Consider the following 106,961-nt stretch of genomic DNA (forward strand, 5'->3'; position numbering starts at 1 on the left):
GTGGGGGGGGGGGCAGAGGAGTGTGGTTTAGTGGGCGGTGGTTTTTTTTTTTTTAATACAGCATTGGTAAGACTGTTTTGTTAGTGTAATAAAACATTTTGGAAGTAAATAGGTGATTGAGCACAAGAGCTCCTGTGTTTAAATTAGGCTAGTGTCTTGGGGCCCAAGAAAACAGGTAAAACCTCCTGTCAAGGAGAATTATGCCATTGAATCCTGGGTTACCAAAGAGAAATCTGAGATGCTGCCTGCATGTGGAAACATTTCAGGTTTCAGCCAGATCTTTACTAACTTTGGGACTGAGTTTCAATTAAGAAGCATGAATTAATTTATTATCTGTCTGCTACTGACTTTTCTCTCTGTTTACTCACATTGTTAATGCTTTCTGTGCCTTACAGAAGGAATTGCAGCTTAGACTCTTTTCCTGTGGAGCTTGCAAGCATTTACTTTGCAGGGTGAAACCTCTCCCTTCAGCTGATAAGGGAGAAATGTGTTAGAAGTGTAACTATTCGAACTGAGACAGCTCTGAGTTGGGCAGGGTGGGGACTTGGGAGTGCTCATTAGCAGTGGCATGTCCCTGTTCCTGTGGGTCCAAGCCCACTGTGAGCAAGGCTGGCATGGAGCAGGTGAAGGAACCTGGTGATCTTACTCTGTTTACACAACCTACTGCCAGTTGACCAAATAAATAAACTTGCCTGCTGACTGTATCCACAATGAGTCAGGCCATTTTTACAAGAGGTCTGTTTTGGCTACAGAAGTGTAGGTGTTTTTTTTTCTTGTGAAAGACATTGAGAAAGAGTGGGAGTGACTTGCTTCTAATGTGTGAGGAAGTTCTGGCATTTGCTCCTTGGATTTCCTTACCTCCTGTTTGCTAGTTACGTTAGAGCATATTGCTTTTTTCCTAGACTTTCTGAATAGAATTTATTTTTATTACCTATCCAGTCATCATGCCATCTTCCAGCGCAAGGGAATTAGTCATCCCCAGGTCCATTTAAGATGGCTTAAAATCAAAAATTTTAAGTTTGGGTGTGGCTTCCATATGAAAGTACTTGAAGAGAGTGTTGTTCACTGACTTTCCTTTCAAAGTATCTGAAGTGAGGGTCTTTATTGTTCATATTTTTTGTGTCTCTTAAAATGGAATATGTGAAAGGGTCACAATGCATATCAGTGAATTTTAAGTCCCACATAGCATCTTGGTTTAGATCCCATTGCTTGCCACTTTGTGAGATAAGCTTTTTTATTAATTTTCTTACAGGTCACAAGTATTCTTTTTATAATAATGTTTTCTGTAGGCATGGTATACAGGTTGTTGGGTTGCTATGAAGTGGGGTAGAGGGGATTAAACAAAAAGAGAGGAGGGGAATAAAGGGGGCTCATAAGTATGATTCTTCTGGAAACTCTGACTGACAAATGTTTTGGTGGCTGCAAAAGCTGGTATTATGCTCCCTTGTAGAGTCCTATGTGAGCCCCTGTTGATGGTTGAAGGCTTTTGTTCATTTCCTGGGATTATTATCAGTGGGCACAGTATTAGAGATCCACAGCAGGAAAATATCATGAAGGCATAAGCAGGTTTGGGCTTTTTTTTTTGACTGATGGAAGGTAGTGCAGAAGCATACAATTTAATAAAATATTCCACTGTGAACAGAAATAGCACATTGACAATTAGAATTCACCTAATAGATCTCAGAATGGCATTTTATTGTTGCCTTGAAAATTTCTTTGCCAGCTGATGCTGTTGAGTCAGAGAGGTGGGCCTGGTAGAAGTGATTGAAGCTCTGAAAGGCATCTGCAAAGCTGTAGAAGTTGCAGTGAGGTTTAAAGGTCTGCGACTATTGAGGGATGAGGAAAGCAGGATTTCGTAGAAGATGTAAGAGGTCTTGTAACTGATGCATAAAAATCTGGGTGTCCCAAGCAGAAGTAACAGCCTGGGAAATGGTGTTTACTAAAGACCCTCCTTCTCTGTTAGGAGAAATCTGTTTCCAACCTGTTGTACAAATGTATCTCTTCAGCACCTGAAAATGGATGCAAAGAAGAAAATCTTCCGATCCCTGGAGGAATTGGCAAGCTGCAGACACTCCCTGCATAGAATTGGGATGTTTTTGCAGTTTTTATTGATGTCCTGGTAGTCCCGTGCTGCAGCTGAAAACTGAACTCTGGCTGCCAGGATTGATTTCTCTGCCATTCCCGTGGATGCACTTTACACTGAGCTGGGTTCCCAGGGGCTGCTCTCTAGGCAGTGCTGTCTGGTCATGGTTTATGTTCAGGTCCCTGCTTATGAGGCCCATGGAGAAACCAGACACTCAGGAGGTTGTCTTTGAAGCGTAAATGATCCTCTTTGTCCTGGTCTGACTCCTGCAGCTCCTAATGAATCAAGGCAATGGTGAAATCACATCCACAGCAAAAAACAGTCACAGTTTCTGTCCTCAGACTGTCTTCCCTCTCCTTCCTCTTTCTGTGTTATACCAGAATTGTGCTGTTTTTCACTATTTTGGTTACAGGTTTTTTTGTTTTTTCTCTTTTTGTGTAAGGAGAATGTTGAATGAGATGGAGCATTTTCCTTTTTCTTCCTTTCAAGCCAGCCTTCCCTGTGTCAGATGCGATCCACTCAGAAATCTCCAGTCCATGTCTTACTGTGATTGGTAGCAGTTACCAGATGGTGCATCTGGTTCTGTAGCTTGTGTGCGTCTTGGATTAAAAAGTAGTGAGCCTGGCTGGACTTGTGCAAACACTGGTTAGTTGTTGTACTGCTGACTAATGGGCAAGGGTGGGGGCAGTTCACTCGTTTCTGTGTCAGTTCTTACACCTTCATGGTTGTTCTGTAGCACTCTGCAGAATGGCTGCATTGTCTTGCCTTGAACTTTCCTATAAGTCCTATATCAACTGTCATCCTAGTGGTTTTAAACTTTATGAATTGCCTTTTGGGAAGTACCTTTGGGGAACTGGGCTGTTGCCTGAGTTTCTTGAATCTTAAAAGGCCAAGAGGGTCAGAGCAGCACTGTCTGAAACAGCTCTCACTTGCTGAGCTCAGTCTTGTAAAGCAAGGCTCTGAGAAAGCTCTGCATTTCATAACCAATTCCCAGAATCTCTACTACTTATATCCCAAAGCTTAGGTTTTGCAGTGTATTTGGACTGGTTTATGGGCAATCAAAAATTGTATAAAAAAAGGTTTACTTTGTAAATTTGTAACTGGGGGAAAGGGGATAAAAATGATGTTTCAGTAATTATGGAAATGGATGTTACTGTAGTCTGATCCACAGTTAGTCTGTGCTCAAGTACTTCTCCAAGTGGCCAACTGAGTGTTGGCTAGTTAATGTCAGATGTTAAAAAGAAGTTGAAGTACCTGTTTATATTCCAATAATCAGGTGGCTTTCCAAGGTTTTCAGCTTGCACAGCTTGAAACCTTTTAAGGTTCCAAGAGTTTGTAGTGTATTTGGCCACATATTTTCCATATACTTCAAGATTTGCTTCATTCTTTTGCAAAATGTTCTGTGTTTGAAGGGACTCACAGTGATATTCAAGTCCAGCTCTAAAGTTAAGGGACCTTCACCGACAGTGATGGGGGGGTGGGGGAGGTGTGTTTTTGCTTTCTGCAAGTGTGGATTTACACTCGGGAAAGAGAATTTCGGTGTCTTCACCTCTAATTGTCTTATCCCTATGGGCCAAAGAATGCATTTGAGTAGAAAACACCTTTTGCCCCTGGCCCATTTGCAATCCCCATTAGCTCTTCGAGGTCAGTGCTAATGTGTTGAGATAGTTGTTTCTGCCTGTAGAGCTGTCAGCCAGTGGCAAGAGGCACTTTTCAGTTCACTGCAAACTGGTAAAGTTTGCACGGGAAGCTGCTTTCTTTAGTGTTTCATGCTGTTGTTTCTAAACAAGGGCATACAGTGTACCTGTAATGCTGAGAGCCAGTCTGTTAACGCTGCTCTGGCTGTTGAGGCATCTATAAGCATGATGCTTGAGTTGTGTGGCACAACTCCAGCTGGAAGTTGATTCTGGCCAATGGGGTTTGGATTTTTCCCCTTGCCAGTACTTCATGTGATTAGAATTGGAAAGGAAACCATTTTGTATGGACTTTTACTGGCGAAAAAGCAGTAAGTAGATCTGCATCTCTGTTTCTGTGGTATTTTAGTGGTTTGGGTGGTTTCTTTTTTTCTGTTCAGCATCTTTTAATGATGCACATAGGATTTTGTGGGTCATAGTGAAATATTTGATTGATTGTATTATGAAAAATCAACGAAAAAGCTGTCAGTTTTGTGCTTCCTGCTATGTATGCAGTGATGGATTTGACTGCTCAGCATTGTGAACAAGAAGAAAACACCTTGGGGTGCCCAATTACAGCAGCAGCGAGAGGAAATTCAGAAGAGTAATTTTGGCTTCCTTCATTGCCTTTATGTTGGCCTCTGCGCAAGTGGCTGTTCCACTCCTTTCAGATTTCACAGCAGCAAGAGCACTAATGGCAACTCTGCAATCCTGACTTCTCATGTCTATGAGACTGAATCAATGCTTTTCCTTCTACACTGAGTAAAACAATTTTACACGCATGCTGAGTAGCTATTCTTTTCTATACCTGCTTTGAGGTGGACTAGATGAGCTGGAAGATTTTATAGAAAGCCATCTCTTTCATTCATTCTCCCTCACCCACCCTTTTTCTATTTTTTTTCCATAAACTGCTTGACAATGGAACAATTCTCTGAAGGAGGTACTTTTAAAGCAAAGATAAGGAAAACCTAAGTGTTTTACTAGGGCTTACCTCATAAGAGTGGAAGTTTAAAGCAGGAAAAAAGAAAATTAACATAAACAGAAGAAAAAGCAGTTGAGCTTGCCCAGTTCAAGCATGCAAAAATCAGGTGCTGTTACCACAGTATTTGAACACTTAAATTGATAATGTGTTTACTGCTGTAACATTCCCATGTGGTTTGGACCAGACCCTTTTTGGAAGGGAACTGTGACCTAGAAACTGAGCTTAAGGGCTTGGATACCTAAAGTAGGTTCTAAGCAGGGTTTAGATGCTGAAATCCAGACTGCAATCTGTTTATTCCCTGTTCAGTCAGTACTTACCCTTGGAGGTGAAGAACCTCTCTGACATCTTTGACCAGCTGGATTTTCCTTTCATATCCATCCAGGACTGCTTAGAATGGGAGTCCCACAGCACAGCTCATAGGTAAATGTCATCTGACCCCAAAATGAAGAGTTTCTTTGCTGAAGTGGTGATCAAAGTAGACTCATTGCTTGGGGGAACCAAGCTCCTGACAAGCATCACACCTCTGTTCTGGCTGCTTTTAAATTGTAGCTGGGAAAGGAGAGAGCCTACAGGGGAAGGTGCTTGCCTGTGAAGAGGACAGCAAGGGTCAAGTGCTGTTTCTGAGCACTGTCTTTTAATGGGCTGTTTAATATTAACATCACATCTGTAAGCAGAAATGGGAACAGGCAGCAAAGCTCTTCATTCCGATACTACAGAGTCATGCTTCCCTGTAGGCATAGTTCTCTCCCTCTGGCCCAGCACATGTATTATTATAATTTTGGTTGAGTGGCAGGAGGAATCCCCTTCCTCAAGGAGAGGCATGTCTTGGAGTAATGCTCTCTCCCTTGCACTGAAGGCTTGAATCTCTTCTGGCAGTCATTTAAAAACAGTGGCCATCCTTCCTAACAGGAACCCAGCTGCATTTTGGAAGATGTTTGTGTGTGTGTGGTAGGCAAGAGATATCCTTCCAGCCCCTGTGGCAAGAGGCTGTGTAATGTATAATCTCTGTTCTTAACTGTAATTGATCAGTGTTAACTGAACAGGCAAGCACTTTGCTCTTTTGCAGGAGCTGTTTGGCAATACTTGCTAGCAGCAGGGCCTTCCACGGATCAGTGTCTGCTCATTGCTTAGTCTGTGCTTTAGAGGCAAGCAGGCAGAAATCACATGTGCAGCAAAGCTTTGGTTTGTTTATCAGGACAAGTATAACACATAACCCTCCTAAAAGAGTCCACTGGCTTTCCTAGAGTGACAATCCATGGCTTTCTCTGTAGAAAGATCCTCAGTGTAACTTAACAGCCACGTGTAACTTTTGACTATCAACTGGCAGCAAACTGCTTTCTTAGGAAGAGGAAGAATATGGCTTCTAATATTCCCAGCTAGTAAAATGTCAGCTGTACCTGAACATATGCATAGGGAAGAATAATCCCAGGTACCAGCACAGGCTGGGGGCTGACCTGCTGGAAGCAGCTCTGTGGAGAAGGACCTGGGTGTCTTGGTGAACAACAAGCTGCTTATAAACCAGCAGTGTGTCCTTGTGGCCAAGAAGGCCACTGGCATCCTGGGGTGCATTAGGAAGAGCACTGCCACAGGCTGAGGGAGGTGATCCTGCCCTCTGCTGAGCCCGGGTGAGGCACATCTGGAGTGCTGTGTCCAGCTCTGGGCTCCTCAACACAAGAGGGACAGGGAGCTCCTGGAGTGGGTCCAGCAGAGGCCACAAGGGCCATGAGGGGGTTGCAGCATCTCTTACAAGGAAAGGCTGAGGGAGCTGGGTCTGTTCAGCCTCGAGGAGACAACAGAGAGGGGACCTCAGTGTTTATAAGCATCTGGAGGGAGGGTGTGAAGGGGAGGGAGCCAGGCCCTGCTCAGTGATGCCAAGCAGTAGGACACAAAACAACAGGCAGAAACCAATCCACAGGAAGTTCCACCTGAACTTGAGGAAGAACTTTTTTACTGTGCAGGTGACTGAGCACTGGAACAAATTCCCCAGAGAGGCTGTGGAGTCTCCCTCACTGGAGATATTCAAGAACTATCTGGATGCAATCCTGTGCCATGTGCTCTAGGATGGCCCTGTTTGAGCAGAGAGGTTGGACCAGATGAGTGCTGGTCCCTCCCAGCCTGACCCATCCTCTGTGACTCTGTGGTGGATATACTTAGCTGTGTATCTGGGTAGTTCCTTAGTACCTAACTGTAAATGCATGAAGAGAGCACATAGAAATACTTGCTGGATTCATGTGAACTTGTTCTCTTCAAGTTTTGTAAAGTTTTCTTCTTTCCCTCACACTTAAAATGTGTTTTTCTGGGAGGAGTCTGAAAATGTGTAACTAAGCTGCTTGCCTGGCTTTCCCAAGGAAGCAGCTGCTGGTGTGCAGCAACAGAGAATGTGGTGGAGGAGGAGGCAGCACTGCTTTCTTCATGTAACAGGCACAGCTGCAGGAGATCTGAAACCTCGTGGCTACACTTGACCTGATTTCCTTGTCAAAAGCACATCTGGTTTTCAATTTGATTTAACTTGGAAACTATGTTCTGCTGTGCTGAGGCCAGGAGTCCTGAGATGCAAATCCTTCTGTAAAATGCCAGTGTGTTGCTGCTGGGAAAATTACCAAGAGAGCCGATCTAAATGTTGTCTTGGTAGTCCTGTGAGAGAGGCTCACTTTTGTCTTGTCACCTTATGTGGCTGGGATTTGTGCCTGGCAATTTGAGTACTCCAGGAACTGTCATACTCCCTTCTCCTCCCTCTATTGCTTTGGTTTGGCTGATTTCGCTTGGCATCCCCTCACAGTGGCATTGTCTTAGGACAGGTGACTTCCCTCTGTGCAGGTATTTTCTTGCCTGGCTTTGTGGACAAGAGTAGTCCAGAGTGTCCTCTGCGATGCACGTGCACTGTGCTGTGGACTTGGTCCCTGTCTTCCCTGGAGCAGCTCAGCTGAGGAGTTTCTGCAGCTCGCCTAAGGCTCCTGCAGGAGCTGGGTGAAGGTGGAAACAGGCTGCTCTTGGTTGCATCCTGGGTCAGAGGTACTGGAATTCTTTCGTGCAAATGAGCAATCATTTTCGTCTTAAGGGGTGGGAGAATAAATGCCTGCAAACTGCAGCCCTCTGACAAGATGCTTGCTTGCTTCTGGTATGGAGAGTGTTCACAGAAGGGACAAACAGAAGGGAGGGATATTTGCCAGGGTTACTGATTATAAGACTATAAATTCCTGAAGAGCAAGCCTGAAGTTTTACAATTCTGCCTTAGACAGTCCCTCCCAGTATCCTGCCCTAGGAAGGCTGTGTGGATGATGCAAATGTTCGAATACAGATCCAATATTTGGAGTCTGGATGTTTTAAACTAGGGCCTGAATTGAAGGGCTGTGATGCAAAACAAATGCACTGGGGCGGCAGTGAAGGATGGAACAGCTAATAGATGTTTTCCTTTTGCTTGACATCTGTCACCTTCCCCCATGCCAACCCTTCCTCTGTTTATAGCAAATCATTTGCTCCCATTAATTAGAACTGGATTGCTGCCATCTGACCAGCTTTGTGCCTGTACAAATGTTAACAGAGCCAAGACTACACAGGTGGGGAGAAGGGCCAGTCAGAGGAGATCTGTTGCATCTGTTTGGGGGGAAATGCCACCCTCCCTTTTCCAAATCAGGCACACTGGCCTACAACAATAATTGCAATGCAGACTAGGAGCCCCAGGATGCCACTTTACCCAGCCCTTTTCAGAGCAGACTGCAGTTTAAGCCATCCCCTCCAGTTAAATCTCTTTACCAAAGTAGTCTGTATGAAGCCTTACATACAAGAAGATAATGGTGCTGTCATTTTTACAAATAATCACAATGGGAGCAGAAAAATAAGAGGAAGATGATTACGCCTGAAAATGCAATGAGGTTCCAGTTGCTAATGCAGTGGAAACTAAAGGGAAGCTGAACCACAATCTCAAGCTGTTTCTGCCAGGCTGGCTTTTCTGCTGTGATTTAGGAGTGTACAGCTATGTTGCCATGACATTAGGAGGAAATGTACCTACCCTGGGATGGTTTTCCATACATAAAATAGTATGAAGACTAAGTATTTAATGTAGTAATGGGAGAAATGGTTTAACCTAGGTTGGCTTGGCTGGGTTGTAAATGAAAAATCCCTGCAAACCCTGCTGTAGCTGCTTCCAGCAGTGATGTTCTACTTCTGCTAGGACTGTGAAACAAGAGGGTGGCACTGGTTTTAACACTGAGGATTAAACCCCTTCTTAAAAGGAAGTAGAACAGCAGGCTTGCCTCACTCCTGCATATAATTGCAGGAGCTGTTTCTTGATGATGTGGGATGGAGAAGATTGATAGGATGTGCTTGTGTGTACCTGAGAGTACTTCAAGCCTTTTACAATGATGATCAGAATCTGTTCAGACATGGAGGAGGACCTGAGTGCCAAGGTTGTGAGTACTCCGAACACCTAATGGCAAAATGGTTTTGGGGGAGAAAGAATGGTGCCTTGTTCTCACAAACTTGCAAGGAAGGAGACCTTTTGAAGTCAAGAGATTTTTAAACAGAAAAGCTTTGGAGATGTTTTTACAGCATGTTGTAGGAAGTATGTCATTCCCTTCTCCACGGCCTACCATCTGGGGATCCCTACTTTGTGTCCCCCTGCATGGACAGGGGCCCCTGGCCCCCCCACTCTGCTGCAGTGGTGTTTGTCTGGGGCTTAAGTGCCCCATGTTGCAACATCCATTACTTACATCAAGTAAGCAGCTTCCAGCTTCAGTGTTCTTCCATCAGAAAGGACAGCAGTAGATCTTTAACAGATCTCTTCCTTCTTTCTCATGTTCTTGCCCCCAGTGTGAGATTTTTCTTCCCCCCAAAAATGAGCATTTTTTGTTTCTTTAAATCACTACTTTCTGTGCTGATGACAGATACTCCCTTTGCTGGTTAGAGGTGAAGCAAGTAAAACACGGAGCTGACTTATCTCCCTAGTTCTGCGAGAATCTCTCCTAGCACAGTATTTTTCCTAATTAAACTAACTTAGGGAATCATTTACAGGTCACAGTAAATGGACTCACTTAATGCATAAACACAGTTGGAAAGCAGTGTCTCACAGAGAGAAGCATGGAGAGCAGTCATTGTGGCTCATGGGTTGATGGGGGTGGAACTGTCAGTTCTCTAGGAAAAAACGTGCCTCAAAATTATTAGTTGTGTCTGCATTAGGTAAACAGAGTCGAGTGTAACAGGAACTTGACAGATGCATCTTTTTCAGGAAAAAGAAATGTTACTGTGTACATTAAATAGCAGAGTATTAATTTGCTGCTGAGATGATATGTGCCAGTTTTAGTATCAGTGCTGCTGGATTACCAGGAAGCCTTTGCAAGTTTGGCGTGGCATTCCTCACACAAGTGTAGAAGTAACAGAGAGCTCTGCTAGCAGGGCCTTGCTCTTGGATACAGCCTAAGGGCAAGAGAATGTGCATTTCTATAGGCTTTGTTTTGCAGACTGGGTAAGCCACAGGGTTCATGTTTAAATCCATGGTCTTGTTCCTCTGCTTGGAACTTTACTTGAGTGAAAAGATTTGGGTTTTTCTTAAATATTTCCTATTTGAAATTATGTTGAAAATGTGCCTCTGGAGAAACCACCATTGCCCACAACTTAATCTCTACCTTCTGTAAGTTGCTTTGCTTCTCCAAGAGAAATCTGTTGTGTTTTTCTTTCATCCTTTTTGTATGGCTACTTTTCCATATCTTTGAGCATAATCACCTGTTGCTCTCAATTTTTGCTTGGGGTTTGTTCACCCTGGTTTGGCTTTTCAGTCATTCCTGTAAAAAAGCAGTATTGTCCTCTCTGTGAGATGTCAAAAGGTGAGAAATGACAGAACAAATAGGGAAGTGAAAAACTGAGGCAGAAGCTACTTGGATGCTCAGCTGTGCATTCCCAGTTGTAACCACTGTATAGGGGCTACAGTGGGTGGTTTGGGTGGTGATGGTGAGCAGTGCCTTGTCACGGCCCCCCAGGGTACAGCATCAAACTGCCCAAGTCTCGGAAGAGCCTGTGTTCCTGGGACAAGTGCCATGGGAAGGTCTGGTTTGACTTCTCTGTGGTCTTGGTTATGAGCGCATTGTGCTGTGTTAGCACCTCTGGAATGAGAAGTGCACTGAAGAAATTATACTGAAAGGCAGCCAGTGGGGATGTTTATTAATGGCAGGATTCTTTTCCAAGGAAGGCTGAAGGGCTGTAAGTGCTGTTAAAGCCAGTGCCTCCATCTCTTTAGCTGGCTGATGCAGCAAAGTGCACCTGGGTACAGAAAAGAACAACAGTTGGCTGCTGCAGGGTGCTAGCCTGCCTAAAACATTCCCATGTGGGAATACACTGAGAGCCGAGGGGAACATTACAGATTGCTGAGTTTTAAATCGCTGCATTCCCAAGACACTGAGTGATCTGAACGTGCATTGCAGGAGGGCTTTCCAAGGTGTGTGGCATGCATTGATGGACTGGGAGACCAGTGGTGACAACAAACTCAGGCTCTTAAAAAAGGAAGCTTGAGAACTGCAATTGTCACAGAAACATTTTGCAACTGTGGAGAGGGCAATTTCTGTCTTTTCCACAGAATAGGTTATTTCAGAATTCAGTCTTGATATCCCCTGAAGTTAAAAAGAGGGACCAGGAGAACAAGCTTTTGTCTGATTCCTCCAAGAATGTATGTCCTGGTATTGATTCAGACACACATTTTCTTACTGCTTCTGCTTTTCTCTAGCTTGTGATTTAGATTATACCTGAGGGTTTGGGCTTCTATAGTTTTGGGGTTTTTCTTGGTCACAGAATAATTTAGTTTGAGGTCATTAAGTCCAACTGTAAACCTACACTGCCAAGTCCACCACTAAACCATGTTCCCATGTGCCATGTGTATGGGTCTTTTGAATAGCTCCAGGGATGGTGACTCAACCACTTTCCTGAACAGCCTTTTCCAATCTTACAACCCTCTTGGTGGTGAAATTTTTCCTAACATCCAGTCTATCACTCCCCTGGCACAATACTATTTGTTGAAGCATCCCACCATTCAGGAGTGATTTGAAATAAAGTATAAAAATGCTTAACCAGGTACAACTAAATAAACCAATGAATGCTTAGAGTCTCCCCCTTGTCCTGCACCTGCTCGCTGTGCATTTGTGGCTGTTACTTGAGTAGTGAGGTCCCTGGAACAGTGAATATGCCATATTCATTTGTGTACACAAACACCAATGGAAAACCAGCAGTTAGGCTCTACTGGCTGTTCCTGCCCATAAAAATGCCTCCCTCCTTCCCTGTAAATACAGCTTGTATGGAGGAGTAGCCTGGGCTCAGCAGCCCGTGTCCCAGCCTGTTAGTGGCAAGAGTCAAGAGTCAAAGCAGAACTAGGAAAACTGTGATGCCTAGGCTTCCTGTTTGGAAGTCCCTAGTGATGCACTTTGTTTAAGTGTGATGCCTGCTTTGTGGTTAGCTGGTAAAAATGACAAGGAAAGATAAGTCTCTGCAAGACAGAGTGCATTAAATAAATATAAATTTTATTAAAAACACCCACATCTCAGCGTTATCAGGAATGATATAATAATAAACAGCTTTCAAATAACCTGCATTACATTACAATACTTACAGTATTTATAACTATCCTCAGATTCTTTTTATAGACATACCAAACATCTCATGAAAATGAATGAAATTAAAGTAAAAAAAGGTAGAACATGAGCATAGAAAATGCACACAGAAGTTCATTGCCTTAGTGTCAAACTGCTAAAGTTTCCTACACAAGTTAACCGCTAGCTTTAGAAGTGAACTTTATACTGCTGTGCGTCAATCAAGATGAAAAATTCATTCAAGTAAAGTTGACAACTCTCAGAAGCATCTTCAAGTATGGCTATAGTCAACCTGATAATCCTATACAAGCAACTCTGTCTGCATTGTCATTCATTCCAACTGAGGCAGGGTTCTGTACACCAAAAATTACAGCTCAGGTATTTACAATACAAAACTGATTCACCAATTAAGCTTCCTGCTCCTGCTGCCAGCAGTTTGGCAAATGACAGTACATGGCATATTAACCAAACATCTACTGTGGATTACATGAATTATATAGGATTAAAAAAAAAATTACCCAAAGATGAAGATATATAATGAATTACTTAATCTGACATACAACCATCTTTTTTTTTTCAAAAAGGCAAAACTTTTGTTTCAATGAGTGGATAAAGTCACAGACTGAGAAAAAACAAAATTGTCATAATAAATATTTGACCATTAAACCCAAAGGCCTCCTTTGATTTACTTGAGTTAGGTTGTGATTCTGTTGGATAGAATTTCTTTTGACCAAACTTAATCTTACAGTATATTGCACAAGATATAGCTGGGACATGGAGGTTTGCATGTTTAGGGAAGCCCTTGTACAGACTGTACCTTTTTATATTTTATTTTATTCATTACAGTATTCAAGAAGCCTTGTTTAGAGAGTGACTCAAATAACTCTAGCAAACAGTCACTTGCCAAACCCCTGCCTTACATTTTTCCCTTTAATTAGCTCAGTGCATTCTACTTTCTTTTTGTTTAATTATTTGAAACAGTCAAAACATTCTAAATCTCTTAAACACTTCTGTTACAATAAAGAGCTAACAAATTTACAAAATTAGTTTTTGTTACACAATAAATGTACAAGAAAAATAAGAGAAGGGATTCAAAAGAAAAACATTAAATCCCTGAAAAAAACCCAAAACAAAACAAAATCAAAAAACCCAGGAATAATATATTTAACCTACAACAGCTTTACATACACACAGGTGACACGTTGGCATAGGAGAACATGAGCTGAAATATCCCTGAATTTTTAGAACCAAAAAAAAATAAAAAAGGAAAAAAGAAGTTGAAATTCAAGTTATACTTGCTAAAATGTCAAGTATTGAGAGTTTTTTTGTTTCGTTTTTTTGTTTTTTTCAAAGGCTATTGGGGAAAAAAGATGGTATACAATATATAAACTTTCACACTCAGTTCAATATCCTATTGCCAAACTAGTGTTGAGGTATATGACAAGTAGGAACATCACTCAAACCTTTTAATGTATTTTTAGCTCACATTATGATATATTTGTAGCAGGCTGAGTAGCACCATGATGTAAATTCAGCTCAAAACCCAAATATATATAGATTTAATATTTTTACAGTACTAAAATACTAAAGCATTGCGTTAAAAAAAGTTTTGTTTACAATTTAATTTACTATACAGCTCTCTTGCTTTTTTTTTTTTAATTAGAAATTAATGATTTAAAACCACCAAGCAAGCCAGCTGCCTATTTTTTTTTTCTATTAATCAATGGAATAGTACAGAACTAACCCTGTTTCATTCATTTTGTGTAGGCATCGGCCTGCTCAGTCTTCCTGGAAAAGAAGCCACTTGCACCAAGAAATTACTTGCACCACAATGTACATAATTATCAACACAAAAGCAGTTCTGCCATTCCATAGTGGGAGCGCACAGATCTCTAGAAACAGCAGAAGCCCAAGTTAACTAGGTGTAGTTTGTTGCATGCTGCTAATTATTACCTGTGGTTAATATAAAATTCTTTCCTTAAAACTGTACATATTTGAGCAATGAACTTGTCATAATAATTGTAGAAAACAGTTTACAGTATAGCTGTGTGAGATGAGCACCAGAAAAAAAGTGTTTTGTGTACTAAAGTATTCCCTTATATCCAGTAAGCCCCGTTTTTATCATAACTGACTGTATTAAAAATGGATATGTAGCCCACTAGCTGATGCATGGCTAAACCAAAGTATTTAAAAGCTTTTAGTTTAAAAAAATTATCTTTGCATTTTTAAATCAAAGTAAACTCTTTTTTTTAATGTCTTAGTACCTTAGCATTGTTCAAGTTGCCAAGCTTAGGTAGACAAAGTGCTTTTGAAACACTATTTAAAAAAAAAATATCTCTCTATTTTATTGTCCTTTTCTAGGACTTGACTGGATGAGCAAAATCCAGAGGTCTTTGTAATTCTCATATGTTAAAAAGTAAGCTTATTTTAACACCAGGTAACTTCAATACATACATGAATGAAAAGATCCTCCCTGTTGCTGAAGAACATTTGACTACATCATTGACATTTTGTTATAAAGGCATTAACTGTTTGACTGATAAAATAAAGACACCATTCTCGTAGATAGCACCATGGTTTTAGAATATTCAAACAAATTCAGTGTTTTGCTGTCTATTTGTCTTATACTTATCTACTTTGTTAAATAAAATCAAAAAACTATCAAGATTACAGTAAAAGTTGCATGTTAAAAAGCCATAATTCCAGTATTTCAGTACATCATAGATTCAGCACCAGATGTTATTTTAAGATTCCTGCAGTTGTAATACTGCAGTATTATTTTTAAGGGGTTTTTTCCTCCTGTTCCGTGACTATGCAGACTTGATGACATTAAAAGTGGCCACAGATGTGCAAAACTGTAAGGAAAAAAAAAATTCCATTTGCAGATTATCTCTTTCAGTAAGAGCCAGCATTTTCCAATGTAAATTGTGAAACACTTTGTTGTATTCTCTCCTTTTTACTTTCCTTTTATTTTCTTCTTCTGTTTTGTTTTTCTTTGCATAGGATGCTTTGGTCTTGTTTCCTACGTGCCATCTGTGACCACTTAAAAATCAGCGGAAAACAAGTGCTCTAGTGAGATTTACCTCTTTTTGCTGGTGTGTCGAGGCTTCTTCCACCGATGAGTTCCATAAAAACACTGTTTTCTTCTCCACCTTTGCCTTCCACGAAACCTAAAGCACCTACTACTGTAGTGACAAGGTGTTTTTTCAAATGAGGTAACCAACCAAGGTGTGAAGTCAGATGTATCGGTTGTAAGGCCCTGTAACCCGTGTAAAGGCATATGGAGATGTGGTTACGGTGGAGTCCGTGGTGACCGACAGCGTCCTTTGTGCCAGGGACTTGATGAAGCGCAGGTACGTTGGCTCAGAGGGCTCGTGGGGCTCCACAGGCTCCCGCTTGGCTTTTTTGCCGTAGGATTTCTGAGGCACGTAGTCTGGGCCGTACTTCTCACATTCCTCTTCTTTCTCTCTTGCCTTCTCAGCCATCTTTGCCTCCCACAGAGCCAGACCATGTTTTGGCTCATTCATGCTCTTGTGCTGGTAAAATACAAGGGATATTCTGGTGGGATGGTTCCTGTTGGGATTTTTTAAGGGGGTTGTTGCATGGAGCTCACGTTTTGCACACTCTATGAGAATTGACCCATGAGATGGCGCAACTGCCACTCCTCCAATTTCTGGATCCAGAAAGTTCTGCTCACTATCTGACCAGACTTCATCAGGATCCTCTGTTTTTTCTGGATTCAGCACGTCAGTTTTATCTAAACCACCCTGGGGAGTAGTCCTGTCATGGTTTTGACCTGGAAGCATGTTAGACAAACCATTAACTGCATGTGAAATCATTTCGTTATCCTTATTTTGGAGATGCAGTGAATTAGGAGGACCACGAAACATACTTTGCGCAGAATGGTAGTCATGTGATAAATGAGAAGGTGGTTGCATGTGATGATGTTCACCTGTTTTACTCATGGAGGCAAAATCCATGCTTGAATTACTTAGATTAGATTTTAACCTTGAGGCAACATCCATAAAATGGCCATTGGCCTCATGAGTTGAGTAAGAGGAAAATGACCCTATGTGGTGTAAATTTGGTCTAATGGTGCAGTTACTGAAGGAGTCTACCTGCATATTTTGGTTTCCATAATTCAAGTACTTGGGACCAAAACTCTGGTTATTCCCAAACCTATGCTGGTATAATGTTTGAATGGGTGGTAGACTTAGTTTAGACATATGGTCTTGGCTCTGGCAACTATACAAGTCCATGTGCTGATGCTGGGAAGAGTAGGAGCCCAAGTAAGAGGGGCAGTTGTCCATAGCTAAGTTTCCATTGCATTGGTAGGGGGGATATTGGTTATTTTGACTTAGAGATCCTGAATAAGGGTTTATGGGACTGGAAGAATTCAAATAAGATCCCACAGACTGTGATGAGGTTGTATAGAGGTTCATGGGATTGGACCCTCCATATGGATCTGAAGTGTACGAAGAGTTTGGATAAGCATTGGCTGGATTAGGCAGCCTTCCATAGAGATTTGCAGAACCTGAACCTGAGTAAGAGTTAATGGAATTTGACTGAGGGTTGTTAGGAAGGGAGCGCTGTGGATGTTGCTGCTGTTGCTGTTGTGTGGCTGGTCCTGAAAGACGTAAAAGATCTGTAAATGTAAAAAGGAAAAACAAACAACCACACAACAAACAGGCTTTTAAAAAAAAGCCAAACCAAACCAACCACCCACCCAACAAATTAAATACTTTATATGAAATTTCTAAGAAAAGTAGATTCATTAACAGACATTCCCTTTCTCATATCTCAAACACCATCCTTTAAGAAGCTGAATAAATAATCTTCCTTTTTTGGCCTGTATCCAACGAGATCAGATGCTAGTAGACATGGGGAAAAAAGGACAGTGCAGACTGTTCAGAGTCACATGCACAAAATCCAAAGAGTTGAATCATCTTTTAAGTAGCCCATGAAATGGAGTATCAAAGTGCTCCCAAACAGCCATGCACAAAGTGACTTTCTTTTCCCCAATAATAAGTAATTCTTCTCATCTGCATGAATAAAACTGACTTCAAGAGATGTCTCTAGCAGTATGTTAAAACCAACAGTCACTGATAGACAGAACAGTGAAGAAGTAAGTGACATTAACTGAAGACATAAGAGCAAAAATATCATTCCTTAAACTGCAATGGCATCATTTAATGGTCACAACCCTTGCCTGGATCATGGGACAGCTGACTTCTATTCATAGGTATTTCAGTGACCTTCTGAGTGGCCCTGTATGCTTTTTTTCCTCTCTGGGAAAACTGCTGCTTCAATAAAATAGTTATATAACTCCTTTTAGTTATAATAGTGATAACTCCTTTGCTCAGGACTCTCAAATCTGCTGCTGAGAATTGACATAAACTCTTACTCCACTATGGAAAACATGCTTTGCTTTTGGTCTTGAGGCAGAGAGTGTAAATAGTGGTAAAGAGGTAATGCTTGCATCTCCTGAAATTAGGAGGTTCTCTGTAACAGTGGCAGACATTGAGTGATGTGTAGGTCATTCTCTGGCAGCAGCACCACACATTTCTCTTCATGGCTTCTAACACTACTAGTCCTTTAAAGATACTTTACAATACACTGGATGGCAAGCAGAGTTTGTTTCTAGATTTCTACAAGTGTTTACTATCCAACAGGAAAAGGTTTCTTATTGCAACTTTTCTTTATTTTTTCTTCTCTGGAGTTGTCAAAATTTGGCACTCTAGTATTTATATAATATTGATATTCGCTTTCAAGAAATCTCTTGCCTTTTTAGTTCAATACATTCTTGAGCTGAAAATAATGGTTTTCTTGAGGCTGATTATAACTGGCCCTGATTTGTAGGATGCTTACCACTGCTGACCCCGCTCCGATTCCTTTGTTTACCTGCCAGCTGCTTTGCGTGACCTGCTGCTTCAGAGGTGCCTTGCTTGTTGCGTGCTGCAGCAGACTTCTCTCTCTCAGCTTTGCTAGACCCATTTTCCAAGGAGGAAAGCTTTTCTGCAGCTGCTTTCTTTGCTTCTAGCTTCCTTTGCCGACAGGTCTTAACAGGCTCTGCTAACATCCTTACTTTTCGTCGAAAGGAGGTAAGGACCTGGATGCTGCCATTCCTCTTCTTCTCCTCCTGGCCCTCAGTGCTTCCAAACTCATCCACATCAGAGACTTTATATAATGGGAGCACATGGAGCTGCTCATCTTCTGGTGTTTGGCCAATTTCACGATTGTCTTCTCTAGTCAGTGTGCAAACCTGTTAGAAAAGTGTATTAGATATTTGAAACTCTACCTCTGAATTGTGCCTTGCCCTGAGACTGTCAGCACTGGCATCTGGTAATGTCTTCGTAAACTCTAAGTTTCTGTGCAATTTTTGCATATCCCAAAAAGCCTGCAAATGTAATTTCTTTCATTGCTTTGTTGGACAGTGTTAAAAGAAACAGAAGGTGTATAGACATCTACTTCTTTTACTGAAATGAACAGTGTAGTTAGGGATTACCCTCATGTGAAATAAACCTTGTGATCCATTGTACTGTGGCTACAGAGAGCTAAAGCAGTGGCATCTGTGACTTTGTAGTCACCTGAAGATTCTTTCACTACAGTACATGAGGTAGCTACCTATAAGAGAGAGTGTGCAATATAACACACTCAAGTTATACAATGAAAGTGTTGTACGTCACACCCTCTAATAGTGTACCTGTAATGTTAATAACAAGATTTAGGGGAGTTACTGTTGTCATGCAGCAAACCTGTTGTAATAGTTCTGGAACAGGTATTGGGAGGATCTTTGTGGAAAAAGATGCTGGTAAGGACATATTCTACAGCAAAATCATTGTCCCAGCTTTGGGAAGAAAGCTCAGCTGGAAAGGTACATTGTATTGGGGGTGATTAACTTGTGAATTAAGCCAGACCCTGTAAATAGGAAAAATTCTACTTTTCTACTGTCTTCTACAGAACAACTGCTGTATCTGCCAGAAATCAGAACTGAGCCGAGTAAAGGGTACATGGACTTGCAGACCTTCTGCTCATCCAAAGCAGGAATAAACCCCAAAATTTCAAGAACTGTCTCAGAAAGGAGTTATTTGTTTCTACTTCTATTTTATTAGAAGATATAATCCAAAGTTGTTAGAAAAAGAAGGGTTTCCAGAGGATAAATATGAACCATTTTGTGCCAGGAACACTGAAACAGGCATTTCAGCTCTGCTGGGACCATCTTTCCACAGTTCCTCTTTTACCAGGTCTGTGTTAAACCTTTCTTTAATACACCGTAAGTCTCATTCATTTGAAAGAAAAATGTTTGGGGGTAATAAGTTAGCTTAGTTACTGCCTATTTTTTTAAAATAATTGGCATTACGCAGTATAAATTTAAATAGAGAGGAGAAAATGAATCAGTGCCATGAGCTGAGTGCTGGACTGAGGAAGCTGTTACACGTCCCAGACTTACCAGAGTACTCCCATTTTGCATATTGTGCAAGTCTCTGTGAGCATGAGCACAGAAGTCGAGGCAGGCAGTGACCCCTGAGAATGGCCGACCTTCCTTCAAACCCAGGCGACACTCGGGGGCTCTGTGTTCGTACTCGATCTGGAGAGACAGGACAGGTTTCACTGGGTGCTCCAGAACACCGAGTGCACAAAGAGTGCTCTGCTGTGACAAAGGGCAGGTCTCCCTCATGTCTTGAAGGTGACAACAAACATATCTTGAAAGCAACTAAACTACAGCAATTCGATGGCTGTTTTGTATCCATGCTTCGGTTCCTTGCTGCTTTTTTCCCTGGTACCATCAGTCTCTGGTGTGACTGTGAAATTGGTGAATAATACTTTTCCTAGTGTATTACTCTAGATTTTCTGCCAGGGGATGGTGTTTTTACATGACAAATGTAGTGCATGGTTTCCGTGACTGGCACTCTGAGAGTGATATGTTTATGTAGTCTGGAAGTATACCAAGCTATCAAAGGAAAATGGCTTTAGAACACTGACTTCAGAATGACTTAATGAAAAATAATAATTTGCTTTTCAATTTGTAATATTTTGGCATGCCAAACGTGCATTTCATTAGCTTAAGTACAAATCTAACCCCTGACTAGTAAGAGAGAGAATTCAGTCAAGACCGTATTTTGTACCCATACAGTCATTATTAAGGAGCTTTACAAAAAACTCATAATGCAACAACAGACCTTACACCAAAAGAAAGTATTTTGTAATGGAAGATAAAGCCTTAGAAAAATTATGGTTTCATATTTTATTTAGAAAACTGAAAATGAAACCACATCTATAAAATGCTTTGCTGAAATTCCTGAACCTTTTAAGTGAATGCTCAGAACACCTACACTTAATGGATCTTAATGGATCCCTTTTTAAGTTAAGGTCGAATTAGAAGTTTTGCCAAGTCTTCATTCAAAATCACAAAAAAAAAGTCTAGTTTGCTCACAAACATTTATTTTTCAAATCTGCTTCCCTAGAATCTGCAAATAAAAGCAGAACAAAACTTGAAAACTGTGTCAACTTCTTTGGAATTAAATGTGAGCTGTCTGAATGACTAGCCAGACTATAATTGTCTGATCAAATTATGCCAGTGCAGGTGCTCTCTGAAATGTTCTGTTTGATCCAGTTGGGAAACAGACCCTTTCCGGTTCTTAGTTCTAATCCAGAAGTGGTGCAGATTTGGATTAGAATAAATCTGGGAATTTGAAATGTGGGTTTATGCTTTTTGGTTTTAGAACCGTTTACAATATCATACAAATTAGAACTCAATCATCTTCCTTTAAAGCCACTGACAGTAGCTCAAGTACAGTTTCCCCACAAATACGAATACATGCATGAAACTCCTGAAATAAGCCAAGCTATACACATGCCTATTACATAAGGTAAAAAGTTGAAACTTGTAAAAGCATGTATTTTCAACCAATGTTGGGCAGCATCACAGCTTACTTGGAGAAAAGTTCTTTAGTGAATTTTTGTGTGAAAAGAAAAGCAGCCCAAGCAAAGAAAAAATTTATTGTTCACCACCTCATTTTTTTTTCTTTCTCTTCCTATTTTGTCTTGCAGAATGTCTCTCAGATATTTGGACAGATAACCACAGCTAGTGGGCACATAGCCACAGTTTTCTCCATAATGAGTCTCCAGACATTATCTGATCAGGTAAGTGAAACTACGTAAGTCTGCACTGAGTCTGCTTACCCTGTTTAGCTGCTACTAAATATGCAGTAAAGGAGTGAATTTTACAGCAGTTAATAATGGACAGTTTTGTATTAGTTTACTGTTTCTGTTAGAGCTGAGAAACTGTCTTGTGCTGGTTGTACAGTGCTGTCAGTAGGAAAGCAGGATGATGTCACAGTTTGCAGTAGATGCTGAAAGTTTGGGCACTGTAAGTTCTGTGAATGTTCCTAATAGTAGTAAACCTGAGCAATGAAAATGAAGGTCAACAGTTACATGTCTGCAGGTGGTGTGCTGTCAAATTTCGGTGTAACTATCTGAAAGACATTTTATAATGAAATGTAGATGAGACACAGCCACACTGGGAACCTCATCAGAGCTCTGAACGTGCTGCTGTCTGAGAATACCGATCCATGGAAAACAGGCATGTATGATCCCCTCATGCGAGAAGGCTGGTGCAGACACAGGTCTGAGTGTATTCAAATATAAAACTTCAGTTCAAAATGATGTTTATATAGGCCGTTTGGGTGAGAACTAAATTCATCTACTGCTTGAGAGAGTAGAACTGAAACTGTGGTTTCAGGAATAGAGTTCAAACTGTTGCAAATCTCACACCATATTCATGGCAGCTTTGCTGGTTTGAATGGTAAGTCATGCTAAATCAAGAAATTTGTATTTTGGAGCTGAGGAGTGAAATAATTTTATCTTGTTGATGTAGGTGAAAAGATTAATTTTGTTTAGTGGGCCAAATCATTCTAGTTTTACTTGTGAGAGCATTTTAAGTGGAATTGTTAATTTCTTTTGTCTTCATGCTGATATCAAAGAAATGTTGGCACGAAATGCATATAAATGGTTTGGTGCAAGGCTCAAGCATTGGGAAATATGTTAAAAATCAGATTATTTCCATGACTGCTCATATTCCCTTTTTTCCCCATCATACCTGGTTGTTATATGCATCGGGTGCAAGCTTCTTGTAGGTAGGTGCCATCAGTGTTGACAGATTCTGCAAATTGGATTCTAGTTTTTCTTCCTGTTAGAGATGAAACAGGGTTCAATGACATTTCCATACTGTGCATCTGGGATCCAACAAGTTAGGGTCTTTACACAATCATGTTTACACTGACAGTTGTGTAAAGGCATAAACGAGTATCACAGGTGTTTAGACAGTGACTATTGTGAATCTCCTTTTAATTTGATTGTTCCAAGGTCTGTAAAGGAATGGAGCAGTTATAGCAGTGTAGTGGGAAACCTGCAATTGAACATCATATATTATACTCTTAATTTGGTTTATATTAAGAAAAATCTCATTCTTCAACATGTTTTAGATATGTTTTAGATCAAAGTGTGATAATCCTCATTATTTTCCTTTTTGGAGTTGCCAGAAAATATTACTCTTCAGAAAGCTTGAGAGAAATAACATCAGAATGGTCTAAGTAAATATGGCTAATTTAAGGGGTTTGCACATTGCAAGGACAACAGTTTGACATACTGAAATATTTTTACATTTAATGAGATTTAAAAATATTTAAATATTGCAACCTTCAAAAAGTTCCCAATCCTTAAGAAATGAAGAATCATGGACGAGTCTAGTAAGTGGTGATGTGGAGGTAGGAATGACCACACCTCCTTTTTTCTCTAAATTGTACACTGTCAAAATAAAGCCTTTTAAAAAAACAATCTAATAACATACTCCAGAGTTGTTCCCCATCATCTAAGATAAGAATCCCAAATTCTAAACTTTACTTGTGTGAGGCCCTTATCTTTAAGCACATACAGAATGGTGGCATATGGGAGTGGCATACTCATTTTTAGGAGTTTTTTGTATTTAAGGAAGATGTGAAGAGCTGTGAGAAAACAGGTTTCAGAACGGAATGCATTTGGTGTGTTGAAAGTTTGTATTCCCTACTACGGGACAATGTCCTAGTTTGATTTGATATGAAATTGTTGAAAAATATCTCACTGTGACCTGGTGCCTGCTGCCAGAATAAGGAGCTTTTGTATGGGCTGTAGGTTAGCATTTGTTAGTGTTACTTCTAGTTTTTATTAGTGAGGATTCTGTTTGTGCTGTCTATAAAGTGTGGTTGTGCTGTGGAATGCAGCCCCTGGTCTGGATGCATGCTTTGGGTGACCCCAACTTTGTGACCAGGACTGGAGGGTAAAACCCTCTTTCCTGTCTAAATCTGGCTTCCATAGGAAGTAAAGCCAAGAATGCAAGTTGGAAGAGTGCCTGGGTATGCTCTGGCCAGGTATCCACCTTAGAAATGTAGGTAGTTCAGGATTGCAGGCTATGATAAAGAAGCCCTTGTGCCACAGCATATTTGGTTGGAGGAGAGCTATTCTTTGGTTCTTGGTGCTGTAGAAGAGCAGTGGGCAGGAAAACCTGTATGTTAGTTATGATGATATTCTGAGCAGTGCAATGTTTTCAGCACAGGCTGTAGGGTGCAGAAGTACCTGTTTCTCTGATCATGAGAAAGTAATGCTTAGATTTGTGTAAGGCATCAGAAGACAGTGAAACTGTGCACTAACATGCCAGTACACAAGCAAGGGACTAAATCTGCACATCCTTGCCAGAAAGCAGACTGGGCCACTGGAGTTTCACATGACTCGCTGGAGGTGTCCAGGAGTCACTGCAGTCATAATTTCAGGGTATCTTGTGTCCAGGCTAAGGTCAATGTTTATTTCTCTGGCTCATTTTAAACATCTGCCAGTTTATTGTAACACAGAGCCCAGTCTGGAAACATTCAGTGGAGCAGGACTGTATGGTAGAATGAGTCTTCCTATCCTCTTCTTCCCATTGTCATCTCCGAGTTTCATCAACTTTGTCTCCATTGAACCAGTCTGCGCTGGTTCCCATTTGCAGTGTTATGTGCCATTAACTGGTAAACCTTGCCACTGGGGAATGCTCAATTGCAGGCCTAATACAGCCAGAATTATTTAGGCCATGCCCTCTCCTCTAATTGTGAAAGCCTGCAAACATGGTTTTAAGTCTCAGGGCCTTTACCAGCTGTCAGAATTTGGACAGTCAATTCAGCTGGCTCAGTGACTGGAATCAATTGGTTTTGACTGGCAGTTATTTAATTACCCTACATTTACAGCACTCAGGGGCCTCAGGCCCTGCTTTCTTGTACTGTATCTCTATTTACAGAGTGACAGAAAACATTTCTTTGCAAATAAAGCTCATTTCAGAAATGGACACCAACCTCTTTTGGGTCATCCCCCATCAGCTTAAACTTTCTTGGAATCTTGCTTCTGGCAAACTTACAACCATTGTAGTACATGCTCCAGGAGCAACCAAAGGAAAATGAAGCACCACAAGTTTCAGGGTCCAGCCCTTGGCATGCACAAGTCCGTCTAAAAGATAAGAGAACACAGCTGTTAGCAGCAGGCAGGTCCCCCTCTGGTGCTCCAGCAGTGGCCATCAGCGTTCTGCCAGTGCTCCAGGGAATTAGCAGTGTGGATCATCTTCCACCAGTAAATAATGAAGAAATGCAAGAGAGAGAGATACACATCATAAGAAGAGTTTATCAGAGTGAATAATTTCATGGTTACAAAGCAGTGTCTTTGGGGATTCTAAATTTGTGTGAGAAACCCGACTTTGCTCAGGTGAGGGTATATTTGTGTGGTGCCTTGTTAGGTACTGGTATTCATGGTGCCTCAGGGGCTAGTGCTGACAGCACTGCAAGAATGTGAGAGCCCTCTGACAGAGGCTAAGCAATAATTCCTGAAATATGACTGTACCCATGAAGCCAAAGTAACATACAGTGATAGCTGTGGTAATTTTGGTCTAAATCTTCTTGTCTCTCAGAAGGGCATGGGAAAAAGATACAATGCAATTTCTTGAGATTGAGGCTGGTTTGTGTCAGCTTGCACAAGTATGATTTAGTGCACGCAGATTTTGTTTCAAGGTTGAGCTATCAGCTATCCTGGCCCCTGCTGAGATCCCTTCTTTTAAATGTATTGAGGTGCTTCACAATGCTGAGAAAATGTTTTTCCCTATTTATAAGTGTTTACTTTCGGTTTCCTACAAAGTTTGTGTATTTTCAAACAAGCTGAAATAGCTGGGAGGGTTGTAGATGTTTCAAGGTTACAGTGTGAGTGGAGGTGCTGGGTCTGAAGATGGGGCTGCAGGTTTGGTGAGCACAGCCTTTGCTTCACTTACTCTTCGTTCAGGGCGCAGCGCCGGTTTGTGAGTGTGCCGTACTTCCTCAGGGTGTCAGTGAGTTCAGTGTAGAGCTTATCAGCCAGGCTGGTCGGGATTCCCTCCCAGACCAGGATGAGAATCACGATGACGGCCGTCTCACATGTGTGTCCTGCTCGCTCGCGCACCAAGCAGAGCAGCTTCTCCTCCTGACTGCTTCTGCGGACTACCTGCATGTACAGCAACACACACCCCAGAGCCCCAACACAAACGATGCCATTCTTAATGTGAAGAGAAAGAGAATAGGAAACCTCAGCATTACTGTGCCTGAGGGAGATTACTTCTACTTGTATCCTCCTCTTTGTTTCTGGCAGTTCAGTCTGTTTTCTCACTGTGATATGGTGGGGCTACCCTTAGTGTTTAATGAAGCTGACTTTAAAAGGTTGACTGATGGCATGGAAAGCCGTGGTGGTGGAAACCAGGTTTGTAAAAGTACCCTCCATGTTCTGATTCAGCAGAAATCCTCTTCTGAATCTGTTATGGTTGTGGTGAGCAAGAGGAAGTGGGCAGTGAGGTGTCTCCCCACACAGAGCTGGGTAGTGGACACTTGTCTTAGGGTAGGAAGCAAGCAGGGAAAGGCAGGCAGTAAGGAGGAGACTAAATAATTGGACACAGGAGCTCTCTCCCCTTCCCTTCCAAACTTAAGCAGCTATACTCATAACCAGCTTCACAGTTTTGTGACCTGCTCGTACTTATATACAAACATTACAGTGTTGGGAGGAAATCAGTAGATCAAATAAAGAAGTGTCCTTCCCATAGCATAAGCACTGAGAAGCATTTCCTAAAAAGGGTGCAGTCTGGCATGCATAAAAACTATAATGTATTAGTTTTTGCTCACCCTGTCTTTCTCCAGCAATTCCAACCACTCAGTAATTTGTTCCAAAATACAACAGTGTTTGCGAAGAGGGTGTTGTAACACCTCTCTCCAACTGGGATGGTATTTTGAAGATATCACAGTAGTGCACTTAAGAACATATTTGTAAGCTAAAATTAAACAGCAATGAAAATGTCAGGTAGTGCAAAACTTAAATCTAAACAAACACGCCCTTCTGCTTAGGTTTTTCATACCTTTAAATTATATTTTATTCTTGCTGCTCTCCATGCAACAAGTCAATGGAGTGAGAGATGAGTGGGAGCAGGCTACGGGCACCCCATATTTCTGCTGCTGTTGAGCTATTTTAAGTTTCCTAGTATCAGTTAACAGGACATGTCACTGCTGTCAGCTACATGAACCATCATACTGGACTAGATTAATTTGTTTACATCACTTACCCATTTAGCAATTGGACATCCTTGAGAACTTTTGCCTTCTTTCCCAGTGTAGACAACTCTCTCAATCCTTATAGCTTTACCCTTCTGTCCAAATCTTAAACAAAATAAAAATATGTACAATAAGCAGATTCATTTGGTTCTGTGTGAATACTGAAAAGACATTTACTAGTCTTATCTTAGAAAAATTAACCCTGTGAATTACAGGGAAAGATGTGCAATGTGGTTTTTCTTGATGATTTGATTACAGTGGTGGACTGATATATTAAGAGAGGCAAAATACATCTCAGATGGGTAAAAATTATCAATATCTTATTAATATTACCAAATATTTTAACCATTTCTTTAGTGTATTTGTTAAAGGTGACATTTTGAAAAGTGGACTTTAAAAAAGAAAGAAGTCTATTTTGGTGAAGAATTTTGTATTTTTCTTCTGATCTCTGGGTTGAAATTGTTTCTGTGAAATATACATAATTAAGTTGTCGTGGAACAGCTGGCATGTGTCACTCTATTAAAGTTTTCTGTGCTTGTTTGTCTTAGTGTGAATCAGTTAAGTCAGGATTAATTTGCGTCATATCTATTTTTTTTAACTTTCTCATCCACTCATAAATTGCTACTTATTTACTGCTGCTTGACTTCTACACTCCAGTTAGGATCACAAGGTACCCTCACTTAACACCATTTGTATGTCTTTTTGCAGCTAAGGTGGGCAGGCTCAGCTCTTGCTGAAGCATTTCAACACGAGGATTATGCTCTCAAGGCAGGTTCTAGCTGCACATGCAAGCAGTGCTGTTGCCAGAGCAAAGAGGATCCACTTTCCAGGTGGAAATGTGTGGCAACTGCCACGTGAAGGATATCTTGACTCAATAGAAAGTGCTGGATGTGTTGAGCCATTTCCAGGCATTTCTCTGGGATTGCCCACCTGCTGAGCCCGGGAGCACACTGGGGCTCAGGGGAGGCCAGCGGCAGAAACCGCAGTGGTCGCAGTGTTCCAGACTGAGCCACCCTGGCTGCTCGGCTGCTCCTTGGGCACTGGGAAAACAGCACTTCCATCACCAGTTCTGGAATTCTGCCACTCTCATTGGTGTTAACTTTTAAAATTCAAGTGTGGGGACTAACTAAATCAGTCTCTTTGTTCTTTGCCTTTACCTACAGAGCAAGAAAGGTATATTGCTGTTAAGCAACCATTTAGTGATGCCTTAAGAACTTTTGACCCTTTTTCCTCTTGTTTTTGCACTAAAATCTTGGTGACATATTTAAGGGCCAGTATCTATTTAAACTTTTGTCCTGTAAAGGAAATGGAAAATGCTTATTTTTAGATGTCATCTCATTGTGAAGTTTCAGTGTCACAGGAAATTATATAAACAAAATCAAGTTGTACTACACATGTTCTGCGGGCAACTGTTAGGTCACTTTTTCCTGGTTAAGATGTTAGTATATATTTGTGTCTTTAATTAACCACATTTTTAAATCTTAACATTTTCTATCAGTTTTCTAATCTGGGTTGCAGGACAACTGTGTGGATGCCTCTACAGAAATATGTTGTACATTACACACTGGAAATGAAATGGACTTCTCACAAATTTTTTCAACTGTCAGAAAGGAATTTGTGCCTTATGTTTGTCATGCTTGCTTTCAGGCCAAAGCTCATTGGCTTTAAAACTAGAGCAAATCTCACTGAGCATGAACTAGGAATTGGGAAAAGGAAGAGGTAAAATGTCTAAATCCACTGTGAATTCTGCAAGAAATTAGTTCTGGTATAGCTAAAATATTAATTATATGTCTAAATCCAAATCCTGACTTCTTTAGCACAGCTGATACCTTAACAGGAAATCCGTATGCATGGGAAGCCAGGTTAAAAGTACTTGAATTGTGATGATTGTCACTAACTCAACACAGGTATGCTTGAGAGTTTCTTTATAGTGAAGGGTTTGGGATTTTTTACTTAGGGATACAAAATTAACTAATGAGTTCTGGAGTTCTTCAGTCAGAGAATTTCATCGTTCATACCATACAGTTGAACACTAGCCATTGTTCAACTGGCTGCTGTTATACTCTGCTGAACCTGGCTGATTGGTTGCATGTTATCTATCTCATGATTTCTTTCTGCCAACATAAAATGAAAATAAAGTCAAAAAAGAAAAGAAGAAAGGTAAGGTCAATGTTAAGAATGAAAAATTACTTTCCAAAGTAAAGAAACTGAAAAAAAAATCTCTGTAATTGACATTACAATGTGAATGACTTTTCTCTTTTATTTATTATTTGTAAATACTAAAGAACCAGATGATGAGAGCTCTGGAGATAACAGATGGTAAAGAATTTCTTCACAGAGTCAGTATTCACTCTCCCTTCCCAGAAGGAAGCTGATTTATGGAGTTTACATGCACTTGAGCTGCTCTCAAAGCTGAAAATTACTGGGGCAAGCCGTACACAAGAACCACAAGGAAGAGGGTGCTAAGAAAGAGAAAGGACCCTAAGATTTAATCTGAAGGATTTCACAGGCTGCAAGTGCCCCATGGTTGTGCAGTGGTGAGCACAAGCTAACATATCTTGCTAAGAAATGGTGCTCCTTAGCTCAGAGCCAGCACTGCAATAATGCCCACTTGCTTTTGGTTCTGCAACTAGCTGGAGCTTCACTGCTGTTCTGGAGTCCAGACTTTTAAGTACTAACAAATCAAATGCCCATCTGCCTCCGACTTAACTGAAGAGGTTTTTGTTTGCCTCTTTGTTCACGGGGAAACTGAATTCCCAGGTACATCTAAAAATCTGGTCATTATTGGCTGCAAGTAATGGCAGAATTCAAAGTGCAGAAATCACTTTTGTAACAGCTTTTAATTTCTAATTTTTAATTTTAATATCTTAGGCTGGTGGGGTTTGTGCTTACGCATATTTTTAAACAGCACATATCATGTATCTCTTCTGTGCCTTTAAAAATTCCTGGTTTGCTTGGCTTGGATGTAATAAATACACAACATGATAACAGGGATTGTCCATAATCAAGATAAGACTGGGTTTGTACAATACTACAAGGCAGGGGAATGTTTTCTCATAGCACTTCCTATCCATTCTTGGGCTGAAATCCCATCCAGCAATTTTGTGGTGCTCCTCTGGACGTGAATGAATGGGATTTAGACATTTAGTAATTTGGCGAGGGGAAACTAATGTTGAAATTCAATATTCTGCTCTTCATCCTCCTTCTCTGCTGGCATTCTTCTAGCCAGAGGGAACACCATGCCTGCCTTTGCAGCCACTGCCAGCCACCTTGCTTGGCAGGCTGGCGAGAATTTGTTCCGGCTTGGGTTTGCTGGCATCTGTCTCCCAGGGCACAGCCTGTGCCAGCCAGCAGACCATTAGCCCTGTCAAATATTGTGACTCTCTGGTGAATAGCAGGGTGTGTAATGTTGGCAACACTGGAGTAGCTAAGCCTACAAGTAATTACTTGATTTGCAGTTGTTTATTTCTTTGTGTGCAAAAGCTGGAAAAATTCTGACATCCACAAAAGGATAAATGTTAATCTGCTCTGTGCCTTTGCACTAATTACCTTTCTTCCATGATTTCTCTAATAGCTGCCACATTAGGACCGGCTCCTAGATGAGTATAGAAGGGACCTTCATCTTTTTCAATAATTTGTTCTGTTTAAAACAAAATAAAGGTTATTACTTTGGAGCTTAATTCTTCCATGTAAAATGTCACATTGCAAAGCTTACCTCTTGCTTGTTAGAAGACTGCTGTATGGGCCTGGGGTCAGTTTTCAAACACTTATGTCTAAGGTATTTGCCCACACAGATTGTACAAAACACACATAGCAATGGCTAATCCTGCAAACAGCCGTGATAGGGACTGTGTGCCTTTCCCTAGCACAAATACTTATTAAACATCTCAGGCTCCCCACTGACGTTCAAATTGGCATTTTCCTGTTATCAGCAAACAATTGTTTCTCCTTCTCCCACTTCCTCCTCTCCCAGTATATAGAAAGGAGGATAAATGGGATAACACTGGTAAATATTGATGTTAGGGAGCTGTACTGTACAACAGTACATTGTTTTTCAGCAGACATGTTACAGTGCAGGAACCTACAGCTTGAAAAACTGTCCACTAAGGTTACACAGAAAATTCCTGCCACTCATGGAAAGACAGTGAAATGAAAAAAAACCACCCAAGTTTTCTGAAAAAAATCATGCACAAGGCCTGGTCAAAACACTTGTATGCCAAGAATGTGGCCTCGGTTTTTCATGTGTAGGTAGGACCATATCAGCAGTCACAATACATGCTGTATGTTTGATTTGATACCAGGAAGCAGGCTCTAGCTGTGTGAAAGAAATGGCCAGGCCCTGCTTGGGTTCAGGAAATGGTGGAGCTGTGCTGGCTGATGTCTGAATGCTGACTTGATGTTTTTTTGCCATACTAACTCCAAGGGCTGGATGGGTGGTGCTGCTCTTGAGAGACAGCCTGTGGAAGCACGAGGAAGACATGGTATAAATCTGAACGTGTTAGTGGGGAATGGCTTAATTTAATCTTCTTAAGGACAATATTGATAAGAAAGAGCTGTAACCCTATAGATTATGCTGTGGTACTGGGTTCTTCAGAGATAGTTCCATACTTCTGTATTTCCTAGTGTCTGTTATGACTGAAGAATTAAAATGGAAATGGAAGATAAGTTCTTAATTTTGCTTATTGGTTTCAGTATGAAAAAAAATCGCAAGGGTAAAGAAATAACAGCACAAGAAAAACTTGTGCTAACTATATGGAAGAAACAACATTAAAAAACTCCAACAAATGACAACTATGTTTTCAAAAAAACCTACATTTTGAAGGTTGTTTCTTATAAAACAAGGAACAGCAAGTAATTGGCTTCCAGAGTTCTTCCTGGGAGCTCTAGAAATACACTACTTCCTATTTTTGTTCCCACATACCATCTCTGAGACATCACCCCAACATTCAAAAAATGTTGAATTTTTTGAATTCAACAAAAGGAAAAATGGTTCATTTTGCATTTTGGAGGAGCATTGATTCCTCTTTTATAGTTGATACAAAATCCTAGTAGCTGAAACTGTAACAAGGATTTTTATTTTTTTCTTCTCATTTTTGATGCTGAAGCTTTTGTCTCAGCCTGAATAGTTTATCCAGTAGAGTCTAAAAGTGCCTGTTACACTTGGCTAAGTGCAGTACAAGTACTGTATGAAAGCTTGGCCTAGGGGACCATGCCTGTCATTCTGCTCTACTTTTCCAGTGTTTGGAGACAGAATTTGCCATCAAGCAACAAGAGTCCCCCTACTGCTTTTTTGGTGCTGCTTGTGTAGTTTCTCTATGAAACTGTGTATCTCTTTAGCCTTACAGGAGACAAACGCCTGAAAAGGAGGATAAACTCTTGCAAGTGAGGAATAATTGGCATCTGTTTTCGCTTAGGCTTTGCCAAGAGAAACTTCAACAATTTCACTGTTAGAGCAAAAAATGGCCATAAGGCTTTAAAGTTTTGGACTGGGATAGTTTTGGGTTTTTTTAAGCTGTATCTAACCTTGACAAATAAATTAGGTCATAAAGTTATGACCTACTTATCAGTATGTTGTTGTTACACGTCTGCTGCTCAAGGAGAGTGGATGTGAGGCCAAAAGCATTCTGACTGAAAAATCAAATAGATAACTGCTTTATGAAATAATGAGAAAGGGCCCATATGTAGGGTTGGTAAGTGGAGTAGACATAAGTGTGTAAAATCCCAATTTTATAAGGCTTCACTAATTCCTGTTCTTAAAAACCCAAAAATTCTTCCAACAAAAACATCCCACTGACCCTGTGATCCCAACTTGAAATCTCATTTCCTTCCTGTGAACTATTATGTTTTTAGTACACCTCAGCACTTACCAACACAGCTGCAAGATGGGAAATCATACTGGGTTTTGGCAGGTGTGTCCAATAAATTTTTTACAGGAGTGTCCAGTAACTTGGAAGGTGAGTCTAAAAAATTATTGAGAACAGTTCCAGCTGTTCTTTTGGTCGGGGTTTTCTCAGCAGACAAGTTTGCTTGCTGATCTGAGACTGGTATTTGAGTGTCAAAATCTGCAGCACTGGTATGTCGTGATAGGATGGTAATAGGGCCTGCTGTTTCAACCTTCACATGCTTGGGTGATTTGAGAGTAAAAGTCTTATGATCAAACAGTGATTTGACCTGTATCTGTTTTAGCTGCTGCTCCATTGTCTCGATTATGCTCTTTTGTTGCACGTTCTCGCAGCCAAAGTGCTGATTCTCCTGTTTAACTGGTTTTTTCCATGTTTTGTTTTCCAGCTGTCCAGCTAATGGGTGCATGCAGACATTAGACTTTGTGCCAGCCTCGATTTTTATAGGCTTGCGTGCTGCACTGGGACCAGTCTCAGTTTTGGGTTGCTGGTATGCTTGTTGCTCCTGTTTTTGCAAAAGATGCCACCGCAGAACAGCATGCTTTTGAAAATCCTTAGAGGTCTGGGACTGCAAATGACAGCCTCTCTGGTCTTGGGAGTCGGTGGCAGTTTGGCTGTGTGGTAAGTACTGCTGAGGGATCTGTGGAGCTTGTTTGCTCGGGAGCTCTTGATTCAGACTAGCACCATAGCCCTGTGAGGGCTGGAGAGGTGGCAAATGTAGAACTGAGGCTTCTTGTGTCTGTTGCTCTTGTTCTTGAAAACAATGATTTGCATCTTGCTTTGCGGTCAAGTTATTTGATAAATACTGCACATGCTGCAAGTCTTGCATTTTGTTGGCTCCAAAGCGTTCCATATTTGCGGCGTTCACTTTCTTCTCCGGAATCAGGTGCCTGTTGTTTGGGCAAGGGTGCTGGAGACTGGCATTTGCCTTCTGAGTGTAAAGGGGAGCTTTGTTGTTCATGGTCTGTACCTGCTCTAGGCCTAGCTGAGGGTTAGGCAGTGGGAATGCAGCTGATTTAGCATACTTACTCCCAGTTTGGAAACATTCATCTACTTCAAGTTGATTGAAGGACTTCCTGTCCAGAGGCTGCCCAGCATTGCTTTGGGGGTAGGATACGGCTTGGGGCAGGTCTTTAGTTTTCATTTTTGGGGCCTGCTGCTGGTTTGGGGTTAGCTGTGGACTGCATGGCAGCTGCACCGGATGTGCCTGTTTTTGCAGCATCTGTTGCAAGATATGTGAATGCAAGAATTGCCCATTTTCCCCTGGCTGGGGTTTCAAGTGCTGCTGTTTCAAGGGGGCCCCTAAAGGCTGTTCAGTTTGTAGTTCTGATCTTGGCTGGAAATGGAACTGCTGTGGAGAGTGTTGCTGCACTTGGGACTTGAGAAGGGAATCCACCTTTATGAGTTGTGGCTGTGGTGAGTGTTTCTGGAACGGTAGTTGCTGGTCAGCTGGGGGATGTGGCTGCAGCAGGGAGCTCTCACTTTTGTACAGTGGAGGAAATTGTTCCTGTTGCATTATCTTCTGGCTCTGGGCCTGTCCTGAAGGCCCTTTCAATGAATCAGGACTTCCAGCATACTGTTTTGTATAGACGGTTTGGGCTGTGCTTGCCTGATACTGAAGAATTGAGCGCAATGATGCTTCGCTGGGCTTCTGGGGAGGCTCTCCCTGGTGGAACTGGGTGGAAACCAGTTCTATCCAGGCTGGTTTTGAATAACATTGAGCCTGTTGTACAGGCTCTTTCACTTGGTCCTTTTCTTTGTCAGGAGGAGTCTGAGGTTCTCTCTGTCCTGGGAAATGCTGATAGTGTTGTTGCAACTCACCCTTGCTTCTGTGTGCGTGCAGGTTTTGGAGGGGAGATTCTGACACCAGCGTCACTTCTTCAGGGTGCTGTGGAATCGAGGCAGCCACAGCAGCTTGTGGGTTGCTTTCACTGACATCTTGTTGTGACATTTGTGCCTGTTGCAGAAGGCTGTGCTGAGAGTGAAGTTGTTGTTGGCTGAGGCTGGGACTTTCTGACATTGGTCCCTCCTGTTGCCCTTCATTTTTTATCTCCCCAGAAAGAGTTTCATCACATCTGTTCTCATAGGAATGATGTCCTTCTTGCACCGCGGCAGACAGTGCACTGTTCATTTCTGGAGCAGGAGCGGTGGAGGAATCTTTGTGAAACATTGAGTTCTGTGTAAAGAAAGCACCATTATTTTCTGCTTGCTCAGAGTACCTTTCCAGAGCAGTGCTCTGAGCTTGCAGGTTACTGCTGGAACTTAGGGAGAGGTCTTGGTTGGGAACCTGCCCTATGCTTCCATGAATATTACTGTTTCCTACAGGTAACTGGTGAGAATCATAGCCTGGAATCTGTTGCTGTAGCTGTAGATCTGGTTTCTGAAGTGAACAGCTACCTGGCAATGCAGGTGGTTTACTGGAGTCTTTTGTGTCATAAACCTCAGTAACCACTACAGCTGGCACTTGAGGCAGCTCAGAGTTTGAGGTCTGTGGGGAAGTGATCTGCCCTGAGGTATGGGATGAATGCGTTGTCTCATAAGACAACTCATTGGTAGCCTGACTGGTAATGGCATTGATATGAGATGTGTTCTTCTGCATTGCTATGGAAACAAGTTCTGGATAATATTGAGACAGTGTTTTCTCCAGGAGTTCACCATGCATGCTTTCCATGGAAGAGGCAGAAACTGTAGCACCATTAGGCATTGGCACTGCCTTGTTCTTAAGTAGTAAGACAATGTCCCTGTTATGGCAATGAATATTTTCCCGCTCCTGCTCATCCTGAAGCAGAAGATCATGAGGGTTTTCTGAACCAACACTGTTGTATCTTGTAGACGGTATCAAATCTGAAGCTTTGTTTTCTTGTCTTGTAAAACTTTCAAATTTCTTCTCACTGTAACAATTGGAGACACTTGGTTTTTCACTATTGTCCTCTGGCTCAGCTTTTTCTCCATTTACCTCTTTGTCTTGTCTCACTTTCTTGCTCTCATGAAGTCCATACAGAGAGGGCTCGCTAAAAGTACGTTTGATCCCACCATTTTGCATATATTTGGAGAATACTTTCTTTTCTTGTAAAAGGTCAGGGCTAACACGATTGTTTGGACTTCCCTTTGGGTGGGACACTCCAAAGTTGCTTTTATTGAATAGCGGCTTGTGGTCTCCATTTACTTCCACTTCAGGCCTCTCTGTTGCTGGACTCCCGTTCTGTAGCTTCAGTGCAGAAGGCTCTGCCTGGCAAATGTGAGAAGACTGTGGTATTAGAAATGGACTCAATCTATTGCCGTCAACATGGTTGGTTCTGCCCTGTTCCATCTGGCCTGCTCCGGGGCCATCCACAAGGCTACCCTCTGAACGTATCTGAAAAAGAAACAAAACAGGAGATAATCTAAGTCAGTTTTAGTGTCCATTGAAGGACAGCCAGTTACTGACAATTTCTGCAATGCTCAAGCACCCCTTGCCCTGACCAGCCCCCCCACACACCATGAGCCTGCAAGCACACCCGAGGGGTGTTTCACTATCCTAGTGCATCTTGCACCCCCAGGTCTCCCTTTTCCTTAAAGCTTTGTTCTTCAAGATGAAAAGAATGAAAATATGGAGTGACTTCCCTTACCCCCATTTAACACACAAGAAGATATTTTACCAGAAGAAATCTCTCATAGTGGTGCAAAAAATATTCTCTGCTTTTGAATGATTTGCTTTTGAATGAGTCTATTTGAATGAATAGACTCTCTGTCATCACATTTTGCCCTTGGTAAGGCAGAAAGTCATGTTGAAACCATGGTTCCCAGACTTGGTGCTAATGCTGTAATTTGGTTAATTGTGCCAAACCTCTTTTGTTTGACTTGAAGTATTGCCACCAAGTTTCCAATTAGAGGGAAAATCTTTTTTTTTCTGTCCTCAGCTGTCTGACGGGGTCTTTTAAAGCTGGCATTCCTAAAGACCACGCAAGTGGCACAATACACAAGACAAAGCCATGCTCCACTGCTGTCCACAGGATCCCTTACAGTTCATCAATAGATAGGTAATGTTGACAGAAATAGTGATTTTTGAAAGGTTTGGTGGAAATGCTTCTTTTCAGGTATCAATATCCTTTCAAATTTATGTATAGACATCAATCATTGTTTAAACTGTGCTTTCGGTTTTGAATTGAGCTCTGTAGCTGTGGAGCTAGGATTTTTTTCTTCTTTGTTGGGATGGGAAATCCCATTTTCTTATATACTCTTTATATACAAAGTGAAGTTTTTAGTCAGACAAAACTACTGACAATGTGCAGTGAGGAAATTCTATATAATCACAAGCTAATTCTGTTTATATGCATCTTCTCAGAATTCACAGACTCAGTTAACATAGATAAAGCCCTTGTTTGACTGTGTTTGTAATTTGTTATTTGTTGTTCTATGGTTCTCAACCAGTCACAAATGACAGAAGGCAGATTGACAGTGGGTCTTATAGATTTGAAGTTGCACAAAGAAAATTTGGACATATGCAAATCTGTTCCAATGCTTTTATTTTTGGTTTGCATAAAGGAGAATCTGAAGGCTCTCCATCACCAGGTCAGCTCTGCCCATACTGCACAGTCAGGAGAAGAACTACATGTGGCTGGTATTGCCACTACATAGGAAGAACTATTATACTGAAAAAATTCTCCCATACATAAGGGTTGCTCTCCTTATGTATTTATCCTACATAAATATTTTTATGTTGTTAAACTGTAATTTTAAATGTTATTTAAATATAATTTATATAGTTCTCAGTGTACTATTGCCTTATGCAGTTTAGTAATATGATTCTAAAATGCTTTTATAAATAATGTTAATTCATTAAATATATTACATCCAGCAGAATTCTTTCTGCTTGCAGTTTTGATTTCAGTAGCAGGACAATTCAAATGCACATTTTGACCAGCAAGCACCCATATGATAAGTTGTATTAATTTCCTTCGAATGCCAAATTTGTTTTTGGATTTACTTTTGACGTCCAGAAGTTTGGCAGGTTTTTTCTTCCTTTACTCAATTTATGTTTTTTTATTTAAGAATAGAGAAGTTCTTGCTGCAAGTAACAGTACATTAAAAAAGAATTTTTCCAGGGAAAGCTAAGAACAGGGAGATGGAAAAATGTTTATCAGTCTTGCCTGGGTTTTTTTTGACATGGTAGTAGGTAGGCTTATTTCTTTCTAGAGGTATTTTCCACCCTAGCTTTATAGTACCACAAAACATGAGCCTTTGCAGCTTTCCCAGGGAGATGATGTTCCATGATTAGCAGAAAGCTCTGTGAAAAGGATTTCTCTGATGTGTCATACTAGGCCAGGCAGCAGAATGATGCTCCCAGAGTGTCTCACAAATAAAATGCCAGGCTAATTTGGAAGCCGTTCTTTGCCTTCACACCTTTAATTCCTAAAAACTACAGGTGAACCACAGACATTAGTGTGCAGGCTGCTGCATTCCACAAGTATGAAATGAAATAAAGGGCACCATAGTAATTAACACCGTGCTGTCTAGCTGCTTCTAAAGAAAGTTTTAGTCTGTTCAAGCTGTGAAAAACTTTGTCTGGCCCTCAAAGTCTGCCTTGTGGCTTTTTGTCTGGTATACCCTGTGGGTTGCAACCAAATTCCTTCTGAGAATTCCCAGGCAATCTTTCTTCTCAAGTCCTTACTATCAGATAAACCACCATTTCCTTCAGAAGTGACAGCTCCCTGATTTCTCTAAACTTAGCTTGCAAACCCCTCAAAGGAGCACATCTGTGGTCAGAAAAGAGTCTTAGGTTCATGCTGTCCTCAAACCCCACAAGGTTATCTTGAGATGAATTATTGTTCATGGCATTCTCAAAGATCTCATGGTATGTTCCCCCAAATTCTGACCACTTTCAGCATAAAAGGCACTGGTGTTAGACACTGCAGAGAATATGGGAATTATTTGATTCTCCAAAATACAAAGTTATTCATGCATTAAGAGTGCCAGATTTGCATTCTTTGAAATGCATCTAGAATGGAGTGACTTTGCATTATACTTCTTTCTCTCTGTCTACACTCAAGTTATTCACTATCCTCAAGTCACACTTGAGTAAAAATCTTCCTCAAGCAACTACAAATCACAGCAAATGTAAAGTAATGTAATGTGTAATGTAGAACTGGCAAAAAGTAAGTGGTCACGTTATCTTTATTATTGGTTTTAACTGAGAGACTATGAAGTAGTAGTCCTACTTGCTTGCACCTTAAAAAGTCTTTGTAGTTGTCCTTACAATCCTTGTGGGGTGAACTCCCTACCTCTCAAAGTAAATCTACCTTCCCCCAAGTGCAGGAATTAGTCTTTGTAGTCTTTGCCATAGCTGTGTTTTATCCAGACCATTTAGAAGCTCCACATATTTTTCTTCAGCTATAATTCATTAGAAATTCAAGTCACATCATCAGCATCTGTGAAACAATTACTGCATCTACGACTGACTCTGCAGTCTAATCCATCATAATTATGACTGGCCTCTTTGAAGGTGCCACGATGCGTGACTTAAATATAGCACATTACTGTGCAAATGGATCAGCATCTCATCCCATCAATGTGCATTCAAGTTATAATTCAGACTACAACTCTGACTTTTTCAGATGCAATCAATGTATGTACATTTATTTCTTGCCACACACAGGGCACAAACTGGAAACTAGGCACCGAATGAGAGCCTGAGATTTTTTTGTTGTTTGTTTTATGGACAGGTTTGGCACATTCCTACCATGTCTTACCAGTATACTGTGGAAGGTGTTACAAGCACAGCAGACATTTCTGCAGCAACAGAAGTTGTAATTTTCTTTCACAGAAAATCTTTCTTTAGTTTTAGCCAGTTCTGGAGCTTCATAGCTTATTTTCTGTAGTACCTGTATCTGGGCAGTTTGTGAATGCAAAGCAGCTCAGATGAGTGGATGGATAAATACACCCACTGCAGGGGGAATACAATCTTCTGCAAAACTGGGAAAGATTCCCAGGAGAAAAGTAGGTTGGGGAATAGCTGTGGTAGAGCACTTGTAGACCTAAAGGGACCAAAAGGTGGGATGTCAGATGGGTTGTTTCCCCTTCTGGGGTTAGCTGAGATAGACATTTTTGTCCTCAGAGGTTTTTTTTTCCCCAGCAGAAATACACATTCTCAGATCAAAGGTTCAGCTGACTTGTACTCAACGGATTATCACTATGAGACTCAGGAAAGCAGAAGTCAGATACCCAGAGGTCTGTTGATGGCTCACTGGGTTGTTCCTGGAGTGTTGCCACAGCCTCCATCCTGCTGGCACCCTTCTGCCACTGCCAGGTGACACAGAGATCTAAATTACTCCCAGAAAAGAAAACCCTCTAGCACTTTCTCGATAAGAGGTGAATTTGCCCACATGTCTTGCCAAACTCCAGTTTGGTAAGCTGTATTTTCTGCTTACACTCTCCTGCTCCTGTTGTCTGTGTATGGTAGCTGGCTTCACTTGTGGCTACGTATTGTTATGTGCTGTTGTGCAGTTGCATCTCTCCCCTGAAGCTCATACATCTGGCAAACAGTTCTAAATACTGAAGTTCCAACATGTGAAAATGCTTCTGAAGTTAGGGGTCTGGGTGTTTTCCTGTTTCGCTAACGAATGAAAATTTGAGAGGAGGCACGAGTGGTCGTTACTTAGGTAAGGGCATTCATGCATGACATTGTCAGAAACCTCGGCTTCTGTTCTAAAACCTTAAATCTTCTGGACTTGCAGACATGCAAAATTGTTTCTGATTAGCCCTGTGACAAAGCTTTCTCTTCTTTAACATTGGAACAAGATGTGTAAGCAGTTACAATGACGCTTAATACTATGATTTGATATTATGGGATGTGATTCCTTGGCATAGCTGAAGACCAGTGGCTGCAGCTGTGCCCTGGGTTAATACCAGCAAGTAACTGCTAGTGTCCCTAGAGTAAAAGAGATGTGCAGTGAACTCAGATGGCTAAGGGGTGATGGAACATATCAAAGCTCCTAATTAGTGAGACATTTCTATTACTGCCAGGATAAAAAGCTGAACACATGTGGTATAGGTTAAGGATTTCCTATATGTTTTGCACTTCAGGTACTGTACTTTAACACAGAGAAACAATATAAGCTTAGAGGAGAGGCAAGACCAGGACAGATTTGAGAGAGATTGCATTCATACCCAAGGTTAACTGAGGCTCAGAAGCCTACAACATCCCCTAAGGATTTGCTCTGCTCCTTCCCAGCATCACTGCTGCCCCACTGAATATGTGGTGGCTGAGGAAAGCACAGTGAAATTTCAAGGGAGATGTAAAGGAGGCCCCAGATGGTCAAGGACACTCTGTTGTTGGGTGGGCTCTATGGCTTACAATAGGGTCCTTTCACACTACGTTCAACTGTCTCTTTGTTTAGACAGTTTATTTATTTAGGACATTAGCAGTGCTTTGGAAAAAAATGGAGTAAGGATGCCATACCTTGCCTATCCCTTGAAGATTTTTAGTTAAAAGCTATATTTCTTTCTTTCTAAAATATTCATATTGCTTTCTTATGTGGCTTTAAAGAGCAGTTAAGGGGTTAATCTAGAAACTCCTCAATGACACTGTGACTGTATTCTACAGAAGCTCATATTACATGAATATAATTGTCTTCTCTGGCATTTAAATCTACGATAATCTGTGTCAGACAAAAGAAAATGTGAGATGGATAAAATTTGTTACCTAATTTATAGCTAATTTATCCTTAATTTACAGGGAAAATGGTGACTTAGGTATAAGCAGACATGCAGGAATGAAGAGGTTGGGATTTGTGACATATGAGGATTAATAATTCATTAAATCTTGTCCAAGCCAGACGCTTCAAAATTCATGCTTTTTTAAAATCAACTAGTGCTAAACTCCCCTCAATTTACTGACACCAATGCCTGCATTTCAGTGATACAGTGGTCTGATTGCAAAAACACTTGAATCAGTTTGATTTTTGACCTTAATACAGAGGGCATGATAGTAAAGCTAAACAGTGATTTCCCCTCCTACATTACATAACCATCAACAAGACTGGATACTGTGCAATTTCTACCCAGATGTGAAAATTTTTTTGATTGTACTATTTTAACAATTGCATAAAATCAAGGGAAGTAAAAATGAAATGCCTCTACAATATGGCCAATTATGCAAAGGAGATTAATTCAGGATTATAAAATGTGAGTAAACAGAAATTATAATATCGCATCACACAGCTCTCCAGTCCCCATTTTTTGTGATTTATGTAGCATACAAACTTTGTACCTAATTGTACTGTGTAGCCCTTCTAGCAAAAGACCACAGCTTTTTAGGTAGTTGCATTAAATGCCACCATGGTATGACCAGATTAGAAATGTTTCCTGAAAGGTCAAACTTCAGAACGAGGTTGAATTTAAGAAACAAAAGGACCTTGCTGTTGCAATAACCAGATCATTCAAGATAAGACTGGCATCTTATGTCTGTTCTTGCCAGCTGTGAGCTCTTTTCCATAGTTTAAGTTTGGAGCATGGTGGATCCAGCTGGTTTGAACAGACAGGCCATTCTACAGAGCCGCACTGCTCCCCAGGTTAGCTTGTTTGGTACTACCTTGGGTGCTGGGATGCCAACATACTCTAAGACCAATATTGCTTAATTTCTTGAGCATCACCCTGACTGCTAGATGTCTTTAACAAATACAGGGAAGCTGAACTAAAGCACCCTTTCATCTTTGCTGGTATTTTTGAGAATCTTTGTATCCAGTAATTATAATAGGAAGGCTTTGGGAGTGATAGTTATAGCCTTAAATCTCAGGGGTGCTCAAAGAAGTGTGTGTTGAGTGAGATGCTTTTGCATAGTGAGAAACTTGTCTGTGAGGTCTGGACAAGCAAAACTATTTCAAATTGTGACCCACACAGGACATCATGTGGTAATTCCCCAGTGAATTCGCCTGTGAGTTCAACACTGGCAAAGATGCTGGGGTTGGAAAACAGAACAGTCTCTTTTTCTGCAACTCAGTCCATTATGCTAGGGTAGGTGTGTTGAGCAGTGTTAATCAGGTGCACAACTGGTGTTTTGACACATTTTTGATGTCTGGAGAAAGGATGTGATTTGAGGGATGATTTTCCTCTCAGTACTGCAGCTACCCCATGTATCAAATGGTGATGGTGATATAGGCTGCTGATTAAAATGAACTCCCCAAGAGCAACAGCTGACTTCTCTTGCTGTTCTGGCCAAGCTCTGCAGTGCAGCCTCTTGTGAGCCCACCAGGATAAGCAAGCATTGGTGGCTGAATCATTCCTCAAAGCACACTTGATGTTATCAACCTGCTGTTTAGGGAGGGTTACCAAGAGGTCACTGTCATCATCTTCCAGTTTCTATGATCTTTGTCCTTTTGGCTTCAGACTTGGATATAGCACAGATTTCTTGGGTTGATGACTTCCTAGCACCAGTCAAAGGTCAGTTAGTTATTCATAATTATTTTGTCATAGCTTTTGGCAAAATGAAAGACCACTGGATGGAAAAAAAAAACCCCAAACACTGGAAAGCTAAAAATTTCAAGGTTTCATTGTGTTGGGACAGTAACATTAGAAAATAGACATATAAGTAGAAGAACTGATAGAAGAGAATAAAACCTTGTGGGCTGCAGTGTCCTCAGAAAACCTATTTACACAGCTCTGGTTTCCATTATCCTTTGAACTTCAAACAGGAAATCCTGTTGGTCTAACACTTCTGTTGAAAACAGAATTTTTTACAAAATGCAGTTTTCTTATTAAAAGTTGAAGGTCATACTGAGAGGACAGTGGGGAGAACACAAAGAGAAAGTTGATGGTTCCAAGGTGTACTCTGACTGGTGCTCCTGCATGTCCAGAGCTTTCAGCCCCTTCACTGGCCTAACTATGGTAGTCTTTTTACTCCTCCACACATTCCTCCTCTGTCTTTCTTATCACTCTGCTGCACCTAGGCTGGGATGTTGTAGTGAACTCAACTTTTGGCTGCTGTGTTTTGAGAAATGAGTGGCAGCCAAAGAGGCAGCTCCCACACTACAGTGTGTACCCTGTGTGTGCCGAAATAGCCAAGGGGCAGGTTCTGGGGATCCCTGCCTGGGGGCAGTGAGCCACGAGATGCCCTTGTGTCCCTGTGAGAGATGCTGCCTGCCCCTGCATGTCCTGCGGGGGGTTCACTTCCACATAGTGGAGCTAGAGGAGTTGAGGAAACATCTTACACTGTTTTAATTGTTGCATGATTTAATTTAAAAATGTGTTTTTATTCCCACTTGTGATTTAGTTTTATTTCTCCCAGGTTGTGGCTTTTGTGACTTACAAACCAGACCAATTGCTCATAAACACTTAGGAAAAATAGGCTTGTCGGTGCCCTGCTCCTTGGCTTCAGGGCAACACCAGCCAGACCTATACCAATCCAAACCAACCTGTTTTCAAAAGTCCCTGATGATGAAGGTTGCATAATAACACACAGTTACATGCAGTAATTAATCTAACTTACTAGAAAGCTTCTGCCATTTAAAACATCACCTTAGATCAGCTCATCCCATCTGCCACAAACATGCAGAGCAGGTTTTTTTTTTCCTTCTGTGCTATGCCTTCTTTCTCCCCATTGTAACTGAAGACTGTCATTAATGCTCTCCCCTTAGACAGAATAAACAACCCAGTTCATGACATCCAATCTCCTCCCTGAGTGGATCTATATTCATACCATTTGTTCTCTGACCAAATACATGGAGGTCACATAGCAAATCGACAGGCTGTTCTCTGGAGACATTTATGCATATGCTACACTGTGCTAGATTTTCTCCAAATTCAGGTGCTTGATATACAAGCAGCTATAACATGTATCTGTATAATCTTCCAAAAACTTGTATTAATTACCTTGACTTTCCCCTCAGTAACAAAGCAGTTTTGTTCCCTCACTGTATAAATCAAGCTGAAATCAACAGAACAGGCTTGTTACTTCTAGCAGACCTTTATAGAAAAGGTTGTTTCCTTAAAACCTTTCAGTGTGGTCAAGTCTTCAAGCTACTTATGCAAACATCTCTTCTGACTTCCACTGTTACTGAGACACCACAGAAGATCTAATGCATTTTTAGAGATCTATGAGAAGATGCTCCCTGGAGCTGTGGTTGCCATTCAGTTTTTCTGCATTTGTGTGTGGTCTTCAGGAGCAGTTTTCATGTGGGTTATTGCAATCTACACAGAACAATGGCATGGATTATTTGGCTGAAATCCAGATCTGAGGAAACAGTTATAGATAACTCTCCTTATGTACCAGAGATGAAAGTCAAGGTGGTTTTGATGACCAGAGCCAGCTGACGACCTAAGTATAGTTGAGGTCTAATCCTGATAAAGGCAAAACTCTGGGAGAGAAACAAAACCTGAGCTGGTGCTGCCGTACCACAGTTCCAAGCACCCAAGAGAGCTCAGCATGGGTACTGTTGCCATCCCCTCGATTTAGGTTTGAGATGAAGATGTGGGACTGTTTTCATTTTGAATACTCAATATGTAAGTTTGGGAAGAATTTGGTCACTGATCTTCTTAGATAAAAGGGCTCAGGGTCCAAAAAAATTGTCAGTCAAGAGACACCAACTTCGCATCATGGCAGCATTTATTGAGGAGTTACAGCCCAGCTTCTGAAGCCTGGCTTGAAAAACATATTTTTTGTAGTCACCTAGGCTATAGTATTTTTCTTCCCTTTCTAATTTTAGTTTTATATCCCTTGCCAAGAGTTTTTAGGTTTTTCTTTAGAAGGCCACTGTTAATCTTGTTCTGAGGATCTAGTGATAGACTCCAGTTCATGCTTCCACACAACTGAGGCCGTGTCTCAGTTACTTCTTACCTTGTTCTATCCCCAGTTACAAAGGGATACTTATGGGCAGTATATGGGGAGTTCTATGTTTTTTGTGACAAGAAACATTTAAGAAAACTACTAGAGAAAAAAGATTATTACAAGGATACAGGCTTTTTCCTTTCTGTGGAATGTCACTCTGGTATTCCAGGGAAACTGGAAATCAGTAACAAGTCTAGATTTTGTGAATGGGATGATTGATTAAAAACAGAGCTCTAGCAAGAAAATTTCTCCCTTTAACCAAATTAAAAGACTGGATAAAAACTTGGAATTGCTGTGCTGAGAAACAGTTGGGTCCCCAGAACAAACTGGCATTCCTGCTTTCCTTTAATTTTCAGTAATTCAAAGGAACATTGTTTCTCCTGTTTAAAATTTTCCCTTTGTGGTGGGGTGCAACATGAAGAGGCAGAAAATTCATTGCTGCCAAGCTAAAAGGAGCCAGGGGAACTGGCAGATTGTGATTTAACTCTCACTAAGACTTTCAGACTCCCACAGCTGACACTTGTAAGAGCGGCATTTGAGCAGTCCTGAAGGGAAGTGCAACACTTCTCTCTCTGTCCTTCCTTTTCAAATATTTTCAAAGCTTTGAAAACAGTTGGTTGTTCTTCATTCTGGCAACTTGCCATTTGCTGCCGGCTCACATCAGTTCATAGTTTTCTGAGGTATCTAGTGGCCTGCATGGATTTGAGAGAGTTTGACGCTCTAATGAAAGACCTTTGATACTGTGGGATATTTAAGAGACATACAGAAAGGGGTGAGTTAAAAGAGCTGTTGTCAGCCTCTGCAAAGCCCACTTCATATTCTCAGTCACGAGATACCATTTCACTAATTGATTATTGTCTGTCCACAACACAGCCATGCTCTTAGTGCACAAAGAAGTAGCGTGGATGAAAAGCTCACCATTGTAAAGTACACACTCAACTGGATTTAGAAAGCTGGGAACTACAGACAAATCTAAGATATGAGACTACTTTGAATGAAACTCATAAATCATAGCTGAGACTTTTTTCAGCTTAAGTAAACATCTTTCCTACAGAAGATGAAAGTTAATGGAAGCCTTTTAAATGCCTCTCTTTAGTCTTCCTAAGATGAGGACCTAAGTGGGCAAGCTCTCCTCAAAAGGGCTAGGTGACTTTTCATTCTTTAAATCCACACCTCCAGCAATGAGGACTTGATCCCACAAGCCCTGCAGAACTGCTTCTACCTGGCAAGGTTATGCAGAGTGTTTGCCAGGCTAGTCCTTCAGCCAGCAACCTCATAGCTGTGGTGGTCTTGAGCTCAGGAATGCAGGTGTAGGGGAGAACGCCCTGCATTGTGTGCTTGAGTTCCCGTAAGCATGTGCATGTCCTCGTACACCAAGGGGATTGCGCAGCACAGTCCCTGCTTTTCTTGCCAACACAAACCTGTGGTCCCTTTGTCACCCTTGCTCTCCAAATACACACCAGGGAGAGAACAGTTTTGGGGGCAAAGCAAGGATAATAGGCATTAAGCTCTGATATATGCAACTGATTTTACTCAGAAGAAATATGGCACAGTCTGTGATTGGTAGTGTTACTTCTATACAGCCTCTGCGGGTAATGACCAGCTTAAAAAAAGAAAAAGGCAGGGGGAGCTGGGAGAAGAGAGGAGACATCTATCAGGATACTTAACGTCTAGTGCAGTCAGTTCAGCTAATATGCATCCCACTGTCAAATGCATATGGAGCACTTTATATTTGATTTGTTAACCTTTGAGGGTCAGCCAGGTTGATTATGAGAAAATGAGCTCATAATTTTACTGTGGGAAGGTTGGGGGACAAGGATGAATGGCAAAGTTTGTTTGCTTTTTACACTTCCCAGCAAACAAACCTTCCTAACAGCCTCATCTAGCTCACAAAAGCTTTCTGTGGAAATGGTGTTTAATAAATCAGATGTGTGCCTCAGCTTCCCAAATCAAAATTGTCTTAAAAGTCTATAATCGGTATTGGTGATTAGGCAAATGTTCTGAAAAGTTAGTTGCACCTAAAATTAGAACTGAAAACAAGATGGGAAAAAAATTCCTGGAGTACTTGCAGTTAACCTTTAAAAAAGCATGTGGAGGACTAATGCAATCAGGTGAATTCTAGAGACAGAACATGTCCCCATACTGCTGTGCAGCATGACAGAGAGAAATTATGTCATGAAGCTATTTGGACTCTATTCAGGGTGCTGATGGCTCCAAGGCCATCCTATTTCTTACTTTTTCTCTAGCACTTTTAAAGTCCTGTCGCTGATAGGTCCCAACAAAACCATGCTCCTCCCTTCAATTAGAGGGGCCAGCTGAGCATGCCGTGTATACAGGGCATGTGTCCGCATCATTCAGCAGGGCCACAGTCCCATCCTGGAAATTGATGGGGATGCCAGCAGCTCCCAACCTTCCCCTGCCTGAGCGCCCTGCCCCAGCCTTTATTCCTGGAGATGAGGAGGAAGAGAGGTCTTCACAGCTGCTAGGGATGATTCAGAGATGTTTTCTCATATACTGCAATATAAGAAGGCAGCACAAAAATCTTAGTCTGTGCTTCAGTTTTTCTGTCTTCATTGAAAAAATTCAATGTCTTGAAAACAGCTGGTACTACTTAATGATCTTTTGGTAACTAAGCCTGATTCCTTTTGTTATGCTCTCTGAAGATTAAATTTTGCTCTGGACTCTATTGCCTGAAGGAGGCTATTGTAAAACAAGATACTCAGAAATCAGCAAAAAGATGTTCGAGCTAAAACAGAACACCAAAACATTTTAACTCTAGTAGTGCTGCTGCCAGTAAGTTACAGAAAAGATCTCGAGATTTATACTAAAACCAATTGGTATTGAGGGCTAATAGCTGAGGAACTGCTTTGTAAAAATGTGCACAGGCTTGTAAATGAATCAAACCTCCATGATACAGAAGATGCTCCTTTGATGTTCAGTTTTAAATCCTGACTTGGTCAAATGGGCTAACATGAAAATAACTAGATGCTGGTAAGCATGGCTGTTGCTGTAAATTAAAGGAGGGAAATCCAAAGCTTAAGGATTTGCAGTCCCCTTTACAAGATTGGCAACATTGCCAATTGGCAACAGCCTGAGTCTACCAAATACTGAAAAAGCTCAATCAGGATTCCAAAGGAAATTGCTATAAAAGATTAAATATGTGGTCAGCAGTAATAACTCTCCCTCTGTTTGTTGTGTCAGATTGTATTTGTGTTGGAGGAAAGGTTGGTGCACTTCAGATAGCAACAAGGAAGAGAGAGAGAGATTCTGAGAGAGATTTTCCATTACAAGGTTAACAAGAGGAAGTGGATGGGGATGAGGGAATGTGCTCCACAGAACTGCAGGAAGCTGAAGTTGGAGGAAGGCAGTGCAGCAGCTAGAGACTGTGGCTAAAAGTTTTGATGACTAAAAACACTGACAGTAATTTTTAGAGATGAAATTACCAAGGACTGCCAACCAACAGTTTTCAAGTCTTCATTCTTGGGATGCCCCTGCACCACCTGGATTGGCCTGTGAACTCTGGAACTGGCAGGCAGTGACCTTTGTTGGGTGTTAATTACAGAGGCTTCCCCCTCGATCTGGCTTGCTAGGAACCTACTGCAGAACTTGCACTGACTTATTTGAAAGTTTAAGCTCATGCTTCGTTTCCAAGTAAATGTAGTAGCTTTGATTCAAATGACTCTTTATAGGAACTGCCCATATGAACGTTTGACCCTTCCCAGTGCAGAGCGGCTCCAAATGCCTTTCCAGTTCTGCAGACTTGCACTGTAGTACTCTTCTCCCATCTAGCCTGGCAGCAGTACACACACTCATTTAACCCGAGATCCCGCCTGTAGGATTTGTGAAGCCACTTCTTTGAGGCTGTCTCTGGAGAGCCCTCTCACTCCCCACAGGGAATTACTGAATGATCCTGGGGCTTGCACATGATACCACTTCCTTTACTCTCCAGCTGGAACAGGGCAGCAACCTTTGCCAGTTATTTTGCTCATATAGGTCACAACCACAGATACAGATTCACAGGGAACTGCAGTAACCAATACATAACAATGCACAAAACGCAGGAAACACATTTTGTAAGCACTTTGAGCATCATTGTTTCCTCTTTCTGTTAAAGTTACAGATATGTATTTATAATACACAGAACCAGGTCCAACATTGTCTTTCAGGAGTAGATTTGCACTTGACACAGGAAGATATGAACAGTAACTAGTGCATGTTATGCTGAGCATAACTGAGTAACTCACCCTGAAGGATTCAGGGTGGCCAGGCACTGTAAAACAGTGGCCACAGGCCATGAACTGTGTACAGCATGGCATGGCAAAATGCTGAGCACATAGGACAGGATATAGGGTATTTTTTTTCTGACCAGAAGCTCAGGGATGAACTATTATTCATAGGCATTGTAAAACAAACAGCTAAACTTTTAAGTTTTAAATTAACTTGTTTGACTTGAGACTTAGTGGGTTTTCAATAAACTGATTGAAAAGAGGAGCAACTGTAACAATCTGTTACTAACTTTTGTTCTCATTTGTGGCCTTATCATAATTTAGATTTTGTTTTAGGTACAACAGCTTACATAACTGCAAAATGATTTGTTACTTTATTAATACTTTCATTTCCTTGGACTGTACATGGAAAAGAAGACCATAAACTTGCATCCACTGCAATGGATGGAAAAACTGATGTTGAGTAAGCCAGAGATCAGGTTTTTACACAGAAACATTACAGATACTAGTAACTTAAAGGCGCTACCATCAATTACAGGAAAAATAATGGTGGTATTTTGTATATTGGTCATGCCGCAGTAACTCCAACAGTGCTCTTCTGTTGTGATACTGAGTGTTTCATGGCTTGACAATGTTTATTTGCTTTCTTTGTATTTTTTGCTTGAAGGAAAGCTCTTCTGAAAGCCCTTTTAAAAAAATAACAAAAAAAACCCCACAAAACCACCAAAAAACAAAAAACCTTTATTTTTAAACTCTAGTTTCTGTATTTCTCATCATCTCATTCTAATCTTCTCTTTTCTCAAAGGGAAAAAAATAGATTTATAGTATCTGAATGAAGAAGACAGATAATATTAAGTACCTGACACCTCAAAAGAGTAGAGATCATCAGCTTTCTCTTTTAATGTTATAGTTAGTGCATTTGACAAAGTTAGGCTGTCAAATAGATCATCTGCTGGGAAGATTTACACAGTTCTCTCACTTGTTATCTCTACTCATGACACAAAGCTTAGTTAAAGTCAAGTCACCCCAGATGAAAAATGAGAAACTATGCTTCTTCACTTAAAATCTTTGGTGATTTTAAAATGCACAAAGTAGGTGCACTACTTTCCTGCCCTGTATTATGTTGATCCTGAATGCATATTTAGCATCTGAACATTTGAAGCAGAGCCCTGGAAAGTCAAAATGACAGCACAAGGTTTTAGATAAGAGGGATATTCTTGAAAGATTCCCCCTACTCAGAAAAGTATGTAAATTCATACCCTATCTGACTTTGGTCTATGTTCAGTGTCTGTCTTACAAGCAGAATTGAAAAATGCTTTACGGTGGAAAATTGAATCAGTAGTGGATGGGCAGAAATCTTTCTTTCCTCAGTTCCACAGTCCTTGCAGCTGGTTGCTTTTATTGTCTTCATTTCAACTTTACCTGCATTTGAGAGCTGCTGAGGAAGAAAGAAAATCTAGGAGAATCTCATGCTTACACTTCTTGTCTCACAAAGAAAGTTCTATGTTCCTTTTTCTTTTATTCCTTCCAATTGTAAAACAGAGCTAAGAACATTCTTGGCTATCTTTAGGGGTGAAGGAAAGGGATTATTTCCTAGCTTTAAATGGCATTCTAGCCATTCAAAAAACAGCTTTTGTCATAATGAAGAACAATGTCATCATCTTGTAGGAGGTGATGCAAATGGTATAGCAGGATTTTTGGTTTTGTGAGGGTAAACCTAGTTCTGTAGTTCAGACATAAAGTAGGAATCTTTTTAGATAAGAGAAGGAGTTTCAGAAATGCATAATCCTTGTCACGGTTGACCTTTTCTCTCTTTGAGCTTATGGGTGTTTTCTCAAGAAGCAGAAATTCTTGTTCTTGCTGTGCATGGAGGAGATAAGGACAGTATCACAGAGGGAGGCAGTTGTGTTTTCTTAAAAGGTAAATTACTATTTAAAGAGGGAGGGAAAGAACAGAGAAACTATTTGGGAGGGATATTTTGCCCAGGGGAAGAAGAAAATATGTAGTATCACAGCTGGGACTAATTACACTGAAAAGACTAAGAAAAAGAAACCGCAACACTGAAGAGGGGAATTCAAAGCTTGTAGAAATAAAATGCATGCACCAAGGGTAGAATAGCAGAGATTAACATTCAGATTTGAAACGGAATTGATTTGCTGACTTTCTAGAGACAAAATGAGGATGGATAGGTTTTTGGGATTTGTTCTTTTTTGATTTTTTTAAGTCATCATCTGATGAAATGCTTAGTTAATAGCCAAGAAAAGAAAAATCCAAATACAAGAAATCTTCCTGTACCACAGTAAAGAAAACTCTCAGAATCACTAGCACATTGATTGAATCCAGTTTTAGGTGGGTAATGACTTGAAACTCCCTGCTGAAAACAAAGGTTATTCATAATGATGCATGACAGATGCAGAGGCAATGTGACTGTGAGGTGGCACAGTTATTCCAGTTTCAGGGACAACGGGAGTTTATCTAAGGATAAAGGAGGGAAGGATTCCCTGTGCAAGGTCAGTGCAGGGGAGAGATCCAGGGGGAGACCAGCTGTCTGTGCTTACTAACCTCTAATCCAGGAGGATGGCTTTGTTGTGCTGCTCCAATACAGAACAGGTTAGACTGAACACCGATGAGGTACCAGCCATCTAGGAAATCATTTTCTGTTTCGTTGATTTTGGTTCTCATTGTCTTGTTTTCCCTTCCCTTTGTATGTAAAACAAGCGTTGAAAGAGTTCCTGAACAGAGGTCGCTCTGCTCCTCTCGAAGAGCAGCCTTGTGAGCAATGAGGCTCTGCTGGCCCAAGGGCTCTCCAGCACTTCACAAAGGGCCCTGATAGTACATAAATTCAGATCTTCCCCAGATAGATAATTTTATGGGGTCTGCAGAAGAATAGGCCTTTGTCAGAAGGAGATGATAGCTGACTTTGTTTAGGAGGGGGAGGGGAGGGACAAGTTTTCTCATTTTCTGTGTATTTCTATTCAGCTGCTGCAAAAACATCCCCATCTGCTTTGAATCTACATTTTAATTCCCTAGCAAGAAATACAGCAAGCTGGCTTGTTCTGCCTGGCAAAGTACACACATAGCAAGTTGCTGAGCTGAAAGCTGTTCCAAACGCTATGAGTGTAACAAACTTAAAAGCCAAGTTACCTGGCCTTGTGCTCTGTTTAACCATATGATAATGATGATCAAAAATAGATTTAATTTGTCTGTCCTTTAAATGTTGTCACTTACTCAAGAGTACGTGCTTTCTTTCCTATCTGCTCAGTGAGGAAAATTTGATTTAAGGATATGAAATGGATTTGAATTTTCATTTCTCTGGTGAAAGCACGCAATGGAGCTTTGCCTGCTTCTCCTGCACAATGAAAGGGTAGTGAAATGGGAGGTGCAAATTAAATTGTTGATTACCATTGTTTATAACACCTATATCTGAATTCATGTAGTATGACATGACTTTACTGCTATATGCTGCTATATAAACCGTGTAAGAATTCACTGCTACTGCTACTAGCAATGAATTCTTACATGGTTTATATATATGTATGTATGTATGTATGTATATGTGTGTATATGTATATGAAAGCTCAAAGGCTCATTTTAGCTTTAGGATCTCCACAGTTGGAGTTCCTGCTTGTCTCTCCTAGTGCATAAAATTTTATCCCTGTCAACAGGTGTCAGAAACAGAAGCAGCTGGAGCCACAGTTGAACAACATTTCTGTTTTGATCTGATAAACTTGCAAATAAACCATGTCTAACTTCTGTTATGGACACTCAGCAAAAGCTAATGGTGATGCAAACCCTAAGTTAATTTCTGTGCCTGTTCCATAAACTACAACGGGATAGTGAGCGATATACAGACTAACTCACAGGCTGATAATCAGAACTGCCTCTAAATTATTCTGGGCTGAAAGGAATCATAGAAATGCAAGTTATTTGCATGGCACTCTCAAGAGAGAGTACAATTTAAAAGATATTTTTTTTGTGATGGAAAGAAAATGGACAAGCAAAACTGTTCAAGCAAACTTAAGCTGTTGTGAAAAAAGACAGAAAAGGAGAAGAGGGTTTACTGTGAGCTGAAAGGGAAAAAGAATTAAAAGATGTCCATTCAAATGCTTCATCTGCCTGCTAATTTTAATTAAGACTTCTCCTTTGTAACTAAGCCACAGAGCCTAGGTCTTTAAAACATTGTCACTAGGCAGATTTCTGAGAGTCTCCTGACTGAATCATCATTTTAATCTCTTCACTGCCATCCCCCTCTCCTGAGCAGAAGCTACCCGCTGCACTATGTGACAATTAACATGCTAAGAAATGCTACTGCACTCCTCAGGGAGTTTCAGTGATGCAAAACACTGTTCTGCTGTGTGACAAAAACACCAAAACCTTTAAAATCTCTCTGGTGAAATATCATGGATTGTTTAAGCCTGGATGCAAACTTGTTTTCAGTAGGAAAACATACTCTTCATTAACTTTTTCTGAAGCAAAAAGTATTCCCTTCCTTCAGTTCTTCTCCAGTCCTCCCTAAAATCCTCTCCAAGTTTGGAGAACTTGATAAATGCTTTGCAAAGAATTACCAACCAGTGACAAAACTCGCTCTCTGGGTTTGTGTGTCTTTACTCAGTGTACTTTTACTTTCTCAAATCCTTCCTCATCCCTGCCTTACTGCTTCATGTTTCACCTCTCGTCCCTAACCAAGCATTAGAAACAGCTTCTTGTTCTTGTGCCTAGTGTGGTCCCAGCCTGCCCTTCTGCACTGTCTCAATCCAATCCCACAGGAGCCAAGACAGGTTTATTGAACTGGGACACTGTTCCCAGTTAGACACCACCCACTCTACCAGTCTCCTCTCCTAGCAACACAAGAAAGAGGGAGGTAATAAAAAAGCAAACGAATCCTTTCTGTGTCTTCTCTCTGTCACCTTTGTAAGTCACAGATCAATCCAAGCAAGGTCTGCCCACAGGGACGTACTAATTGAGATGCTGTTTGGCACCAGACTCTGTCCTTGCACAAATGTTCACAAAACAACTGATGAAAAACAAGCCTCTTGCCCTGCTTCCTTCCCTTGACAGGCTAACATAGGCACGTTTTTCCTTTCATTATTTTATGGACAACAATAATGAACACACTAAAGAAAGAACACTTCAGGAACAGTTTTGTCTGAAGAAAATACCAAGGGTGATTGTCCCTTCCTTCTCTCACACTCCAATGGCTGCCAGCATTGCTGGGAGGGTACAGTCCAGGAGGAAGTTGTCAAGAGGGGGTGTATGGGGAAAGATGAGTCACTCCAGGCAATTCTTAATTACAGTGAAAAAGGAGGAAATATGCATAAGCTGAAGAACTCTGTTTCTGTTATTCCAAAAGTATTTTGGGTATTTGCGAGGAGAATAAACAGATTTTCCATGAAGCCAGGAAGGTTAGGTCTCAGTGAGAAACCCTTTGGGTTCTGCTGCTCAGCTGAAAGTCTGTCTCCCCATGGCCTTGCTTGGAAACCAGAAGGCACCAAGTAGGAGTATGGAGTGTTGCATTACTCCAGAAAGCATACACCATGCCAAATGGGCAGAGCTCTTAATTACATCATAGATAATAATAGAGTAATCATGGAAACATGCAAGGAATGGGAGTAACTTTAATTCAGCAAAAATAGCTAAGTGGGTTGTGTAATGGGGAAAACCAGCAAATGCAGGTGGAGAACACAGTGGTGAGATGACTGCTGCAAAATGGGCAACGGAATGATTTCCACAGTGATCAGAGATCATGAAGCAACAGGCTGGATTTTTATCTGGCTGCTGTGCGTGACTAACATCAGCTCTGTGTGTACATGGAACGCTGAGAACTGCTTTCACTGCTACTCCACTGCATGTGTGTTCATTGTTGTCTAAACTTGGGAATAATTGCTGTGAAACTTGCAAGCACATAAGAGTTTTCCTGTCGGCAGAATGGACAAGCTCCTAAGGGAGAAACAAGCTGGCCCCTTCTGAGGACCTTGATCTCAAGACCTGGAGAAGGACAGCTTGGCTTTGCTGGAAAAAGCCGCATGCCCATCCACGTGCTTTGGAGACAGCCTCCTCGCTGGGTGTGAGCCAGCTGCTGAGGAAGCAGCTCTCCACGCACAGCCAGACTGCTGGGTGAGTGCCCGCAGTGCACAGGGACACAGAGGGGAAGCCATGGTTATTCCTGCTGAGGCTACAAAGGGATGGCAGCGTGGCACTCAGCAAAACTTGAGTGCAAGACTGAAGAAATGAGCGAAAGATGGGCCAGAATGTGCAGTGGTGTTTAAGCACATAGACATGCAGATGGACATGTCATGGGGATTCACAAACATAAACAGAAACTCTGTGGAATTACGGAATTGCCAGTCTGACTCTCCAAACATCTGAATGCTGCTGGAGACATGGTCCTTAGGGCCTGTTTGACCAGAAGTCAGGTATGCAGGTTGAGTGACCACAGGATGCACTGATGAACACATCAGTCTCACAGGATACCTGAGCTCTGCTGTGGACAGCTGGTGTTTTGGTAGCCCACTCTCCATAACAGCAGCCTGTGCCATTCAGTTAGAAGTCTTATATGTAGTTTGTGGAACTGCTCCTGACCTCCAAGATCCCGCTAAAATGTGGACAGTTGCTGCAATCAGCCTTATGAAGCTGAGCTCAAAGTGTTATGAAAATAAAAAAAAGGGCAGTAGCATTTTCACCTTGATATGATACCTCCCTTGCTAAGCAGGTAAATAAACTTAGTTACAAGGAAAAGCCAAACACTACAGGAAGTAGGATTCTTATTTCCATGTGTAAATCCACCTTCCCTTTATGTTAGCTCCAAACCCTTAACACAGAAAGATGAAGCAGCCTGATTTACAGGCACAAAAATCTGTCTTCCTCTGAAATAGTTAACTACATTTTTGTTCAGAGTGAGGAAAGGGCAGGAATTGAAAAGAGTGATCTTTGCATGTTGGGGTTTTATTTATATAAACTATCCAGAACACCTTGACAATCTTGGGGATACACAGAGCTATATATAGAAATGTGAATAACTGTATTAGTGAGCATTACACTGTGTGCAAGCCAGAGTACTCCAGAGTGTTTTCAGCCATATGCTTTCTTTCTTCCCTATAGCCTTGCATAGGTTATTCTAAATCACTTTTGCACTATGTAAAAGAATTTTTTCTTGCCTTTTATGGTAGTTATTTCAGTATGAATACTATGTAGTCTGAGACTTCCTCAAAACCTCCTGTTTTGTCTTGAAGTTTCCCCAGAATAAACACTTCTGTTAGGATCCTGTAAAGCTATACTCCTATGCCGTTGAAGCAGATCATTCTGCAGTGAGCAGGTTATACAGAAACCTCATTACTGAAGAAGTAGAAATGCTATAACATGAGGATTAGTAGATCTCTAACCCCAACAGGCTGATTCCTCTAGAATCACTACATACCTGTCTTTATCCTGAGTTACTTACAGAGCTTTTCAGAACCAAGTGCAAACCTTAGAGGTAGGTCTTTTCCAGGGGTTTCTGTACCTTTACTATTACTTGTGTTCTGAGCATGAAGAGCGCATGCTGTGAACTAATATTTGGTACTCCTGAGCTGAAATGAAAATTATTAGCTAATTATTCCAGCTGGAGTAGGAACTATTCCTGATTTGGGATCCACAGCATGCTTTCCAAGCAGGTAGTTTGAGGAGCACCGAGCCTCAGTAAGACTAAGATTACCCTGGATTTGCTTTTCTTGGGTGACTGTGAGCTTCAGCAGTGAAACTCTCCTGCTTCACAGGAAGCTTGTCCTGTGGCTGGAACATATTTAAGGGCCGTCTCCTATGACGGTTCTCTGGGGTTTAATAACATGTGAAGTTATGCATTTGTTATTCCCTCACTGGGATGTTTACAGGGTCTTTTTCCTTTTCTCAGCTTCTGATCTTCACAACAGTTGGAGCACTAAGTCTGTCCTATATGGCTGAAAGCAGACAGTTGTATCAGACTTCCTTTGTGGGGGATAGACATGCATATGCACAGTATCATCCCATATTACTCCCTTTGCTGGGAAACAAGCTTAATGTGTTTTTTTCTAGTCACAGGAGGGATACATGACTGCAATAGGTTGTGGTAGTGAGCAGAAGAGTCACTAGTATTCACAGATAAGGGAAATATATTAAAACCAAACAAAAGAAAGTTTTCAGACACAGAACCTTAATCACAAGTCAGAGAACACTAGGGAACACTATCTGTAAGAGAAGACAACAGAGAAGAGTAATTTTTAAAAAGTCTGGACAGAAGTCAAGTCCTGGACCTTGCATAATCCCCAGTGGGGGTTATGCAAGGAGTTCCTTGGGAGGCAAGTGGAACAGGTTCGTGGAAGACAGTCCCTGTTTGGGATCACTGAGAGAGAGGAGAAGGTAAGAAGTAAAACTGAGCAGGCCTTTTTGAAGCAACAGACGTACTGGCCTGTCATTGGACTGGATAAAGAACACTTGGATTTACTTGTCTTTCTTGTCTTCTGTGGAGAGAAGCTTGACAAGTAACATTTTGGGGAAGGTAAATCAGAAGTAAAGCCCAGGGAATGCTTCAGAAGGGGCTAAGACAGACAGGAAAGTTTAGAAAAGTTCTGAGTTGTTTTAATGCATACTAAGTCATGCAACTGCAGGGTAGGAATTTTGTGCCAGTCAAAAAGTTTCCCCAGAGAACATTTCACACACAGTAAAGTAGCACATGAAAAGCTGGAGAGCCTCCAAACAAAAATGGACAGAAAGCTGGGAATGTGCTAGAAGTTCCTTCCTAATTTTTAATTTGGGAAGGGAACTGTTTTGGAAACAGTTGAAGATATTTGCGAAGTTTGGTTGCAGGAACTGAAGAGAGAAGTTTGAAGGATGTGAAGGGAAGCAGGGTAGTCACACAGGCAGAAGATGTGTAGGTGCTTTGGGAGCATGCAGCTGCCAAGAGCTGAGTAAGGAGAGTGCTGTATATATCCAGATACAGATGAAGACCTTGGTTAGATTATTCATATGTCTGGCCGCCTTTGGGAAAAACATCAGTGAGATTAAAGGAAGCATCCTAAAGGAGGGCAAGAAGGGATGAGTGAGAATGTGAAATGGAGAAGACTAGATATGAAAAAAGAGACTCTGTAACGTGAAAGAAAAAGCTTACAAAAGCATGTTTTGAAATAAAACAGTGATATTTTTCAACTTGCAAAAAGTGAACAGAGCAAGTGAGAGGTGAAAAAGAGTTTATGGATGCACGAAATGAGATAAGAAATAAGATCTTCTGTTTTCTTTTAAAACTAATCTAACAAAATTGTGAACTTCAGCTTTCTGTGAATGACAGTTCTTTCCTTCTAAGAGCTAGTGTGGTGTGACCAAGTGGTAACAGTGATGGACACGAAGAGAAAAAGGTCTTTGGTGTGGCAAACATACAGGAGGATGAATTTACCCATCTAGTTAGTTCATAAGATTTGCTGTGAACACCCCATTCAGAATGATCAGATGGCTTATACGATATCTTTTCTGCGGCACGTGGAACCAAATCTGTGTCCTGGAGTAAGGTCACTACACTGTCAGCTGGGTGACAAACCCAGTGTGAGCACTGACTCAGAGTTGCAGGCCATGGGCCTCAGGCCAAGGGATGTCGAGCGTTCCACAGAGGTGACGCGCATACTCCTGGCGGAAGGCTTCCAGTCCATCGGCACGCCACCATGTCATCCCTGCGCCAATTCGTGGAAAGGCAGCCCGGCTGCCTCCAAAGGGAGTGTGACTTCTCTGCCTGTCCAGATGGATGTGGCACTGTGCTGGCAGCAGTGAAAACCTGGCAGAGAGGAGGAAGGGAATCTGTAGGGTAGCCCCACTCACTGTTTGTGACAAGCTTTATAATGAGACTGACACTTGCTGAGGATGCCCTGTTATCTTTGCCAAAAAATATCTGGTAATTTTGCAAGAAATAGTGGAGAGGAGGGCAGGTGTTGCACTACTGTGGATCAGGGTAGCTCCCCTAATTTCAGCAGTCATACTGGTTGAGTTTTGGCTCAAGGTCTGGGCAATGGCATTAACAGTGAGGCTGTTACTGCGCTCCTGTAAAATGGTACCATTCCAGATATTCCTGGTATAACACAGATATCAGCCTGTCCCTCAAGCGTTCCTGTAAAGATATGTTGCTACTGAGAATTTATCTGGGGTTTCTGCATCAGTTTGAAAGGTAGCAACTGCCTTGTTGCAGCTTAATCCTTCAGACAATGCCATGACAACTGTACCACACGATGCCTGCCAGGTTCAAGCAAGGACATAGTGGAGCACACGTCAACAGTGAAGCTGCAAATGAGGTGTTATCAGCAGACAGGTCGAGGCTCTGTGTATCAACTCCTGGAGCACAGAGTGACTAAAAATAACTTTCTATTGCAAGTACCTATTTCCCAAAGAAGGAAATGCCCTTGTTAACACCTTCCACCCCAAACAAACCCAGAATGACTTAATGTAGGTTTTGTACCCCTTTACATCCAATAGTCTAGTTGGATGCCTGGCACAAGTGCTCTGCTTTCACCTCCAGAAGGTGACCATAAGAGTTAATATAAAGACCTGAGCAATCCCGGCCATAATTCCATCACCTGACTGTCACCATGGATAGTATTACCGCTGCACACCAGCCGCTCTCTGTCAGGAATGTGAGTGTCTGGAGCAAGTGTGGAGATGAACTACTCATGGCTTTTGAGGTACATGTCATCAGGTCAGGATCTAGACTACTAAATTACCTCACACATCAACTTCCCACTTGGGTCTGAACTGTGAAGAGAGAAGCCTTTGGCTTCTGTTATGAAACCAGACTTTATACCCATATACAGGCACCAGAGAGATCCCAAGGAAATATTTCTATTATTTAAAAAAAAAATAGTATTCATCTGTAGCTTCTAGAGTGCCCTAAAAAACTTATTTTATCCACTAAATTGTAGTGGATATTTTGGTCCTTGCAATGTATGAAGAAGTCTGTAGCACAACACTTCAGTGTGAAGGGTGTGAGTCTGTTCTCCCTAACAGTGTGGAGCAGCATGGACTTGAGGCAAGAGTAGAAGTGAGTGAGATCCAGTTTATTATTAATATTGGAGGACAAAAAAAGAGTCAAGCTTAGGCACTCTGTGTTTTTGCGTCTTCATAAAAAATGTTGATTTGATTTCAGTAGGTTGTTTCACTACCTTGTGCATTAGCTCTGACACTTTCACTCTTGCCAAGAATGAAATAGTCAAATTGCCAAGCAATTTCTATTCCTCCTGCCCTCCTAATTATACTTTTCCATATATTTAGATTAGTAAGTCATGGAGTATGGTGATTCTGTCTAATGAGAGTGGCAGGCTTACAACTGTGCCACTACACGCCAGTGCAGTCTTCTCCTGAAGACACTACTGCTTTGAGAACATGCAAGAGAGAGCAAAAATGAAAAAGCAAAAGCATTTTGAAAAGGTGCCTACTAATAGATACACCAGAAACAAGTATGGTAAATAATTCATGCAAAACTTCTAGTGACCAAAACCACAGGTGTTTTAGTAACACACACAAGCAAGGAGCTTAAGTAAGTCCATTGGATCAGGCAGGCCAAACTCCTCTGCATTTCTATTATTTGACTCAGGATTCGGCTTGCTGTATTTTTTTTTCCTGACTACACACAGTGCAGTGAGTATAAAAAGGAGAATTAAGCACAACTGCTGAGCCTGTCTCTTCTTCCCATGTTGCACACCCTGGCAACAAATCAATTTTGTCCTTTGCTGCAAGACTTTCTCTCTACTGGCTCAAAATTACTCTCCTGGAATCCTCTAGAGCAACTTTTTCCCACTTTAGAGTTCATCCTGCCAGTTGCCACTTAAGTAAAAAGCATATAGTAAGCAATAACTTTGTGTTTTCCATTCCCTCTAAAGGTTAACCATAGGTGAATGTTTTATTCTTTATAATAAGTAATTGACATGCGTGAGCCAACTTTCTGTTCAGAACATAATTTGTATTCTTGAGAGATCTGTGCATGTTCTTGTTCATATTGCTTCTTCCCTGAAGGGATCTGGGAGGGGGAGGAGGAGGAGAAGCTTTTAAAGTTTGGCTCACAAGAGTTACAGAGAAAGATCTAGGCTTTTCAGGTCCATGAGATAAATGCTACTATTACTGCACCATGTACAGTACAGTGGCACATACTGATAGGAAGAGAACAGAGTAAATAAAGGGGAGGGAGAAGGGGAGAAGTCAGCAGACAAAACCCCCAGAATATTCAAGTGTTCAGGAAAGCTTGCTGCTAAAATATAAATTATTAGGAACTTTGGTCCCAAAGGTTGGTGGGCTCGTTAGAAATACAATTCAGGTGGGAATTTAATGAAAGCTTTCTAAAGAAAAGTTGATGTAGTTCTTCATAGCCTTATACCTGGGCACCTGGTCAGCATTTGCTTAATCAAACTTATAGATATGATCCCAAGATCACTGGAATTAGATTTATTTCACTCAATTCAGTGAGTTTAGAATGAATTTCAAAAAACCACCATTTTAATGGGGGTGTGGCAGGGACTTTCACAGAGCATACTTTTTATTTTTTTTTAATAAATCAAGAGTCTTCTCATGTGGTTATATCTTCTTGTGAGAAGGTCTTTTTAGAATTTTCATTTAAAAAGAGTGTCGGCACATATTTAGCCCCTGTAATTCAGAACATGGCTTGTGGGTTGTGGTCTCCTCAGTCAGGCTGATAGGTGTGGTGGGTACAGCTGTGTAATCCTTGTGATGCTGGCATCTGTCAGCTGCCACTTCAATTTCACCACTCAATAGTGATATTTTTATTTTGTAGTAATGATCTTCAGTCTCCTTGCATATGTTTTTTTTCAAAATTAAACAGACCTAACAACCCCTTTAGCAAACACAGAATATTTTTAAAAGCTTATGTAAAATCACATATAGAGACTTGATATTCACACTTTAACCTGTGAGGGTAGCTCCTGTTGACCAGCAGTAACTCCCTCCCTTAGCTTGTAACATTCAAATTTGTGGTTTTGAAAGAGTGAACAGTGTAGTTTTACTGAAGAAAATATAATTTACAGGCAGAACTGGGACAGGATTATGTATTACTTGCACATGATCATGGCCATTTACGAGACTTACCTAGTGGAGTCTTCATGCTACTTAGGTTACAGTATCTTTGTAGCCTGCTCCTTGCAATTTCCTGCTGCACCCACTAACAAGCATTCTCCACACACAGATCACAGTTGTCTACTAAAAACTACTCTAAATACTAAGGATTTAACGCAACTCAGGCAGACAAAGCCACCTATCTTGTACAATAAAAGCCTGAAAGAGCACCACGAGTTTATTCTTTCCACTCACACTGTATTTCAAACAGGTGTGCAAAGGGAACATATCAGAGAGATTTAAATAGGTTAAGCAGACTGTGAATTTCCATCTACGCTTGGTCTAATTAAAGCTATGAACATACGTGAGACTGAGAATTTTGTTTAGAGTAATCCCCTTATCAAAACTATCATATGCCAGGAAATGTTAGAAGCAGAGTTGCTTATTCCCCATGTTCTTGAGCTACTGTGTTTGCCATTTAAATATCAACATTTCTCAACTGCTTTCAGTTTAACCCACAGAGGTTTTCCTGCAGTAACTTCTGGCTGACTTGTGAGCCCCTTACTCATACTGGTGATTAGTTAATTCCACAAATGCAATTGGATCAGATTTAATTATGACTGCATCAACATAAAAAGTTTCCAGCCCTTTAGGACTAACCCAGATAGTGCTATGAGATAATCTCACAGAGGCTGTGATCACCAGACTTTTTTTCTACTTCTGCTTGTGGGAAGGATAAGCCACTGCCACCACAGACAAGTAACAGAATGTTCCTATTGCAAGCCATACTAAGCATGGGTTTGGGGTTTTTCTTTTCTATGGTTATCTTCCTACAAGAACTTTCTGCCTCTTCTGACTCTTACATTCTACAATAAAAACAGAATTTTAAGGTCTAGGGTGCAAGGATTTTCCCAACTTTACACCATCGCACTCGCTGAACTTCCAAGCTTTGCAGCTCTACCCAGTATTTGCACTTAAAAATAATTAACAGATTATACAGCAAAAAAAAAAAAAAAGTGCTATTTATGTACCACAGGCATGTCTTCAGGCATCTGCTGAGCTAGGGGGCCTCCTGTTAGGATATAAAATGGCCTTTTGACTCCCCTCACTATTACATGTTTCTTCCCAAAGGGCTATAGAATGAGTTCTTCTGTGGATGCATGTAAGTTCTCATATGTGATCTCACTGCAGTCAGTGAGTGACATTATTTGTGAGATAATTTAATCACCACTATGGAAAAGCACTCATGTACATGTTCTTTTTAATGAAAGGAGAAGGGGGAAAAAGCTTTTCAGTACAGAGACTACAATCCTACATGCAGAAAGAGTCAAAGGCCAGGACTGGAAACAGGTGGTTATGGATCACACAAGTTCTCCTGGGGCCACTGAATGGGTCCAGGGTTAAATCTACATAACAGACCCCAGGGCTACCCATTCCCCTAGAGCTCCTTTTGTTGGTGTCTGAGGGACAGATTTCCCTCAGCTTTTGCCTGCAAGTTACAAAGCTTTCTTTTTTAAGAACTGCTATGTAATAACCTAAAATAGCCTGCCCCATCTATCCTGAGTGCAGCCAGGCAGAGTTCCTTCGTAGTGTCTGTCATGCCTAAAAATATTCCTGTTATGAAAACAGAGACAGAGGTGTCTGTTTTTTTGTGCTGTGCATGTGTGTTTAATATACCTGTAAATGCATGGGGACATTTGGAAGGAAAGAAACTAAAGCACAGAGAAAAGTAGGTAAGATGGTGTGCAGAGGACGATAGTGGTGAGCGTCACAGTGACACAGTGACAAGGCAGAAAAGTGGGAGGCATTTTAGATGACATGTGGTTTTCCTTCTCTGAAAGTTTTAAGTCACAGAAAAAGCCCATAAAGGAATCAGATATGACCATACAGAAACAGGAACTGATGAAAAGGATTTAAGTCTCAGTGTAGAGGAAAACCCTATAAGTTTTTCACAGGTTTTTTTCCCTTCTTGCTTTTAAAATGATATGTTCAGCTCCCTAACAGAGGCAAACCCTGCAACTGAACCTGCCCACCTTAGGTGTTTTAAGGTACAGAGGGAAGCAAAAAACATGCAAGCACATACACCTGCTAAGTTTATGTGAACAGAAAGAAAGAAAAGAAAGGATAAAACAAAGAAAAGGTCTTTGTTGTCTCCCATTCCTTCTGAACCTAGTCCAGGCCAGCACTGTTGCTAACTATAGTGCAAGACAGGAGTTTCTGCAGGATGCCCAGATTTTAAGACAGGATGTTTATTTCTCAAAAATGCTATCTTTATATACAGTGTTGCTTTGAAACCTTCTTTGCTTCATAGTTTCTACAGTTCTACAACCAATGTGTCCATGTACTCATCCTCTGAGACTGCTGAAAACTACTTCTAAATTCCCTGGAGAGAAGGACACAATCAGACAAGGTAGCACCATCCTGCTCAGTTCTGCACACAGAACCTATAACCCTTCCAAAAATACTGTTATTTGCCCCTTGAATGTCCTTATTTAGTTCAAATCATATTCATATATATAATTAGCATTTTACAAGGATTTCTAAAGTCTGTGTCATAGCCTGTAAAATGCTTTGGCACATGCAGAGGAATTTAGGTGCTCTCAGGTTAAAACAGTTTTGGCAAAATAAAGAAAACCAGAGGCAGTAACAAAAAGCCCAAATCCTTGAAAATACATGATGTGTCCTTCCCCATGCATTAGGTTGCAACAAGTGTGTTGATAGGCAACATAAGATATGCAAGGATGAAGTAAACAATAACCCCAAGGATGACAAAGTAAATATTTGGGTGTATTAGCTGTTTGGAGGTGTTTTGCGTTTTTAAATTTGTTTGTGTTAATGTTTGAGTTCAACTCGCCTTCTAAAAAAAAGATAACTGAAATGATCTGTCTCCTGCCCACAGTCATCTCCTCCATCAATATTTTTGCTTATCTCTCTTCTCATGTTTCATGTTTTTTCAAGCAGCTCTTTAGCAAGCCACAAAAATGTTAGCTATCCAGCTAGGTTTAAGTGGACCCCAGCTGAAGTAAATACTCCAGGTATATTATTTCTCTTCCATTTCTTGGTTAGTATTCTTTGGGCCTGCTACATGTAGATCAGTAGCCTTTAAAATGTTTAGTGAGGGAACCATGCATTACAGATACTCTTGCTTTCAGGGTGCTGTGTTTCTATAGTAACCACCTTATTAAAGCACTGCAGCCATCTGCTTTAAATACTAACTTCACAAGACCATCAGGACTAGCTTCAAACCATATCACATGTTCATTAAATATTAAAACTAGAAACAAAAGGAAAGAACGAAAGGAGAGAGCTTCTTCCTGTTCTTTCAACCTAATCTATGAAAAAAAAAAACAACACTTGTTTGCTCTTTCTAGATAATTTAACAGTTCATGCCACTGCTTTACAAATAACTGTGGAAGTGGCCACACTTGCTGCTGGTGGCATAAAATACAACTTTCTGGGACGTTGTAAAAATGAACAAATGAAGAAAATAGCGTTTGGGAGTAGATGGTCAGTCTGTATGTGTTCCTGGTAAGAGATTTTCTGGACCCTGTTTTTGCAGCAGTACTCTCAGGCATACTGTGGTGAAGTCTATAGAGGAAGGAGGGACACAGGGTAACAGCCAGCAGCAGCTGATAAGTGCCACATTGAAACAAACAACTGTCTGTTTTTATCATGGTCTGCTAAAGGGCATATGCCTCAGTGAATTGTATAATCACTCAGTAATACATTCAGCCTACCACCAGCTTATAGCCAAAACTATGAGACTTAAACCCACTATAGGTTGTATCCTTAAGGAGCAGAAGCCTAAACATGGTCCTAGTTCACAGAAATGTCTGCTGCTTACAAAAGAAACTGCTTAAGTAACAGGCTGTGATGGCAAGGTCTTTAGATTAAGCACACCCCACTGTCTTTGTTTCCTTTCAGCATTTTGAAATATGTTGGATACTACCTTCTTTACTGTCATTGTTCAAATTGTGCTGGAGAGCCAAGGGTAGCTCCTCAGAGCTTCTCTGTCTTGAGTGTATGTTATCTAGCTCACACTCCAGAGTTGTTACTGTGCCTTAATTCCTGCTCCTTCATTCTGTGCTGCCTGTTTTGAGGCCCTGATCCAGCACAAGCTATTGTATTTGGAGTCAGAATATACAGGAACACTCACAATTTGCAAATTTCATCTGAAAATGCCACTGGAACAAGAAAGAGGAGGTGAGTTCAGATCTTCCCATGGACAAACCATACAACTCTGGCACTACAGCTCAAGAGAAATATTTTCTAGTGTTTTGCATTCTGTGAAATGTTTCTGTCTTCATTCACTACAGCTTAACAAAGCCATACATACTGCTAAGATTAAGTACTGTGTTGCATCTGTTTTTCCCACTTCTCTTTACTGCCACATTGAGAAAGTGCCTACACTTAAGCTGTTCATTGAATTGTCCAGATCTTCATCCATGAACTCTTTGCATTATGCACAGAAAAGCAGCAATGTGCCCAGATAACACAGGCACGGTCCTTGGCCAAGAAATGAACGTTCTAATGTATCACTAGACCCTCACAAAAATGTGTAATTACTTACAATCCCCGCACTAAGCAGTTCCTCCTCCTTGATGATGCCAACTTCTCTGTTTCACGCACTACCTTTTTTTCTGCAGTTCTTAGGGGATGTTTCTTGTATTGGTAGCCCAAGGGCAATGTCTCAAGGCAGGAACAATCATGACCAAAAACACTGAATGAGGAACAGGAGTTCCTGGAGTTAGACTGAACATCAAGCTGAGGAGTTATGTTAACCTTTTTGAGAAAAAAAGGCAAATTTTGCACAGGCTCTTTTTTGTGGCTTTGCCAGGCATTAAGTTACTTTTCTTCTTAAGCCTTGGCAGGGCTTCAGCTGGAACGCTTTATCTATCCAAAAGGCAAAAATGTTCATCAAAATGAGAAGACTTGGAAGAGTACAGAATCTCTATTAGCAGAGGTCTTCTAGAGCAGATTATCCACCTATTTATCAAAAGTGCCAGTTTAATGATTTTGCTGAATTGGGAGAAGAAAATGGAACAAATGGTCTCTTCCATGACTATTTCATACAACTTTTAGGAACAGCTTGTCTGTCTTTCTTACTGTTGTGCACTGGTACAGGGAAAGGCTGTTTAGTATATCCTGATGAGAGTTTATCTGGATAACAGTGCAAGCAAGTTTGAATGGGTCAAAAAGGAGTTCACAAAGGAAAGGTGTTGGCCACTCTTCCTCTCAGACTAACCCAAATTTTCCACATCAAATCTTTACACTGAAGAATGACATTCTTTTGCATGGAGTTTCATGGAAATTGCCATTCTTGAGACAACCATACTCTACATTTGTAGACCTACAGTAAGGATAAAAAAAAAAATCAGAAAAAAAAAAAAAGGTCTGATTTTGCTGCTTCTGGTATATCTCTGTTGAATTAATGAATCAGAGTTTCTGCAGCTTGGCTGTTAAATATATGCAACTGCTTTCTTTCATTGATACATAACTTGACTACTAGAAATAGGGCTTTTGTCGTATTTTGAAGCTTTGGAGGTTGGCCATGACCAAAGTCAGGCTGGTGGGCAAAGCACAGTGGTGTTTCTTGTAGGACTGAAAGACATGAAGGAAGAAACCTCAGCACTTCACTGGTTTAATCCTGTGGATATGAAGAAGAGCTGTTGCTGCTATGGCTCAGCCATTTTTTGTTTTTTTAAATTCACTCTGTAAGATGGAATTTTCTCGCTTTTCTAAGAACATCTCTCAGCATTTTCCCTCAATACTTCTTGCGACTCTTGAATTCACATGATTTGTTATGTTTTTAAGTAGGGTGATGGGAAATATTTTCTGCCAGTGGTTTATGCTGAACATGTATTTTAGAGGCCCATTGCATGTTCCCACCTTACCTCTGAGTTGTTAGTGTAACTTAATATACTGTCCAGCAGGTGTTCTGTACATTTTATTCTCTGTGCACAAAACCACTAAGTAGTTGGTCTGTTAAGGAACCATCTTTTACTGAGAAAACAATGATTAAGAGAGACAGAGAAATTGTTGAATTTGACCCCTGTCTGTCTACCTCTTAGGTCAAGAAGACCTCTCACTCCCTCATTCAGTGCTTCAACTTTTGGAGCACAATTGATGTGCAATTCAGATCCTATCCAAGATTCACAGCTCCAAGAGACATTAATACAAAACCCTCAGGTAAATACTAGAAGTGTTGTTTCATCTCTTCCCCATATTCCCCTGATTTTTGGGTAGATTGGCTTTTCAGAGTGGTGAGGAAAGAGGAATATTGACTGAAAAATATGAACTGGTGAATAATTGCTTGCTCTCTCCCACACACCTAGGTGGCAGAGAGAGCTGTGGCTGGAAATAGTTATTATGTCAATGGATTTTCTTCCCCAAACTGTACACTGTCATGACTGTAGATCAATCCATCTAAGTATAAAAAAATCCAAAGTCCTAATTATGTTCTCTGGGAGTTGAGTAAAACTCTTTAGTAAGACTTGCACCCATGCATCTGAAGACATAATTAAACTTTAGGTGTGCCTTTTGCTGAACTTGTTAAACAAGATTTCCACTGCTTTCTTACCTAGAGGACAAACCCATGACAGAGTCTGTATTTATTCTGAGATACTCATCTAAACTGACACAATGGCAGTATTTACTCTGTAGTATACAATGGTAATCTTACTCTTACCTCCTGCCCCCAACTAAAAGCATTGAATAAAATAAACTTCATCATAAGCAGCACTTCTTCCCTTATATTCTCTTCACTGGGTGACTAAAAGAAGCTCTTCATATAAAGTAAGATAATATTATTAACAGTAAGAACATTCTCTGAGTCAAAGATTCACTAGACAAAATTTGTGTATCTGTATAGTCATTACACTGGTTAAGTTAAATGTGCTGGTAAAGCCCACCGACATCATAAATACTAATAATCCAGTTCTTGTAAACCTCAGTACTTTCTGATTCGGGACAATTTAAAAAGTGCTTCAGGGTTTCTGAAGAAAGACTCCAGAGAATGCACAATGATGTACCCAAGAAGAAAGCTATATACATTAAGGGATGACTTTACACTAAGGTTTTAATTGTCCATTCTCCTACTCTGCCCATACTTGTACAGTTTCATGGTAAGGTGGATTTACTTTCCTCAGGCAGGAGAAACACTACAAAGAGCTTTTAAAATAGGAACACAGCAGTGACCTATTTTCTAGGTCTGTTATATACAGTGTAAGAACATTGTAATGAACATTCAGCAGTGAAAAGACATCAATAACTGACCAAGTACGATTGCTCACATTCTAAATACAAGATTAAAAATAATTAGGAGACTGGACAAAACTGGCAGTGGGCTAAGGGATCACCCACAGAGCAGCTCCCCAGCTCAGGTTAGAGCTATCAGAGACCACATGAAATGAGTTAGTGACCAAGCCAGAGTGAACATGTCGTGTTTTCTTGTTTTATTTTATTTACATAGCAAAGAAACTTGGCGGGAATTTTGACAACTCTAATGCAGAGCTGCCATGTGTATGGTTGAAAATCTATACTTAGAAAAATTTTGTTCAGTAGTGGGATTGAACTGTGTTGCAGAAGAGGCATGGAGAAGCTCATAGTGTGTCTTTCCTACAGGCTTTATCATTATGATATTTACAAAAACGGAGATGTATTACAATAACTAATATAAAATAGAACTATCATCTTTCTACCATCTCATCTGCTTCTGAAAAGTCAAACTTTCTATTTGGGAGGGGAAAAGGAATTTTTCATCATTTAGGAGGCTTTTGCAAAGCTGAGATTAAATTCTTCAATTCCAGAAGTGAAAACTGGAAGTGATTGTTAAAAATGATGGGCTATTTTTGCTCATTTAGCAGCTTTTTCAAGAAAGCTGATTATCTTAAGCAATCACTCACAGTTATAGTACCTATTTCCCTCCCCATACATGTATTTTTGAGACAACTTCAAGAATGCTAGAGTCTGTCAAAAACTAATTGTTGGATCATGTACTCCAGTTTACTATAAACTGCTTACTTCTAGAAAGCAAACTGCTTTGAGTTTTCTGGCATACAATACAAACTTCTTTCAAGAGCTTCAAGGGTGAGGAAGGAATTCTTTCTTTTTTTCAGTTCATGGGCGCTATAAGAAATGTACGTGTGAAGACAGAACATGTTGACAGCTGACCATTTAGTGCTTGGTTTGCTGAAGCAGCGTTTCAGATATGGTTTTTTTTTTTTTAGGCCCATGTCAAAAAACAAAATCAGCCATATAGTGATATGCATATTCTGTAGATAGAAGTACTTCATTTGAAATTACTAAGGCATCTTTTTCCTGAATGGATGGTCATAGCCTGACTACAAAGCATTCATTAGTGCCTGAGTGTGAGTGTTAATAAAGGAATAAAAAAGGCACTGTCAACCAGGAACTACATGATCATGCAGTGTTTCTTTTTCTTTTCCTTTTTTTGCATTTCCTTCCCGTTGTGAAAGTGTTATGAACTGAGTTAAATTCAATGCAGAAACAGACTTAGAGTGCTGAAGAATACAGTCACTTCTATCCCTGAATTGCTGAATCACTTACCCGCCATTCCTGCTAGTTAATAGCAGTTATTTTTAGTTTATGGTGGAAAAAGCTCTCATGATGGCAAAGATACTTCAAAACAGTTTGGGAGTCTGCTTTAGAACATCTCTCAGAGCCTGGTACGAGCGCCTTGCTATTCGTTCCCAGCGCAGGCGATCTAGGTCAGCCTGGCACGCGGGATGTGGCATTCACCGCCTCTTTCATAACTGCCCGTAAGAGTTCTGGGGTCATGTTTGTAAACACTGCTGCCATGTGCGCATAAGCACGTGGCGAGACACCAGCATGACCTGGAGTGCCAAAGCCGAGAGGTAAAGCTTGGCACCAGTGTGATGTCACTAAGCCAACCAGCGCCAGCGCCCCGGCTGGCGCACACCCCTTGCAGCCCTGTGAGACACCGCGGCGGGGTGTTTGAAGGGCAAGTGGGAACCTTTTTCCTGTACGTGGCACATGTGGACATGTGCTAATGTTGATGGTGGCCCCACAGGTTCATCTGTTAGTGTAAGCAAATGGCAGTGCCGAATTGTTCTTAAGAAAAATGGAACTCCTTTCTGCCCTAAGTCACTAAAATTGGAGCCCACATGGGTCCCAGAATACAATGCAAAACTGTGGTTCTTAGGGAAACAAGCTGCATAAGGGCACATTGCCAAAGTTTCCAAAATGACTTCAAAGAAACATAACAGAGACTTTGTCTCTGTAATAGTTTTTTGCTGGCTTTCCACTGATGAAATTAAGACCATATTTCAGGCATTTGAGGAAGTAGCTCCTAAATGATTTCTGTTTATCAGTAGAAGTTGCATGATATGGCCATACAAACAAAAGTCACAAGTCTTTCATTTCCTCTTAACGAGAAATAAGCAGATCCAGTCAACCAAATCTATGCAAAGTTTCATCTCACGCTAGCCACACATTTTATATGCTTCAAGAAAAAAAAAAAAAGACATGTGACGGGGGAACAGTCTGTGGTCAATGTCCCTCTCCATTATAGCGGCTCTGTTTCAAGCGCAGCTGTAAGTCTCATTGGCTTTGACCTTTCCTGGGAGAGCTGAGAATAGAACAAAGAGTTAAAGTGTTACCAGTCTTTGCTGAGTCTGCACTTCTCAGCCAGGCAAGCCAGAGAGGCCGCTGGAAGCGGAGGGTGTGCACGCAGCAGAGGGTGAGCAGGAGGGGGTGCGGGGAGAGAGAGTAAAACAAAAGGAGAAAAATAAACTGTGCACACCCCGAAACAAAATAGGGGAGCGAGTAGAGAAAAAGTGCTCATCTTTGAGGAAGAGCAACTTTCCTGTTTTTTTCCCTCCATGTAGTTATATCTTGTTATCTGAACTCACGGTATGGTAGATATATGAGTCCTTGAACTCTGAACTGGTGAGGAGAGTAGCAAAAATAAGTGAATACAATTTTAGCTGAGCAGCTGGAAAAAACAGGCTTTGTCTTTTTGTGCCTCAGCTATGGGAGGTCATTTAATGCTGCAACACACAGCTGTTCAAACCTCTTTCTCACTGTACACCAGTGGCCTGCTAAAACAAAGCAGAACTAGGGCAGTCTTCTCTGAGTAATAATGCAATGCTGGTTTTAAATACTAGCTGCTCTGAACTATTTTTATTTTGTTGAGCTCCATCTCTTAAACCTGGACAAGAAGTCGTCCCTGGTTTGTTAGTGAGAAATGAAAAAAATAAAAGTGTCCATTCATTTCCAGAGGCTTTTTGAAATCCTGTCCTGCTGTTAACGTTACCCAATTCCTTAGCAGAGTTTCTGGAAAGCAGAAAAGTACTTTCTTCACTGTTGTGTGTACATTTAGCTAGCGCTTTCCAGTGCTACTACACTATCGAGCAATGAAGTTTCTATTTTTGACTCACTGTGGATGATCTTGCTCTGAGCCCCTGGCCTAAGTATTGCTTAAATGTAAAATGAGCAAACCTAAACAAGCTAGCAGGCTCCACAGCCCATCATAGCCCTGCCCTTAGCCACAACTGCTACAAGCAGCCAAGACCATGGGTGAAAAACAGGAGCTCTCACAAGCTGCAGTGAAGCACCCAGCGGTGCCTGGGGACACCCAGGAGCGTGTTTGTAAGCAGCATGGCCACGTGCACATGAGCCCCATGGGGCTCGGGTGGCCGAACCTCCAAACTGCTGTGGGGAGAGGTGCAGCTGTGGGAGGTGAGTCCTAATGCTCCTCTCCATCTTTTTCCAAAGTAGTTTGCAGTGGTGTTGTATCTCTAAACATGGCAGGGAAAAAATCCATCTCTCCTTCACGGTCAGCTGTGTCTGCCAGCATCCAGAGATGCTGCACAAGCCAAATTACCTATTGGATTTTATTTCCAAATACAGTTCATAATGGATTGTATCACAAGTCCGTGAAAGTGCTGAAGTTAAATAGGGTGGGCTCTTGGTTAAATGTACTATGTAACCAGGCAGGCTGAGCTATGACTATGACCAAGAGCAAAGGAATTCTCAAAGGCCAGAGACACTAAAGCTTACCATCTCCAATTCAGGTCTAGGAGATGAAGACGGACTCTTGAATAGAAAGCCATGAATGCTGCTATGGTAATGTCAGGTTAATACAGGTTTGTGCATCCCATCTCCAGTGGAGAGGTTTCTGACAACAAATTAAAACTGGTTTTGTTTTGGTATTTTTCCCTCCTTTTAGCTCTGCTACCAAGTGTGATGTCAACATGAAGGTTCATGGTCCCTGACAAACCTTTAATAGATAAAACAGATCAAATGGGAATTGTGTGGAAGATTGGAACTGATGTACATAAACAGCTTGCAGACTGTGGGAAATCTTGCCTGAATGAATAGGAGGATCAAGGGTATTAAAGAGAGTTAACTGGAATACATACTTATAGAAATGTCATAACTGTTTCACACACTGTGATTAACTGACACAACCTACTGCTATTAATTGTTGTTATTTTAATTATTTGTTTGGAGGTACATGGAGACACCTACAGCGCCAGTAAAATGGAGATAACATTCTTCCCAGCATCCTTTCTCACTTGGAATGGAGGGTTTAAACAGTGCCACAAAGCAGTGAACAAAAAGTCATCCTTTTCCCTGAGTAGATTTATTTAATTTTAATTTGCTGAGTTGTTTTGGATAAGCACTGCTGATTTAGAGGTCTAAAAGTTTATGCAGCAAAAACAGAACATGTTGTCAGTCAACAGAAAATGTTACTGAAAACCAAATTCTAAAAAAAGTGAAAAGCATCTAGTTTCTGTTTCTTAAAAATGATACTTCTGTTATCTTAGTAAGCAGAGAAAACAATCAGTAAAATTCTGAATGAGCAGGAAGGAGGGTATCATGGGTAAAGTACTGGGGTTTAGGAGATATGGGTTCAGTTTCCAGCTACACCACAGCTTTCCTGTAGGTCTTCTAGGGTTAAGAAAAAAAAGCACAGAAATGAATGACTCCAGCAGGGTTTGTACCACATTGCATGATCCCTGTGTGCTTTGGCTCTCAGTTGTTGCTTATTAATTTTATACCCTTTTCTCTCCTTCTTTGCATGTTTTGCCTGCTCATTAACATCAGCACCCTGGGGAAAAGGCTGCAGCAGTGCTGCTTAGGAACTCCTCTGACACACACACGCACAGAGCAGGCACTAATAGCAGCTTTGCTTTATTTACTGCAAATATTTCGTTTTTTAAAAGGGAGCTGCCTGCCTCTGCTATAAACAAGAGTTACTAACATTCCGGCCCCTTGTGTGCTGCCAGACCCTTTTTCTCTGCCTCTTTTACAGAATTAAATAGTAAGACAGAACAAAAATGGATTATGTTTGTACAGGCCCAAGCACAGTGGGATTCTGTTTCGTGGCTGGGATATGAGGTGCCTCCTAATGTGCAATAATTAATTTCACTCTATCCAGTCTCCTTATAGTTAGAAGCATCGGAGTTGCCATCCTGAATTAGACTCATGCTCCGGCTTGTCCCACAAAGTATCTCCAACCAGCTCGTTGTTTTAAGAAAAAACAGCTATTAGTAGTTAGACCCCTCTTCCAGAAGCTTAATTTCTTATTCATTGGCTAGAGTCTACATTTTATAGCAAAATACACGTTAACTTGCAACTGCTTTGAGAAGTTGGGGGTTCTAAGTAAAACTTAAGTTTTTTATCTTCTATACCGGTAGTCTTTCCATCCATTTCTTCTCCCTGTCCCCTCAGAAAAAAAAAAAAAAAAAAAAAAAAAAGCAGCACACCCCCAAACTACTTTTTCTTTTTTTCAGTACTACAAAGTATATGACTGACCAGGTGCTTCACTGGTCCAAGTCTCTCTGGTATAGCTTGGTGAGCCCAAGAAAAATGAATAGGGCTTTCTGAAAATAGAAGTTTGCAGAATCACAAGTCAGCTGACATTGGGAAAACAAAAAGCCACCTATACCTAATGTATTGTCAACTGTACAACATAGACACAGTGGAAAAACAGATAGAAATCTGCATTTTCCTACCTGGTTCCTCACTTCTCAGGCACTACACACAGTAATAGAGAGAAAGAAAACAGAGCAGCAGAGTTCTTGGTTTTCTTACTGCTTTCTCACACCTACAGAAACTTCTCTGCTTTAAGGATTACAGGGAAGCTGGAAAGTACAGGTCTAAATGTATTTAAGGAAAACAAATGTTCCATGTAAAGTATGGAAAGCACCATAGAAACAACAGAGAATTTAAAGGCTGTATTCTTCTGCCTTGTGCAGTTTTCATCTTTATGAATATCAAGAGTGTTTTTGCCTATTTGGTCTGTATTTTCACTAGGTGTGTGATGTGTACGACTATCTGTGCATGGAATGGGAAACACACTAGCATACATTTTCCTTCCCACAAAATGTCTACTAGATACACAAAACTAAATAAGTGTTATATCTGGCCCTTTCCAGTTGTTCAGCTTTCATGTTTTTGATTTTTAGTGTTGCCATTTAAGTAATACTTCAGAGTTTTTTGGGGCAGACAAACTTGAAATGAAATAGAAAAGCAAGCAAAGGACTGCAGAGGAAACATACTTTCTGAAAAGAAAGTATGCTAAATTCTGTAATATGTGTGCACAAATACCGCCACTGCTCCATATTCCAGGAAGAGGTTAGTCCCATGTATTTGCCAGCTTTCGTATGTTCTCTTTTAGGGGTAAATGGCATTCCTTTTATTAAGCTGTACATGCACTTGAAGCTTCATGAAAATACCTCACTTCTGTGGTCTTTAACTTTGGGAAAACAGTAGAAACTCCTGTTTTACTGCAACCACTCCTTTTCCTCATTTTACCATAAGCAGAAGAGTAATGCTACATGCACACAAGAGAAAATACGCAATCATTCTTTTTGCTTACATAGGAGCTGAAAGAGTTTTGTGTCCTTTGGCAAGTACAAAAATTTTATAACTTCAAAGAATGTGACTTCAAACACAAGTGAAGTAGCACTGAAAGAACAAACAGATTAAACAAAGATGAAAAACAGCATCAGGGGCATGAAATGGGGCTGAGGGCTGCATGAACAGTTGTTGTCTTTCATTCGAAGGGACAAATCTTGAAAGATACTAAAGGACACAGAAAATGAGGGCAAAACTCTCCTGCCAGAATCAGGCCCAGGGTTAATGTTTACCCTTTGATCTATCAGCACTAGAAGTGGCAAGAGAAGGAGCATATAGTCAGGCCAAACTCAGGAATATTCTCTCACATGCTTTACTCTTGCTTGCTACCTTCTGCTACCCAGCTAGTGCAAGGTAATGGGAACTGTAGGTTAAAAAAAAGGCCAGAAAAGAAAATGAAAGGTGGTAAAGAGCTTACTGAAACAGAAGCAGATACAACAAAAATCATTTTGTCCTGCAAATGAGAAGACACCACTGCAGTGTAATTACAAAATTACAGTGTTGTAATAGACATTAACATGTAATGGGAGCAACCAATGTGAACATACAACTGCTAGCAGAAGCCGTGTGTATAACAAGATCTATGATCAGCCTTCCTACTTTATTGCATGACAGTGAATACTATGACTCATCCAGACAAATTCAGAACATGGAAGAGGCATTTGTATAAGCTGCTTCCTCCCTAAGAGGAGAAAACAGATCTTAGGATTAATTTTGTAAAGCAAATAATGTGCTTTGCACGATGTTCTGAGTGTTTCCTGCAGAGCTGCCTAAGAAAGTCTGAGAAATGTGCATGGAAGTGAATAAGGAGCATTAGAACTTCTAAACTCCTACAGGCATGCAGGGCATAGGGTTCAACTGTCTCTGAAGACCAGAACTGGCCTGACAGGTTTGGTTTAGGTCCACAGGGGAGAGCATGAAACATGTTGTCAGTAGGGTGCTTCTGACCAGCTACAGTGCATTTTCACTGAATCACAAAATTTTCATCTCTGCAAGGCAACTCCAACAATACCGCTTCTCCCCTCTCCTTTTTTTTTTTTTTTTTTTTTTTTTGTTTTTGTTTTTTTTTTTTTTTTTTTTTTTTTGGAGCAACGATCAGTGGCATTATGCACTTGGTTGGGTAAATGCAGAAATTTCCACCAAGCTTCTTACATCTAATGGAGATCTAAAACATGCCTTGCAGTGGTATAAGCTTTCATAATAGCAATGCCTCTTTGTGTCAACATGTCTCATTAAGTAATAAAGGCTTTCAGCTATTTGATCTTACTCATAAAGTTAGTAGGATTCATGATTTCTTTCCTGTTCTTTAAAAAGGGAATTGTTTGAGTATCCTAACAGGCAGTGAATCATGCTTAATTAAGGAAAAAATACATGACCATTTACAGTGGGATTTTTATATTGTAAAGAGCGTTTTGTTATAAAAACTTTTGGGATGTGAATTAATTATACATTTTTAAAAAGGGAGGAAGAGCATAAAAATAATTTGAAACCTTTACAACAATTCCCTTAACCCCCATCTCATACTTCAGGGCAGTCTGTTCCAAACAAACCCGTCAACACTGCCCAGACTGCACTCAAGCACTGAGGAAAAAAACCAACGGCGTTCGACAAAGAATCCAGCAGTCTACAATGCAACACAGATACAGAAAGTTCAGCCAAAACCCAAACTATGATATGTGCTCTTAAAACTCTGCATTTTTTTGTTTCTTTCTCCCTCCTCTGCTGTCCGTGAGGACTACGGACATTCCTAGAACTCTGTCCTCACTGGCTGCGTCAAGGCAGCTGCTGAGGATGCTGGGACGCTGTTTGTAAACACTCAAACCACGTGCATGCAACCACATGGAGAGTCATCCTCCTGACCTAAACCTAACCGCTTGGTAAGCCGGGGTTTCGCTGCAATGGAGCCAAATCCTTTCCCAACACGATGTGATTTAGAGTAGCTCACGCCAGGACACTGGAACACAAACTTGGACTGCTGATGCCTTATTGGAAAGGAGATTAGGCAAAGAGTTGTTTAAACTTTAGTCATTGAAATGTGAGTTTAAGGACAGGGTAGTTTATGTAGAGTAAAGAATACAGAAGATGTTCTTTATACAGCTGCAAAAATTCAACTTAAACCTGCAAACTTCCCCTCCCCCGTGCATACACCTGGTAAAACCAATATTCGTATTCTGGGAAAACGTGTGGTATATATTTGAGGTTAGAGGTAATGCTAGAATGCTAGAGCATGTGAAGATTACTTCATTTTGTCTAAATTGCATCATAATATTTAATCAGAGTGTGGATGGTACTGCTCTGTACCTGGGGAAGACACTTTCAGGGGTATTTGGTTATTGAGCTGGTTATCTTAGCTATCTAAACACTCACCTGCTCACTTCTTTGAAACTGTCTGTTGTGGTTAAACAAAACTTTGTGCTTGATTAGGCTTAAAATGCTGGATTATCCTTTCTTGCTGAACTTGAGCATAGAACAAGCCTATTCCTTTCCTCACAGCAACAGAAAAGCGTCCTGTATTTAATTTTTTTAATTTTTGTTTTAGTAAGAGGAAAAACACACACACACACGGAATTAGGTCAAATACTTCAAGCCTTTATTTATCTGTAAGAATAATCCTTCTGGGATTTCTTGCCATATGTATACTACAAGGCAACAACACTCCAACCTGAAATCCCCACCTCCACAGAAAACGTCACTTTTTATAGACAGCCTCAATGTTGTTCAGGTTACTAAGATGATTCAGCATTCTGGAAAGTGTTTTACAGAGCTGAAAAAGCCTGCTTGAAAAGACAGACAGGAATCTAAATCTTTATGGCTTTTATTTGTTGAAGTATTTTTCAAAGCATGGCAATTGTCTTTAAAGTGACCTCAGATTTAAATTTATTTACTGTGAAAAACTATTAGAAAAGTCTTTCTGATCCACCTGTAAGTTAGGACTTTTTTTTTTTTCTTTATTTCGAGAACAGTGTGAGATAAAATTAGTTAGCTGTTCTTTCTATTTCTCAGACCTTGTTTTTCTCTACCTTCTTCCTCCCTGCTGTGTAATACAAGGCACATTTCCCAGTATTTTAATCTAAACAACCTTTTTGGGTCAGTCATCAGTTGTTTTAGTCCAGGTGAGATGCTGGAGGGTCAGAATTTTATTCCTTAACCTCACCATCTCTGCATCCACCCACTGAGGAGTTCCTTGGCAAAATGGGTGATTTTCTGTACATATATATATACACACACACAAGGGTTTTTTTAAGCAAACTTACCTACCCCTAAGGTAAAGCAGAAAGCAGATTTCTTTTCAGTGGGTGACTGAGGGGATGACTACTCACAGTACTTTATACTGTAAAAAACCATTTGTAAGGTTTTATGATGTCGGATTATTGGGATGAGGCATGCAAATTGAGTATGTAAGCAGTGATGATAAAGTAACAACCGGAACTATGGCGAGTTGTTAACAGTTACTTGTTCAGTGTTCAAAAGCATATTTCTGCTGCAGAATATCACTAAATGAGTAAGATGGTACTCACTGCCTTATGAAGTAAGGGATGGGAATAATGCTGCAAGTGTGATTGATTCATACAATTGTCTTTCTGGCTTTCAGCCATGATGCAGTCATATGCTTTATCTCTGTTCAGACTACAGCTTTTTTCTTTTAATAATGAATCATAGTACATCTCACTCAATTTCAGAACCAGCACATTGCCTTTCAAAATGATGTCACAACACTTAATGCTGCTGGCTGACTGCCTTAACAGCCATCATAGAGCTGGACTAAATAAATACTCTATATTATTTGCCAAAATAATTTGTGGTTGTGTTCTCCAGCACAGTTTCCAAGATAACCACCAACTCTACTTGAAACTTGGCAACTTTGTCCTACCACTTTCAAGCTCCAGTTGTGAAGCTGGCTTACAGATGCTGCTACTATGCCTAGAGCTACTGTGCGGCAGCCCAGTAAGAGGTAGAGGGGTCACTAACTGTGACAAGCCAAATTTGACAGCTCTCCTGGAATTTCACCTTGACAAATTGTCAGCTTTTTAAAAGGGACCTTATTTGGCTCCTGTAGAAATATGAAATATATCTTCCACTTGGAACAAAAAGGAGCAAGGGATTTAAAGTCACTTATTAGGCACACTCTGATAAACACACACTGTCCATGCAAGTAACTTAGGAGTGAGGCACTCCCTGTAAACCTGACCAGAGTCAGTAACATTAATCCAACCTGACCTTCATGATTTTCAAGCAGCAGATTTGTTCCAAAATATGATGAGAGTTTTTTGTCCCCTTTTCTTTAGGGCTGCCCAGCTGTTGTTAATATTTAAACACTTGTGGAAGACACAAGCCAGCAGCATCCAAAGTGTTTGGGCAAGAAGGAACATTCCCATCCAACTTTTGTGGCTGAAATGTCCATTCCAGCAGCAACTACAGGTTCTCCCAGTTCTGCATGTAAAAGCCAAAACATTTCCAACCTCTTCTTATTTCTGCTATCCAGTGCAGCACTGGTACCAACAAGAGACCTTGGAAATCTGTCCATCATAATAATTCAATAACTCTGCAACATGCACATGTTTCTTGTCCTTTAAACAATGCTGACATGCCAAAGTCTAAGATCATGTGCACTAAGTGCACTAAGATCATGTATCACAACAATACCAGTTTTCCTAGCTAAGTGCCACCACTGTGAATCACCACAATGCCAAATTTCTCATTAAAAAACCTAACTGCCAACCATGATAATTCGGTAGATTCAGGTGCCTCAGTGTCTCCTTTTGAAGATTTGTTCAGAATGGGCAAGACAAAACGACTTTCTGAGGTTTCCTGGATGCATTCCCAAAGGGTTTTGTAGTGTCACTTCCCAAAATGTAACAACTCTTTCCACTGAAAGATGACTTTTGAGTTCTTCATCTCACATTAACGGCAGATTAGTCCCACCACCAAAACACTGTTGTTTTCCACATCTTTGGCTTCCCTGTTTTCCCTCCTCCCCTTACCCTGGCTTCTAGATTTAAAAGTTTTCTGGCAGGGTTCATACTAAGCTTTCCATGAGAGAGACAAAATACTGCCCAACAGAGATCTTTTTTCATTGGTTCCAAATGATGTTTTTCTGCGGGATAAAATCCAAGATGGGTACGTTGTTTCACGTACAGAGTTAACAGCAGCCGTCAGATTCCCCTGTAACTCGAGTTTAGACACGGCTATTGACCATTGACATCTCCCTGTTGGGTATCTTCGGCAACCACGTCCTGTTTTGCACTTTACAACCTCCAAAGTGCCACAGTGGAATACACACACAGATACACAAGTGACTGTGTGACTGCACTCACCCCCTGCTGCAGTAAGTCAACCTGCCATTAACACGCGAATAGAACGGCCTCATTAGCCGACAAACAACACCCACTGACCTGCTTTCACTAGGGACAGCGTTATCTCATCTCTGAAACTCTTAAACTTCACATTGAAAGGAAAAAAAGAAAATTATTCTGAACATATATTCAGAGCTGCCGATCACTGCTCAAAGCCTGCACATTCGCATGCCGCTCATCATGGAAAGCAAATCTTGTGATGAGATCTTTGGCTGCAGCGTTTCGACGAAAGCACGCTAGACCACATCACTTTTCCCTTCACCTCACTCCGAAAAGGAAAATTACTTAGCAGAAAAGAGTCTGCTGAATTTCCAACACTCAGACCGCGAACCGAAAAGTCCCCTTTTAACTCTGGGCTCGAGAAGGAGTGCTGGTGTCTAAGGCGGTGATTTAACGCCGGCAGACGCCGCGGAGCGAACGCACACTACCGCGCGTCCGACTCAGGCGTGGTGAGGTTGCTGCTCTTGTCTGTCATCTGGCGGGGAACGAGCCTGACCTCGCCGAAAGCGTTATTTCAGGGCAACGCGCTCGGGAAAGTGATTCTCCTTTTCATCTCGTGGCCACGTTGTGCCCCGACGGCGGGCTTTAGCAACGCGGGCAAAACACGCGTGCGGATCATTGCACGGGAAAAAGGAGGCCGCGCTCCGAGCCCCCGTCTCGCCCGCTCGCACCTCTTCCTCCCGAGCCCCCCGGCACCGCGGTCCGCTCGCCACCCCCTCGCCCTCCCCAGGCCCGCAAGCCCTCCGCCTCTCTCCCCTCTCCCTCGGGCTGCGCCCGCCTTTGTGTCCGCCCGGGGCCGGGGAGCGGCACAAAGCCGGGGCGCCTCCGGCCGCCGTCCCCCATCCGCAGACAAAGGCGCGGGGAGGGGCGGCGAGGCGAAGCCCGGGTCCGGCCCCGTGGGGAGGGGGCGGCGGCGCCCCCGCCGCCCCTGTCAATCAGCCATGTTGGGGGACCCACGGCGGCGCCCCCTCCTCGCCGACCCCCGGCGGCGCGGCGCGGCGCTGCCCCGCGACACCTCCCGGCGGTGCCGTGCGGGGAAGGCGGCCGGCGCGGGTATCCCGCTCTGACCTCTGCCGCGTCCCTCAGCCTCGCCGACATCCAGCACGCACAGCCCGGGCGCCGCGCTCCCCGCTCCTACAGCGCCGCCATCTTGCTTCCTTCTGCTCCTTGGCGAGCGCGGCCGGGCCCCCGCATCAATATGCGCGCGGCGCCCTGACGTCGGCGCCCGCCCCGCGCACCGCCCCGCGCGCGCGGCGCGGGGGCGCCCCCAGCACCGTCAGCGGCGCCGTCCCCGTTCCCGGCCGCGCGGGGCTTTTTTCCCGGCTGCTGACGCTCTTTCGCCCTTTTGGGGATTCCCACCCCCGCCCTCTTGCCACCCCCCGCCTTTTCTGCTTTCGCCGGTGTGTTCGTGGGACGTGGGGGGGCGGAGGGTACCGCCAGTCCCCGCCGGCCCCCGCGGGACACCGCACCCCTCGCGTCCCCCGGGCCGGCGGCGCTTTCCCACGGCCCCGGGAGCCCGTCTGCTGTGCCCGGGCTGCTCTTCCCGGCTGCGGCGGGAGCCTTGGGGGTGCAGCTTGGTAGTGCTCGGTGGCCGGCTGTCACGGTTAAAGAAAAGCCAAGAGGGAAAAGTGTGTGTGGGGAGGGGAATAGACAAAATCTCCTCGGGCTTCCCCAAAGTGACGCCCTGTGCCCGCAGACACCGGGCTGCCAGCGGGGATTGCTCCCCCGATGAGCTGGACACACATTCCCGGGAGCGCCCGCAGCCCCGCGGCTCGGTGCGTGACGAGCGGGACTAGCGGCACCATTCCCAAACTGTGGGCGTGTGGCTCGCCGCAGGAGAAACGGTGCCGAGCCCGCGACAGCTGGAGCCGCACGAGGTCTGGCTGCCGCTCCCAGCCCCGCAGCCCCGGGAGCGGAGGTTGGTGCCCCCCGAGCCTGCCAGCCCCGCCGGCGGGGGACGGGTCCCCGCTGCCATCGCCTCTGTGCGCCGCTCGCCGCCTTTCGCCGGCGGAGCTGGAGCCCTTCTAGCTGGGTAGCTGCGGGGACCAGAAATAAAAGTATGCAAAGAGTATCGCCTCTCTAGGAACCGGCGCTGGGCTTTCCCACCGCCGAAACGCCGTCCGGAGTCCCGAGAGTCGCACGGACCCCGGGGCCTCTCCTCCTGCGGGTCCCTCTTCTTCCCACTGCGCCAAGTAGAGCAGCCTCCAGGCTGCTTTCCTCCGGCCTCTCCGAGACCCGTGCGGGGCCCGGGAGCGTCTTAGGAGAGCGTCAGCTTTCCGGCCAGACCCTCTCCCCCTCTCCGGGGTGCCAGGAGAAGGTCTACAAGCGCTGCATTCCTCAGCTGGTGCCCAAGAGATGCTGAATCCCCATGTGTCCCTGCCTGGCAAAGGCAGGCTGGTGAAAAAGAGCTTCAGGAAGATGACAAACCCGGTGCATTTGATGCAGATCAGAGTGATTTCTAGGAGTTCAGGTCATCACTGAATAATTTTGTTTTAGTATCACAGGTTGTTGTCTGAGTTTTGGTTTTACTTTAATTTCTGTGAAAAGTTTCAGAAGTACACTACAGATAAAAGTTTGCCCTTAAAACTTGCTAAAATAGCTCTGTGATGGTGGCAGGGTGTCCCTTCTCTACCCTTGAGAGGCGACTCATTCTCCCCAGCCCTTGGAAAGGTGCTGGGCTGGCTGGCCCTATCCTGTAGGAAAACACATGGGGTTTCTGACAAAGACCTTTGTGTTTACTTTTGCAGAGCCGGCTTCAGCAGCATTTCATGCAGCCTAAATCTGTGAATCTGTGTAAACAGACTCAGGTCTCTCTCTTTTTGGAAAAGTAAAAAATGGTCAATGTCCACCTCAATTTTACTTTTTTTCTTTTTTTTTTTTTCTTTTTTTTTCTTTTTTTTTTTTTTTTTTTGGTGCTTTCACAGCACTTGTTTGTTTTCTAGCCGGCTTTAACCGGTATATAAAACTGCTTTACATTTGCTTCTTTTATTACAGCCTGGAGCTGCTTTATCTTTATCCCCTGGTTTGGCACATCCAGCTGACACGACAAGGAACAAACATGCTCAGTCTCTCAGTGGGTTCAAACCGTTGTCTCGTCCCTAAGCAGCTCTTACGGCACTGCAGACACCTCCATCCTCTGCACCGTCTTGTTCTGCCCAGCCAGGGCTCGGCGCTGACAGGGTTTGGCGGGGCCTCTCTCTCTTGTTCTTTAGCGATTTGAATTGCACTGGGAGAGGTGACGCTCCTTTGCATGGCTCAGATCCCTCCCGTGCCCGTGAGCCCTTTGTGGCTGGAAAAGGTAGGTGCCTGGTTCTGGCAGGACGCTGCTGCATCGGAGCAAAGACCTATCTTCCCTTTGCATGAGCAAGCAGCTGCAAACCTGGGTAACTGACGGAGTGGGTAAAATGGAAAAAAAGAAGAAAAAAAAGCCCTCCAACAATCACCAAACCCAAAAGCCACAACCAGGAGTCTGAGCCGGGATTCTTATGTTTTCTGACTGTGCTCCTGTGCTGAAGATAAGGGACCACTCATGTGTGTGTTACCTGCACATATGAATGTGAGAAACGTGTGCATTTTTTAAATGCTTCCTGACTTAGGTGTGGTTCCCTTCCCTATTCTTTACTCTCTCTCTCTCTCTCTCTCTCTCTGTAAACTTTACTGCCCTAATGACAGCCTGCTGTAATCACCAGGCTCAATAAACTCAGGAGCAGTCCTGCTGAACCAGCAGTACTGTCTTGCCTCGCGTAGCACAAGGCACATGTACCGGAGCCTCCCCTGCACCGCCAGCTTGTGTTCAGCTGTCTCAACCTACAAACCTCCTAAGTGACCCAGTGCCATCCTGCTGCATCTTGTCAAGCCAGGATCTTTTGGCTTCCGAGACAAGGGCTTTCTATTGCGCGTACCCCTGTCAAATGTAGCGTGCTCTACAATGCGTGTTACCTTCTATCTGTTAGCAGCCTGATGGGAGGGACATGAACCTAAATGCTGGAGTAGTTATGTTTGTTTCAATGTATTTGTTGAACGAGACGTTTTGACCCCTTTTGCTTTCCCGTATCTATCAAAAGGGGAGAAAAGTGACTGGACATGACCACAGTGAGAAGTGACGTAAAACCTCCCACACTTTTTCACCCTTAAAGAATTGGGGCCAAAAAGTCCTTTACCTCTCAAACATGCTGCTCCCTGACTCAGGTTGTATGGATTCCTCAAAGCAAGCGTCTGCTGTAAAAAAACAGATATTCAGCTTCTTTGGAAATGTGCTGAAATGCACTTAGCTCAAACAATGTTCTGGAGCTATTTCTAGAGCTATCCAAGCCACACTGTTTTTCATGGTCAAAAAGGTAAAAAGCATCCTGCAATCAGAACATTTGTGTGTACAGCATGCAATTCCACACAATTAATCCAGCGGTTTTGAAGAGTGTGGGCCTTGCCCCTCTGCTAGAGGGAAACTTGCTCACTGTGAAGGGTGTCAGGGTGGCCAGGATGAAAGCTGCAGCCAGATTCCTCCTAGAGCTGCAGTGAGCAAACCTGACTGACATACTGAAGGAAAGTAATGTATTTGGCGTCCTCAAAGCCCCAAATGAAATGTCCAGAGAGAAGTACAGTGCAGATAATATTTCATCCTGTACCCTGCATTGCAGAATAAGTGGGTTTCTATTAGCTACCCACTTCACACAGCTTGCAGGGACAAATTGAACTCTGACTTTGAATTTCTGTGCAAAGAAATTCAGCAAAGTGTGAATTTCCAGTTCAGAGACATAATTCAATTGTTACTACTGATACTTCAACTTTTCATGTTGTTTTTATTCATGTTGTCTTGCCTCCATAATAAAGTGTGAACAGCTATGTGAGGTGGGAGGAAAGAAATTCGCTAGATACCCCATTTCACCCCCTGGAGCAAACCTCTGGAGCCCAGAGGACTATCTGCTGTGACATGATGAGCCTGCAGACAATCTCTCATGTCATTTCTCTGCACAGAAGACATTTGTCTCTGTCACCAGGGACACTGTTTTCTCATGGGCCCATGTTTGGATCACAGCAGCATCCACCAGAAACCCTAGAGGGACAAGGTGAGGGAAAGGCAGCAGGACCAGTTCAGTGAGCTGTTACTTTGCTTTGGTTTATACTTTCAACAGGTCTTTTTCAGGTCCTGAGACATCTGCTCATCCATGAGCTTGAGAGTCCAGCCTTGGAGCTGAGGGATGACTGATGCTGGGGGCTGCAGCCATGCCAGCTGGCAGCAGGAGGTGGCCCTGCCAGACTCATACTGATGACAGGACACAACCTCACTTTTTTTCCCTGAATCAAAAATGACTATTTGTCATTTCTTTGCAATCCTTTGCAGTCCTGGAAGGGGCTTTTCCAGGACTGCACAAATGAGTTGTTGCATAGTAAACACGTGGGAGTTTTGGTTGTCTGTTTGGGAGCCAGGCACCCTGTGGCTGGGATGCCTGCAGTGATGCTATGATGTGTTGTCTGCCCAGTGCTGTCATTCTGTTGGTGGGAGATGTGTGTTTCCTAAAAGCCATAGATCGCTCAACTTTTAAACCCTTGGCTTTTGCCAGTGGGTGGAGATGCCTTTGTGCTGTTCTTCAGTGTTTACTGCTCTGAGGTGACTGTAGCCTTGTGATTGCTCAGGCATTTATGGCTGGAAAGCCTGAATTTTGGCACGCGAGACATCTGCTAGGCAGTTTCTGCTCCCAGGATCATGGTTGGGATGAATGCCCTGGGGGAAGGAAGCCCCTGGCAGAGGAGGAGGGGTAAGGGAGGCTTAAACAGAGGTGAAGCAGGAAGACCCTTTCTGAAAGTACAACTTGTTCTTTTGAGATCCCAAGCTTGCTTTTTCGTAGTTGTAGGAGTAAAATATTGAATTCTCCTTGCAAGAGAAGCAGAAATTCTACTCACTGGATGTAGGGGAAGGTCTGGGCTGAGAGGTGGACACCAGGTCTGTGGTTACTCCTGAGGAGTGGCACTTTACTTCTGGTAGTAACCTTCCAAGAAAGGGCCAGAAGCTGACTTGCACAGGAAGAGTGCTCAGCAGTGTGTATAGATCCTAGACGCAATTGAGTTGGTGAGATTCAGGATCAAAATCAATTCTTCTTGCTCTGCTCAGCCCACTCCCCAGCTTGCCAGCATTGCTCATTTGTGTTCACTCCTGGACTGCAGCACCTTTGGGAAAAGCAGCAAAGCTGGGAAAACAAGTGCCTCAAACCAGTACCACAGACCAACATACACAGGGGGACAAGAGCAGAGTGCATGGTTGCCCTTCCCCAAAATACCTCCCTGTGAGCAGAGAGTGCAACCAGTCTCACTCCATCGGTCAAGCTTGCTGTGGCTGAATGTTCTCCCACAGGCAAATGCTTGTCACAGCTAAGTGTGGTGAGCTGTGCTGTGTTTCTGTTGAGTGCATTACGCAGCCATCAGGTGGCTCGAAGCTATGCCATCAGTCAATCCAGCTCTGGGGAGGAAAACTGTGCTTTTAACCCTCCTCAGAATCATTGAGCAACTAGGACTACTGCGCTGATGTCAGGTTCTCTATGTGACAGTGTGCATCTCTCAGTGAATTTCTGGGCTAGAGCAACATTTGGTAGCTTATCCATCCATTCTCTGATAGTTGGAGGAATTAAAATAATTTAATAACCCCTGAACTGTGGGCATTTTGCAGCTGCATGAATACCTTAGGCCTTGGGTGGACCAGGCAGGAAAGGCAGGCTACAGCTGCCAAATTCTTTACTGACTTTTCCCCCCTGCCTTCTCCATTGATATTTGTTTTTCTCCTTATCTTCAAAGCCTTCCACGGCCTTGTGGATGGCATCCTGGCGTGGATCCTTACGTGCTGCCCATGGGGTCTGCTGCACTGCTTGGCAATCACCCGGCTTGCTGGCAGCTCTTGCCCTGTGGCTCTGCAGCAGCATTCAGGGAGCGGGCAGGTGGACGAGGCCGTGGAGTTTCCTGTGTGCTCCTCCTGCTCTCTTCTGGTGACAGTGATGGAGGGGGATCCCTTGCATATGACGTGCCCACAGCAGCAGTGTGAGCAGAGCCTGTGTGAAGCAGGGGTGGGTGCAGGAGCTTTTGCAGGAGTTTGGTGCTTCTGTTGCTGGAAATCAGTAGTGTTCACTCTGCCTTCTCAGCTTTACCAAAAAGTGTCCCAGTTTGAGCAGTGGCTTGTTTTCAAGGGCCTCTCTCTCTCTCCTCTGTCCCTGAACATGACTTTTGCTGGACTACAAATTGAACAGGATGGATAGGAGGCTAAATTCCCACAGCTGGTGGGCCCCGAGAGGGGCTCAATGTCTTTTCTCCCTGGAAAGTGACTTCACATTCCTCAGAACATCATGGTAGAAAACAAAGGAGTGACAGAGCACTGATCTCCTAAAACCACGTTTTCAAATTAGGTGTCTGAAAACAGGCTTCCCCTGTCCGTGGCACTGAGGAAAGGTGTCTCTGTTCCAGGTGAGCTTGGTGTCCACTGGTGACACTAGTGACAGTCTCAGTAATCAGTACTGCTCCCTTTCAGTTAGATATTTTCCAGTATGTATATTTAAACATACAACTTTAGGCATCAGGAATTTAGTCATTTTCTACAGTTCATCTCTCAGTTAGGAAGGAAAAGGTTTTGCTATTAACTGAGAGAAGTCAAGGATATGTGCCACTTTTTGCAGTGCAGCCTGTGATTTCCTGGCATATAATGAAAGCTGGCTCCTAAGAAAGTCTTACAAATGGAAAAGTGCCAAGGGAAAACTAGAAGAGACTGATGAAAGAGTTAAACAAGCTGATATACAGACACCTGGGATGTGATACAGCAAATGCCAGTCTTTGGAAGGACCCTTAACTGTGTGCCTGGGCAGGAGCTGGGAAAAGCAGGGGCTGCAAGACTCAAAGAGCTTTTTAATTTTTAATCACTAGTCACTTTTAACAAGCTCAGTAGGACTTGTTAGCTGCTGTTCTCCCAGTGGATCTAGATGAGAAACCCAGACCTTATAGCAGGGTTGCCATTGCCGTAACTCAGAAATTCACAGCCCTTGAGCAGAAGGATCATGTTGCTTCATACCCTTCGTGCAGGCACAATTATATTGAGTTAAATTCTGCTTAAATCAATTTTATCCTGTAAATGAAAGCTGTGTGCAAAGCTAACTGCTTTGCAGCATGCATTTAAACAGCTAAATAGTGTTCAAAAGTAATGTAAATTCATGTGTGCCAGTGATCTCTTTAGTGTGGATTTTCTAATCTAGAAGCAATGTATAAAGAAGATAAATGCTGTAGCTTTCTTTGTCTCTTTTGATTTCCTTCTCTGACAGAGCAGTATGTCTGTCCTAGCTGAGGTCCTAGCTGAGCTGTCAGCTTGCTTTGATTTTTTCTGACATACCTGCTACTGATTTAGGCAGGGAGTCAGCACCATATCTCCTCAGGGGCAGGACACCCAAGGAATCTCCCACTTGGACATGCACTGGCAGTAGCCTGGGGTTTTGCATCTCGAGGAAAGAGCTGTCTGTTCAATCCTTTTTCTTCAGGTGAAGGTGGGGATTGCCCTTCTGCCCTGCTTCAAAAAGTTGTTGAGAAGCTCTGCTGAAAGATGCAAACATACATCAGAGTCGCAGTCACTGCATTATATTAAAAGGTACATTTTTTATCTCAGGATTTGAAGAGTGAGAAGAGTAGACTGTCAGGGCTCAGCAGTTACGAGGGACCAGCAGAAGCCCTTGCCACCTTGAACAACCTAAAAACCCCACAAATTCTCTCTTCTTTTAGGAAAAGGCAGCTGCCCTCTTGGCTCATTGGGGCAGCTTTCACTATCACAAGGTTTTCTCTGTCATCAAAATGTACAAATGTGTGCACCTTTCTGGCTGGCAGCGGGATGATGGGGGTGGGATTTGCTTTTGGTCACTGGCATCAGCAGGTACTTTGGGCAGGGCTGAGGGTTGCAGTCCAAAGCATGTTTGGTCAGCCTTAAACTGGTAACATGCACTTTTGCATGCAGCCACTGCCTCCAATGTAGTGTGCTACTGTCAAAATGAAAAATAGCTGTAGTGCTTCTTGGTGGTGACAACTTGCCCTGTCTTCTGCTTGCCTTAATAAGGTGCTGAGAGACAAGGAAAAGAACGATTTTATGAAGCCGGTAAAAAGTTAAAAAAAAAAAATTATAGCTGTCTGCCTTGCTAATTCCATCTCGGAAAAAATTAGGAGACATATTAAAAAGTAATTGCTCTGATAGAAGGTTATCTGTGACCGAGGACTCTGACTGCCACATAGCCTGCAATGTACTTATCTTATTTCCTTCCACAAAAAAGCTGTGGATGAGCTCTCCACCTCTGTGGCAGGATCCTCAATTTTCTTCAGTATCAAGGCAGTGGGGATGCCACTGATTGGAGGTCCCTAAACTGAAGCACCTTAAGGGGCATGAATTTTAGAGGATATTTATCTGGCATTTTCAGAAAATTCAACAGCTGGATGTTTTCAGGACATCTCAAATTAGGGACTCACTTTATGAGATTTTTACTTCCAATCCTACTTTGCCTTGCTCTTCTATTTGTAAATAAGAACACTAATACCCTTATCAGCAGAGGGATTTAGCAAAGATAAACAGATTTGGTTTTAATTCCTTCAGAAATCACGCCAAAAGTACAGAAAGTAAACAGGAAGTATTTGGATACTTAGCACAGAAGCAAACCAGGATTTAACAGGCACCACAGAGACTCTGGGGGAGAGATTACTGCTTGGAAGATGGATGTGGAAGGACACGGCTGATTTAGGAAAAGTAAGCAGAGAAAATGGGGGTTAAATTTTGCAACAAATACCAGGAAAGCCTGTTCTTCATCTGACATTCGTAAGGAAGCAAGAGGAAGATTTATTGAATGACTTTGGAGACAGATAAAGAGGAAAAAGAGGAGGGTGTCAAGAGGAGGGCTGTTACAGCCCACTTGGTGGCAAGGGAGATGTTTAGGAAGGTGCTGCGCAAGCAGCTGCTGAACAGTCACCCACTGGCAGTGAAGGGCAGCTGGCCCCTGCCCACAGGTCCCCAGGAGGGGCACAGCTTGGCATCAGCAGAACAGGCTGCTCTGGAGTCAGCAGCCCAGTGGTGCTGTCCAAGGACAAAGTGCGCCCCTCTGGTGTTCACAGCTTGGTGAAGATTTGGGTGGAGAAATGCAGCCAGCTGGAGAGCTGCGCTTCTGGTAGTATATTAGATGAGGGAGTTCAGAGGTGGTCAGCAGAAGTGACAGCTTATGCTGTTGGGGGACAGCAAAGTTCTCCCTGGAACAGAAAGGTTTGGAGTTGCTGAATTGGGATTTCAGCAGCTGTGAGGACATGGTAAGTCATCTACTCCGTGTTAAATTCTGTTATAATGCTGAGCATCAACTTCCCTTCACATCCTCTGGAAATAAAGCAAAAAAAACCCTGGGCTAACTGGCAGCAATGCACATGTATTTCCAGGACAATAATTTCTGCCTGTAAAGATTGATCTGCACTTAAAGAAGTTGCCTGGGAAAGATGTTACATCAGAGGCTCAGCCAGGTCATACCTGTCAGGAAACATCCACACAGGCCAAGGATGGACCAGAAACCACCTACAGTTCTTCACAAACCCATGTTTCCATCATGACAAGAAAATGACGGCTTGCTAGGCTGTTTGCACTTAGGGAGTTACATAACACATTGTCACAAGTGAAGGAGGGGGCACACTTTACTTACATTATTGCTCTTTGCTAGGATGCCAGAGAGTGGACTGAACCTGGAATCCGACAAAGACTAAACAAAGCACAGATGAGGGCTAAAGCTAGAGAAATTCTGCCTGAAAGGTTCTCATTTTTAAGAGCAAGTGGCTTTTTTTTTTTCTTAAATTGTGGACTAATTTAGCAGGGGAAGTGCCAGAGCCTTTCCATCAAGGGTTTGTCTAAAAGATATATCATGGTGCTTTACCTGGTTACCTAAAATCTGTGCTGTGTGATTGAGTGGTCCAGTTTAATCAGTGGATCACTTTTAAGCCATTTGTGCTGCTACTGTGACTAAAGCATGACACAAACCTGAAGATGTCTGCCCTGCTGCTGGAGGTCTATGCAGAGAGCAGACACCTGGCTTTCCAAAACGAACAGAGAAAATCAAGATGTCCCAAGCAAAAGAATTGTAATGGTGTCGATTTCACAGTCCTTCCAGGGCTTTTGAAACCAGGGATTGACAGAAGAGTCAAGAGAGGTGGCTGCTAGCCCACTAGGAAGCTCATGAAGCTCCCACATGTGTCCTGGTTATCAAAGAAATTTTGTAGGCTGTTGCTGTGGGGCTCCTGTGGCTTTGATTGTCTCAGCTGGCAGTCTTTCCCTGCCAGAAGTCTTCTTAATTTTTGAGCAAGAAAAAATCTCTCCATCTGAGGGAGGTCAAGAGAGCAACAAGTTTATGAAAGGGGCAGGATTTAAATTAATAAATGTGGGTGGGATGGAGATGGTGAGGTGCAGTTGTCTTTCACATCTGGTCACCCATGTTAATCTGTCCTAATTGCATTAGAGAGAATGAAGAGGCAGCAGAGCTGATGTTTGCTGAAGCTGATGTTTGTAACAGCTCTGAGCATCTGCTGGGGGATTTCACCAGGTCAGCTGCACTGAGGGCAAAGACGCCGATTCCAAGAGAAGGCAGGCACTGCCTGTACATATGTACATGTGTCCGTGCTAGATTAGTGACAGGGATGTAAACTTGTGTACACCTAAATGCTCTCAGGAAAGACAGATTAAAAGTTTGATGGATATAATGCCCTCTCACTCCAAACTTAGGTGAGACCCACACTTTGCATTCTGAAAAACAAGCTCTTAATTTCTCATTTGCTCCTCTTGTGCTTTGAATGTGATGTTTTCCCAGCAGATAACATTTATCCTGTCCCCCACAGTGTGCTGGCTCTTTCAGACTGTTCTTCTCTGGCAAAGCTTTTGAGCAATGAATTTTGTCATTGAGGCTTCAGTGCAGGTCAGAGTCTGTCTCTCACCTTCCTCTCATCATTCCTCCTTATCATCCTTTTTACCAGTCAACTTTCCAGTCCACCCTGTGGTCCCACAGAAAAGCAACAGCCTTTTCTTTCTGCAGGGAACTGGTTGACATCCCTGTAACTACAGCTGTAGCAGCATCCACAGAATGCAACCATGGAAAGCTTATTTTTAAGGTACATCCTGCCTCTCCACAGGGCAGTTGAGAAAGCAGGGGACCTGCCTTCATCTCCTTTTCCTCATGCTGTAAAACCAGCCCAACCTTGTTTTAAGGTATCACAAATTTTGGCTGGCCTGAGTGTGGGGAAAGCAGGATGCAGGATGCTGCCAGCGCTACTGCCCAATGAAGAGAAGCAAACCTTGATTTTCTCTGGGTGGGATGTTGCAGCCTGCTGAGGGTCTGGGGCTGTTCCTCCTAATAGATTCATTGGTTCTTGTGTGGCTTTCAAGATTAAAAAAAAAAAAAGCCCCCACTTTTCCTCACTTAACTGTTGGACTTTCCTTCTGCCACTGGATTTAGAAAAAACACTTGTAATATGCCAGGCCTCATCCCATGGGAATCACTAAGTGAGATTTAACAAGTAACATCTATTTCCAAGCCTCCAAAAAGGTGCTGACACTCTTCCTGCTGTTAAGGGCTAAGCAATAGGCACTGAGCTGTCTGTACTTACCTTGCACGTGCTGATTAGTCTCACACGTGTGGCTGGGCGATGTGGTGGCCATCCCCACATGCCTGCTCTGTTTGATGCCCCTTCCCCAGAGATGAGGGCCTGGGACCTCTTTCCAAAGTACCTCTATGCTGGTACAGGATGGACCTTAAGGGCAGAGCATCCTGAGGAGCGATGGGCACCAAGTGGTGCAGCTCAGTGAGCAGCTAAAGTCACCTCCAAAGCATGGAGAAATGCTTTTAATTTAAATACACAGGCACTTTAAAGTCAGGGGAGCAATCTCAGAGAGTGACAGTGTGACCCAGCCTGCCTGGGCTTTAACAAATTGAAGAGAGCAGCACAGCTCCCACTTGCAACAGGGGCAATTTAGAGAGGGATTTCTCTGAAGAGAGAGGTAGCCCTAGGCAGCAGAAACCTCTTGTATTCTTCTAGTGCTTTTTGCAGGATTTCAGTGGCATTAAATCCGTCTGAGTCCTGCAGGTCTGCTTTTTCTCCTGAGGTAATGCTGTTGGGTGGAAAATTGCCTATAAAATGTCCATCCTTTGAGACCACAATCTGAGGAGCTGACTTTTGTTTGTTAGTTTTGTTGATGTGTTATTTAATCTTATTTAGCATTAAGATGTGGGAAAGATGTATTTACAAGAAAGCAGCCACCAAGATAGTCAGTAAAAGTCTTGATGGTCTCTCTCGGTTTTGAACAGAAAGTGTTGTTCTCTGCACTGTAAAGCCAACCCAAATCAGCACAAACAATCGTTAAGCATTAGCAAAGGCTGTGAATGCCAATAGTCCTGATATTAAGCCTTCTGGTGCTCTCCCTGGAATTATCTGACTCGATTGCATCCTGTTACGCTTGCAATCTGCTTTCTGCTATCAGCAGATAGGCTGGCAGATGTTTAAATTCTCATTTAGGAAAATCTGAGAGCACTTGGTTTGGGACATTTTGGGTTGTTCTCTAGCGGGTTTTTTTTGGGGTTTTTTTTGTTTGTTTTTGTTTTTGGTGGGTTTTTTGTTTTTTGGGTTTTTTTTTGTGTGTGTGTGTGTGTTTTGTTTGTTTTGTTTTGTTTTGTTTTGTTTTGTTTTTGGTTTTTTTTGTTATGGTTCCCAGAGAGCAGTCTGGGGAAGGGCTTGATCTCCCCTGGGGATGAGCAGCAACAGCTTGTTTTTGGGCTGGTGTAGTCCACAGCAGGGACAGCTAGTGGAATGGTGACCCTTGCTAGGTGTGGGAGACATCAGTGTGCTGCTCCCACCTCTACCTCATCCTCTGTCCCTGTCCCTTATTGGATTTGTTTTCCAGGGAGACATAGGACATGCCAGCATTCCGCAGCCCTGAGAGGCACAAACCTTTTTATGGGATTTTGTGGCGCAAGGAGACAGCATGAAGGACATGGGGGAGCTAGGTCTCGTGGAGCTGGGTTTGGGCTAGGCACAAGGATAAACTTAAATCTTCCTTGGGACCCTGAGGGGAAGAGAAATTGTTCTTCTAACATGAACAGGGAGGTTCCTCCTCCTCAAACTATTGCGCTCCTCCTCCTCCTGATACAAAACACGGGAGAGCTCCCTCTTCCCATTATACCGTCCTGCAGCCGTTTGTGCGCTCCTGACCCTCGGGGCCACATCCCAGTGCTGCGGGAGTCACTACCTGAGTGAACAGGGCTCCTCCCGAGCCTCCCACCCTCCTCCCCATCACCCCCGCCTTTCCTGAAGGAAGGGCTCTTTGGTGGAGACACCTGGCAGCACTGGCCCTGCGGTCGCCTTTCAGTCTCACGGAAGATTTCCCTGTGCAAACTCTCCCGGCTGCTCGAGGTGAGGAGCTGCTGCCGCTGCCAGCGGCACTGCTTGGCGCCTGCGATTTCGGCATCCACAGGCGTGAGACACCACCGGGGATGCCAGCTACTGACACAACCCGTGGTGGCATTAAACACTAATTCATTTACTCCATTTAACTACGGGCAAGGCATTTCCAGAGCATTTAAAATGTGCAGGGACATGAATTCCCTCTTCTGAATGCTTATGTGTAAGTCTCTCATTTGCACAAGGGTGAAGGTGTCAGGAGGTTTCCTGTAAGATTTGGCTGGGATGCCAGCTCTGAGGGCAGCTTTTGCATCCTTAGGGATCCTACGTGGGAAGGATCTTTAGATGTTGGCAACCTTCATACAAACACTATCTGCATCTGCCCAGCTGCTGGATTTGGGAGACTTTGTCCTGAGGGAATATTTTCTAATTTTTGGTTATGGCTCCATGACATAATGAACTGTAACCTGTAACCATGTCCTGGCACATCTATCTGTATACAAATCACTAACCTAGTGCAAGGAAAATAATTTGCCCAGCAAAGTTTAGCTTCCTGGTGATGCTTTACACAACTAAATTCTGTAAGCAAACAAAACCTGACAGCCTCGTTTTTGTCAGTAATGAACCACAGCTGCCCTGTTGCCTGCCTCCTGAGAGAGGGCTGCGCACATCCCCAGTCGAGGAGCGCCATCACACGTGCCTAAGCTGTGCTCGGGGACTGGAGGGATGTTTGGTAAGCATATTTCCTCCATGGAAGACACTTTTCTGGAGGGGCCTGGAAACCACAGGGTGAAGATACATCCCAGCTGATGGCACATCCTTCGACCTGCTTTCCACCAACATGTGAAAACCATCCTCCCTCATTCCTTCAGTTCTGTGCACGGAGGTAGGCTTGGCCTAGCGGCTGGTCTCCATGTGCGTGGTGGGAAAGAGAGCTGCTGGGTGGTTTGGGGCAGTTTGGTTTAATCTCATCTGCCAAAAACAGTCTCAAGGGAGTCTGAGGAGATAAAGCAGTGCCAGGCTTGTCTAACAGCTGCACTGCTGGGATACACATCCTAAAAATCCCCAGGCAAATGTAGGAAGCCTGGGTGAACCAAAGCGCATTTTGGTACATGCTCTGAAGTGCTCAATGAACAAAGCTAGGACCACCAGTTGAACGGCAGGCTCATGACTCCAAAACACAACCTCAACATGTTCTTTTCAAGCAGCCCACAAATCTCTTGTTTCCTCACCCAGTTCTGCAAGGGACCAGACCAAAACACCAGAAAAGTGGCTGCTGCAGATCTCTCCCACCTCCTTCCCCATCTCCTCTTGGCTTTGTTGGGAAAGAGCAGTGCTGGTGGTGCTCTCCTTGCCACAGCTGAGCCTCCAGCTGTGTGGGCAGGTATGGGGACTGCACACCTGCCTCCGTACCTAGAGGCCAAGTTTGTTCCTTGCAGCATCTGTTGGGGAGGAAATGGCTCCTGCCACAGAAAGGGACTTCATTAGGAAGGGGCAAAGGGGCATTATGTCACTGTCAACTCCCCTCTGAGGAAGCAGAGGTCTCAGAAGCAGTCAGAGGCAGCACCAAACACTTCCAGGGAACTTAATCCCCTACTCAGAGATGGGGCAAAAGACAGTGACTGGACCAAGCCCTGCTGGGAAGGCTAGGGTAAGGCTGCTGACATGCCCTGAGGGGAAACTCCTTTCCCTTTTCCTGCTGACAGGTTTATGACATGTGGCTGAAGGATGCTCAGTTTCTCAGAAGTCACAAACATCCCTCAGTGCCAATACCTGCCAAATTATGTCAACCATCTCTGGGTATAAACATGACTGCATAGACAATCATGCATCTGTACGTGCACATATATGCAGATTTACATGCACATGCATGTGTCTGGCATGTGCACCCAAAGCTTTTATCAGTGAACAGGGTCTGACTCAGTGGCACAGAGCTGTCACATCATGCCACATGTTCCCCACCATCCCTGGCTCCCTCCCTCCCAAGGGCTTTAGTGGGGTGCCTCTGGTGGGTAAGTGCAGGGGCTCAGCAGCACAGCCTTTGGCACCAGCTGTGCCAAGTGGTGCTGCTGTGAGTCAGCACAGGCAGATGATTCATCTCCTGCATCAGTATGATGCTCATCTGCACAGTCTCAGGTTAGAGGTGGTTTTTTTCTATTTTTTTCTTTCTTTTTTTTTTTTTTTTTCCAAGGACAGGATGATTAATCTCCTTGTGCTGATACTTCAAAAGCTTCAGTCCTAGGGGCACTGTCTTATGTGGTTGGTCGTCTAAAGAAAACTAGGCTACCACTTCCCTTCCTCTGTGCTAAGCTGCATTGTCTGGGTTCTTGCACTTTTCTCCTTCCTTACACGTTGACGTATGGTTGGGTTTTTGTAGCATCCAGATAGCATTAGCTATCCAGGAGTGATAATTTCCCCTGCCACCTCATCCCTAATAGTTTAGGAGGGCGGTGATTACCACAACATCCTCCATTCTCACTCCTTCAGGACTTGGTCTAAAGGTGGTGGTTTGGCTGAAAATGCCTTGCACTGCTGCGGCCTCTCCCTGGACTGAGTGAGCATACCCCTCCTGAAGGAAACAAAAACACTCACCCAGTGTGGAAAAACATATATTGAGCTTTTAGCAGTTGTCTTGGTTTGAAAGACAGATATCTGCTAGGAAGGGGCAGGACTTCCCTAGAGATGGAGAATTCAAATCCTCTCCCTCCAAATTATTCTAATTAAAAGGAAAATTAAAGGAGCTTTCAGGCAGAGGTATGGGGGTAGGAATAACAGTTCTTTACTAGTATATATGACAAAACGACAAACAAACAACAACTACAGCATCAATAATAAACAGAACCAAGAACCTTGAGGGCTTTCTTTTACAAAAGCCCAGAGCAGTTTGATCTGGGTGCCCCTGCAGGACTCCGAGAGGCCGAACTGGAAGGAAGGAAAAGTCCCGGGCTGGTGGATGAGATGAGGAGCTCTGCGCTGGCAGCTGGAGCAGCAGGGGTGTCCCGGCAGGGCTGGGCAGTGCAGGGCTACAGAGTAGCAGGAGAGCCTCAAAGGTCCGAAGAAGCAGCGGCGGTGGGGGGAGAGGCTGGAGAAAGCGAGTTCAGGATTCCCGGGTACACAGCAGATGACGATAGATTTCCCAGGACGAGGCAGAGGCAGAGGGCAGCCTAACCGTCCTCCTCGGCGCTGAGAGCAAGAGTGCCTCCCCCTCCCCCAGATCTGTCTTTTTTGCCTTTCCCAAAGCTCATCATCTCTCCCCTCTGAGGGACACTCCCAGGGACTCAAAAACAATAGGTGTAGCCTCGTGCTGCTATATCCCTCAAGCACTCTTTTTGTTCTGACTAAGTAGTCATTAAGGCTTCTTGGAAACTTATGGGAAAAAATTCTGTGAGAAGAGAGAAAAAAAAACCCAAATCTAACCCCCAACAGCAGTGCAGAGGTGAAACCCTTTCACCTGCCAGCAATGTTAGATATTGGTCCTCAGCTGTAATTGCTGGCTCCTGAAGTGGAGAGAAAGAGCTGCTGGAGGTAATCGGAGTTGGGGGCATGAGGGCTTTAAATTGGGAGTTTGCAAGCACCAGCTGGAGATGGACAAGAGGACATCAGAGAGCCATGAGATTGGTCCAGACAGCGAGAGAACTTTCAGAGTACATATATATCCAGAGGAAGGAAATACCCTTTCTTCCAGGAAGAAAATAGCCCCATGGATGTGGAAAAGAGGGACAGTGAAAGAGAAGGCGGAAGGTCCAGTCCCTGACATGGATGCAGCAGAGACCACGTGGGTTTTTTGCTTTGATTTTGATTTTAGTGCTTCTTGAAAAACAGTAATTGTTTCTCAGACTACTCTGGCAAATGTGAAATACGTTCTCACCACAGATATGTTTTCACTGCTTGTGGTGCTCCCTCTGAAGTGGGCTGTAAAAAGCCGGCCTTTCTAATTGAATTTGTGTGTAGATGGAGAAGGTGTAATCTAAGATAATTAATGCTAATTAATTATTGCATGGTCAAATGAGCAGGAAATGCATATGGAAGCTTGAAAAAAAATTAATTCTATCAAAATGGGATAATTGCTTGTGTGTTCAGATACATATTTATCTGAGCAAGCATATACTCAGCATTTTAAAAAGGGCTACTGTAGAACAAAAAAAAAGCTGTGAAGAAAACACATTTCCTAAAAGACTCCCTACTGCATGCTAAGAAAACCCTAAAGCTAGCAAAAAATAGATGAAGTTAAGAAGAGGCTAGTTTCAGTATCACTTGCTTTTGAAAGAGAAAACATTGACATCATACAGCCTACTGCACTCTCACCAAACAAACACACCAGGCTTCTTAATGTAGCCATTGTTAAAAAAACCCCAACAACAACAACAACAACAAAAAACCACATAAAAAGCTAAATTTTGATAATTTGTCTCAGAGCGTGCAGCGCTTAGTTTTGTAAGGAGCTGCAGTGAGGCTGGAGAAAGCAAGGTGTGAAGGCTGAGGAGTGAGTGGCTGAGACCCATAGGATAGGAGAGTGCAGAGGCAAACTGATGGTTTTTACATCTGCCACAACTTGGCCCGAATACTCATTACAGCTGCTGCAGACAGAAGCTAGTTTCCTTACAAATACAAAAATGCTTACTTAGAAAGTCTCCAGAGTCTATCAGGATCCAGGTTTTCTTCCCATATGTTTTTTTCCCTGTCAGCTCCCTGACTGTGGTGCATGATGAAATGCCCCTCCTTAGCGGCCAAGTCCGGGCTCTGAGCTGGTGGAGACAGGAGGAGGTGGTGGCTGCAGCCTGGAAAATTTGGGTTCCTTAAAGGGACCTGTGGGGTTCACCTCCCTCTCTCCACTGCTCTTGTGCATAGGTAGTGCAGAGCTGCATTGCCAAGCAGGTGCACTGCCTCCGAGGTTACTGGTGGGATGTGTGGGACAGTTTGTGGTGGAAAACCTGTCCACGGAGCATGAGATGGACTCCTGGAAGAGAGAGATTTAAAATATAAACCTTTATAACCAAAATTTCTCACTTCCTCCCTCCTCGTCATCCAAGGATTCTGATTTTAGTTAGTTTATTGAAAAATCAAGTGTGCCAAAGGTTTGCAAAAAATTGCTTGGTAGGAAGTCTAGTTTTATCCTAAAAGGGTGTTTGATTCAGAAATTCATCCTAATCCTTGTCTGAAGACTTGCAGTGCCCAGGCATATGTTTATCTGCTTACAGCTTTCCTCTGAGAAGAAAGTGGTAGGAAAATGACCAGAGCTTGGACTTTTCTCCATGGAAGAGCACCACAGTTTGCTGTTGGTGCACCTCAGTACCAACCTTCCATCATCTTTGGAGAAAAAGAAAGAAAGATGAAGGAGCTATCCCTAGAAATGGATCATGGGCTCAGCATTTTCTGGGACCTGCTCTTGTCCAGAGGGCTGGAGGAGGAGCTCAGTGCTGCACCTAAAGGGACAATCAAGTTCTCAAAAGTATCTAACAGCTAAATTCTCGTCTCTAAAAGGCTGCAGCAACACTGGTTCGTGATTCATTGAATATTTTATGCAAGCACAGACTTCCAGGTTGGCCTGGTTGGCTTCCAGGAAGTGGGTAGATGAAAGTGTGAGGGGGAGTGTGTGATTTGTATTAAATTAAAAATAATCAGTTAAGCCAATAGTGGTTCCAGGGAGCCCCAGCAGACTATTTCCAGTAATTGATTTTTTGGGAGCCCCACGGATAGAACTTTTATTTTTTTATAATGGATCTGTCCCCTGATGATTAACTAAGTAATTCTTCTAGCAACTACATCCTCTCTAAAATGACAGTTTCATGGCTTAGAAGTTACTGGGAGCAGCTCTGATTACTGAGCCTGTGCAGTTTATGCCCCTGGGGCAGTCCCCCCTCATCCCTCCAACATCCCCATCCCTCTCAGCTTCATCTGTCCCCACAGCTTGAGCCCCATGCTCTGTCCTCTGTGCTGCCCACTTGCACAGGGGAACCTCATTGCAGCACTGTAAATGTGACAAACAGATGACAAACAGCTCCCACCCTGGCCCTGGCACAAGGGCTGTGCCTGTCTCTCCTTGGGCACTGAAGCCTGCGGGGCAGCAAGGGAGGTGTTGGCAGACGCAGGGGTGGCTGCAGAGTGCAGGAGTTGGGGCACAGGCATCTCGTTTATCACCTGGGACCTCTGCATTTGGTGACGCTGGGGATGCAGTGGTGCTGGGTAGTAGCTCAGGCAGGAGTGACTTGTCCTCTCCCAGCAGCCACAGGGTTGTGAGCATTTGCAGCTGGGGGAAGTGTCTCCATCTGCGTGCGGGGCCAAATGGGACACAGATCGTCTGAATGTCAGTGTTGCACACTGAGATGCATTTTGGGCATGCCTTGGGCACAACAGACATATTTCTGGTATTCTAGTCTAATGTATTTAGAAGTACCTCCTTAACCCTAGTAGTAGAGCATGATTAACCACTTTCACCTTCAAGTGGGAGCTGCACAGGCACACCTTTTCTCAGAAGAAAGCTGTAAACTTGAGGGCATGTGATGGAGACAAGTCCCTATGGCCACTGGCCAACAGCGAATTATTACAAACCAGCGGGGCACTCACTTCCTTCAGCTTCATATAAACCAGATAATTATCCTTTGGCTTTGGTATCATCAGTGCAGTGTTGGCTTGTCAAGTTGGCAGGGGTCTGTTCAGTCTAAGCAACAGGAAGTTTCCTCTGTGAATACTTAAAAGTTTAATAATTATTTATTGAATAAGTAGGATGAGAGCCAGGACATAGCAGAAATGTGAGGAGTTTCCCAGGTGACTTTCCAAAGTCTTTGAGATACTAGCAGGTCCAGCTCTAAAGTTATTAAAAGGAAACAAAATCCTCTCTAAAGAGCTTTTTGCTATTCTTCTTGCTCTCTTTCCCTCCCTCATATATCTGGCCAAATCTCTTCAATCTGCCTTTATTTAGTGAAGTTAAGTAAACATTTTTTTTTAATAAACTGAGTCCTTCCTGAGTGATCTTGGTGGAAGAGATAGAAGAAGAGAATACAAATCACAGCACCATATTTATCCCTGACAATGGGAGCTGTTGCTGCTAGTCCTGAGACAAACAGATAAGTCCAGTAATTATAGATAAGTGCTTTTGTTTGATCTATATAACAATTTCTGCATTTTCAGGTAATTTCCCTTAGGCGTTCACAGGCAGATGGGAAGCTGTTCTTATACAGTCTATATTTTAATCTATTTTCAATTTACTTCTTTATGAGCAGAGAAACAACTTTCTTCCATTTTTGGGACTAAGCCTTTTCCTGAGACTGTATATGAGCTGAAGTTATCACAGGTTTTTAATATTATACTTTCTGACTTCTGCCTTTTCTCCAAGTAAGTTAAGAAATAAAATAAAATAAAATAAAATAAAATAAAATAAAATAAAGTAAAACAAAATAAAATAAAATAAAGTAAAACAAAATAAAATAAAATAAAATAAAATAAAATAAAATAAAATAAAATAAAATAAAATAAAATAAAATAAAATAAAATAAAATAAAATAAAATAAAATAAAATAAAATACCTGGTTGCTTCACTCTTGACTTTTCTCAGCAGAAAGAACTTCAAAATGCCCTGGCATGTTGTAAGGCCACCTTACAATACAGAGGGCAAAAGCTCGGGTGAAGATTTGTCCTAAGCTTGCTAGAATTTACAAAAACTTCTCCAGAGAAGTGAGAATGGTGTATGAATAACTCAAAGCATTCATTTTCCTAGCCTTCAGATTCCTCTGAAAGCCCACTGGGATGTTTTCCAGAGGTATAAACAGACACAGAGGCGCTTTGCTAAATCCCATTTGCAAGCTCACACACAGTCAGAACTTCAGGGCTGCTTGCAGACGTGCTCCCCTGGCCAGGAGGTTCGAAAGCAGACACGAGCTGAAGCCAGCTCCATAATGGAGTGATGAAGCCAAGCATTTGCTGTCCCACCTTCAGCTCCCTGAAACAAAGCCAAAGGGATGGAGGAGACCGGGGAGTTAGCGGGATGGCTCATGCAGGTGTTTAGAGAGCACTTGCCTGTCTGAAATTGCCCCACTGTTGGTGGCTTTAGGTGATTGTGAGAAGTTTCTGCCAAGAAAGGGTGTATTTTTTGATGTCTAAAGTGAACGCAGTATTAGGTTGCTTGTCAGTTTGGCTGGCAGTTGTTCTTGTAGTGGTGAAAGAGCCATTTGAGAAGACCTAAAGCAAACTAGGTATGTTGAGCTTTGCACCTTGCTCCTCCCTCCTCCACTCTTTCTGGTCCCAAGAGCAGTTGCCTTGCTCCAGTACAACAGCATTCGCTGCTCCTACCTCATGGCTCAGTTTGACCCTGACAGCAACCCCAAAAGAAGTGGCTGGTGGGTCTGACTGAAGAAGAGAGTAGGTGGGTGTCTTCCTTTTGGGTTTTTTTGTGTCCAGCCGAATGCTGATGCTGGGTGGACTGAATGGCAGCGCAGAAAGGCAATGAGAGTGTGGCACAACAATCAGGATCATAGAATGGTTTGGGTTAGAAGTGAATGTAAAGACCCCGCAGTTCCAACCCTGCTGCCATGGGCAGAGACACTTTCCACTAGATCAGGCTGCGCAACACCCAGTCCAACATGAACTTGAACACTTCCAGGAATGGGGAAGAAATTTGCTTCCTCTGAGCAGTAGCCTGTGGCAGCTGCCTCCTGACTTTGGCAGTGCAAGACCTGCTGTGGTCAAAGAAAACATCCCCCTTGGCAGTGCTGTGACCAAAAGCCACGTCTGAATGGATTCCAGCTCAGCTTCTTGCAATGAAGCTTCAAGAATGTTCTAATGAACTTTCTACAGCCTGATGAGCCCTAGAGTTTCTTAAGAAACTTATCTGTATTTGAGTTACTGCCACCACCTTAATGAAAAAGCTGATGTTGAACTGGATGAAGGAATGTCACTATAAGGAAAATGGAGAACGAGGCTCCCATTTTGGACCACAGAATATCTAGTGGCTCGTATTGGGCAGTGTGATTGTGCAGTGGGGGAGCACGGGTGGTTAGTTGTGGGCTGTGTTAGTGTCAGCTAGGTGTAGAGGGAATGAGTGTCTAATAAGTATTTGACACAGTTCACTATCAGTCATGGTAGATTAAATAACAAGACATACATTAACTCTTTTAATAATTAGCTACCATCATATCAACTTGATAAAAGAGAACTATTAAGTTAGTCTGACATTGTATTAATACAGTCTTTAATTTTTAACATAGATTAAGATAAAGTGACTGTCAAGGATTGCATTGTAACACCTTTTCCAGCTATGTTGGGGTAAATATCTTTTTGACAGCATTTGACACGTTAACCCCCATGTCTGGTATTTTTCTGAAACTTTGTATTTGTATTAATACAAATACCCTTGCCTCCCTTTGCTTTTGGAAAGAGAAAACGTGGAATGGGCATCCGCCACAGCAAAGCCAGTTTCAGGGGAGGAAAGGTGAGGATGTGGTGAGGAGTAGCGACAATGCCATGCCAGGGACCCCAAGGAAGAAGGATGCATGAAAGACCTGGCTCAGGTCTGTTGTGGGGTTCTGCATTCTATTCAAACTCTTCATTCACCTCTCTTTGCATTACTTTATCTGGGAAAAAATACTAATATTGATCTTTTTTTTCCATGTCATGTTTGCTATGTCACTGCTCACGTTGCCGTACTTCGTGTGGGGTTAACCACATTTCCTGGGGTGGTTCAGGAGGCAGGGGGAGTGCGAGAGCTGCTGTCCTGTGTGCATTTCTGGTCACCACACAGAAAGTCGGGGTTTATGCTAATGTGGCAACAAAAGTGGTGTGTGGTTTGTGAAGGACTTAGGCTGGTTACACCTAGCAGACACCTTCCTCTTTATGAAATCAAGTAGGAAGCTGGATGAGAAACAATCACTTGTATTATAATCACCTCGTGTAAGTTTGCTGTGCATATATTTAGTATTTTATTTTGCTTCCTCCATTTGTGCTGGGGAGTTTTGTGCTAGCAGTGCTTTTTTGAGCCCTTCAGGTAGCATCTTCCAGCAGGATTTTTGATCCCTTGCCTTCAGTTCTGGATTTAAAAGCCATGCAGGGGAAGACTGCATGGACACAGTCTCAAGCTGCATCAAGGGAAATACAAGTTGGATATTAGAAAGAGGTTTTTCACAGAGAGAGTGATAAAGTGCTGGAATGGCCTGCCCAGGGAGGTGGTGGAGCCAGCATGCCTGGATGTGTTTAAAAAAAGACTGGATGTGGCACTTGGTGCCTTGGTTTGGTTGAGGTGTTAGGACATGGATTGGACTCAATGATATTGAGGGTCTCTTCCAACCTAGTCATTCTGTGATTCTCTGATTCTGTGGCTGCTGGTGGGAATCACACCCAGCAATAGGTGGGGGTATGGCAGCCTCTGGCTCCGCTTTGTCCTCTGGCCAAAGCACTGG

At 42.5% G+C, this 106,961-nt stretch overlaps 1 protein-coding gene and 1 long non-coding RNA gene across 5 annotated transcripts; one reads left to right on the top strand and one right to left on the bottom strand.

The window, feature by feature from the left end:
* Positions 1 to 12,216: 12,216 nt before the first annotated feature.
* On the bottom strand, positions 12,217 to 83,400 carry TET2 (tet methylcytosine dioxygenase 2). Of its 4 annotated transcripts, none has more exons than XM_063421764.1 (10): positions 83,227 to 83,400; positions 32,792 to 36,179; positions 30,474 to 30,564; positions 26,936 to 27,029; positions 25,625 to 25,833; positions 24,666 to 24,816; positions 22,406 to 22,495; positions 19,757 to 19,894; positions 18,208 to 18,568; positions 12,217 to 16,933 (listed from the first exon to the last, which is right to left on the bottom strand). In XM_063421764.1, exons 1-10 carry the CDS (start codon positions 83,254 to 83,256, stop codon positions 15,543 to 15,545), a joined length of 5,943 nt encoding a protein of 1,980 aa, XP_063277834.1. In that variant the 5' UTR covers positions 83,257 to 83,400; the 3' UTR covers positions 12,217 to 15,542. The 4 variants fall into 4 exon arrangements, with proteins under 4 accessions (XP_063277834.1, XP_063277833.1, XP_063277832.1 ...); XM_063421763.1 differs by having other exon boundaries at positions 12,217 to 16,951; XM_063421762.1 differs by having other exon boundaries at positions 18,175 to 18,568.
* Positions 19,132 to 33,344, top strand: LOC134563642 (uncharacterized). Its single transcript, XR_010083402.1, has 3 exons — positions 19,132 to 19,550; positions 21,358 to 21,450; positions 33,213 to 33,344. It is a non-coding gene; the product is annotated as an uncharacterized LOC134563642 (long non-coding RNA).
* Positions 83,401 to 106,961: the final 23,561 nt, after the last annotated feature.

This window comes from Prinia subflava, chromosome Z, assembly GCF_021018805.1.
Source record: "Prinia subflava isolate CZ2003 ecotype Zambia chromosome Z, Cam_Psub_1.2, whole genome shotgun sequence".
Lineage (NCBI taxonomy): Eukaryota > Metazoa > Chordata > Aves > Passeriformes > Cisticolidae > Prinia > Prinia subflava.

Coding starts and splice junctions, on each gene's coding strand:
- TET2 (XM_063421761.1), bottom strand. CDS start 83,256: ATGTCGGCGAGGCTGAGGGACGCGGCAGAG. Junction 27,030..30,473: donor AGAGAAATCATGGAAGAAAG/GTAATTAGTGCA, acceptor ATTTTGTTTAAG/ATTTGGACAGAAGGGTAAAG. Junction 19,895..22,405: donor CCGATGCATATAACAACCAG/GTATGATGGGGA, acceptor CTGTCTCTCCAG/ATCGAGTACGAACACAGAGC.